We start from the raw sequence: 135,382 nt of genomic DNA on the forward strand, positions 1-135,382 counted from the left end.
GGGAGACAGTTCCACTGCCAAACAGCTCCTACTGTCTGAAAGTTCTTCTTGGTGGTTAGTCCTCTGAGTCTCCTCTTTCCCAGGCTAAATATACTCAACTCTCTCAACCATTCCTCATTTGCAAACAAATTGCAGATATCCTTCAAAATATCCACTTCTCATAATTTTGAGGTGCAGTTCTCCTATATATCTGAAAACTGCCAGCACAAATGAGCATACTATTCAAATTGGGCACAGATATGTGTTTGAATTTTCATGAGAGCTTTAAAAAAAATATCACAGAGTGATGTGGGAATGGAGCAATTTGAACTGGGATAATCAGGAACCAAGATAAAACAAAATGGACAGATTCACCAAACCCTAGTCACAAGTGACTTACCTCATGAAATGAGGGTGTTTGCCCTCAGTAGAGGAAGAAACTGAATTTAAGACTAGTATTACTTCTGAGTGAAATAACAGAACAATATCCACCAATCATTAGGAATGAGGGATTCCCGACTTGGATGAAGGTATTGAGGGGATGCTCATCAAATTTGCAGATGACACCAAACACAGAATCAGAATTCAAAATGACCTTAATAGATTGGAGAAGTTCTTGTGTCCAGTTCTGGGCATGGAAATTTAAGAAATATATTAACAAGCTGGAACATGTGGAGGGGAGGGCAACCAAGACGATAAAGGGTCTGGAAACCAAGCCTACCGTGGAACAGTTGAGGGAATTGGGTATATTTAGCTTGGTAAAGAGGCAACTGAGTAGAGATTTGATAGCCTCTTCCAATATCTAAAGGGCTGTCACATGGAGGATGAAGCAAGCTTTTTTTCACCTGCTTTAGAGGGGAGGACCCGAACCAATGGATTTAAGTCACAAGAAAAGAGATTCCTACTAAACACCAGGAAGAACTTTATGACAGTAAGAACTGTTGGACGGTAGAACAGAGTCCTTCCATGGGAGGCAAAGCAGATGTTGGAGGGCCGCCTCTCACAGATGCTTGAGTTGAGATTCCTGCATTGCAGAGGGTTGGATGGGGTGGCCCTGGGGCCCCCTTCCTACTCTACAATACTATCATTCTATGATTCTATAATCAAATAACTAAGAGAAGTATCTCACCTATTTTGGGATAATGAGGAACTGAAAGAAATTGAATCTCAAACTGAATTCAGGACTGGGATAAAGAGGAACCCAAAATTGACTGATTCCTCCATCCTTAGCCACAAGTGACTTACCTTATGGAATGAGGGTGTTTTTCCTCAACTGAGGGTCTTACATGGAAGCTGGAAACAGCAGTATCTTGTAGCTCCAAAATTCCTGAGCGGTGGCAATATTAGTTTGTTATAACAACTATACACACAGGCAAGTTTAAGCTTTCTGTAAATTTCTGGGTGGGGTGGACAGTCTCTCTATGGAGATGGTGCCTATGGAGTAAAACCATAGGTTAATAATATTCCTGTTGTATATAACTCCCAGAAGGCTTAACACAATTAAGAATGTATCTTTATTTTGCCTGTTGGAAATGTAAAATTAAATCTGTGCCGATCTTTGTCAATATCAAAGCTTATTGACCTGTGCCCAAACTTTGCCTTGCAAACATTCTTCCTTTAACCACCATGACAGTCCATTTGAAGTTTCTTTTTCTTCTTCTAATGTTGACACGGTCTTTGTTTTCCTGCATCAAATATTTTCCTTATCTGCTTTGTAATATGCTTTTATGCATTTCAAAAACTCAACAGACCCCCCCTTTTTTCCTTTTCCTCTCTTCTGCACATTGGATTAAAATATTGTTATGAATCTATGGGTGCAAGACATCCTGAATTCTGGATTAAATTAGTGTTAGTATTTAATTAAGGTTGGGATGTTAGAACTAAGAAATAGCAAGACCTGTGCATATTCAAGATGTGTATTGCCAGTGTTAATCCTGGAGTTAGCAGGTAGGCTAATTCCAGTAGGTAGGTTCTTTAATGAGTTTTATTATTCATATTTTAAAAATATTTTTTTAACATTTATTTTTAAAAATTCCATGAGACAGTAAAATTATAGCTACAAAAAAATACAAATTGAATATGAAGTCCTCTCCAGTCTCTCTTAAAAGTAAGGCTTAGCCCAGGGGTCAGCAAACTTTTTCAGTAGGGGTCCTTCAGACCTTGTGAGGGGCCAGACTATATTTTTTTTGGGGGGGGGAATGAACAAATTCCTGTGCCCCACAAATAACCCAGAGATGCTTTTTAAATAAAAGCATAATTCTACTCATGTAAAAACACACTGATTCCCGGACCACCCATGGGCCAGATTTAGAAGGCAATTGGGCTGGATCCAGCTCTTGGGCCTTAGTTTGCCTACCCATGGCTTAGCTCTTTCCAGCCACAGAGGACAGTAGCTCCTCCTTGGACTCACCTGGGATCTTTCCTTTCTCCTCCCAGCCTATTACCCAGGGAGACCAACACTTCACTGTCTCTCCCAGGGTCCTCCATCAACCATCTATCACCCTCACCAGTATACAATCTCTGGACTTTAATAAAGGCCCCAGACAAAGGACAAGAAAGAAAGAAAGAAAGAAAGAAAGAAAGAAAGAAAGAAAGAAAGAAAGAAAGGGAAACAGAAACAAGGGTTAAAAGAAAGAAAGAAAGAAGCTAAGATTAAAAAAAAAACATTAGAGAAAGATACAAAAAAGAAAACTTCTGATTTTCTGTCTTCTGGCTACATAATTTTTTTAAAAAAACATTTTTATTAAGCTTGCTGAGAAACATTAATCTCTTTGTTTCTCAGGTGGTAGATGAAAGGGTTCTGTAGGGGGGTGACCACTGTGTACCCAACAGGTGGCCTTCCGGATCTTGTCACACGCCAGCTCCAATGATCAGAGATTATGGGAGCTGCAGTCACCAATGTCTGGAGGAACCCAGATTCCCCATCCCTGCTGTAAGTCTTAGGCTGCAATTCTATACACAAAGGGCAGACAATGTGGTATCCTCTAGATGCTATTGAATTCCAAATCCAGCCCACATTGACCAAGCATGTTGGAAATTGTACTTCCAGCAATATTGACAGGGTGTACGCCTATGCATACTTACCTGGGAGTCCCAATATACTCCCTGGGGCTTACTTCTGAATACACAGACATATATAGGAAGGATTTAAAGACAGTTGTTCTTATGGGTATCTTTGAGAGACGTTTGTCTGATAAACAGCTGACTGTGCAGCTGAATTTGCATACTATGAACAACTCTCCTTGGGACAGCATCTTATCTATTTTGCCATTCTCCATCTATGCAGCCAACATGGTCTAGTATGTCCTGTTGGGATAACCAGTTGTTGGAGTAACCTGCTCCAACAGGTCATGAAGGTCGTGAGGATTTGGAGGAATTGAAGAGGGCTGAAGAAGTGATAGGCAGCAAGAGAAGCAAAGGCGGCCGAAGCAGCAGAAGGAGGCTGAAAATAAAATAGACTGCAGTCAACTCTTGAAGTGCACTCACTGGTAGCGAGCGAGCTCTCCGTCGCCTCAAACTGAGGCAGGGGCTATTTATTAGCTTTTTATACAACGTCATCAACATAACACCAACCAATTACAACTCAGCATTAACAAGCCCTTCCAGGCGGGAAACAGCCTCAAGAACTGTTAACCTAGAGGCTTCCTGGCGCGCTTTAGCTGGAGCGGAGGGATCCCGACTCCAGTGCTATTGTCCTTGGCCGGATCTTCTTTTTCCTTCTGTGCACGGCAGGATCAGCGCAGCGGCTGGACGCGCGGGAGACGCCAAAGCGTATTCCCACAATGGCCATTGTGCAAATCAATAAGTGAAAGACCCCTTGTTTTAATGAATTCTCATTTAGCAACCCACTGTTCAGCTGAAGTGCCTGTGGTCACCAGTCCAAGCTGACTGAAGAGCCTTTTCATGGCTGCCTTCATCTCATGGTTTCTCAGGCTGTAGATGATAGGGTTCAGCATGGGGTGACCACGTGTATGCAACAGTGGCTACCTGCCTCCTCCCACCTGAGGAGGTGGAGGATGGCTGGAAGCAGACTCCAATGATGCTGCCATAGAAGAGGGTCATGACAGTGAAGTGGAAAAAGTCTTCCTCTTTCCAGCTGCTGAAGGTACCTTAAGCATGGCACCTACAACCCAGATGTAGGACAGCAGGATGTAGAAAAATGGAGTCATCACCAGCATGCAACCAACATTTGGGCAGAATGAGTGTCAGAGCAAGAGAGATGCAATAGAGGACAAGTGTCACAGAAGAAGTGGGAAACCTCCCAGGGACCACAGAAGGAGAGCTGGTTGGTCAAAAGAGTGTGGAACAAGCAGTAAACATTGGGGAGACCCCAGGAGCCTGCGACTAACAAGAGCCAGTGTTTATGACTCAGTAGAGTGGCATAGTGCAATGGATGGCAGGTGGCCACATACCGGTCATCTGCCATGGAAACCAGAAGGAAGCTGTCAATATTGGCAAAGGCAATGAAGAAATACATCTGGGTTAGGCAGCCCCTGGAGGAGATGTCTGCACTTCCAGAGTCTCCAAAGGTCTCCAGCATCTTGGGAACAATGACATCCACCAGAAGAAGTACATGGGAGCAGAAAGGAGATGAGGATCAGAGCAGATGAGCAGGACAAATAAGCACATTTCCCAGCATAGTCAGCAGATACATGGATAGGAAAACGGGAAAGAGAATGCCTCGGTATTCTGCACTGACAGAGAAACCTGAAAGGATAAATCCAGAAAAGACTGTCTGATTGCCCATTGTGACATTTTTCTGTTGAGAGAGAAGCAGAGACCAGCATGATATTACATGTTTGCCAATACTGGGATACATCTGTAAAGTGGAAGCTTTGAGACGCACAGCAACAAAATGGGCATCTAGGCTCAAACTGCTAAGTTAAAATGCTATGTGCTATGTTGGGTGCCGAGTCAATGGCGGACGGGAGTCCGACGGCTCCGTCCTCCGTTAGGCGATAGGGATCTCCGTGCCTGCGCCACGGGTCCCTTAAAGCCACGGGAAGAGCGTCCCGTGGACCGACGGCTTCGTGGGTCCCAGACGTGCTGTCTCCGCTCCTGATTGACCCTCGTAAGGGGGAAAGTCAGGCGAGCGGAGCCCCAGCACGGGACTGAAGAAGCGACTGCCTGCGGAGGATCAAAGCAGCGATCCCGCCAGACCTGAGCACCCGGCACTTCCTACACAGAGACTTCCAAAGAAACTCTGTAAGTTAAAATATCGGATTATCTTACAAGTTTAAAGAGTATTGCTTGCAGAGGAAATTGTAAAAGGAAGCCTGTTCCCTCTGGACTGTTTGCGCGAGCTTGGTAGCGCTAGAAGATCAAAGCCGTGACTAACGGAAAAGTTTTGCGAACTCTGCTAAACTTTTTAAAAGTGGATTAAAAGTTATTTTAAGGATGTTTAAGGACCTAAAAATGAGAAATATGGCAAAAGAAGACACCGCTCTCCCTCAGGATTAGGATTCCGGGTCGGTAGCGGGCTGCAGTAATTTGTTGCCATTTTTTCTTGCTACTGTGTCAGTGACTGTTTACCAGTGGAGACTTTTTAGCTATTTTGTGGCCAGTTTCAACGTAAAAAAAGACTTGGTGGTAACACTGCAAGGGAAACAAAATTTCTGACTTGGATTATAAAAGGACTAACTTCTTTTTGACTTTTTGACTGAAGACTATTGGGTTTTAAAAATTGTGAACTCTGTGCTTAAAAGTTAAATTGCTGGATTTGTGTGGAACTCCTGGCTCAGCAGTCTCTTTGTTCTCAGGAGAGAATTGCTGGCCACCTGGTGTTTATCTTTAAGACTGTTGGCTTTCTGCTGTGAATGTCTGAGACGGTTACTACAGCAACTGGATTGACCTTGAGATTACAATTGCAGAGCTCACAGGATATGCATGAGAGCACTAGATCAAAAACATCTAGCTCTGCACAAAGAAAAGGCTCTATTTCCCTAACTTTACAAGAGCAGATGGAGAAATTAACTGCAACTGTAGCAGAAATAGCAGAAGGACTTAAATGTGTGACTGAGGGGTTGAAGCAAACACAGGCCTCAGTTAATACAATCACTACATCGGTTAATGCCTCAGTTAACTCTGCAATAGAGAAACTCCAAGTGGACCTAAAAGCAGACATTAAAAATTCTACAGATACCTTGGAGAGATCAATTGGCCAAATTGAAGAAAATGTAAGAAAGAACAGAGATGAAATAAATAAATTGGCACAGGAGGTAACAACGTTAAAAAAGGACTCTGAGGAATTTAAAGTGGTTAAGGAAAAAATTAAGAAAGTGGAACAGAAACTGGACAATATTGACTTGGAGAATTTAGAGGGAATTGGCACACGACAGAGAACTGTAGAAGAATCTCTCGCTTTTCTTCAACTCCACCAGAGAGAAGGGAACCTTCGCCTCAGGGGTCTTCCAGAATTAGAAGGAGAGGACCTAAAAGCCTTTATTGTGCAGCAATTTTCGTCATATTGGGAATTGGAAGAAGTAAACGTCGCAGCACGCATAGTGAAAGCCTTCAGATTTGGGCCTAGAGGGTCCAGAGGGAAGAAAAGCAGCAAAACAGTCAGTGACTGTCTGCTGGTACTGCACGATAGAAACGACAGAGATTTCTTTCTGGACCTACACTATAGAAACAACCTGGTGGTACAGTGGAGCAAAGTCATCTTCTATAAGGATATCCCCAGATTTTTTTTGGACAAAAGAATTCCATATAACGATTTGGTTGCAGAACTAAGGAGGAACAACATCTCCTTCAGTTGGGAATTTCCAGAAGGTCTTGCATTTACATTCAAAGGAAAAAAGACAAGAATTAAATCCCTGGCTGAAAAGCAGAAATTTCTGGATAAACACCTGGAAGAACTCAAGGCAGGACTGCTTGAGCCATCGCTACATAGTCGCCCAGGAGTATTCCCACCCCCGGGGATACCAGGACCAAGCGACAAAGACCCAGAAGAAGATAAGTTAGCACAAGCGACTGGAGGAGAGGCCTAAAATAAAGGAATATGGCGCTGAAGTTATTGACATGGAATGTACGGGGATTGAACCAGAGACCAAAGAGACGCAGAGTATTTTATGGATTGGAAAAGAAGGATTTGGACATTATATGTTTGCAGGAGACCCACATAATTCGGCGACACAGAAGACTACTACAACATAAAAAACTTGGCCAAGAGTTCATATCATCAGACAAGGTCAAAAAGAGAGGTGTGGTAATATATGCAAAGGAGAAATACAATCCAAGACAGTTATTTAAAGATGAAGAAGGGAGATATATCGCAATTGAGATTAAAACACAAGGCGAAAAATTTTTGATTCTGGGACTTTATGCACCAAATGATGGAAAGTCAACTTTCTACAAAAAAATACATGACTTGCTGTTGGACTATTTGGATTACAAACTGATTTGCCTGGGAGATTTTAATGGGGCTGTTTCCACTTTAATGGACAGATCCCAAAGAACAAAATTAACAAATGATGGGAAACTCCCCAAGACTTTTTTTGAAATGGTGGACAATTTAAATCTGGAGGATGCTTGGAGATTGAAAAACCCCACCGAGACAGAGGCAACTTACTATAGTGAATCCCAGCAGTCATGGTCGAGGATAGACTATATTTGGATATCGAATGAATTGACATCTAAAATATATAAAGCAGAAATCGGCCCAAAGACATATTCGGACCATAATCCTGTACAGGTAACCCTCAAAATGGTTTCCAAGGGATCTTTTAGATGGAGAATGGATGACGCGTTGATGAGAGACACCAAGCTGGTAGAAAGAGCCATGAAAAAAATGAAGGAGTATTTTCAAATCAATTGGAACTCGGAAGTAGAAAAAAGAATCGCATGGGATGCAAGTAAAGCGGTAATGAGAGGATTCCTCATAAGTGAAAAAGCGAAGAAGAAAAAACTACAAAATGCAGAAATGGAAAGGCTGCTGAAATTAATCAAAGTTAAAGAAAAGGAGTTAAGAGGTCATCCCAAATCTTCAAGAATTCAAAAGGAAATTAAATACTTGCAATCCCAGTATGCTAAAATCATGAATCAAGATTTAGAATGGAAATTGAAAATGATGAAACAAAGATCATTTGAATCGGCGAATAAATGTGGAAAACTATTAGCCTGGCAACTGAAGAAAAGACAAAAGGCTAACGTCATCGGCAACTTGGAAGTAAATGGAAAAATAGTGGAAAACCCGGAGGAAATCAGGAAGTGTTTTCAAAAATTCTATAAGCAACTGTACAAGGAGGAGAAGATAAAAGAAGAAGAGATAGACCGGTTTCTGCAACAACATGGTCTGCAGAAAGTCCCAGAGGACAGACTAACAACTCTCAACCACCCGATATCGATCCAAGAAATTGAGGAGGCAATCAAAAATATGCAATTAGGAAAGGCCCCAGGACCAGACGGACTGACTGCAAAGTTTTATAAGATTCTCAAAGACTGGCTTTCACAGCCATTGAAGGAAGTATGCAACAAAATATTAGAAGGAGATAGGGCACCAGAAACGTGGAAAGAAGCCTTTATCACGCTCATTCCAAAACCAGATACAGATAGAATGCAAATGAAAAATTATCGTCCAATTTCCTTACTGAATGTGGATTATAAAATCTTTGCAAATATTATGGCTACAAGATTGAAAAGAGTGCTGAAGGATTATATTCATAAAGAACAGGCGGGTTTCCTTCCAGGAAGACAAATAAGCAATAATACAAGAATTATTGTGGACATATTAGAAAAACTGGAAAGAAACATAAATACCGAGGCAGCACTATTGTTTATTGATGCGGAGAAAGCTTTTGATAAAATATCTTGGAAGTTTATGAAAAAGAATTTGGAAAAGATGGGAGTTGGAGAAAGATTCTTAAATGGCATTAAAGCCATTTATACTGAACAAAGAGCTAAAATAATAATAAATGGCGTGATATCGGAAGAAATTGAAGTTCAAAAAGGAACAAGACAAGGGTGCCCTATCTCCCCTTTACTATTTATAACGGTCCTGGAGGTCCTTTTAAATATGCTACGAAAAGAGAAACAGGTAAAAGGAATCAGAGTGGGAGAGAAAGAATACAAATTACGCGCCTTTGCAGATGACCTGATGCTATCCCTACAAGAACCAGAAAGCAGTGTTCCCAAAGCTTTAGAATTAATTGAACAATTTGGACGTGTAGCTGGCTTCAAACTAAATAAACAGAAAACCAAAGTTTTAAGTAAAAATATGAGTGCAGAACAGATACAAAGATTACAGGAGGGCACTGGCCTCACTTTTGTTAAAATGGTAAAATATCTAGGTATCAATCTCACAGTAAAAAATGTGAACCTGTACAAAGACAATTATGAAAAACTGTGGATAGAGATAAAAAAAGACTTGGAGATATGGACAAGGTTGAAACTGTCGTTAATGGGAAGAATAGCTGCCATTAAAATGAATGTTCTACCAAGGATGCTGTTTTTATTCCAAGCCATACCAATTTTGGATAAGATGGACTGCTTTAAGATTTGGCAAAAGGATTTATCAAAGTTTATATGGCAGGGCAAAAAGCCAAGAATCAAGTTTAAGATCCTAACAGACTCTAAAGAGAGAGGAGGCTTTGCCCTGCCGGACTTAAGACTTTACTTTGAAGCAGCGGCCTTTTGCTGGCTAAAAGACTGGTTTAAATTAGAGAACGTAGATGTGTTGGACTTGGAGGGACACGATAATATGTTTGGTTGGCACGCATACCTTTGGTATGACAAAGTTAAAATTCACAGGACTTTTAAGAGTCATATAATTAGGAAATCTTTGTATCAGGTTTGGATTAGGTATAAAGACTTATTGGAGAGAAAGACACCTAGATGGATATCGCCAGTGGAGGCTAAGGCCTACAAGAGACCAAATATGTCTGCTAGATGGTTGCGATATATGGACATATTGCAACAAGAAGGGGACTCATTTAAGCTGAAAAGCTATGATCAAGTCAAAAGTCAAGTTCCTGACTGGTTGCAATATCATCAAGTACATGAAACGTTTAAACTAGATAAAAAAATTGGTTTTCAGGTGGAGAAATCAAAACTGGAAACAGAACTGATTGAATCGAACTCAAATAACCTTTCCAAGATGTATAACCTGTTGCTAGAGTGGCATACTAAAGATGAGTTGGTTAAATCAACAATGATAGATTGGGCAAAAGATGTTGGTCATAATATTATGATGGATGACTGGGAGAGATTGTGGAGGAAAGATATTAATTTTACAGCTTGCAATAGTTTAAGAGAGAATGTAATGAAAATGATATATAGATGGTATCTGACACCAGCTAAGTTAGCTAGAATGAACTCAAAAATGTCGGATGTGTGTTGGAAATGTAAATCGTCAAAAGGAACTTTTTATCACATGTGGTGGTCGTGTTCAGGGGTAAAGGCCTTCTGGGACAAGATTTACAACGAGCTTAAGAAGGTAATGAAAATTACCTTCTGCAAGAAACCAGAGGCTTTTCTCTTGAGCATGACCAACCAGGAGATACCCAGTCAGGACAGAGTGTTTTTTATGTATGCCACAACAGCTGCTAGAATTTTATTGGCAAGAACTTGGAAGGGTGAAGAGATACCGACTATTGAAGAATGGCAGATGAAATTGATGGAGTATATGGAGCTTGCAGACCTCACCGCCAGAGTCCGAGACCAGAGGGAGGAGAAGGTGTCACAAGATTGGAAGAAATTCAAAGACTATTTAGTTAATCATGTTAAAATGAATGTCTGAATGTTTGTGCAGAATTATATAAAAGAATCGGCTTTTGAAGTCTAAGTAGAGCTATAAATGTTAAAGAAGATAATTTTTGATTCGATAGACCTATTTGTATAAGAAGATGATAAGATGTAGAATATATGCTAAGGAATATTTTTGTTTAGATAATTTTAAGAAATATCAGAATGTTGAGTTTAAGTTAATGATAAAAGAAATGAAGCTACCTTAAAAGTATATAGGTTTTTGAAGACAGAGGAGGGACCAGGGGAAGTCCCCCTAAGAAGTTAAAACAAGTTAAGAAACAGAGATAAGGATTTACCAAGGTTTGTATAAGTTTGTTTTGCTATATGGTTTTGTTGTATTTTTGTGTTATTGCTTGTTTATTATGTTTTTATGGTGTTTATGTATGTAGGTTTAATGTTGTTTTGTTTGTTTCATGGAAAAATAATAAAATCTTTTGAAAAAAAATAAAAAAATAAAATGCTATGTGCTTTCTTCACACAATTTGGACAAAAATGGACCATACGTTTTCCCACTTACGGTAGCTTCATTAATATCCATACCTACATCAGTTCCACATTGTCAGGGACTAGCTGGATGACAATGAGTGGTGAGAGGCTCTAGAGGAAGAAGGCTCAGAGCCCAGGGATTGATGATGGGACACTGAGGAGAGATCAGAGGGAGAATGGGGAGAGGAATGGTTGGATGCTGAAGAGGCAACAGGCTTTAGTGAGCAAGGAAGGCCTCTTGCAGGGAGCAGTTCAGACTCAGACATTGAAGCAGAGGAGGCAGGGCCAGAAGCTGCAGAATCATGGAATTGTGGAGTGGAAGGGACCCTCAGGATCATCTAGTCCAACCCCCTGCAATGCAGGAATATGCAGCTGTCCCATATGCGGATCAAACATGCAATCTTGGCATTATCAGCCAACTCTAACCAGCTGCTCTGGTGTGACCTTTTTATGATAGTTAGGCACCTTCCTGGAAGGTGCTTTGGCGATTGTTAAAAGGTCACAGCAAAGCTCCTCTGGGAGGCTATGCCTGCCGCCTCAGGAAGCAGCAGCAGCAGCAGCAGCAGTGGAGGAGGAGGAGAATGAAGCAGGGTATTTGGATATGCTCCAACAGGCAAGAAGGGAAGATTGGCCCTAATGCAGGTATTAGAAGAAATATGCCCAGGTTAGAGGCGCCAAACTCCTACCCTGTTAGCAATCTATTTTCCAGAAATTGAAGAGATTCTCCATTAACAAATGCTCAAGATAAGCCAGGGTCTAGGGGTAATTATACTAAAAGCAAATCATGATAGCTTTAGCTCTCCTTTAAGATACAATACCTGACTAGAAAACATCTGGAAAGGTCTTAACTTTCTTCCTGAAACCTGGAATTTTGGGATAATAAGAAAGCAGATAAGGATTTTATTTGTATGTTCCAGCAAATTGCTATAGCAAATTTGCAAACAGAGTTTCTTTGCTCAAGCTGCTATCACTTTGGATTTGGCGCACAGAAAGAACTGTCAATTAATAGGCAATCAGGGGTAAGTACCTGCGGCCCTCTAGATGTTGCTAGACTACAACTTCCATCATTTTAAAAATCACTTTATTTGGTGGAAATTATCAGTAGTAACAACAAAACAATAACAACAGAGGCCAAATGGAGGCAAGATAGCCAGATATAAGCTGAAATATTCACTAACTAACTTGGTTCCTGAACAAACTTCTAATGAGCTCCATTCCCTTCCATGATTAACCACACAGGGCTTTTCTTAAAGACAGTAGAAATCCTTGGAGAGTTGAGCCTCGAAGCATCCGGGGACGCAGATGGACACAGCGTAGGAGAAGGGAGGGAATTATCTGGGTATCTTGGGTGCAATTTCCTAGACAGGATTATCTAGTCTGGTTCTACTGGAGCCATCAGGTCCAGATTTGCCAACTGCTGTAAATCTGCATTGAGCAAAATAAACTGGATTTGCAGCTATTGTCCCTTTGGATTAAAGGGGATGGCTAATTTGCTGGCCTTACTGCACCAAAGCAATTTGGCCAAATTCTCATCTAGCATAAATCAGACTTTCTCAAAAAGTGTGGGGCAATAGCCCTTGCATCAGTTTAGAATGTCAACTTTTGAAATTAACTCCAGGAGAAAATGTAAATGTATGAATAACATTGGAAGAATAAACACAGAACATAGCATTGCCTTAGCAATTAAGCTCCAATCCTATAACATGTTTACCTGAAGTCCCATTGAACTCAGTGGGGCATTTGCACTGTTAAGTTATCTAAACTGCAGGAATAAAAACACTGCTCTGGGCAGATCCACTCCATTCAACACCCAAAGAAGTCTGGGGGTCTGTAGTTTGTTAAGGGTGCTGGAAACTGCGAGGTGTAAACTACAGTTCCCATGGTTCTTCAGGGACATAATGTGCTTTAAATGTGTGGGGGTCTCTGTGATCACCTTACTCTGTGGCTCTTACCCTCAGGTCTACCAACTTTCCCTCTCCACATGGTATTATCTAGCAGTTTAAGGTGGCAATCCAAATCCCTAGCTGGCAGCGCAGGGTTGAATGGGATGGTGTAGCTGCCACCACACCCACAGCTCATGCCAGACAAGGCAGAAAGGGGCGGGCGGAAGACAACATGTCCCTTTGCTGGGCTGCAGCAACAAAGAGACCCAGATTGGTTCTGCTACTGTCATGGATGGATGGCAGCAGGGCTGACTCAGGATCCGGTCCGCCCTGTGTTGGCCCATTTTCCACTGCCAGTGCAGATGGGAATATCACTGCAGTAGCTTCCCTCTGCCTGCTTCTTGGATGGCTGCACGGGGGCAGGAGCATAGCTAGCTGCTCCGGCACCTGGAGCGGTGGGGGCAGGGCGATCCATCCATGGGGGTGCCATGAAAATCTGCCCAGGGGAGCGGCGTGGTGATCCACCCAGGGGGGCAGCACAGTGAGCTGCCCATGGAGTCCGCCTGGTGGATGCAAGCCCCATGCTGGTGTTTCGGGCAACACGGGGCCCCGAGCTCCCGTGTCACTCCCAGGAGAGACGCGTGGCTTGAGCATGCTGTAGGCCAGGCCCCGCGGTAAGTGCCAACCCCCACAGTGTGACATTGTGTCACCCCCTCAAGGATGACACCCAGGGTAGACCTCACCCACCACCCACCCCTTCCTACGCCCCTGCACTGGGGTGCTCCTTGATTGATGGTGAGGCTCACACATCAGGCAAGAGAGGCTTTTCTGAACTATTGAGCTGGGTCTCTGCTTGGTGTCACCTCAGGGAACTTCCAAGTTTTTAAAGAAGAATAAATAAATGTTTGTTCTCTTTCTCCCCCATGTGTTGGCCCCCAAGTGATCCGTGTCTCTGTCTGCTAGAGAATCAGAGCTCATGGGGATGCTGCCTGAGTGAGCTTTATGGTAGCTATAAATATAACCCCACCTCAATTTGTGCTTCTCATTGCTGCATATTAGAACACAACTTTTCTATTTATTGTGTAGTTACTTGGCTTTTCATCCAGGTCTTTGTTACTCTCTGCTGCTCCCAACTCCCTCTTTGATGAAGCCATCTTTGGACAGCTGAGCACAGCTGGGCAAGTAACCTCCATGGAACATGGTCAGGGGTTTAAATATGAGTTACTATACTTAGAATTCCTGCTGTATCTTTGTGTGTGAGAAAGGGGATCTTTGGAAACAGGTTGAAGGATGGCAGCAGCAACAAGGAACAGCTCCATTCTTTTCCCCTTGAGATCCTTCTCAACTTACAATGAAATAAACTTCCACAACTCCTATGAAGCTACCTCTTGCTTAGAGCTGGCATGGAGCAGGAAAATCATGATTCAGACAGCCAGGAAGGGAGAGGGGATGGAGGGATTTCTCTCATTTTTCTCCCTCCCTACTCTGCTGTCTATTGATCAACCTGCCTGCAGACTTTTCCACCCTTACCTTTCTTCTGCTCTTTCTAGGCACAGTCTGTGTTTTAAAGCTCTGTGTCCGGATCCCCTTTGCTTTGCTCCAGAGATCCTAAATTAAGGTTTGCTCTGATTGAGCACCAAAGAGTGAGTTTTCAATGGGAAAACGATGGAGAAAAAGAAAAAGAAAAAGAAAAAGAAAAAGAAAAAGAAAAGCAGGGTGCTTGGACACAGGAGTTTTAAAGTGCAGGTCTGTGCCTGGGAAGAGCAGGGCAACAGCTAAGTGTGGATGAGCCCTTCCTTTAGGGTCCAGGGAGAAGGGGGTGGATACACAGATAAATAAGCACCATTTGGGGCTTTAAGGAATAACAGGTAAAAGAGCAAGGAGAAACAAGGAAGAGAGGAGGCAGGGAAGTTAACATAGATGCAAATGTGGAGGAGGAAGAATATAGGTGATGGTTACATGTATCTGGGTTCAGGGGTAGATTTGGGTAATATGGCACTCTGAGCAAAGACCACAATTGGAGTGCCCCCCCCCATATTTCTTATTTTCACAATAATTCCTTTTGGTGCAGTTCTTCTTCTGGTTGTTGTTGCTGCTGCTGTTTTCTGCCTCCTCAGCTTGGCGCCTGCACCACCCTAAGCCCAGCAGCACTGCTGAGTATAGTTCCTGTAGAGCAGGTGTGACAAATCTTTCCAGGGCTTGTATGCCAGTGGTGGGTTGCCCACCCCACACCCTCACACACACACTTGCATGCACAAACATGCAAGTCACACACAGGCACACACAGAGACTAGCTCCTCCAGGTGAGCTGGACAGATCCATAAGGAGGAAGTGTGATCATTCCTTGTCCAGCCCTCAAATGATCTTTTTCCCCCTTTGCTGCTGCCACCAAACTTGAGGGGGGGGGCAGAAATATTTGCTTGGGTGGCCAGATTAGGCTCCCAAACTGAGAGCTAGCCCCCACTGCTCTGCTTTAATGGTGTTTCCCAAACTTGGGTCTCCAGCTGTTTTTGGACTGCAACTCCCATCATTCCTAGCTAGCAGGACCAGTGGTAAGAGAAGATGGGAATTGTAGTTCAAAAACAGCTGGACGCCCAAGTTTTGGAAACACTCTGCTCTCAAGGGTTACATCAACACCTTCCCTGAAACAGGAGAGATTTAAGAAGATCTGAAGGGAGAAAGAGAGGGAAGGTGGCAGAGTAAGTCATAGTGGCTGGTAGGTCCTGATCTATGTTCCCATCTCCAAATGTCACCTCTCCCTCCATTCAATAGTATTCCGCCTGAGCATGTCACACTCCAAGTGGCCCTGTCACCAGGCTTAGGAAATAAAAAGACCAGGTGAAGTCGAGGGAAAAGGCAGAGGAGGGGATCTGTTCTTTAAGGCCGGAATGAAGCTGGGGCCAGGCTGAACTTCCCTTACTGGCATAGGAACCAACTTCCAGGGGCCAAGGTCCTTCCCCCCCCCCTAAAATATTTGAGGGGTCCAAGCCTGCCTGCCGTTGATGGGCACTGTCACTCAAATGGTGTGTGGTTGATTAAGCTGGGTGGTGCTTACCTCCCACTTCCCATATTTTATTCACCCCTGCTTACTGAGGTTGCTGCTTGAATAGTAATTGATGGTTTTCACTTCTTTGGCCAATGGATGTGGGACAGAGTGTCCTCCCCTCCCCTTGTAATTATGGTCCTAGGGAAAGTGACAATTGAAGTATGTGAAATCATAGATAGGGCAACATACTTTGTAAAAGCAAGGTTCTACCCCCATATAGTGCAGATAAAGGTAAAGGGACCCCTGACCGTTAGGTCCAGTCGCGGATGACTCTGGGGTTGCAGCGCTCATCTCGCTTTATTGGCCGAGGGAGCTGGCGTACAGATATAGGAGGCAAATTTTACATGCCACATTCTGCAATAGTTTTATGAAATAATGAGCCTGTTCCTGCTTCCTGTTGCTCCTAACCAATGCGGTGGAATCACAGCTGTGATTTACATTTAGGGAAGCAGGGATATTCACAGACAGGGTTGGCACCAACAGTTGGCATTCTGGGGTACCTGTCAAGGCCCACATCACACCAGACTGTTGATCTTCTGAGCCCCCTGAGCCCCCTGCTTTTTCTCCATGATGCAGCTGCCTGCTCACCTGTCCTCTCTGTTCCTGCAGGCTGTGAGTGGAGTGATGAGATGGAGTAGCCTCCTTTGCTTCCCTTGTGCTTCACCCTCTGGATAGTTGTACAGAGCCATGCAGGGAGAGGGCAGATTTGTTTTTCATGCTTTCAAAAGTGTGCATGGCATAGGAAACCCTTTTTGTAGAGAATGTGCCTAATAAGACTTTAAATACATCATTAGCACTGGGTGAACTGCTTGCAGAGACTTCATGAATTTTAATCTAATTCCCTTTCAGGCTCTTCAGAGACATGGCCAGTGCAAACGATTCCACTCACTCTGACTTCATTCTCATCGGTCTGTCCTCCCAACCAGGACAGCAGAAGTTCCTCTTTGCCATCTTCCTGGTGATGTACATAGTGGGCATCCTAGGGAACCTCCTGATCATCCTGTTGATCCTTTGTGATGCTCATTTGCACACCCCCATGTACTTCTTTGTGGGGCACCTTTCCCTGGTGGATGCCTGTTTCACCTCCGTCACCGTGCCCAAGATGTTAGTCAACCTGGTGTCAGAAGCCAAGAGCATCTCTTATGCTGCCTGCCTGACTCAAATGTATTTCTTCTTTGCCTTTGGGGTCACCGACAGCTTTCTTCTGGCCTCCATGGCTTATGATCGCTATGTGGCCATCCGTAACCCCCTGCAGTACACCATCATGATGAGTCAAAGCCTGTGTGTGGGGTTTGTGGCCGGCTCCTGGATTGTCTCCCACCTCCATTCTTTGTTGCACATAATCCTGATGTCCCACCTCTCGTTCTGTGCTTCCCACGAGATCCCCCACTTCTTCTGTGATCACCAGCCTGTGCTGGCTCTGTCCTGCACGGATACCAGCTTAATTGAGATGTTGATCTTCACTGAGGGGGCCTTAGTGGTGCTGAGCCCCTTTGTCTTTATTGTGATCTCCTATGCCCTTATCCTGGTCACAGTCCTGAGGCTGCCTGCGGGGTCTGGGTGGCGCAAGGCATTCTCCACCTGCGGAGCTCACCTGTTGGTGGTCACCCTCTTTTACGGCACAGTAATTGGGGTCTATTTCCAGCCCACTGCTCGCTACTCAGCAGAAAAGGGAAGGGTTGCCACAATCATGTATACCATTGTCATACCTATGCTCAACCCTTTTATATACAGCCTGAGGAATGATGATGTCAAAGGAGCATTTCGCAAAACTCTATGCAGGAAGGTGGGGACACAGTGAGTGCCCTTCTTCCAAGTCACCATGCTGAACAACACCAATGTTTGAACCACACCATCCATTGTAGCTGAGTTTTCTGGGATTCATGGAACAGTCTACATGGTTTACAACCACATTTACATGATGTTAAAAGGTGAATTTCCCTCCAGATTCCAATAGCCATCTTTACACAGGAAAATTCTGAGATAAATGCTTGTCAGTGTGCCAAAGGTAGCCATGTTGTCACAGAGTATACCAGAGGGTCACTTTCCAATCATTCCTTTTTTGGCTGTGGTTTGAGCCACCAGGGGGGGAAAAATGGATACGGGAGTGTGCTTGGATGGTTCAGAGCAAGGGCACCATCTGGGGGCCAGGGGGCTGAGCACCCCCCAAAAAATCAAGGGGTCCCAGGCCCCCTCAATATTTCACACACACCACCTAGCCCCCAAAGTGCGGGGGACCCAGCACAAGTGGTTGAGAGCAAGCTAAAGACCTGGTGGAGGAGGAGCTGGCTGTAGCATAAAAAGCAGGGAGCTGGGAGGGAAATATATGGTATTTTGATAAAGAATAAAATATTGTATAATAAAAAGGAGAATTCCCTGGATGGCGAGATCCAGGTTTGGGGCAAGTGCTCTTTGGCGAGAGAGCCACAGCAGAGATTTAAAATCACAAAACATGCCGCGAAGTAAAGTGTGGAAATATATAGTCTGCTAGACCTTTATTGGAAGCTGCCCCTCCCCACACTGAATATTGTTACCTGCCTGCCTGAGGTGGGAAATATATGTAGGAGCCACAATAAAATGAAAATGTTACCTCAATGTTGTCTAGGTTTTCCTATTTTCTTTTGCCCTGGGCTATATGGGCACATCAAATACATACCAAAACAAGGGGGTGAAGGAGCAGATCTAGTCAATGTTCAAAAAGCAATAATTTCACATTTTGAGCTACAGGTGGCCCTTAATGAAGGGGTTGTTTGTGTGTGAGCTCCCATATTTTAAATAAGTATAAGAGACACATACAAAAAGGTGACCATAATGAGGTTTGGGGTCCCTCCATACTGGTGGCTTTTAGTGGGCACATTATGCAGAATGCCATTGACACAAGAGTATATGCAGGTCCCACTTACCAAACACAATGCATTCCCTGGAAATCATTTGTTGGGCAAACTCCAGCTATTCTGTTTTTGAACACATTTATTGGTTTTTCAATTGATTTACAACCATCCTTTTCATACACGTCAACATTTACAATAAATATTTGAGATCTCTCAACATTACACCATTGAACATGTATGCATAAACAAAAAAAGGTTTCAGCAGGAAGTTAAGGACCTGCACCAATTGAAAACACAGTAGCCTGTCTGTCCCTGAACATCTGCAAGTACAACCAGTTACCATCATGATCACAAATCATCATGAATGCACAATACAAAAAACATCTGGAAAGGGGAAAACAATTAATGTTGATATTTATTATCCTATACATTTATTTATCTCCAAGGCACCTGATGTTGCCTCAGGCACCATACAAACACCTCTGGGATCATAACCAGGTCACAAAAGGAACAAGTAATGTGAAAAGAAAGCTTAAAGAAAAAACGCTAGATATATTACGAACAATACAGATGTAGATACATTTGCCAGATGAAAAAGGAGGTGTCAAGAGGGAAAAGGGAGAGCAAAGAGTTTCAAGCAGATTTAGAGACTACCATGGTTGTTGTTGTTCACTCGTTCAGTCGTGTCCGACTCTTCGTGACCCCATGGACCAGAGCACGCCAGGCACGCCTATCCTTCACTGCCTCCCGCAGTTTGGCCAAACTCATGTTAGTAGCTTCGAGAACACTGTCGACTACCATGGTAGACAGTTGCAAATTGACTATTATGTAGCTTTTTATATTATAATTATGAGATCATGCATTTGGACATCTGGCCCCAGAACCAAGCTGGGTGCAACAGTGGGAGACTCTCAGTGTTTGTTCTCAGGGAAATTCCCCAGAGAAAAAGGATTCTTTCCCTGGAAAATGGTATAGAGAGAGATCTAATGATAGATCCCTAATGGTATAGAGAGAGATGGTCCTGTTCCAATTTGGAGCCCCCTCCAACCCACATCTGCTATCCATTATTTTTTTAAAATGTGAGAGATCTTATTCACTGAACTCCTACCATCTAGTTGTACCATTCATCACCATTAGGGATGAGAGAGAAATCCAAAATTTCTGAAACAGTATGAAAACCACTACATAGCCATCTTTTGAAATTTTCACTTATCTGAATTTTGCAATGCAATGCTCCAACAAAACAGCATTTACAAAAATGCATATATTAGTGGAAAGTATTAAAAAAAGGTATTTATGGAAATAACATTAAAGTATGATATTAGGAGAAGTGGTTTGCAAAAATGTATGACTTGGTCAAAACTGCATATGAAAATGTGCTTTCTAAGAGAAAAGTAAGTTAGTAAATTCCCCTTCCTCTGAAGGAAATACTCCATTGGACTATTTCAAGGTTATCTAACCCAAGGGGGAAGGCAATAGCTTACTTATTTAAGCTATCTACTTCAGAATCAGGTGCAGTATCTTTCCATTCCACCCTGTCAGCGTTTCTCTCGCTGTCTGCTGTGCTGAAATTACAAAACACATAATTTTGCCACAATGGACAGTGAGCCAAATTATGAAGCTTACATAATTTGCACAATTCATTATGTATAATGTGTATGTATTGTTGTCATCACATTATACCATTCCATTCATTTAAATGCAAATGAAATGAAATGTAAATGGGGGGGGGGACACAACATCACCAATGATCTATTATCCGTGGACTGAAAGCAACAACAATAGCAAACACCTACTGAATTCGCTGCACTGAATTCCATTCCAGACAGGAGAAGAATAGGGAAACACCAGGAATTTCTGTTCCTGTTCCTGTTTTAGTTGGAGTTTTCCAACATCCCTATTCATAGTGCACTTAGGCTGAGGACAGGTTCCAACACGGCACACAAAGCCACTTCCATTCAAACCATGCCCACCTGCACCACACCTGAAGTCATATATGATGGGGCAGGTAAGGATGCAGCTCCTAAGGAAAAATGGGGTCATAAAGTGAGCTCCCACCTGTTCATTTGCAAGTGGGTCTCACTGTCAGCACCCATCAGTTGACTGGTCTTGACAGTGAGTTCCAGCTGCGATAGCGACAGTGCACCTTCAAAAGGGCCTGCAGACTGGTGGTGACAGAATGTCATATGACTGCATAATCTGTAGGGGGTGGGAATGGAAGGAACATGTTAACTCTCACTGTTGTTGTTGTTGTTGAGAAAAGACTCTCTTTCCCATGAGGTGTCTAAGGGCCCCTTTCACATCTTTATTCCTTAGACTGTAGACGTAAGGGTTGGACATTGGGGTGATTACAGTGTACATGATAGCAAAGACTGCTCCTCTCTGAGCTGAGTAACTGGATGCAGGTTGAAAGTAGACACCAATGATGGCCCCATACAGGAGCACCACCATAGTGAGATGGGAGCCACAGGTGGAGAAAGCTTTGCGCCTTCCCGAGGAAGACAACCTCATGACAGCCACCACAATGCGGACATAAGTGAGGATAATGAAGACAAAGGGTCCAAGAATGATAAGTCCACCTTCAAAGAAGATGGCTGTTTCATTGATGCTGGTGTCTGAGCAGGACAGCTGTAGCAAAGGGTCATGGTCACAGAAGAAGTGGGCCAAGTGGTTGTCTCCACGGTAACTGAGACGCAGGAGGAGGCCAGCATGGAGCATGGAGTGGAGGGTAGAAATAATCCAGCAGCCGGCTACCAAGTGTCCACAGACCTTCTGGTTCATTACCGTAGCATAGTGTAGTGGATTGCAAATTGCAACATAGCGATCCAGAGCCATGACACTCACCATTAGAAGGTCAGTCACACCAAAAACATAGAAGAAGAAGAACTGAGCCATACAGGAGTAGAAAGGGATAGTCTTGGAAGTGGAGATGATGTGAGCCAGCATCTGGGGCACTGTGACTGAGATGAAGCCCATGTCCACCATGGAGAGGCTACGCAGCAGGAAGTACATGGGAGTCTGGAGTCGGGCATCCAGAGAGATGAGAATGACCATCATGACATTGCCCAGAAGCCCTGCCCCATACATCAGCAGAAAGAGTAGGAAGTAGAAGGGCTGCTCTTCAGGCTGGAAGGAAAAACCCAGAAGGACAAACTCAGCAACATCTGTGCCATTCTCACAGTCCATGGGATCTGCAGAGAGAACCAATCATCAAGTTAGAATGAACAAGAAGATCTCAAAATCAGTGGTGGCTGATACCCATTGGGACTGACGAAGAGGAAAGCAGGGAGTCCAACAGAAGGTGGATCAAGAGCAATGAATCCAACTTTTGTCCCCACCCTCCTCTCTGTGATGTTTTTCAAGGGCAAAACTGAGATTGAGATGAAGGAAGCTGACCAGCAGGGCCACCCCTGGACTGGTTGTAGGTGAAAATGGAGGTTGTCTGGGGGTAGGCTGAGCCTCGCAGGGCAGTGACTTACTTGCCCTAATGGGCCAGATTCTACTTCTCATCATAACATAACCTATGACCACAAGGCAAGGCCATCTGGAGGTGGAAGAAAATGCTGAATTAGTTGACATAGAAAATTTTGAGGTTTGGATTTTGAATTTGAAAGTTGACCACAACAGCTGAAATTTTAATGCTTTCTAAAGTGCTGTAGTGTTGTTTGATCTTAAAAACTATCAGCTCGCAGATGCTGTCAGATACTAAGTACCATTGCGCTAGCTGTGAAAATATAGTCCATTACTGAATACTGTTGTGTAACAAATGAAAAGCTTTAGGGTGATATCCATACATGACTTCCTTTTGCAGAAATGGAACTTCCCCTTCCTCTTTCTCCTCTGCGCATTGCCTGCATCCCCTCTAAATCTGCAGTGGAGGTTGGAGAACAATTGCTTAGCTGAACAGCTACTATTAATATCTCGCTGAAGAAAGCCTGTATCTCCAAATATTGGGATTTGGATGTTAGTCATTTCATATGCAATGAACTGTATGTGCATTTATTATATTCTTATTATTTTGCATGGCAACAGCCAAATAATCCTAGATAATAAGTATTGTTACTTATCAACTGTCAAATATTAACAGTCATTTTTTATTTTGTTTTGACTATGGCAGACCAAAACAGCTACCTACCTGCAACTGTATTTTCCCTGTATAAGACGCCCCCTATTTTGGGGGACTCTAAATTAAGAAAATGGGGGGGGGGGAGATTGCCCAGTGTATAAGACAAGCCCCAATTTCTAACCTAATTTTAAAATAAAAATCCTAGACTTACACACGGAAAAGTGCGGTAAAATATTTTCTATATATTTATATACTGTATATAATGAATGTATATGCTGCTGTTCTATGCTACTATCTTCTCTCAGTAGCTTAAAACATATAACAACAATTTAAAACCATATTAAATATGAAACAATGCACTAGGCAGAATAGTAGCAGTGTGGCTGTAATAATAATAATTTTATTATTCATACCCCGCCCAGACACTCTGTGCAGCTTCTAACAGAAGCCATTCTGCATATTTTACTTCATATATACCTGAGGTAGCCTGGGATTGAACGAACCTGGAACCCACTGATCGATGGCCCTTCCCCTGTGGTCTACTGCCAACTGCTGTTAAAAACAATATAAAATTCACCCTATCCATATAGCCTTTTTGTACTCCTACTGGTCGTGTTCCCATATAAAGTGTGGAAGGAGACACCAAAAGGCTGTGTGGATGAGATAAAACTGACCTGCCCTGGACCCCACCATCTGTGGTCCCAACTCCCAAGCATTTTTCTTCCAGTCTATCTTTCATAGTGACAGTGAGCCTGGCTGGTGAAAAAAATGCTCAGGGAGATGCAGCATGAGGAGACAAGAGAGAGTAACGCTCAGGTGTCAGGTCCTCTCACCTGCATGTGTGTGTGTTAGATCTCTACAACTTAGCTGTTTGATCCAGTGATTTTTTTTTATGCACAACACTGTGATACACTGTGTCTGAGAAACCCCACATGCTTATCTTGCCCCCAAAAGTAGAACCAGTTTTAAAGTGGGGGATGAGGCAACAAATTTAGAAGTGTGAAACTTAACTGAAATATTCTGACCTTCCTTTCCCATTGACCTGCACACATACATTGCTCACAGGTACACAATAGCATTTCTGCTCCACACACACACACACACACACACACACACACACCGGCATCAGAGGATTTCCATGCTCCTTTTGTAGCTGGGCTAAGAAATTCAACTTCTTACCTCACATCCACCTGGACAGACAATGCTTCCCGGAGCTTGTTGTTGCTACTGTACGAATGTTAAATAGCAGTAAAGGAGGCACCACAGAAACGTCTTGGCACTCACTGCTTACCTGTATCCTGATGTTCCTAACTTCGCACCAAAAATCAATTGGCACAGAATCAAAGCACCAAGCACAACGGAACAATGTCAAAGTCAGAAACAGCCGATCTGTTGGGAAGAGCCAACAAGAAGCCAGGAGGTATCCATTTAAAAATCAGCACTGAAGGACCCTGGAGATGTTTCACATGACGTATGCATAGCTCTTGGGATGCTGCTGTCTAACTCCAGAAGAAACTCAAACTTAAAGGGTCCGTCACATGGGCATTATCCTGCCATTGTAGCAAATAGTTTTAATGCAGGACATCCAAGTTCCACTCTTTAGAATATTGTTTTAGATCTGTGGGTGCTAGATGCTTGGGTTTAATTAGAACGGGGATGTGAAAATGGCATGTCAGGCCCTTGTGTCTAAGGTATGTGTTGTATTAGGGTCTGTAGACATATTTCAAAACTCCTAAATTAGCATGTGAGAATAGGACATGTCATTTTAGTGAGTGAAACTCAATTTTTGCAAATTTCTTCAGTGAGGGTTTTAAAAAATATGTTTTTGGGTGTGAGGAATGCAAATCTCCCCTAGGCACCAGGTTGCCCCCAAAATGGGGGGGGGGGAGGCAGCATGCATGGCCCTGGCACTGAAATTTATGGGTTCCTAGCCCCTTCATAGGGAATTTGGTCAGTGCTTGGGGACCCAGGGATTGTTAGGATTTCATGCTCCCCGATGCTGGTTTTATGATTGGCATATTTCACACGTGAGAAATGAGAGGAACGTGAGAAAGGAAGTCTGTCTTATCTCTTATCTCTCTTCCGGAGTGAAACTATACTTTCACTTTTACGCTGTTCTGTTTTGTTCTCGGAGCTGGAGAGAACAGAAGCCGTAATGCTGTTGTCTGTAAATATTCTGTAAATAAATAGTAGTTTAGAACTACGATGCCTCTTTCCTTTTGCTGTGTTAAGCCAGAAGGCTAGTGTACATAAACCAAGCTGGTTTATGTCGCTGGAGCACCCTGGAGAAGAAGGGGGTGCCTTTTCCAGAGCTATGCTCACTGGAGGACACTCGGAGATCGGGGGGGGGGGAGGCAGAAAGGGATATGGCACCAATGCTCGTGGGTGGGTATATGCAAGCAACATAAGTTGACCAGAAGACAGTTTGTACAGTGCACAACTCCTGATTTCACCCTTGCAGTGTGAACCACAGGGATGGTATTGGTCATTCTCACTCTAGATCTCAGATCCTCAGTTCAATAGTGAGGCATTATTATTATTATTGTTGTTGTTACTATTATTATTATTTCAATTTATACACCGCCCTCTACCCAGAGGTTGCATTGAAGTATCCTCTGCACTGAAGGTCAGGTGATGTAACCTTTCAGCAGGTGTGTATTGCCAGCTGCCTAGCGTAGTGGTTAGAGCAAGGAGCAGGCCATAGGTTCTTTTGGATCATGGCAGATGGAGAACCAACAGGCCACCAGGTAAAAGATAAGGCAGTTTATTATGATAAATATTAATAACATAACACTATAATACAGACTCTAAGCACAAACACAAACAGTTATAGAGACAGAGATAAATGATCATACACGCCCAGGTGGTAGGTGAGCTGCTCCCTGCATTGCTGGTTCTTCCATTCACTTTCCATTCTTCTCCCTTTGGTTCTTCGGAGCTTCTTCTGGCTCAGACCATCAGAACCAGGGTCCAAGGGCTCCTCCAGGTGGCTGTTTTGTGGGAAGTGTATTCTGTCCCATGTTCATAGCTGTCAACTTCCCCCCCCCCTTTTTAAAGGGAAATTCCCTTATTCCGAATAGGATTCCTCGCAAGAAAATGGAAAAGTTGACAGCTATGCCCACAGTAATAGTGATATATTTATTCCACTTTATCAGTTGTTCTGCAACACTCCTCCAATGATACCACATTACGTGTATTGTGGTCTGGATGAACCATAGTGCGGGGAAAAACAGGACAACCCCCACCTCTCCCCCCAAATTGTGTTGTCAAAGCTTACAGAATTTCGCCAGGAAATTACAGCTCTCTCTCCCCCTCCCCCCTCCCCCCACACCAACCCCATACATATACTGCAGCTTCAAGAGAGACTTGCTTTGCCCCCGCAACCTCTCTCACTGCCAATGAAAAGTAACACAGTGGTACCTCTGGTTAAGAACTTAATTCGTTCCGGAGGTCCGTTCTTAGCCTGAAACTGTTCTTAACCTGAAGCACCACTTTAGCTAATGGGGCCTCTCGCTGCCACCGCTCTGCCAGAGCACTATTTCTGTTCTTCTCCTGAAGCAAAGTTCTTAACCTGAAGCGTTATTTCTGGGTTAGCGGAGTCTGTAACCTGAAGCGTCTGTAACCTGAGGTACCACTGTAAATGAATAGAAAAAGAACCCATCCATGTGACGCTGACAGAAAACCCCACATATACACCAGGGGGCGAAACTAGGCTTTATTTCATCCAGGTCAGTTTGGCACTACCTCATGCACATTTGCATACCCCCCCCCCACATGCTGGGAGCCTCCATGGTGTTCCTCTGGAGGCTTCACCCGGAACAAAAAACCTGGCTAGCCCCCCACCCCCAGCTACAGAAAGAATGGAAATTTACTGCACCCCTTTCTCTCTCCCCACCACCTCTCTTCTCTTCAACCTTGTACTCTATACAACATTAAAGTTTCACATTGAATATAACTGATATGTAAAGAGGACTTTATGATATGAAAATAGAGATGATGTACTGTATGTACTTCTAGTTACAGGTGGGTAGCCGTATTTCGTGTATGTACTTCTGTAACCCAAGAAAATTTTTAATAAAAAAACCCAGCACCCAGAAGAGACTCTGGTTCGACCAGCGAGCAAACCTGGGGCAGGAGTATCCAACAGGGTGCCCACTTCAGATCCTGAACTCCCACCACCCATTGGCTTTGGCCATGCTAGCTGGAGCTGATCAGGGCAGATCACCTGAAGGGCACCATGTTGGCTGCCCCTGCTCAAGAGTAACGCCCACCCACTAGTCTCCTGTTCCACCTGACATCTGCTGTTGACAGGGGAACAAGTATGCCTGCAAGTGAGTGGAACAGAAATGCACCTGTCGTCTTCAACCGAGCACCGCCTTTAAAAAGAGAGACAGGCAGACAGACTGGCTTTACAATCAATCTGTCTTTCCTCTTCCCTGAAAACTTCTGTTGAGTGCAAGGGATGGTGTGGGACATAAACAGTGAGCCAATAATGTACATACAAGACATGGCAGTGAGAAATCAAGTTTTTATTAGGTAAACATGATTGTAAAAGCTATAGGAAACTGGAACATTTGGGTGAGCAAGAGGAGGGTGTCATCTTCAGAACATTGGCTGAAATCCACCTTAATATAAGCACCTTAATGCAATGTAGCAACTTATTGCAAATATCACTTCTGAATCTAGGTCTGACAGCCATAAATTCCTATGTTGCTGGAGAACTCGGCAAATTCATTGCACAGGTTTTGGTAGTCCTCGTCCTGACATTCATCCTCGTTTGGCCATCTCTCAATCCAGGTGTCCTTGCTAATAAAATAATTGAACCTGGAAAAGTAAGAGGGGAGATTTGAGTCTTCTGAGTCTTAGCTTATGGTTAGCATGGATATTGCAAGACAGTCGACAGATATCACCTGGTGTGAACAGCATCATACTGATACGTGCAATGCATGCTTCCTGTTGGACCATGAAATGCAACTTATATGGCAGCTGATTAGCTACTAGGCTACGTTCAAGGTGCTGGTTTTGGTGTATAAAACCTGACAGAGCTTGGACACCTGAAAGATAGTCTCATCCAGTTGATCACTACCACTGTGCAGGTGAGGGCCTCCTGCTGATACTGTACTGTCTTATCAGGAGGTCCATTCCACACAATGTTGTAACTGAGCTTCTAGTGTTGTTAGCCCCAATGCTTTGGGATTCCCTCCCCTTGAATATTAGACAGGTACTGTGTCTTTTTGGTGCCTACTTGAAGGCTTCCATCAAGCTAAGCTAAGATCTTTCCCAGTCTGCATCTGTAATGGAATTATTTCTAAGGTGTTTTTATTGTTTTGTCTTGTTTGCTGCTGTGGGCACCAAAGAGAATAAAAAGGTCCTCTAAACCTGGCCACATGACCCGTAAGCTGTACGCCGGCTCCCTCAGCCATTAACGCTAGATGAGCGCCGCAACCTCAGAGTCAGACACGACTGGATCTAATGGTCAGGGGTCCCTTTACCTTTAAGCCTGCCCCATAAGAGCAAAAGGGTGCAGTGACTCAGCAATAGCAGCCCCAGTCCTTCCCATAGCCCCAGAGCTTGAACCCATTCTCCTACTCTCACATTGTAATCACTCACTCTCTACTTGTCTTCCTTCTTGAAATCTGCATTGGTGTAACCAGCCCCCAAACCCCATAACTCTCAAGAAGAAGTGGGGGTGTGGAATAAAAAGCTTTCCCCAAGCAAGTTCCCAGAGAAAATTGGTGTTGAGGCAGGGCAGCTGGGCCCACTGATCTTCCAAATAACCTTTCCTTGAGAGTGGAGACACTTCACATTCGGTATTTGCTGCAATTTGCACAAACGGATTCATCCCAGACCTGTTGCATGTAATTCATTGCAATTCCTTTAAAACATTCCCCCCAGTTTTACTGTTTGGTGCCCCTGAACCACTCCAACACATACAAGGGAGAGGTCTTGTTCATTCACAATACCAGTAAACCATGTGTGTATCTGATATGAACCAGATACGGGGAGAAGTCAGGGAGCAAAGGGTGTGCACAGTGCAGAAGCAGATGGAGGAGGGGGCAGCGGGGGCAACAGCAGCAGCAGCAGCAGGAGGAGGAGGAGGAGGAGGAGGAGGAGGAGGAGGAGGAGGATCCGCCGCCCCTCCCAGGATGTCTAGATCTGTTGCTGAAGGATGCACTCTGGCCATAGTCTGGGGTGTTCTGCTAACTGTGAACTCTGCTTCCACCTCCCCTCCACCAGCTGCTAGCTGACCTGCCCTTTGCTCCATCAGCCCCAGAACTCTACTGCTCTCTGTATTTTCATGTCTGGTCCTTTTGTGGAGATGTGCAAGGAGAATGTGACACACAAAATGAAACACATACTCAGTTTTGATGGGCCACATGTCGCTTCTGTGACCCCAGATCAGATAGTCCTTGTTCTCCTCCAGGTGCAGAGAATCCTTGCATTTCATGTGGCTGATGAACCTCCGGGGCTTAGATTGTGGATTGGTGTCACTTCCTAGAGGAATCCGTTAAAACACAAAGAGAAATATTTGAATCAGGGCTTTGGTGAGCTTTAACTGCTTTCAGACAAGGGTATCTCCCAGCCCTACCAGCAGATGCTGCTGCTGGGATTGCAGGTGCTCTGACACGGAGCTACGATGAGCCTCCCCATTATTTGGAATTTTCCATAGATGCCAGACTTGTACTTTTTGGGTTGTTCCGAGAGTATGTCCTAGAGTACACTCAACTCTCTGGCCAGGTCTGTGAGCACTTCCCTATGATGGCTTGCTAGCACAAACAAGTTGCTGCCAACAATTAAAAACCAACAACCAACTAACTAGATTTCCCTCACAAACGGCGAATCTGGATTAAATGAAGACAGGATAAATACTGGCTGGCATTTTGATGCAAAAAATGTGTGGAGACTGAAAAATGTGCATGCATGAGGAGCACCCATCCCACAATAAACACCCATCTGAAAGTACTCTGTGAATAGTGGGGCCAAGGGGGCAGGGGCTGGGATAGGCAGTGATGGGCAAGATGTGGTCCAGCGAAGCTTACCTGCCATTATTCACCTTGCCTGCCCCCAATGAACTTCCAAGAAACACAAAAGTTCCTTACAGCACAGTTTCAAAAATCATCGACTAACTTAAGGCATTAGCTCAAACGGTTATTAAAAGGAAATGTTCTTTTGCTTTTGTAGTCAAGGGTTCCGCTCCCCCACCTCCTATAGTAGGGAAATTTTACCTGCTTTAATAACTTCAAGAATGGTCATGATGTAGTTGTCATAACTGTTGGTTTCTTCTATTTTCATTAGTCTGGTTTTATATACTTCAAAGACAGAGAAAAGGTTTTAGACACAGAGAGGGTTGCCTGTTTTCCTCTGTACAGGCCTCAGCTCCTTAAGGTGCAATGACACTTACAGCACAATCCTAACCATGTCGTTTGAATTAAATGAGATTTATTCCCAGGCAAGTATATATGCAAATATATCTGAAAGTAACCTCCTCTGAAAGCAGTGAGACCAACCTACCACTGTTGTTTAACCATCAGTGCTGCCAGGGGTGCCAACTTGAATACTGGGGAGGGGAGGTAAGCCCCACCCCGCATAATTAATCACATGACATGACATGGCGCGCGCACACACACACACACACACACACACACACAAACCATTAGAACGGCAAAACCCATCAACTTTAGGGGGGCCTGCCCACCTCAAATGTTTTTTTTTCTTTTTGGAAGGCCCTTTGCCCCTAGAGTTGGCTCTTTTGACTGCTGCTGAGGCTTCTGCTCATTAAACAGACTGAAAATCTCACCCCATTTTGACATATTTATTTATTTATAATTTTATTTTTTATTTTGACACAGTACAGCAATAATAAATAAATAAATAAATAAATATGTGCACCCCACCCCTGAGACAATTCCATTGTAACTATCCAACCTCCCAAAATTTCAACACCTTGTGATGGTTTGACCCCTTTCTGTTTTAACAGTACAAATTCTACAAACACCTTCCAGAGCTCCTCAGAATCATATCTCCTGCATATTCCCTGTCTTACCTTAATAGCACATGTTAATTTATCATTAATAGCTATATCCTACACCTCTTTATACCATTCTTCCATTTTATATTCACCTTGCCTCTTCCACTTCCTAGCTTGTGCAGCTGACAATAAATTTGTGAGCAAGTCCTTCATAGCTTCCAGACTATTAAATTGATAACAGTGCTACCTCTGGACTTTCAGTCAGCTTTAACCCAGTGATTTCTGTTATCTCCTTCAACACCCTTTGCCCCCAAAATTATACACATTTACACTCCCACCACATGTGAACATAAGTCCCAGTCTCCTGGCACCCTCTCCAACATAACACCAAATACTCCTTGTTTATCTGATTTAATCTGACTGGTGTTAAATAGCATCTCCAAACTAATTTATAATAATTTTCTTTTATCCTTATAGACAACATTTTCAAAGTATGTTTCTCCCATATTTCCCTTAGCTTTGACTATTTATCTGCCCTGTTGTCTCCTTTTCCCACACCTCTTTTAATTGATCTTGTTGATCCTCCATTTCTACTAATATTTTATAAATTTCACTGGTTTCCCTTTTAAAACTGCTTTCTTCTTTATCTCCCCTTTTCTATAATCTTTTTTTTCTTCAAATTTTGTATTTTTTTTGCAGTTCTTGTTTTCCCTTAACTACTTCTTTGTCCATTGCTCCAGTTGTATACAGTTAAACCAAGTTATTTTACTTCCTGTTAGAGCTTCTCTTATTTGTTCTTTGCTTCTCATTTTCTTCACCCATTCCTTTCTTTCAAATATTTTCTTCTCTTTCGCTTCTTTTTCAATTTCCTTTTTTCAGTTTACTGGGAAATATTCTATCACCACCACTGGAGTTAGTGGTGAATTTGGTGGTATCAATTTTCCTTTATATTTCGCCCATATCTCAATGATATTTCTTAATAAGGGATTTTCAATATTCTATCACCATTGTCTATTTGGTTTGACAAAAAATTATTCAATAACTTCTCCTTCATTTCCTGTCTAACCATTCTAACTCTCCTTGTTCTGTTATCCAATCTATGATATATCTTAACTGATTTGCTATATAATATAACTTTATGTTGGAGAGACCCAGTCCACCTGTTTTCTGGGGTTTATACCATCTTTTTTATTAATTCTAGGTTTCTTATCCCCATTACAAAATTTATTAATCATACTTTGCCAGCCCTTTATCTGTGTCTCCAATATCATAATTGGTAACATTAAAAAAAAGTTATTCTAGACAAAATTTTCATTTGAATTATCACTGTTCTTCTAAACCGTGAAAGCTTAATTTTGTTATATTCCCCCAGCTTTTCTTTAATTTCCCTTTTTGTTCTCTTGTTCTAAATTTTCTAAATTTCCTCTTATAGTTATACCCAAGTACTTTATTACATTTCTTAATTTTATATCTATTTTTATTTCCTTAAAAATCATTTTTCATCTTCATCATAGTTAAATATAATCATTTCTGATTTGGACCAATTAATATGCAATCCTGTTATTTCTTCAATTTTCCAAGGGATTTTCAATTGTTAGCAAGGTGGCATCTGTAAATAAGCCTATTTTCTCTTTTCCATTATTACTTATTCCTTTTATAGTTCCATCTTTTCTAACTACATTGGCCAGAGTTTCAATGCCTAATACAAATAAAAACTTTTTTATTTTGTTTTGACTATGGCAGACCAACACAGCTACCTACCTGTAACTAATACAAATAAAATTGGGGAATCCTTGTCTTGTACCTCGAACTAGTGTTATTTGTTTTGTTATACCATCATTCACTATGACATATGCATTGTTCCTCAAATATAATTGATTTATTAATCCCTTAAATCGTTCTTCAAATCTTAGGCTTCCTATAATCATTTTTTTAATGCTGGCAATTCTACACAGTCAAAAGCCTTAAAAAAATCCAATGCTACTATACTGTACCAGCTTTCAATTTATTTCTTCTTATTATATCTATTTTATTCAACACTCTTTCTATTAAACTAGACATCTGTCTTCCTGCTACAAAGCCACATCGGTTTTTATTTATAGATTTATACATAAAATTATTCATCTTTTTGCCATTATTGCGGTCAATATTTTAGTATCTTGATTTATTAGGGAAATCAGCCCATATGCTCCTGGGTCATTCAAATCTTTTCCTAGTTTTGGAATTAAGATAATTATTGATTGTTCACTTGATGGTGGGATCCTCTCACCATCTATTACTGAATTATGTAATACTTTTAGTTTTCCTATAACTTCCTCCATTTCTTTTTCTGAAATTGGTTGTTCCATAACCTCTCTATCCATACTTTCTAGCTTCATCTTCCAGTGTGTCTCAATATATTCTTTCATCTTCCCCATAGAATTGTTACCTGCTAAATATAACTCTTGCTAAAACTCCTGAAATACTCTCAACTTATCTTTCATCAAATTGTTAATATTACCAGTTTTATCTTTTATTAGGATAATTGAATTCTTTACTTTTTTGACTGAATGGCTCTAGCCAGCAATTTCGATTTTTTATTACTATGTTCAAAAAATTCTTTTTTCAAGAATATCAAATCTCTCTGCACTTTTTCCATATCTTTATTTTCTAACGCCTTCCTTTTTGCCTGTAATTTTGCAAACTTCTTTTACCTTTATCATTAATATATTGATTTTCCAATGACCTAATTTCTTCCTCTAACTTTTTTCATGTCTTCTTCTTGTTGTTTGCAATTTACTAGATTCCCTAATACTAATTCCCCTCATCACTGCTTTCATTGTATCCCATATTTTTGCTTGAGTACTTTGCCCCTTCTCATTAATCTGCCATATGTCTAATAATTCTATTATTGAAGATCCTCATACCTAACCTCCATCTTCTGGCTTCCTTATAATCTTTCTTTATTTTTAATAACATATTAACCAATTACAGGTGGGTAGCCGTGTTGGTCTGCCATAGTCAAAACAAAATAGGAAATTCTTTCCAGTAGCACCTTAGAGACCAACTGAGTTTGTTCTTGGTATGAGCTTTCGTGTGCATGCACACTTCCTATTTTGTTTCGATATTAACCAATGTGTGGTTGGTTACCTTTATTATTCCATTTTTTTAATTTGTTATTTTAGATATTAAGTTTTTTGAAATGAAGATTATAGAATCATAGAGTTGGAAGAGACCACAAGGGCCATCCAGTCCAACCCCCTGCCAAGCAGGAAACACCATCAAAGCATTCCTGACAGATGGCTGTCAAGCCTCGGCTTAAAGACCTCCAAAGAAGGAGACTCCACCACACTCCTTGGCAGCAAATTCCACTGTCGAACAGCTCTTACTGTCAGGAAGTTCTTCCTAATGTTTAGGTGGAATCTTCTTTCTTATAGTTGAATATAATCAATCCTTAAATAGGTCTTATGCATTAGTGAGAAGAAAGAAAATTTCTTCTCTCTTCCCCTCATCACTCTCCAAATGTCTTTCATATATTTCCTTTTCATAACTTTAGCTAATCCTGTAATGTTATTATATCTGTCCTCTGGGATAAGATTGGATTTATCCAATCGTTTATCTAATACCATGTTGAAATCTCCTGCCATAATCATATACAGTGGATCCTCAGGTAACATCGCCTCCGGCTTACATCACCCTCTGCTTGAGACCAGCCCAACCCCGGAAGTAGTGGAATGGGTTACTTCTAGGTTCACACTGTTTGCATATGTGCAGAAGTACTAAATTGTGCCATGTGGCAATGAGAGGTGATCATTCTAAGAGGCAGATTATAGGTACTAGAATTAATGGCACGAACAGCCCCTTCCTCATTTACAGGATTCATCAATCTAAACTGCAGTTACCGTAATCCACTTGTGCCATGCAAGCTTCCTGGATCCGTTGATCCACGCTGGAGGAGTCTGTCCTGTGTAGGTAGCAGTGTTCTTTGGGAAAGAAAGAAATGATGAGGCCAGGAAAAAATCTCCCTGGGACCCCCATGTTGTCTTTGGGGGCATTTAGATGCACTAGACAGATAACTGGGAGTGCCAGGTAATGATTTCAGGGCAGAATTGGATGGATCAGCAGTGCAGCCTGGCAGAATCTGGAATTTACTGGCTCTTCAACCTTCAGTGATCATTACTGGACAATTTTATAGCTCAGATCACAGTGATTTACATGAGTTGCATTAGCCTGGATGTTCCTTTCAAGGTAGCTGGATGGCCTGACCAACGGTATAAAATCGTAGAATTAGAGAGTTGGAAGGGATCTCAAGGATCCCCAAGATCCTCAAATGCAGGAATCATAACTAAAGAAGCCCTGGCAGATGGTCATTCAGCCTCTGCCAAGAAACTTCCAATGAAAGGCAGCCTGCCACCAAGGAAGTCTGTTCCACTATTGAACAGCTTTTATTATCAGGAAGTTCTTCCTAATGTTTAGTCAGAATCTCATTTTTTGCCATTTGAACATATTGATTTGAGTCCTCCCCGATGGAGCAGTAGACCCAGTGCTTGAAATGAACTGATTTGGTTTAATGAAGTCAATTCAAAAATCTTTGAGCTATACAGTGGTGTCCCGCTAGACGAATGCCTCGCAAGACGAAAAACTCGCTAGACGAAGGCATTCGTCTAGTGGGAGGCTGCCCCGCAAGACGAATTTGTCTATGGGGCTGCCTCGCAAGACGAAAATTTTTCATCTTTTTTTCCCCTTTCGTCTAGCGAAAGCGCGGCTGTCATTGCCGCTTCGCTAGACGAAAAACCCGCTAGACGAAAATTTTCGCAGAACGAATTATTTTCGTCTAGCGGGGCACCACTGTACCTGAAAGTATTTTCCATAATTGCTGGGTGTACTGAATGTGAATTAAGTATTTTTTGGGGTAGAACTCTGAACAATTTCTAGTTCATCAGGTTTGGGCTCTTTCATACTTTTGTCCCATATTTTGTACACACAGGTTCATGCTTTGAAATTTGGTGTCCAAGCGCTCCCCCCGCCCCCCCGTCACTTTCCCAAGGAAAACTGGGTCTTTAATGCTGAATAGGAACAAATTGCCATTTGGGGGTTCCATGGATTCAGCAGTAAAAAACAGGTTTACACAGGTAAAGTGCCAGGGCAAAAAAATGGTTTTTGGGAATGAAGTTTTAATGTACAGACCTGTCCCTAAAAACATGACTGAAAAGGAAGTCTGGATGAGCCCAGTATTCTATTACATTAAAAAAAAAACTTTTAAGACATTTTGGACCTTTCACCTAAGGATCATAACTGTGAAAAATAAATTGTGTGTGTGTGTTTTGATGTTTTCTTAGTCATCTTAAATATATATTATCTAATTCAGGACAAAAGCTTGTAACATTCTGATTGCTGGGGTCGCCCCCCCCAAACTGTGATCTGAATATTTTCATTTTCTAAACCAGGGGTCCAAGCGGTCCACAGGGGTCGTTTAACTGGCCCATGAGCTGCCCCCCAACTGAGCTGCCCCCTTGATGAGTCCCCGCACGCTCCGCTAAACCACTTTCACAGCACACGCCATCCAGCCCACGGAGGGACCTCCGCTGGAGTGGACCAGCCCAGGCAAGGTAAACCTTGCCAACCCCTGTTCTAAACAGACAAAAGTGAATTGAACTAGTTCCTGTTAAAAACGAACCTTCCAAGCTCTGAGTAGAGCACAGCAAGCACACAGACCTCAAAGTACTAGCACTTGCCTGGTGCAATGGGATGATTTGATGGGGCTTGAGTAAGCCACTTGACATCCTGGCTGTATTGTTCATAACCAGCAAAGTTAAAAATGAAGGAGCCCCAACAAATGCACACCAAAGTAAGTGTTACAAAATCAGAAACAACAAATTCCACATTACGCCAAGGTCCAGCCCCTCCCCCCCCTTAGGGTGAGCAAAACAGCACCTCTTCACCTGCCCTCCCTGCTTACCTTCTGCACACCGGCAAACATCACCATGGCATATTTTATTGAGAAGGCCAGTGGCTTTGGATGGGTGATAGAACTTGGTGCATTGGTCATCTGAAAGGAGAAATGTCACACTGAGATACCTGTGTAGTTCACTAAATCAATTCCTTATGAAGAAATCCCAAAAGGAACCCCTTGAGAAGTGCACAGATTAAGGGCAGACCCATTTCTCCCAAGGAGAATATTCATATTAAATGACATGAGCCTGACTTTATGCAATGAAAACCCATGAAGAAAGCTAGTTTCACTGCCCTGTAGGCCCATGTTTTTAAGAGTTGAATTCCAGCATTCATGGCACGAGGGATGGCCAAATTCTGTATTTGGGGGCAGCAGAGCACCATGCCCCAAACTGAGGTATGGGGACTAAAAACATCTTTATTTTGCAGCATAAACAAGTGGTCAGGCCCTGCAATAAAGTGGGCAGCATCTAGTAATTAGGGGCATCAGAGTTACTGAACACATTTGCTTCTGAGCACATGTGCTTAGGCATAGTACAAAATCCAGACGTAACATGGGCACATTGAATATTATTTAATACACTTAAAACTCTTTTGGTTTCCTTATAAATGAAACTAGTCTCTGTTGACAAACATTTTGGTTTACGAACACCATAAACCTGGAAGTAAATGCTTCAGTTTTCGAACACACCCCAGAAGTCGAACATACAAGATCCCGAGGCCTAGCTGTCGGCGGTTGAGTTTTTGGTTTTCAAACGTTTCAGAACTCAAATGGTCTTCCAGAACGGATTACATTCAAAAAGTGAGGTGCCGCTGTATTATTGTTCCCTTTCCCCTCGGTTAGTAAATCCACCCTTTGTTGTTGTTGTTTAGTCATTTAGTCGTGTCCGATTCTTTGTGACCCTATGGATCAGAGCACGCCATCCTTTGTACACTGTAGCAAAGCATAGGGCTCATCCAGATATTTATTTATTTATTACCATATTTTCCTGTGTATAAGATACCCTCCAATTTTTGACGAAATTCAGCAAAAACACCTTCTTATACATAGAAAAATATGGTAAATTTGTATACTGTCCTATACCGTAGATCTTAGAGCGGTTCACAACATAAAATCACAATACAAAAAATACGTAACATAAACAAAACCAACGCAATAATCCTCCCTTTCATGGCACATTTTAAAAGGGTTTCAGATGTCAATCAGCCAAAGGCCTGGAGAGAGGAACATTTTTGCCTGGTGCCTAAAGGTGTATACTGAAGGCACCAGCTGGACCTCCCTGGGATTCCTTTTGTGCCAGGTCTGTGCTTTAAAGTGCCATATCCGAGCGCTACGTTTTCCACCCTGGCACTTTCCATACAAAAACCCACTCTTTACTGTGGGAAACTGGAATTGCCATTTGTTCTGATTCAGCGTTAAAGAGTGGGTTTTTGTGAAACGTGCTGAAACATGGCATTATTGTTGTTGTTGTTGTTGTTGTTATTATTATGCCACCCATCTGACTGGATTGCCCCAGCATGGACATGTGTCAAAAAAGCGTGGCACAAAAGGTAAGCATGGATAAGCCCTTAATTAGCACAATTAGCCACACTTCAGTACATTCTTATCCATGGTCCACTGCCTTTCAGTGTTATTATGGGATTCATTTCATAATTCTGCACTTATAGTGTAGGGGCCACAAAAGACGTATATGTGTGTGATTAATTTCATAGTGTGCACACAACATATTAATAAGACCTTATGCTATTTGGCCTGTCTATGGGGGGCACATTCATATTATTTATTTCATTTATCCATTGCTCCCCATGGTTGCTTCCTGGCGTGATTTATAGCATAACCTGTGGCTGCCATTACCTAAGGCATAGTATGTGTAGACCTTGACTGCTGCTGGTTGAATGAGACCAACTTCAAAATACTGGTAAACTTTGAATTGCAGACATTCATATTCTGTGTGAGAGACCTGGGATTGGAGGAGAAAAGAGAGAATAGACATTAAACATTGTTTTTATTAGCTCTAACAGGGTAAATACGGACATCTATGGATAAAGACTCATGACATTACAGCAGGTTGAAAGCAGCAAAAGCACTTCCGGCGAGGTCGCCATCACGGGCGGTCGTGGGTTGCCTCGGCAGCGAGGCGACCCATCCAGCCCGGGGGTTGGAGCCCCGCCACTGCTATGCGGGGCTCCGGTGAGGCGCGGGAAGAGCGTCCCGCGCCTCGGGCTCCCCGGCGGGCCCGCTAGGCTACGCACCCTTTCCTCGTTCCCCCTGTAAAGGGGGAGTGGGGGTGAAGGGAGCGCGGAGCCGGGCCATTAGGGGAAATGCCCCAACCGGGCGGAAAAGCGGCGAGTACTGGCCGTGACGAGTGACGACGTTCTCCCTGAGAGATGAAAGGAAAAGAAGCCCGGAGGTCGTGAGTACTTGATTGGATTAACTGCTGAGCTTAAAGACTTAACAATCCGGGAGGCTTTAGATAAAGGAAGTCTGCCTCTTTCCCTTCGCTGGCAAGAAAATAACGGTCTGGGATACTGTTGCTACTGGATGGCTACATTGTAAAGATTTTTTCATAAGTGAGACTTTATAGATCTCCCTTTGGGGAGGAAGAGGATGGAGAATATTCCTTTTGAAAGTTTTGGTCTTTGCGTCCCGGTTTCAGAGAAAATGGCTGCAAAAACCCTGAACCGAAGTGGAAAATTACTGCTATAAGATGGATGAAATAGAAACTGAAATTTGATACCTATGCCCGTCCTCACCATGTTGGGCTTTGTTTTTGAAATTGTTTTGAACTCTGGACTAACTGATGAAGAAAGGATTATTATATTGAAACAGGAACTGCTTAATCAGAAATTGAAGGTTTTGAGTGGGGATATGAAGAAAAATCTACTTCCCACAGAGGAGACCTTTCAGATATTCGATACCATGGAAGAGAGCCTTGGCAAAGAGCTGAAGGAGATGATGGAAAAACTGAGAGAGACGGCATGGCGATTCCCGGAAAAAGAAACGTCCTTCGGTGGTGGCAGCCCGGGGACGGCGAGGAATGTTATATCCAGCCCCCGAGGTGAGAGCTCGGGAGCGAAGGGCAAGAAATTAAGATATTTACAAATAGAAGAAGAATGCAGCATTGAATGGGAGAAGCCGAAGGAAGATGAACAGTGTATCCTGATGCTCGATGCAAGGACTGTTGGGGACTGTGTCTTGTTCTGTGGACGTACAAGAAAAGAGGACAATTTGAGGAGTGGTTCCGGTGAAAGATGGAGAAGGACATTGGATAGAGGGGGGATAGGGTGAAGTGTGTTAAGTGCAGAATATTAATGCTTTGTTATGGTAATCTGAAATCGGAGGGTTAAGACATTAAGTTTTATTTTAATTTTTAATAAGAAAAGGGATATTTTGAACCTTTTTGTTATTAGCAGCAGTTTAAGGGAAAGAAGAATAGCTTAGATCTGATATAAGAAGAATTTGTTAAGATATAAAGTTATTTTATTAAGTATTATGGATTAAGATGATTTATTCATTTAAGATGATTGTTTAGATTTGAATTTCTTTTTGAAATGAATTCAATTTTTTGAGAGATGAAGTTATTAAAATAGAATTTGGCTTGGGAACCGAAGGAGAAAAGGCAGGGGAAGTCAACTGTAAAGATTCGAAACTAGATTTTTTCTGTATGTGTGTAAAAAAGAAGGAGAATCGTGGTTATGTCTGTTTTTGTTTTGTATAAATGTGGGTGGGTGATGGTATTATTTGTTATGGAAAATACCAATAAACTCTTTATAAAAAAAAAAATGAAAGCAGCAAAAGGTTGAACCTTATCACAAAACTTATTATTCCAAAACATAATGGAATTTCCCCCATTAACCTATTAGGTTTGTATGTATACATTCTTTTACAATAAGATGTTTTTTAGCCATTCACATACAGTAGGAAATATACTCCCTGCTGCCCCAGTTTTTAACTATCATAATCTTCACAGCAGTTATAACATTGGTCATTTTCCAGGATAACATCCACCAGACAGCATGCAGCAGTACTTTAGGTTCTAGGGGTATGTGATATCCTAACATGTTAGAAATATTAGCCTGTACGGATTTCCAAAAAGTTTGTATTTGAGAGCAGGTCCAAAAGATGCTGTCTGTCTGCCTGTCTGTCTATCTGCTTTACTCAACCAACATCTCCAAAATTTGTCTGATCCCAACTTATATATTAAGTTTAATTTGTGGGGTGTTGAATACCATTAAGAGAGAATAAATCTTTTGAGTGCCAGTCTTTCACTGGAGAAAGGAGTGTTGGACTTATTAATGCTATTTTCCTTTGGTAAATGGAAACTATTTAGTAATACACACTTTGCACTGTAGGCAGAGTTATGAAAATGGTTTCATTACTAAGTCCCTTTTGGTGGGAGAAGAGTGGCTTCTGCACTTATGGGATGCTCTGCTCCTTCCCCTTTAAAACCTGGTGCAGCTAAATGGGGTTTCTCAGGCAATTCTCATCAGCTGACTGGCAGTGCCAACAGAACCCCTATTCAAATCACTGGACAAGATGGCACTCTGAAAGGGGCTTCTGAAGACTTTACCATCTGCTGACTACAGTGGTACCTTGGTTTAATAACAGCCCTGTTTACGAACAATTCGGTTTACAAACTCCACAAAACTGGAAGTAGTGTCCCGATTTGTGAACTTTACCTCGGTCTAAGAATGGAATCTGAATGGTGGAAGGGCACCGGCGGCAGGAGGCCTCATTAGGGAAAGCGTGCCTCGGTTTAAGAATGGTTTCGGTTTAAGAGCAGACTTCTGGAACGGATTAAGTTCGTAAACCGAGGTACCACTGTATAGGGGTTTCAAAGTAGGTTTTATCTTAAACAACTGCAAACACAGTAAATAAAGTGTTCACTTGCAATATATAAGTGGTTCAGTGCTCATTTCTTCTCTTTCCAAAATAGATTTTATCTTCAACAATTGCAAACGCAGTAATAAAGAGTCCACTTGTGATATACCAGTGGTTCAATGCTCAGACATCGTTCTGGTAACCGGACATTTTGTCACTCAAGACAAGAGCTTAGTCATCGAGCTTTGGTGCCAATGGATGCTTCCCCTGAGATGCAAAAGCAGCTTTGGAGAGGGTTACCCCCCCCCCAATAACAGTGCAGGAATAGAAAGTTAACTTCCTCATTCCCATCTGGCAAGATCCTGGGGCATTTAACGCTACCCCACAGCTGATATTTACATGACAAAAATGTGCACATTAATTTTATCCACACCATTAGCATCACTTCTAGTTTGTGTCCTTCTCACCTCATAGACCCTATGACAAGGGTTGCCAGTCTTTTTAGGTCTGTGGTATATTTGTCCACACCTCAGCTGCTCACACACTCTTTCTGGCCCTGCCAGCAACTAGGCTTGAAAGTAGCCTTCCGTTGGCTGCAAGAGAAGGTTCCTTTCAAGCCAGGTGGACAGGACCCCTCAGACACCAAGGAAGGCTTCCATGGATGCATGCATGGATGCTCACATGGATTGAACTGGCAACCCATGCTCAATGACGTAGAACAATGCAATGCACAATGGAACATTACCTTCCACATTATCATACACATATATGGCCTAATGTGGCTAAAAAGCACTTATAAAATGGTCCTTGAAACAGCTCAAGAAGAGGCATGCATCTAGTTCTTTTTGACCCACATAGATCTTGCTTTAAAGTTTAACACCTACATATCCGTGGAAATGCCAGAGGAACTTGCTGGTGTTTACTTATTCATCCCAATGTCCGGAATAAAAATAAATGCAGTGAATACGATTGGCATTTGCTGTTGTTCTTGCTTTTAGGCTGCAAATGTTACGCAATTGATTAATTTTAACCCTGCCCCTGCCATTTGCATTGTGTTTCCTCTACGGTGGATTGGAATAAAGCAGAGACAACATAATTTACATAATTTCACAACATCAGACAATGAGACAAATAAGGTATTTTCTGGCAGAAAGGAAACTGCAGAAGAATGGCAACAGTGCTGCCTGTGACAGAAAGAAGGCAAAACGGGACATAGAGCCTTCTTGCACCAGATCTCCCTTCTCCATGACTCTTTACCTTGTGCAAGTAGAGGATGAGGTTCCCTCTTTCAGACTTGACATTGTCAATTTCGAACTTGGTGATGTATTTATCCACACCTTCAGAGAGCTAAGCACAGAGAGAAAACAAAATAAACATGGTTCAGGACCAGTACCATACTGAGTCTATCTACTGATCTATGTAAATTTGTTAAGTATGGCACCTGTGGCCTTGCTGTTCATATTTGTACAAAATTTTTTTTTTTGTCTCTTTGCAAAGCTGGGGGCGCAATGTCTGTCATGATAGGGGTTTAACACAAGCCACAATTGGCAGGGTCTGGCCCATGACACTTAAGAAAATAATAATGTTTCATTGGTTTTCTCAAATGTATACAAATGATTAAATAGCAGAAATAAGGTAAGTGAACTGGGAAACCATTCCACCCACCTCAGATACATGTATTAAAGATACACATAGGCACACAAGCAATTGTTATTCAAGAGAGACAACATCAATTTCCCTACTATTTATCATAAGAAGGCAACCTCCAACCATTGTCCCACATCTTGAGAAAATAATGTGACCTATGCAGCTCCATAAAGGGAGCCCAGATGGCAAAGCAGTACACTGGGCTTTGTCTTTCCTTTGTCATGATACAAGTCATTTTTTCCTGTCATTTGCATTGTTCCATACCCTGTGGAGCTCAAACAGAAGCCTACCTGCTATTTTCCAGTTTTTCACAATTTCCTGCAACACGGCTGAGATCAACTGCTTATGTTGTAAACCTTCACTTCCACCTTCCCAGAGAAGTGCTAGTTGTGGGGCAAATGCTGCAGCTTCAGCCCAAGACATTTTAATACAACTCCTGTTTATTCCAATAAGTCTTCTGCAGGAGACCTTCTGTCCCATTGCCAGACAGGACTGCTTGCCTTTTACTGTGCCGGCCTCAACTGCACCCAAGTGCAGCTGCCTCACTTTGTTTTGTGAATGGTGGTAGTCAGTCTTTGACAGTGGAAACAGCACAATGGCAGTTGTGGCAGAGTCCACTGCTACATACCATTTATGCTCATAAGGCAGAGGCTTTCAACCTTTTTGAGTCCACGGCTCCCTTAACCAACTACATTCTTTCTGCAGCACCCCTGAGGGGCTCAGGAGCCCAGTTATGTTACCCCTTGCCTGCAAAGCCGGCAGCCCCTCACCCTTTTCCAACACCCTCCCTTGTGGAGTGTTCCCTCAGCCTCTTCTCTTCTCCCTTCTCCTTGGGAGTACTCTGGGCAGTCTGGTCTCTGAGCTGCTTTCCCTGCCCCAAAGAGAGGTGCCTCCTCACGCTGCCCAACAGGGGCCTGGGAAGCACCCCCTGGCCAGCCCCAGAGGCACCCTTTGCCTGGGGAGCTTGTAGCCAGGGCTGCTGCAACAAACAGCTGTGCAAGCGTTTAGGAGGCAGAGAAAAGAGAGGGCATCAGAGGGAAGGAAAGAGGGACTGAGGCCAGTGTTGCCCACGGCACCCTGACCATCATTCAAGGCACCCAAGGGTGCTATGGCACACTGTTTGAAAACCACTGCCATAAGGGACTGGCTGGGATGCCATTCTTTGTGTTGCCCAGTAAACAGCTATGTCACAACAGAGCTGGTGGCATTTATGGTAAGCCTGCAGATCTAATTCCAATGATCTAAGGTTTTAAACTGACTACAGTGGATTTCGTATTCTTAACATGACAATTTAAGCAGCTGCTTCCAGCATAAATAGGGCTCACTTACCCGCTTAAGATCTTCAGAGTCAGCTACAAAGCCAGTGAGCATAGAGACATCTATTATGGTATTTGTGGCATCAATGTCACCAAGATACCTATAATCAGCGATAGAGGGTGAAATGTATTTCATAGCTCAAAAATCAAATTGGTTTCCATTCCAACAGCTTCTCATATCACTACTATTACAATAAGCAAGTTCTAGGCTGGCTCACAAAAGTGGCGCTGAGAGTGGGGGAGAAGAGTCACCATGTATCCGATTTTTCAGTTGCCCCAGGACCAAACTACAGATGATGTTGATTGCATTCATGCAGTTAATGTACTCTTTATATAAAAAAGGTAACTCGTACTTGCATAAGGGAGGGAGTGGGACTGTAGGAGACAGAGATGGAGATGGAGGAGAGAGCTTAATCCTTCTATATTCTGCTGTCGTCCTGATGAAAATCAGCTCCCTCAACCTGCAGTTTGCATCAGGAGGGAAGCCTCTCTGTGATCCCAATCATTATCAGCCCCCATGCCCCCAAAGTGGGTGCTATTTGCATTTTTTTTAAAGTGCCTGTTAAACACAGGAGTGCATTTCAACATATCTAGTTTGTTTCTGAGTTTTGTGTTTTGGTCTGGGTTGTATTGGCAGATGATCAAAATATCAAGTCCTTTAAGACTTTTTAAAATGATCCATTCCAGAGTTTTGGTTAGGGGGTGAGGTCTTTGACTCCACAAAATTCATTTTAGGCTGAAGACAGATACAACATGGAAGAACAGCAGATGCCATTGAGTTGTATCTCTGCTGCTTTTTAAAGAAAGATTTGCTTATCTCTCTATTTGCAAGCACTAGAAAAAGAGGAGAAATAAGTGCTGTAGATTTTCTGAGTGGTTCATCTTGAAACGTGAAAAGCCAGGCCTGGTAGATTATTGTTGGCCACCTTTGATGAGCACCAACACACCTCCCACCATCCCCAGAGCAGATTTGGTAAAATGCAGGATGGGTGGATATGAATAAGCAAGCACGTTCCACTTGAGGAAAAAATGGCAAATGCCTCATTGCACAAGCGGAGGAGCCTGGCTGAGGAGTCTGCAATGCTTTTGGTGGTGTGTATTGCATGGTGTGAATAATGAACCTGGGGTGATATTGTGGGCACAGAATCTGTTTGGGCTGCTTTTAAAATCCTAACTCTCTGGTTTGTCTTCACCTTCACTTATAAATGAATGTGACTATTTAGCATCTTCAGCTGAAACCTCTGACCTTCAAATATTGCTCTTCCACTTCAGATATGTTCCTTCTTGCCAATGTGAGGCCAAGAGCTGGTTGCACTCAACTGCCATGCAGACCTACTAATAAGCCCGTTCGCCACCTTTGTGGGTGGGCAGCTTTGCAGGCAAGCCCTGGGCCTCCCTGGTAAACTGGTGTATCACCAGCTGGACCGTATCCCTGCTGCCAGTTGGGCCAATGGCAGCGGGAGGTATAATAATATATAATAATAATTTATTACTTGTTCCCCAGCCACCCTAGGCTGCTTCCAACAAATATTAAAATACATTAAAATGTCACAGATTAAAAACTTCCTTAAACAGGGCTGCCTTCAGGTATTTTCTAAATGTCATGTAGTTGTTTATCTCTTTGACCTCTGATGGGAGGGCGTTCCACAGGGCGGGCGCCACTACCGAGAAGGCCCTCTGCCTGGTTCTCTGTAGCTTTGCTTCTCGCCGTGAGGGAACCGCCAGAAGGCCCTCGGCACTGGATCTCAGTGTCCGGGCTGAACGATGGGGGTGGAGACGCTCCTTCAGGTATACAGGACCGAGGCAGTGGCCGTTCCCCTGGGCACAGGACCAACAGACCAATGATGGTCCTTGGCACCACACCCAGGGGAAGTTTAAATGCCCGGTCATCCTGGCCTCCCCTTCGCTGCGCCGGTTCTTGCTATGGACAATGTCAGTCACCTAAGTTTTTTAGGGGCCAGGCAGGAATTTTTCCCACTTGGCTAACTGGCAACCGCCATTTCAGTTTTTGCCTACCTCGTAGCAATCATCACAATTTTGTAAGGCGGATAGGTATTGGATAAGCCTAGTCTTGTTTGGAGGGGAGGTTGTAATCTCCACCTGCCTCTCCACGGGTAAGGGTATCCTGTTAAAAGGATCCAGAAGGAGTGGCTCCTGTCTGGTGCCTAGCCGGGGGCTAGGGCCATACCACTCCTCCAACGGGGACTGCTTGAGGGACACCCTGATTTGACATAGGTCATAAGGCATCCCCACCACAACCAGCTTCACCCTTAGAAACACTCCCAACGGATGAGCAGGAGTGACATTACACAGTTGCTTACCAGAAGGCCTATGGCCAAACTTCACATCTGTAACCAATAAGGTTGTGGGCTTATTTGATCCCAAACCAATATCCTGTGTGGTGTCTACTTATTTACATTTGGCAGTACAGGGTGGCCACGGGGTCTTGATATGCAAGTTCTGAAACAGGAGGTACTTTCTGAAAATACTGAAATAACTCTTACAGTAGGACTATGACACTTCACTTATTACTCATGCAGGATCCATGATCTTGACTGCTCTCAGGGCCCCCTTCATGGATCCATGCTGGTGGGGGGCAGAACAGAGCTAACTGTGACATGACTGGTCAGTTAGTTAAGTATTATTTATTTATTTATTTATTTACTTGATTAGGGGGCAGTTGCCCCCTGTTGGCTACACCCATGTACTCAGGGTTATCTATGCGGCCCAGCTCCGTGAAATGGATATCAGAGGCAGTTTTGCAGTGGCCTCAATCTTACTTGCAGGGTGGGGTCCTGGAGCACTATGCACTTATGCTATGGCATGCTGAAGGGCACAATTTTTGTCCCCAATGCTTTTAAATGTCTATATGAAGGTGTTGGGAGTGGTCATTTGGAGATGTGGAACATGCTGCCATCAATACGCTGTTGACACACTTCTGTGAGTCTCTAAAATACCTTAATGGCCAAGCAAGCCCTGGACTGATGTCTGGAAGAGATGCAGTAGCTGGATTGGATGAAGGCTAACAAACTGAGCTTGAATCCTGGCAAGAAGAAGGCTATGTATGCAGCTTAAAAATTTTTCATTTATAGAAAGCATACTCTCACATGTGACACATTTTTATGTTATTCTGATCTTTGCCTTTTATACTTTTACATTTCATTTTATACACACTATTTTGAGAAGATTTTCCCCCTCAATTTAGCAGTATAGAAAAGTGTGCATAAATAGAGCTGGTCGTTCTCACCTTGTGCAGATTTTGATCTTTACTGCTCTCAGGGCCCCCTTCATCTGCTTCTCACCTAAAAATTGTTTGACCAAAGGTGAAACAATTAGTCTCATATTTAAGTATTTATTTTAAAAACTTATATGGTACATGGTGTGGGTTTAGCACCCTGCTCCCCCCTCCTACATCTGTCACCACACTGCAGCTGCTGGTGTTCCAACCCTCAAGCCTCCTCAGCAGCTTCCACTGCCATGTTCTGGTCTCAAGTTTACAAACAGATGAAGAGGTGCAAATGTACAAAGGAACAGTTATCATAGAATCATAGAATCATCGAGTTGGAAGAGACCACAAGGGCCATCCAGTCCAACCCCCTGCCAAGCAGGAAACACCATCAAAGCATTCCTGACAGATGGCTGTCAAGCCTCTGCTTAAAGACCTCCAAAGAAGGAGACTCCACCACACTCCTTGGCAGCAAATTCCACTGTCGAACAGCTCTTACTGTCAGGAAGTTCTTCCTAATGTTTAGGTGGAATCTTCTTTCTTGTAGTTTGAATCCATTGCCCCGTGTCCGCTTCTCTGGAGCAGCAGAAAACAACCTTTCACCCTCCTCTATATGACATCCTTTTATATATTTGAACATGGCTATCATATCGCCCCTTAACCTTCTCTTCTCCAGGCTAAACATACCCAGCTCCCTAAGCCGTTCCTCATAAGGCATCGTTTCCAGGCCTTTGACCATTTTGGTTGCCCTCCTCTGGACACGTTCCAGCTTGTCAGTATCCTTCTTGAACTGTGGTGCCCAGAACTGGACACAGTATTCCAGGTGAGGTCTGACCAGAGCAGAATATAGTGGTACTATTACTACCCTTGATCTAGATGCTATACTCCTATTGATGCAGCCCAGAATTGCATTGGCTTTTTTAGCTGCTGCATCACACTGTTGACTCATGTCAAGTTTATGGTCTACCAAGACTCCTAGATCCTTTTCACATGTACTGCTCTCAAGCCAGGTGTCACCCATCCTGTATTTGTGTCTTTCATTTTTTTTTGCCCAAGTGTAGTACTTTACATTTCTCCCTGTTAAAATTCATCTTGTTTGCTTTGGCCCAGTTCTCTAGTCTGTTAAGGTCATTTTGAAGTGTGATCCTGTCCTCTGGGGTATTAGCCACCCCTCCTAATTTGGTGTCATCTGCAAACTTGATCAGGATACCCTCAAGCCCATCATCCAAGTCATTGATGAAGATGTTGAATAAGACTGGGCCCAAGACAGAACCCTGTGGCACCCCACTAGTCACTTCTCTCCAGGATGAAGAGGAGCCATTAATGAGTACCCTTTGGGTTCGGTCAGTCAGCCAGTTACAAATCCACTGAATGGTAGCATTGTCTAGCCCACATTTTACCAGCTTCTTTACGAGAATATCATGGGGCACCTTGTCAAAGGCCTTGCTGAAATCAAGATAGGCTACATCCACAGCGTTCCCTTCATCTACCAGGCTTGTAATTCTGTCAAAAAATGAGATCAGATTGGTCTGACATGACTTATTTTTCAGAAACCCATGCTGACTTTTAGTGATCACAGCGTTCCTTTCTAGGTGCTCACAGACCGTTTGCTTAATGATCTGCTCTAGAATCTTTCCTGGTATTGATGTTATAAAATCTTCACCCACAATTCTGTGGGGAAGCACCTATATTTGGGAACCACATGAAGTTTTGTTCCAGAGCACAGAGGAACCATGCAGAAATGAAAATAAACTGATTGGAATACTGATGTGAATAAGCCCCTTGTAGATCACCCACATATATTTAAAATAGACTTTCTGCATATTTTTGAGAAGTGCACCATAGCTCAATTAATTTAAACTGTGAGCAGAAAAACCAAGTCCATTTTGATTAAATCAAGTCCTTCTGGCAAATCTACATCCACCACTTAGACTTACTCAGCTGGACTTCATCAACAGCAACTTGCAGGTCGAAATTCCTGCATGGAGCTGCTTCCTCCTGTAGCTTTGCGTTATAAACTGTCATGACAGTCATAGTTGCTTCCCCTTTGCCTGTTGCTTTCACAATGAAATCTTCATTCCACTTGGTCTGAAAAGCAACCAGAGTCTGGATTAGGGTGCTAAGAGTTGCTGAGAATAGTTCTGTGACCTAAGGCAGATTCTTGGCTACTTTTGGAAGGAGATTCTCAGACTTTCGAAGGGGAGCAACCATAGTTGCATCAATTTCATTTTCATTTTACGTATGTCCCATAGACATATCTACAAATTGACTTCCTTCATTCCCAGCGTAAATCTGGAACCATGGGGAATAATTATTTCACTGCCCTGGAAAACCAGGTTGCTGTCATAATCAGAAGCTATTGCCACCAACTGCAAGAAGTGGGATGAAATTTGTGCCTTTTACTGGCAGTTTCATATCAGACAACAATCATAGTGCCTTTGTAACCATAAGACTGAATGGCTTGTACAGTATGTAGAGCTCAGAGCAGTTTACCAGGTGAGCTTCTGAACTAGCCCCCTGCCCCAATCCCACCTCCACCCCCTGCCTTTGGGAACAATTCAAGAACTGCATTTCATACAACATGAGCCTTATAATTTATAGGGGGCTCCTCCAGACAACCTATTTATTGAGCATTCATCCTGATTTGCTTGCTCGAAGTTTACAGAGGGATGAAACTACAGTCAGTCTTTATAGAGCATTCGTTTTTTGTTTTTTTTTCGTGGGGACATTAAGCAAAAACGACATTCAGTGTGAATGCGTCCTGATTTGCTTATGCAGTGTTTAAACATCTTCCTGTTAATCATTCACTCATCCCGCAATTTGCAAAGTGCCCCCCCACTCTCCTAACTGCAAATTGTCAATTTTTAAAAGTGGATTTGTTGTGCCAGGGTGACAGAGCAGTTTAAATCCTCAGTATACTCTTGGATTCCACATGCCCAATAGTGACAGACTGGAAGTGTCCAGAGGCAACTTTACTTTTACAGTCCATCATGAAATGCAGATTCAGCCAAGGATTGTTGATAATGTCTGGAGCGCAAAGGCTTTTATAAGCAAATAAACATTCACCTATGTGGGAAGATTGATATTGAGATTATAATGCTACCCTGGTGTATTTATGAACAGGATCTTAGATTTCTGTTAGGTCCTATTTGTGGATGCAACTCTGGAGAAGTTTAAAAGGTCTATTCAAGGAGCACAATGGAAACAGGCAGCATCTTAATGGGTGAGATTAAGCTTTCAACTGGCACTATAAATAATAATTTTGGCTTTCACAGTTGGTTACATCACTGAGCCTTGCCAAGATCCCTCTTAAAAGAATAGGTTAGGAATCCAATCAAAGAGTAAATGCATAAGATTGCACAATGAAAGAGCATACCTCTGCTGTCCTGGCAACCAGAGAGTTTTGATTATTAATTGAAAAAGTAACTGGATGAGAACGTCGTGGTAAGATGAGAGAAACATCCAACCTGTTTTCCTCAGAAGGCGGCTTATCGATCTCATATTGGGCAAGAGCTTGGAACACCATGATGATTGACTGGAATGGTAGGAGGAAAACAGAGTCAGATTAAAATGCCACCTTGGAGGTGAATGTCCAGATTGGGTTCTTAGCATGAAGGAGATGATGGTCCAATGACAGAAGATACCAAGGAATTGCAGCATGATAAAAGCAACTTTACACTTTATGTTCTAAACATTTACTACATGGATATGCTATAGGTGAGGCAGTGGCATTTCATAGAATTATAGCATCATAGGTCATGCAACAGATGCATACCCAAATTGTGGCTAACACTCACATGTGGATGCACATGGTTCTTTAAACCATCTGGTTGCATGTATCTGGGGGTCTTGGTCTAATGGGGCCTTCCTAGAAACACGACATGGAAATCATTGGGTCTGTGACCTTACAATAGCATTTGAATTTGTACATGGGTGCTTATGGGCAACAAACAGTATTACTTCTTAAAGGAGGACTGCCAGCTTCTGGAATGTTTCCCGGTTCATCTTTGGAACCTTGGCAGCAGCTAGTCCTTCAGGGAGTAGTAGCTTCAGTTTCCCCTTCTACATTGCAGTCTTATAAGAAGGCCTGGACTGATTTCTTAGCTTTTCTCTCACAGCAGTTGGCGATTGATTGTAATTTGATACTGTCAACAGATCAGGTGTTGCAGTATCTGGCACACCTCTGGCAATTGGGTCGGGCTGTTAAGTCCATTAGGATTCAGACCTCAGCCATTTCCTTCTTTTGCAAATCCTTGTATGCTAAGGACCCATGTGCAAAGTTTGTAGTGCGCAAGGCACTTGGGGGCTGGAGTAAACTTCAGCCGCCCAAAGCATCAGGTAGGAGGCCAGTAACTTTTGACCTGTTATGCCAGATTTGCAGCAAGTTAAGACTTGTCTGTTGGTCACGTTATGAGGCAAGACTCTTTTTGGCAGCTTATTCTATAGCATTTTTTGGTGCACTGCATGTGGGCAAAGTGGTGCTGGAGCCAGTATGGGGATGGGCCTCAAGGGGCTTGTTATTGCAGGATGTCTTGCTGTCCGAAAGGGAGCTCATCATCACTATCAGGAATTCCAGACAGACCTGTTGGGCAGAGGCGCCTTGATGAGGCTGCCTGCCGCTGGAGAGCTCGGCCCATGTCCAGTTAAGGATGCCAAAAAATAATTGTCACTTCACCCTCCTGGGGATGGCCCCTTCCTGATTCATGAAAATGGGGCCCCATTGGCTCGGCATCAGTTTGCTGCAGTGATGCGTAAAGCCATCACAGCCTGTGGCCTGTCAGGCCAGTGATTATGCACCTTACACCTTTCTCACTGGTGCCGCCACTACGGCCGCGCACTGTGGCCTGTTGGCTGACAGGATTAAGGATCTGGGCTGCTGGAAATCCGATGCTTACAGGGGTTACGTCAGGAAGTGGCGTTGAGGTGCAGCTATTAATGTTGTTTTGTCTCATTCCTAGGTCTGCCTGCCCTGCATGTTTGGATAGTCGGCCACAACATCATTCACTGGGCCAGCCGGCGGGCAGCGGAGTCTCGACTTGGACACCGGCTCGAACTCCCCGACCACGTGAGCTTCTCCTGGGTGTCCAGACAAGGAATGCATTGGGAGGAGCTTCTCCAAACTCTGCAGTCAAAGGTGTCGTAGAAGGCACTCCCACAGCAGTGGTGGTGCAGCTGGACGAAAATGATCTGCCGGAAGCTCCCGGTTTGAGCTTGTGCACCTGCATGCAGGAGGACTTGGAGGAGTTGACGGCAACTCTTCCGGGACTCAAAATATTGTGGTTGCAGCTGTTGCAGCACATGTGTGGTGTGGAAGCCACTGCCCAGCTGCCACTGAGAGGGCCAGGAGGCGTGTCCAGAGTGCAGTGGCCAAGAAGGTTCTTGCCTTGGGCGGGACAGTGATCTGTCACCCAGGCATTACCTCTCGTGATGCTTCTCTGTCCAGGCAGGATGGGGTCCATCTGTCTGTGGTTGGGAATGATGTGTGGCTGGAAGAAGTGTCAGCGGGGATAAGGGCTTGGTTGCAGGACTGAGTGGTTGGTGGCGAGCTGCAGGTGCTCGTGTGGCGGATAGGCACTGGTTCAAGGTTGTTAGGGATGCAGAGCTGTGCCGATCCCTACATGAAGGGTATTCTGTTAAAGGAATCCAAGGACTCTAATTGGTTTGGTCAACCCCTGGTAGGGGGTTGTGCCTGTGCCTGAGTCCCGGGGAGCATCTGAGGAGTGGACAAAGTCTGCTCTCGGGCTTTTTACCTTCCCCACGTGTTTACCCTTGGCTGACCTATGGTGCACCCTGGGTCAGCGCTACCTACCATGGGCATTGGGAGCTAGTCAAACCAGAGCCCATGCAACCACTCACTTATCTGTAATCAATAAAGCTGTGGCCTAAATTCTGCCAAAAAACCAAAACCAAAATTTGAGTCAAATGTGTTTTTATCTATGGGGGAGGTCTCATGATCTGAATGTGCAAATGATTTCTACCCCAGTGGAGAGATTCCCTTTGACAAAGTGTAGGATCATGGCAATGAAAATAATAAATAGAGTTGGGGCGATAACACATCCCTGTTTAACGCCTGATCCCACTGTGATTGGTTCACTTTGAGAGCCATTGTAATCTGCACTTTAATTCCAAGAGACTGCTCAGCATGTATTTTCTAGATTCTAACTGGGCTGCAGGGTCTAATTTTGTATAGTCAGGTCTGGGTCTGAGAGGCCTTTTTCTGTCCTGCTACTTTTCCTGGAAAACCCACAGTTTTACCGCTGAATTGAAAGAACCATCAATCCACATAAAACTCAACTGATGTTTGCTCCAATTCAGCAGCAAACAGCAGGTTTTCCCAGAGAAAGGGGCAGGACAAAAGAAAAACCTCTGAGACCCATGCCGAGAAATCATGGGACAAACACTCGTGCAGACGGGCCCTTGGTCAGTTCCCCTCAGACAGTTTTCTGCAGGGTACTATCAAGTTTTAGGCAGAACGTGCTCTTCAGAAGCCACTTCATAAAGTCATAGGCAAAAGGCAAAAAGGAGACCCTCACCTGGGTATGTCCGTAAGTCCCTCCATAAAATTTCTGTGCTATCAACCATTTGGCGACAGTATCCACACGATTATACTTCTTCATTGCCAGTAAGGCAAGCAGGGCGTAGGAGGTACTTTCAATGCTAATAGTCCCATAACTGGGATCTTCCCACCGATTTCCATCTAAACAGCAGGAGAGAAGAGCTATGAGCCCACGATTCCACTTTCCACTAAGCAGAATGCCACCTGACTTGCTTTATGCCATGGGCTGAATGTCTATCATGTCACTGAAGGGTCATGAGCATTCCACTGGCTTAAAAAGTCACTGCAATTGGACAACCGGTGAAGTGCACTGACATTTGATGATTTATATATCAAATGCCATAGCAGTATTCTTGGTATGTTAGTTACATAAGCAAAAGTATAGGTGCCTGCCTTTAAGAGATATTTTGCCACCTGGGGCAGTCACTGAGTTTGCCACCCCTCTCACTGCTGCTCATCCGGGAGCCCCCCTCCCCTTTTCCCCCTCCCCTCTTACACTGTTCTGGGTGAAACCACCTGTCAGCTACTGGTGTCCGGCAGAAAGCCCTCTGCATGTGCCTCTACCCCCCCCCCCCGACCACTCTCTGGCTCTCTTCCTCTTCCTCCCCAATAGTCAGTGGGGAAGGCAGAGAGGCAGGGAAGGGTTGGCCCAATACATTTTGGCACCTGAGGCAAACCACAAAATGGCTTCCCCCACATGCCAAGGAAGAAGGGGTGAGTGAAGACCTACATCAGCTGCCTGATGGCTGAAGTGGGAATCAAAAGCTATTGTGGGAGGGAAGCACTCTGAATCATGCCTGGTGGGTGCAGAACCCAGGAGACCTCAGAGGGCAATCATCACCCTAGGGGTGGGAGGAGACCAACAGGGTCTCCTAATTGGCTGGGGGCAGGTGATGCAATGCACTCCTTGGAAGGCCTTCCAGGGGGTGTGACCAGCCCCATCAGGGCTCCTCCCACTGTGTGACATCACACACGCAAGCTGGCCGTCCTCCCTCCAAAGTTGAGCAGAACCCAACACATGTGATTCATGCTCTGGTGCATGTTCTGGTTATCTCTCGCTTGGACTACTGCAATGAACTCTATGTGGGGCTATCTTTGAAGGTGACCCGGAAACTACAACTAATCCAGAATGCGGCAGCTAGACTGGTGACTGGGAGCGGCCGCCGAGACCACATAACACCAGTCTTGAAAGACCTACATTGGCTCCCAGAACGTTTCTGAGCACAATTCAAAGTGTTGGTGCTGACCTTTAAAGCCTTAAATGGCCTCAGTCCAGTATACCTGAAGGAGCGTCTCCGTCCCCATTGTTCTACCTGGACACTGAGTTCCAGTGCCCGAGGGCCTTCTGGCGGTTCCCTCATTGCGAGAAGCCAAGTTACAGGGAACCAGGCAGAGGGCCTTCTCGGTAGTGGCACCTGCCCTGTGGAATGCCCTCCCACCAGATGTCAAAGAGAACAATAACTACCAGACTTTTAGAAGACATCTGAAGGCAGCCCTGTTTAGGGAAGCTTTTAATGTTGGATGGATTATTGTATTTTAATATTTTGTTGGAAGCCGCCCAGAGTGGCTGGGGAAGCCCAGCCACATGGGTGGGGAATAAATTATTATTATTATTATTATTATTATTATTATTATTATTATTATTACATAAACTGCTCATCTTAAAAGTTATGGCTACGTTTTCTCGCATTCAGTGAACTGCCAACACACTTACCAGTTGATGCTTTCATAAGCACTGTTTCATCTTCCAGTTTTCCAGCCAAGGCTAATGCATAGGAAGTGAGGGCCACAGCATAAGGGTATGTCAGCGAATCATACCTTTTGGATAAATATTCACTGGCTTTGGTGATACTACTCTCTAAACTCTGGATAAAAAAACAGCAAAAAAAGTTATGTGTTACAATTGTTTGGGGAGCAATTTCCCGATTTTCTTTTGACATCAAATAGTAATTCTAGCATGGTATGCACAGCCAGGTAGCAGAGGAGTTTCTTGGATCAGAGTTAAAGGAGGAACACCAAAAGAAGATGCCTCCCCTTCTGTCACTCTCCCCTCTGACTTGGAGACACTCCACACCCCGAACAGGAATAACCAAAGACAGTCTCTCATCCTCTAAATGTTGGATGCTTTCAGAGGGAGTTTTATTGTGGAATTGGTGCTGCTTATGCACACTAATTTCCTGCACCATCCACTTTGCCACTATCAAAATGCAAGCCCAATAACAACATTTAAGCTTGATTGCCTCTTACCGCAGAAGATCTGTTAAGGTAAAATTAATCAATTACACACCTACAGTCACAGCTGGTGTGGAAGCTCATTACGGTGAAGTTTCAGCAGGTGCTCTCTCTGTCACCACATCTCTGCCACCATTTGTTCATCACCTTAACACAGCCTACTCATTTTGGAAGGGACCCCAAGGGTCATTTAGTCCAACCCCTTAAGATGCAGGAATCACAGCTAAAGAATTCCTGAGAGGTGGCCATCCAACCCGTCTTTAGACACCTCAATTAAAGGAAAGCCTTCCACCTTCTGTGAGAGTCTGTTCCACTGTCAAGCAGATCTGACCACCAGAAAGTTCTTCCTAAGGATGTCAGAATCTCCTTTCTTGCCATTTGATTCCATTGATTTGGCCTTTGTCTGCAGCAGTGGCTTACTGTGTGTTTGTGCGTTGTGAATTTAATATACACCTGAATCCTGTACTGCTGTGATCCTTGCAACCGTCCTAGGCTGAAATGGATGTGAAGGGGGTGTAGTTGTGCAGGAAGCAGCAGCAGAAAACAATCTTGCTCCAATTCCATGTGACAGCCCTTCAGATATTTGAAGAGGGCTATCATATCACTTCTCAGTCCCCTCTTCTTCAGGCTAAAATAAAAGGTCTCTTGCAACATGTCTTTCTCAGAATTTTGCTAAATATCAGCCTTATGCAAAACTGTACTGTATTATCTTTTAAAAGCACACATTCATTAGCTCTACTTTTATTATGTAGTTTTTTGCTAGTATTTCAATATTTGAAATATATATCTATATCTGTCTATCATCTATCTATCCAGAGAATTATGTTAGCACTGATCAAAATGTTATTAAAAAGAAATATACTGGGTAGTGGGAAATGTGCTGAGCTGAGCAGTGTCTGTCTGGCTGATATGTCACTGCCCATGTCAAAACCCGCATCTTAAAAAAAAACAAAACCCTAAAAGGCACCTACACCTGTGGAGATTACCCCACTCTTTCATGCTTCTGCATAAAAGGTGGACTCACAGCAGTCCAAGAAAGGATGCAAGGACTACAGGGAAAATTCACAATGACAATGATTGGATGACAGTGCTATGTTGAAGCCGCACAGAAAGGGAGGGAAGAAAGTGGCAATTCCACTCCAAATGCCTAGTTTGGAAGACTCCTAGATTTTAGGTCAGCCCTGAAGGCTATCAATGCTGAGGTTGGAGTTACAGTCATGAAGCAAGTAGTAGAAACTGGAGAACGTGAAGAAAGATGTGTGTGGGCGTGGTTGCATAAAGGGAGGTGTTCCACATAGAAACACTTACGTTGACTTGACTGTTGCACATCTCTCTGGACTCCAGCAATGCCACCAAGACAAAGGCTGTTAAGGTAACACTGGGCTCACCAAACTGATGGCCTCCCTAGAAAGAAGCAAAGGAGATGGGCAGAAATTGGCAAGTGAATGGCATGTGAATGACAAAATAGTTTCTCCACAGTCTCAACCATTGACATAGCTCCGATAATGCAGATGCTGTAGTAGAGGTAGTTGTATGGAAGCAAGCCAGAACACATCAACATTAGAAAATTAAGGAAATGCAGTTATTTTTCTAAAATAATACAAAAATAGGAAGCATGGCAAACATCCTTGGCCCTTTTGGATATTCAGGAAAGAGGGAAAGTTAGAATCACATCAGCCTCTACAACAAATAATGTTCCCAGCCTTCCCTGGAGGAGGGTGAGCAGAAGTGCCTCCCTCAAAGCTCTTGCTTGTGGCCACTGCCCTGCCAGGCTTGGCTCAGCTATCTGCAGAGATTTAAGGGAATTGTTTGGAGATTTGCCAGCAGCAGCAAAAGTTATGGGCTTTATAAGTAGTTGGCCAGAAAATGCTTTGAGCCAACACTGCTTTTAGTGGAGAGTCAGGCAGCTTTCCTAGACAAGCTGTTCATTTGTGCCACAAAAGTGGCCCGGCGTATAACAACACAGCTCAACTTTCCTGTTATCCCACACTTTCCAGTCATTTCTCATCCCTTTTCATAACAGTAAATATCCTTTTAAAAAAAGTAGGTTTGTTGCGCAAGAGAATCAAATCATTATGTGAGAATAGTGAGGATATGCAGTGGAGCTCCTAAACTAAAAAACTACTCAGGAATGAAACAAAATGTGTCCCGATATAATGCAGCTCAGTGATCCATCTACAAAATAGAAACACACCCTTCAATGTGTGGACTCTGTACAGCAACTACACAATGAAATATCTACCATTTGGAGATTATGCAATGTTCTGAAGCATCACAACTTTGCATTTTATTTTATATGCAAATATATGAACTAGCTGTCATGGCAACCTTGCCTTTGGATTTGCTCTGAGGCAGCAGCCGGGACGTATCTCGGTTTTCAAAGCATTTTATTGCACTAATTATTTACAGAGCTACAAAGCGTGTCTGCATACTTCGGTTACAAACATCTCAACTACTTCCTTCCGGTTCCCGCTTTTTCCAACACAATAATCTCCGGGTGTTCCGGAAGTGACGAGAAAACTTCTTCCGCTCTCTTTTGCTCCCCCCCCCTGTTTATTACTGACATCCGCACACCCCCTTTCTTCTGGCGATAGTTCTAAGAAAGGGCTGTCGTCATCGGACGTATCTGTGGAGATTAATGGGGTCGGTTCTCGATAGCCCGTTTCCCTCACTGTTCCTCCCCCCACACTCCCTTCCCGATCCAGGCTTGTCTCCGTGACATCCACTCCCTCCTCCAGGCCCCCTTCCTCCCCGGATTCCCTGGACTCCAACGGAGGGTGTATAGTCGTGCTAACAGTCTCCACCTCCCCGCTCCCATGCTGCCACTGTTGCGTGCGCGGTGGAGTGACAAACCCCAGGAAGTCCGTATCCTCATTGTCATCCGACTCAAAAACCGTCTTCCACTGTTCCGTCGTAAAAGGTGCGAATGACACTACCTCGTCAACCTCCTCCTCTGACCATTCCGAATGGGGTTCCTCTGTCTCCTCCCCTCTGCTGTACCCTTGGTCCCCCAGCCCCTCCTCCTGATGACCCTGCCAACATTCATACCCCGGTGGGGCCGGCTTTTGTGGGAATAACGCATGGAATTCAGCCTTGAGATACTCCTCCTGAATGTTATCATGGCGCATCCATGTGTTGCTCTCGGGGTCCTCCCCTTCCCAAGCCACCAAGTACTCCACCTGCCCTTCCCTCCACCTGGAATCGAGGATCTCAGTGGCCTCATTGCCTGTCCCCACCTCCTCCACTGAATGCCCTATTGTCACCCCCCCTTCCCCCTGATACGGGTGCCCTTCCCTGTACGGAGTTAACAGCGCTCTGTGAAACACGGGGTGAATTCTCATGTCTTCGGGCAACCTCAGCTTGAAGGCTATGGGATTGACCTGGCCCACTACCTCGAAGGGTCCCAAACGTCTGTGCTCTAACTTCTTGCACCTGCTTCTGGTGGGCAGCCCCCTGGATGACAACCATACCCTGTCCCCCACCCTGATGACCTCCCCCTCCCTCCGATGCTGATCCGAAGCCCTCTTATAAGCTTCTTTGGCCCTGTCGAGCGTGTTCTTGAGTTGCTCGTGCAGGTGGAGCATCTCCTCCGCAAAATTTTCTGCCGCTGGCACGCTCGGACCCCGATCCTCTCCCCTCGGGAACGACTTCGGATGTCCTCCATAGTTCGCAAGAAAGGGTGTCATCCCTGTGGAAACATTAACTGAGTTATTATAGGCAAATTCCGCTAAGGCTAGGAACTTTGGCCAGTCCGTCTGTCGTTGGCTAACGTAGCAACGTAGGTACTGCTGCAGAATAGCGTTGGCCCTCTCTGCCTGTCCATTCGTTTGCGGGTGCCTGGCCGTCGACAAGTTGAGTTCCACGCCCAGGAGCTCCATGAGCTTGCGCCAGAACCGCGACGTAAATTGGCGGCCTCTGTCGCTCACAAACCTCGAGGGTACTCCATGCAGCTTGAAGACGTGATCTACAAACAACCTGGCAGTCTCCTCTGCCGACACCGCCCTGGGACAAGCCACAAAGATGGCACATCTTGGTGAGCATATCCACTACGATCAGCACTGCCGTCTTGCCTTTAGACGCCGGCAGATCGGTGAGGAAGTCAATAGACACCATCTCCCATGGCCTCCCCGGGGTGGGCATGGGATGCAGCAGTCCTGCAGGAGGTCTATTGTCACTTTTGACCCGTTGACACAAATCACAAGCTTGCACGTAGTCTTTGACGTCCTCCTGCACCCCTGGCCACCAGAAATCCCTGGTGACCAACTGCAAGGTCTTTCTCTGTCCCGGGTGCCCTGCCGAAGGACTATCGTGTAGTTGCTTGAGAACCTTCGCCCGCAACTGATCCCCCGGGACATATAATGCTCCCTTGTAGAACAACAGCCCATCCTTGGCTAAGAAGCCGTCTTCCACCCCTGTACCTTGTTGAAGGTCTTTGAATTTCTGCTGCGCAAACGCATCTTCCCTAGTTAGACGTCGTATGAGAGACTCTTGATCCCTGGCTCCAGCGCACTGCCATCGGCCGGGTGGCATCACATGTCTCTCCTCCGGCACTCCCTCGTCCTCTAGGTACTGCGGCTTGCGAGACAAGGCGTCCGCCCTCGCATTCTTGTCCCCCGGGACATAATGGATCCTGAAATCAAAGTCTGCAAAAAATTCCGCCCATCTGAGTTGTCTCTGGTTGAGCACTCTGGCTGTTCTCCAGTACTCCAGATTCTTGTGATCCGTGTAGATCTGGATCTGGTGGCGGGCTCCGATAAGGAAATGCCTCCATTTTTTGAGCGCCGCTACAATGGCCAACAGCTCCTTGTCCCAGATTGTGTAGTTGCGTTCCGATTTGCTGAGCTTTCTCGAGAAGAACGCACAGGGTCGCCAATCGCCTGCTGCATCCTGTTGCAGCAGTACCGCTCCTACCGCTCTGTCCGACGCATCAGTCTCCATGCGTATGGGCCGCTCCGTGTTGAGGTGCAACAGCTGTTCCTCTGAGGCGAATACCTTGCGTAACTGCTCAAAAGCCTCCTGCGCCTCTGGAGTCCACTGAAACTTCTTCTTAGTACTCAACGTGTCGGTTATCGGGCTAGTGAGCTGCGCAAAATTCCTGATGAACTTGCGGTAGAAATTGCTGAACCCAATGAAGCGTTGTACATCTTTTCTGGTCTTGGGTGTTTTCCAGTCCAACACTGCCTTTACCTTCTCCCCGTCCATTGCCAGGCCTTTATCCGACACCCTGTACCCCAGAAAGTCCACTTGCTGGACATGAAATTGGCATTTCTCCAGCTTCGCATACAGATGATGCTGCTTCAATTTCTGCAACACCTGTCTGACATGCTGCTCATGCTGCTTCTCATTGTCCGAATAAATCAAGATATCGTCCAAAAAACATACACAACTCCGGTACAACAAAGGCCCCAGCACATGGTGCATAAAGGCTTGGAATGTGTGGGAGCCGGCCTGTAAGCCAAATGGCATCACCGTGTATTCGTAGGTGCCAAACGGGGTAAACATGGCTGTTTTCCACTCATCTCCTTCTCTGATTCTTATGAGGTTGTAAGCTCCTCGTAAGTCCAACTTCGTAAAAATTTTCCCTTTGCGCACTGCCGCCAACAAGTCGTCGATCTTGGGCATCGGAAAGGTGGTCGGTTTCGTTCGCGCATTCAAAATCCTGTAGTCACATATAAGGCGCTTTTGCGCTGTGCCTTTCTTGTCCACGAAAAAGATGGGGCTCCCGCCCACGGCTTGGGATTCTCGTATAAATCCCCTTTGCAAGTTCAGTGTGAGGAATTCCTTCAGCTCCTGCAACTCCTGCTCCGACATGGAATACAACTTCCCTGCAGGCAACTTTGCCCCCGGCAGCAACTCAATTCGACAATCATACGGCCTATGGGGGGGCAGCTTGTTAGCTTCCTTTTCACTGAACACGTCTCTGAATTCTTCGTACTGTGGCGGAATTCCCCTGGACTCTTCCAACCGTACTGTGGCGATCCTGCCTCCCGTCTCCGACGATCCCTCCTCCATCAGGCAATTCTCCGTGCAATGCGAAGATCCAAAGGTGAGCGACCTCTGGTGCCAGGCCACGACCGGATCGTGAAGATCTAACCAACTCATGCCCAATATGATCGGCGCCCCCGACAGGTGTGTGACATTGAAAGCCATCACTTCCTGATGCCTCGAGACGCTCATCCTCATGGGCGGTGTCTGAAACCTCACTTGGCCCCCCAGCAGCTCTCTCCCATCAATTGTGGTCACCACCAGCGGGAAGTCCAGAGGCAACAAATGGATCTGGTGGGCTTTGGCGAAACTTTCGGACATGAAAGAGGCAGAGCTGCCCGAATCTAGTAGCGCTTCTACCTCAAGGGGATACCCATTCGGCAATTCCAGCCGTACCATCAGCACAATTCCCGGCCTGGGCTCCCTTGGGACCACTGCACTCTGCCGTTGTGGGGGGTTTCCTTGCGTTCCGCCTGGTTGGTCTTCCCCACTCTTGTTTCCAACCAGGCGTTGGCGTTTCCCTGCTCCTGTGCTTCCCCTCTTGCCTCTTGCCCCGCAGCCGCCGCCATGCCTTGCCACACTCGCTTTTGCGTACAATTCCGAGCTAGATGCCCCGGCTTGTCACACACAAAGCATTTGCGCGTCTCTTTCTCCCCCCTGCTCAGCAGCTCCCTGCGAGGCTTTTCCTTGAGGCCTTCCCTCATGTCCAAACGTCCGATTTCCATTGGCTCTTCGGGGGGCAGGTGCTGCTTGTTGCCCTGATTCGGCTGAACACCATGGGAAGTCTGCCTGTAAGCATTGAATGTCTTACTGCCGGGCACACTCCGCCCTTCCCATGCCCTTAGTTCCTGCCGAACCCCCACTTGCAGAGCCAGTTTAATATAGGCATCCGTGTCTTTAGGCTTTGGCCCCCTGCTTATCTCATCCAGAATTTCCGGGTTCAGCCCCTGCTGGAAAAGCGCTTCAGTTTGAGGGGCTAAAATCTCCCATCCCAGTTTATGGCAGAGAAGGGTGAATTTCGCCACATAATCTCTCACAGTCCCTTTCCCTTGCCTGAGGCTCATGAGTTCCTGCTTAGTTATCTCTTGATCAATGTCACTTGTGTAATGAGCCGCCATGGCATCCAAGAAATCCTGAAGGTTCCCCAGCGCTGGGTTGTTACTTGCCAAAAGTGGGCGTACCCATTCTCTCGCTGACCCCGTCAAATGCGAAATAATAAAGGCCACCTTCTCCGCATCAGTCTCAAAGTCCTTCCCTCGCATCCTCAGGGCATAGTCCACCTCAGTCCTGAACCCCAAATATCCCCTGGGGTCCCCATCAAACTTACTCACGGATGCAAGCTGTTGCCTCTGAGTCACGACTGCTGTGGCCCCTCCTCCACCTGTTTTGCGCGCTTCGTCCAGCCGAATATCAAGCTCTCGTAAAACTTGTTCCAGTTTGGCAACTCTAAGCTCAGAACGCTTATTTATCTCTTCCAAATCAGCAATTCTGGCTCCCTGTTCCTCCCGAACCTTCTCAATCGCTTTCTTGGCTTCAATCTCCCAGCTGGCTCTCGCCGCTTGCAGCTGCTGTTGGACTGCTTCCATCTCTCTCCTTTCCAAACGCCTCACAGCAACGCAGAGGAGTTGAGATGTGTTGTCATGGCAACCTTGCCTTTGGATTTGCTCTGAGGCAGCAGCCGGGATGTATCTCGGTTTTCAAAGCATTTTATTGCACTAATTATTTACAGAGCTACAAAGCGTGTCTGCATACTTCGGTTACAAACATCTCAACTACTTCCTTCCGGTTCCCGCTTTTTCCAACACAATAATCTCCGGGTGTTCCGGAAGTGACGAGAAAACTTCTTCCGCTCTCTTTTGCTTCCCCCCCCCCTGTTTATTACTGACATCCGCACACCCCCTTTCTTCTGGCGATAGTTCTAAGAAAGGGCTGTCGCCATCGGACGTATCTGTGGAGATTAATGGGGTCGGTTCTCGATAGCCCGTTTCCCTCACTGTTCCTCCCCCCACACTCCCTTCCCGATCCAGGCTTGTCTCCGTGACACTAGCCTTCTAACCTCTGCTCACCAGACCTCCTCATTTGCTTGCTTTAGCAAAATCTTACTTGATCAACTTCCCAACTTGGCCTTCTCAACTTTTCTCAAATCTTTTCTTACCCCCATTTCCCTCACCTCTTGCCCACCCCTCTGATTCATCTGTTGCAGATTCTTTTTCTTTAAATATAGTTTTTATTAAGAAGCAAAATCAAACTACTGACAGGTAGTCAGTCACAAGCCATATAAGTCATAATTTGTTGCAGATTCTACGCCTTTCTGGAAGTGACTGTCTATCCTTTTCACCTCTGTGTTCTGCATTGTAGTAGCACAGTACGGGAAGACTGTTTTATGCTGCTGCAGCAGTAGCCCATTTGGGAACCTCTCTGAAGCTCCCACCTGACCTCTATCATCAAACAAAAGGCCCAAACTGGTGGACTATCTGGCTGTGCTGCAAGTAGCAAAATCAAGAACTAGAGGATTCCAGGCACCATAAACTATTGAAAGAAGCATACCGTCATTGCTTTGCTGGATACAGGGGCCTCTTCACTGAACATGCCATCTGGTTTTAGCCTCTCCAGAATCAGCCATTTCACAGCTCCACAGAGGACATTTATGTTAATAGGTGCTACGTTGTAAGCCATGGCGAAGACCTTAGCAATGTATGCCGTTAGCCTGTGAGGAACATGGTAGTCAGTTCAACAGTCTTGCTATTGTCAGCTACTTGCCTCACCATGGGAGACCAGCCATGACAGGGCAATCAAAGTGTAAATAAGGGAAGTAAATATGAGCTGGGAAAGCCTGTCAGAACAAACATGTCTTCAATTGTTTCCAGAAAGTGTGGATAATGGGGGCCTGTCATATCTTGACAGGGATGCTGTCCCACAGAACAGGGGCAGTAACACTAAAAGTCCTGCTCTGATTTACTGTGGAGTGGGCTTCTGAGATCTTTGGAACTTGCAAGAGAAACTCTTCTGCAGACTGTAGCAATCTACTGGGTATATCAGGGATAAGGCAGTTTCTGAAGTAAATTAGCCCTGAGCTATATACAGCCTTGTATGTTGGTACCTTGAACGTGGCCTTGAACGTGGCCTGGTAGCAGCTTGGCAGCACTCATCCAATGCTACCTTCTGGAACAATCCATGGAGAAAAGATTTGAACCATTACAAAACAGGGCCTCCAATACCCATCTCCTGTAGATAGGCCTGGAGAATACCATGGCTGTTGGCATCAAAAACTGAGGAGAGATCCAGTAATAGCAACAAGGTGGCATTCCTTCACCTTTTTCTTTTGATAGAGGTCATCCACCAGGGCAACCAAGGCAGACTGAGTTCCAAACCCAGGTCTGCCCCTAGATTGAAATGGGTTTACATTGGCATTTTCCTCCAGGAATGGCTGCAGTTGTGTCAAGTACCTTGCATGAAAAGTGGGTATTTGCAACAGGGGAGTAGTAGTAGTAGTTATGGATGGATGGATTGATTGATTGAATATACCGCCCTTCATCCAAGGATCATTGGGAGGTTCACAACATTAAAATAGAAAATGAGAACACAAAATACTTAACATAATAACAAACAAACAATAGCCTTCCCTCCTACAAACAAATTTAAAAGGCCATAGATTGTTTAATCAGCCAAAGGCCTGGAAGAAGAGGAATGGATCTGAAGAAGTGTGCATGCACACGAAAGCTCACACCAAGAACAAACTTAGTTGGTCTCTAATCTGCTACTGGAAGGATTTTGTTATTTTTTGTTTTGTTTTGACTATGGCAGATCAACACGGCTACCTACCTGTAACTGGATGCCATACAATTAGTGTGGGTTTATGGGGTAGAAGGAAGGTACCAAAGGAACAGGAAAGAGCAAGCAGGGACACATTGCAAAAGTACTAAATAATGCAAAATAATCAAGACATTCGAAGGAGTTTAAATAGCATAGGAAAGGGAGGAATGTTGAAAAGCCCACTAAGGATGAAAGGCCATGGAAGTGCTGCACTTACCAAGTGCTAGATTTGCTGTTACTGTAAGCATGATAGGAGTGGTCTGCTTCCTTGTAAGTCAACTGCTTTGTATAACCTAAAATGCAGAGTAGGAGGAGGAAGAGAAGTGTGAGGTGCTTGTCCAGTCATTTGCTAAGCATGTACCCAGCAGAGTCAGCAGCACTTTCTGCTAAGGAAGCAGACCCCTCAGTTTTTCTGAGTCATAAGAAAAGCTGAATTTACACAGTGCTAATTGTATGGATTGCAAAAATATCAAACCTATACATCCTTAAAGAAATCAGCCCTGAGTGCTCACTGGAAGGACAGATCCTGAAGTTGAGGCTCCAGTACTTTGGCCACCTCATGAGAAGAGAAGACTGCCTAGAAAAGACCCTGATGTTGGGAAAGATGGAGGGCACAAGGAGAAGGGGACGACAGAGGATGAGATGGTTGGACAGTGTTCTCGAAGCGACTAGCATGAGTTTGGCCAAACTGCGGGAGGCAGTGAAAGACAGGCGTGCCTGGCATGCTCTGGTCCATGGGGTCACGAAGAGTCGGACATGACTGAACGACTGAACAACAACAACAATTGTATGGCCTTCGTATCAATTTTGAAGCCACCTCTGCTTTGCCAATCATGAGGCCACCTCTTCCCCTTAGTTCTTGGAGCAGCTTTTTAAATTGAGTGTGGGACCTGTTTTAAAATAGTGTTAACACTTTTTCAAAAGTACATTGAGGACTGCTTTCAGTATGAGGTCTCCAAGAGCCACCAGCCAATGCTGTTCTGCTCCAAGCTGCAAAAACTGCAACTGACTGCAGTTGTGAGGTGCCACTACTATACTGCCCTCCCAAGTTCTCTGGTAGTAGGATGGGTCGGGCAGGGTGGCAGGCAGGCAAGCACCAGAAAGGCAGCAGATGTAAAGACGCTTATGCCTGCCACTGTCCTGTGCTCTTGCTGCTGTTCTGCCCACCTCCATCTTGACCTAGAGAGAGTGGCAGTGCTGCCACAGCCAGAAAAGACAGAAAAGTCATGTAATTGATACTGGAAGTGATGAATGAAAAACAGGCAGAACTTATTTTGAATGCAAAAAAGCTTTTGATAATATTTATTGGTCATTTATGATTAAGATACAGTCGTACCTCCTTTTGTGGCCGCCCCATTGAGCGTCCATTTCGGCGGATGTCTGCTGCAAACCTGGAAGTACTGGAACGGGTTACTTCTGGGTTCACCACCCACATATGTGCAGAAACGCAAACCGCTCTGTGTGCGTGCACAGGCGTGGCGCTTTGCCAAGCATCCTTTTCAGCTAGCGACCGGGGCTCCGGAATGGATCCCGGTCACAAAACGAGGTACGACTGTACTAAAAAAGGGGGGGATTTGGAGAGATCTTTGTAAAAGAAACAAGGCAATGTGCACAGAAAAATGGCTAGTATAATGGTTAAGAATGTTCTGCCAGAAAAATGTAAAATATCAAAGGGGACCAGGTAAGAGTGTCCTCTGTCACCAGGATAAGGAAAAAAAACTGATATAAAAGGGATAAGGGTCGGGGAACAGAACTGTAAGTTTAAAGCCTTTGCAGACGATGTGGTATTAACCTTAGAGGACCCTCTGAGCAGTATCGCCAAGGTATTAGATAAAATAAGGCTATATGGTAATGTGGCAGGTTTTAAAATAAATAGAAGAGTTTGGATTTGATATCCCGCTTTATCACTACCCAAAGGAGTCTCAAAGCGGCTAACATTCTCCTTTCCCTCCCTCCCCCACAACAAACACTCTGTGAGGTGAGTGGGGCTGAGAGACTTCAAAGAAGTGTGACTAGCCCAAGGTCACCCAGCAGCTGCATGTGGAGGAGCGGAGACATGAACCCGGTTCCCCAGATTATGAGTCTACCGCTCTTAACCACTATACCACACTGGCTCTCTTAGAGACAAAACTAACATGTTAGTTAAAAAAAACGGACATGCAGTCAAAAAATGAGTTACAGGAAGTGAGTGGTTTGTTAATAGAGAAAAATCTGAAATATCTTGGAATATGGTTAACGACAAAAAACCCAATATATTTCAAGACAATTATATTAAAACATGGAAAGAAATACATACATGCAATCTAATTAAACCACAGGTTTTCAGCCTTTTTGAGTCCATGGCTCCCTTAACCAACTACATTCTTTCTGCAGCACCCCTGTGGGGCTCAGGAGTTCAGTTATGTCACCCCTTGCCTGCAATTCCAGCAGCCCCTCACCCTTTTCCAACACCCTCCCTTGTGGAGTGTTCCCTCTGCCTCCTCTCTTCTCCCCTCTCCTCTGAAGTCCTCTGAGCAGCTGCTGATGCCATCCCTGGTCTCTGAGCTGCTCCCACCCAACCCCAAAGAGAGGTGCCTCCTTACACTGCTCCACAGTGGCCTGGAAAGAACCCCCCCCCCGGCCAGCCCCCGAGGCACCATTCACCTGGGGAGCTTGTAGCCAGGGCTGCTGCAACAGCTGTGCAAGCTTATGGGAGACAGAGATGTAAGAGGGCATCAGAGGAGGGAGGGAGGGAAAGAGGGACAGAGGCCAATGTTACCGGCGGCATCCCTGACATTCATTCAAGGCACCCAAGGGTGCCATGGCACACTGGTTGAAAACCACTGAATTTAACTATCCAGAGTGACATAAAGAAGCCACCCAGTCTTATGTATTACCATGCAGGGAACACAGATCTGGAGACCTACTGTTTTATCTTACCAGTCATTATCAACTTGATGGCATCAGACCTGCGCTCCACCCCAATCTTCTCCCACTGCCCTGTGTTGTCAAGGTAGAAGGTTGCAATGACCGATGGGGTCATGGACATCATGTTTTGCTCTACGCAGCCACCAGGGAGAATAAGGAGTCTGTCCAGCTTGGTCCCGTCAATGGAATCTGCAGCAAGCTCAGCCACAGGATTTCCTGGTCATGAATAGAAGACTCATGTGTCAATTTAAGCATGCAGAAGGCCACGGGAGCTGTGGGGTAGGATCTTGCTATTGCAGGATGCTGGGCGTTAACATGCTCATTGGGAATTGTGAGAACTAACTGTTGCAGCCAGATATTGCCTCTAAAGCAGGGGTTGGGAACTTATTTTTTTAAAAAGAACAAGAGCCATATTTCCTCAGTAGAAAGCTGTTTTCTGCAGATGCAATAGAGACGGCAAAGAAGGTCCTCTTCACTGTCACTGTTGCCACTTGGTAGGCTTGACGTTGAGCTCTATCACCAGGATAGAGCATCTATCAGAGGAGCTTTTCACCACCATCTCAGCAATTGTTTCATCGCCCTCAGCTCTGGGGGAAACCACGGGGCTGTCTGGGCTCCATGCAATCGGAGATGGTTCTTCGGAGCCAGACAGTCAATAGCCCTGGTTAACCCCGCATTCCAGTGGGCCACCCGGGAATCAGCTGAGAGGCCATCAACATGGGATAATACACCCCCCCACCACCACTTTCTGTAAGTCATTTGGATAAATTAAATGGTGGGGGTGGACATTTTAGCAGCAGGCGCAGCCAAACCCACATACAAAGCTATTTCCCACAGTGTTATCAGAAGCCACAGATACATCAAGGAGGACCACCATTGTCACAGTCACCCTGTCCCTCTGCTGATGAAGGTTACAAACAAGAAAATAAAAACATGGTAAAGCATAACTAACTAAAACATACTCACGAAGCAACAATATTTCAAAGCACAAGGTGTAATCAGGGGTAGTTCCCCGGGCACGACACCCTCAGGCGAGGTGCCATGGCCAAACTTGAATGAAAACATATGATTGGCAGTATAGCTTGATTACTGTATTATCTAGACTCATTCCAGTCTGGGTTCAGGCCTAGATTTGGAACCAAACCAGCCTTGGTTGCACTGCTGGTTGACCTTTATCAGCAGAGGGACAGGGTGACTGTGACAATGGTGGTCCTCCTTGATGTATCTGTGGCTTCTGATAACACTAACCATGGTAACTTTCTGGAGCAGCTATGTGGCTTGAAATAAATAAATAAATAAATAAATAAATAAATAAATAAATAAATGTGTGTAATGATAATTTATTATTTATACCCCTCCCATCTGGCTGGGTTTCCCCAGCCACTCTGGGCGGCTTCCAAGAGAATATTAAAATACAATATTCTATTCTATTAATATTCTATTAAACCCTAAACAGGGCTGCCTTCAGATGTATTCTAAAACTCTGGTAGTTGTTTTTCTCTTTGACATCTGGTGGGAGGGCATTCCACAGGGCGGCGCCACTACCGAGAAGGCCCTCTGCCTGGTTCCCTGTAACTTGGCTTCTTGCAGTGAGGGAACCGCCAGAAGGCCCTCGGCGCTGAACCTCAGTGTCCGGGTAGAACGATGGGGGTGGAGACGCTCCTTCAGGCCCTTGAAAGTCAAGGGCCCCATGTTGCACTGGCTTCATGGCTACCTGCAGGGCCGGTTCCAGAGAGTATCATTGGGTGATGCCTGCTTGACTCCTTGGCTCTTGGGTGAAGGGTTCTATACTGTCCCCAATGCTGTTTAACATCTCTATGGAACTGTTGGAACTGATCATTAATGGATTTGAACAAGGGGTTCCAATACGCTGGTGACTTCCAGCTCTGTCCCTCTGAAACAGCTGAGGCAACGGTGGGCTGGAAGAGGGCCAATAAGTGGAAGATGAATCCTGACAAGACTGAGGCACTTTCCACTTCCAAGAACTGGGTGGTTTGCCTGTTCTGGACATCCAAAGGACAAGTGCATAGTCTGGGGGGTTGTCATGGAGACAACATTGTCATTGGATGCTTTCCCCATGCATGGATACTATTTGCAAGGTACACAAGTATGCCTCTTTGCTGAGACATTTCCCCTTCTGCTTTGATCTTCTTGCAGCAGGAAGGGGCTGTTATTGCACCCTTTGCAGTAAACCAAAGTCCTTTTTTCTCACAGCTGCTCCCTGCTCAACAGTGTGAGAGATGAGATCTGGCTCTGACCCTATCTGGCCCATGAGGTGGAGCTGTTATACCTGCAAGAAATCTTTTAACCATCCCTGTGCTTTCTGAGATAGAGGATACCCTGTTCTGTGTTTCCCCTATTTGGAAAGTGTACTGAGTGGTTGCCTCAGCAGTACATCCTCTGAGAGTGTGTTGCAGCAGGAGTTATGGGGGGGAAGAGGGAGGCTTTTTGGCGATTTCCAGTTTTTAAGAGGTCCACTAAAATAACTTGCCTAAAATTGTGATTCTGGTCTCTGAGTCTGTGTTGGGAACAATATCATTTAGGTCTTGGGATCTTACTCTCAGTTCCTGGACTCCATCTGAAAGAAGTGGGAAAAACAAAGAGACAGAAACACTGTTACCTTTACTTTCAAAACATGTATTTTGTTATGCACTAAGCTTGGATCCTAGAACAAAAGGCTGGTAGGATCCTAGAATGCAACAACTGGAGGCTCCAGGAGGGAAGCAGAATCAGCCAATCAGACGGAACCCATTGTGTAAATAATGTATGTAAAGCCTGAGGGTTTTTTTTGGGGGGGGGGAATTAATTTACTGTTTTACAAGCTGAAATAAAGAACATGAAATCACTACACGACTCCGAGTATACTTCATATCTTTATATTGATTTTTGTCTTTCATAAACTCATGAAGGGTAGGCCTTTTGTTGGGGGTGGGACGAACCTCAGTTAGCTATGTATTTTTATTGATTGGGGGGCAGCTGCCCCCCCATAGCTGTCAACTTTTCCCTTTCCTTGCAAGCAATCCTATTCGGAATAAGGGAATTTCCCATTAAAAAAGGGAAAAGTTGACAGCTATGCCCCCCATGCCCTCCCCTGCTACGCCCATGGGAATGTGGATGAATTGCAGAGAGGGATTGCAAAGGGATGCAGAAAAAATACTACAAGGGCAGAAGGAAGAGTTTACGGAGAAGAATTTAATCATCCTAACACACGCCTGTACAAACTGTGAGTGACCCATCAACATGAACAGTTTTGGATGCTGACCTGCCAGAAGCCTGAAAAATCCCCTCCATGACCTGGCAGAGTAAACAAGAGTGGTATCACATCCAGAGCCGTCTCATCCATTGGGGCTGGTGGTGCGGCGCACCAGGGTGCAATGGCCTGGAGGGCGCCTCCGCCCTCCAGCCCCGCTGGCAGCGCCTGCCGGCAGCGCCCTCTGACTGCCCAGCGGAGCAAGGGAGCTGGCCGGCCACGCCACGCCCTCTGGCTGCCCAGCAGAGCACAGGAGCGCGAGCCGGCCACCCGCCCGATGGAGCGCAAGCTGGCCAGCCGCGCCGTGCCCTCCGGCTGCGCGCGGAGCGTGAGCTACCCGGGAGCGTGAGCCGGCCGCCCTCGCCTCCCATCCCGGAAGCGCTGGAAGGGCGCGCAGAGCCCCGCGCCGCTCCAGCGTCACGCCCCTCATCCCCCGCTCGCCCACCCCCCTCCCAAGGGGCGGCAAGCGCGGGAGGGAGGCGGCGGAGAGGCGGCATGGCGGGGGCGCCGGAGGGATAGCCGCGCCAGGGCAGCAGATCCCCTTAAGACGGCTCTGATCACATCCCCATCAGCCCTGCCCTTACCATTGCCAGCCAGGGCACTATTCCTTCCATAGTGTCCATATGGCCTTTCCTAAATCCTAAATCATGCTTGCTTGCTCTCAGGTTCTTCTTTCCACCTGGGCAGTGTGGGTAGTAAAAAAAATAAGCCCAGAGGTGTGCAGGCGTGATATTACAGTACTTACAGGCTGCCAGAGTGATCCTCAAACTGCTAATGCATTTCTTCTATGAAAGCCTTAGTCCAGGGGGGGCTAAACACACACACACACACACACACACACTCTTTTGGACTGGAGTAAGCTATCTGCTTCACATGAGAACATGCATGAGATATGCATTCCTGCATCCACCAACTGCTAGTAAGTCTGGATGGAATTTCACCTCCCTGACCCTACAGTGCTGCATTAAGTTTCAGGCTAATGGCATTTCCCCAGTCCCTCTTATTTCCTTTATTACTTTTTCTTTTTTCTTTTTGTGCAAGGGGTGAGGTCTGGTATCTTTGTTGGCTTGTTTGATCGTGTTATGTTGTCTTTAATTTAATTTAAGATAAAATAATGGGGTGCAGGTAGCACTGTGGTCTAAACCACAGAGCCTAGGGCTTGCCGATAGGAAGGTTGGCAGTTCAAATCCCAGCAATGGGGTGAGCTCCTGTTGCTTGGTCCCAGCTCCTGCCAACCTAGCAGTTCAAAAGCATGTCAAAGTGCAAGTAGATAAATAGGTACTGCTCCGGTGGGAAGGTAAACGGCGTTTCTGTGCGCTGCTCTGGTTTGCCAGAAGCGGCTTAGCCATGCTGGCCACATGACCCAGAAAAACTGTCTGCGGACAAACGCTGGCTCCCTCGGCCTATAGAGCAAGATGAGCGCCGCAACCCCAGACTTATCTGTGACTGGACTTAACTGTCAAGGCTACTTTACCTTTTTAAAAAGAAGATAAAATAAAAACATTAAAGCTTTTTTATTTTAAAAAAAAAAAACTGGATTCAAGCGGGAAAGGAAGTACAACCCACTCACACCCTCTCTTCTAGAAATGTGTGAAGTGGCCCTGAAGTACAGGCGGCAAAGTGATAAGTGGGGAGCTCTAGGGTTCTGTCCTAGGCCTGTTTTTATTTATAATGTATTTATAAATTACTTGGATGAAGGAATTGAGAGGATGCTCATACAATTTGCAGATGAACCAAACTAGGAGGTGTAGCTAATGTCACAGATGACAGAATCAGGATTCAAGATGACCTTAACAGATTGGAGAACTGGGCCCAAGCTAACAAAATGAATTTCATCAGGGACAAATGTCAGGTTCTGCACTTAGGCAGGAAGAACCGGATGCATGAATACAAGCTGCAGGACAGCTGGCTTACTAAGGGTCTTAGTTGACTCCAAGCTTAACATGAGCCAGCAGCAATTACCAATAGCACACGTGTAAATGATCTAGGGGTCTTAGTAGACCATAAGCTTAACATGAGTCAACAATATGATTTAGCAGCAAAGGGGGAAAAGCAAATGCTATTCCAGGCTGCATCAAAAGAAGTATAGTGTCCAATCAAGGGAGTAGAATCATAGAGTTGGAAGAGACCACAAGGGCCATCCAGTCCAACCCCCTGCCAAGCAGGAAACACCATCAAAGCATTCCTGACAGATGGCTGTCAAGCCTCTGCTTAAAGACCTCCAAAGAAGGAGACTCCACCACACTCCTTGGCAGCAAATTCCACTGCCGAACAGCTCTTAGCACCACTCTATGCTGCCTTTTTTCAGACCACATCTGGAATACTGTGTCCAGTTCTAGGCACCACAATTTAAGAAGGATATTGGAACGTGTGCAGAGGAGGGTAACTAAGATGATCAAGTGTCTGGAAATCAAGCCTTATGAAGAAAAGTTGAGGAAACTGGGTATGTTTAGCCTGGAAAAGAGGAGACTGAGAGGAGAGATAACAGCAATCTTTAAATATCTAAAGGGCTGACACATGGAATATAGAGCAAACTTGTTTTCTCTTGCTCTGGAACGTAGGATCTGAACCAATGGCTTCAGGATACAGGAAAGGAGATTCCAACTAAACACCAGGAATAATTTTCTGACAGCATGGGCTGTTCAACAATGGAATGGACTCCCTTGTGAGGTTGTGGACTCCTGGAGGTTTTTAAGCAGAGGCTGGACGGCCATCTGCCATGGAGGCTTCAGGTGAGATTCCTGCATTGCAAAGGAGTTGGATTAGATGACCCTTGGCGTCCCTTCCAACTCTATGATTCTATGATTTTTGTATGCTGTTTTGACTAGTGTATCTATTATACAATAATATAATGAATTTTTAAACATTATTTCTTAATATATTCATTTTAAGACTCACTTTACCTTAGTATATTCATATTTCTAAAACTGGGCAGGATTCAACTAAATTGTTGTATGAACGTAACAAGGCCTTCCTGTGCAACAGGACTTCCCCACTTCCCATGCATGTCCTGTAAATCTGCTCTGGAGGGTTAGGGACAGTTTTAAGGCGTACATTGGAGTAGGAGAGGAGAGGGAAAGTCTTGTTGCACAAGTGGACCTCATTCCACGCACACATGCCCCACTTAGCACTGTACTAAATTCCACTTGGCTGAAGAACTACACTATGACATTCAGATAGAAGTGATGTCAAAGGATGGCTGTGCTTTGATTCTCATACTGTTTTGGAAAGTGCAAATTAGGTAGATTTGCCTTTAGACGTGACCTGAATTTCTCCCCATGCAGAAGACAGGAGCATTAAATACCCAAGTATTTAATGCCTATGTGCGTATGACAATGTGCCGCCCGCCCCATGATAAAAGAGCCTGGCAGGAACTTTGCAGAAAAAATGATATCCAATTTGTTTGGAAAGGTTAAAGCAAAAGGTAGAAAAGTACTGGAGAACAGAGCGGAAGAGAAGAGCAGAAAGGGTGTTTCAAAGGGTAACAAACTCTTACTCACTGCTTCCATTTGTAACTGGATCCAGCTGAATTATATCTACTAGTCTTTTCTGCATCCCTTCCGGCTAGAAAGGAACAAAGAACAGGAACTGTCTTTTACCAGAGCCTTCTAGCAGCAAAGTGCAACTCAAACAGCAACATGGCAACACAACCTCTAACATTTCTCTGATGAAAATAGGGACGTTCCACTCCATAATAATAATTTTACTATTTATACCCTGCTCATTTGACTGGGTTGCCCCAGCCACTCTGGGTGTCTTCCAACATAAATAAAAACATAATAAAACATGAAACATTAAAAAACCTTCCCTATACAGGGCTACCTTCAGATGGCTTGGAGGTTGGATAACTCCATACCCCCCAAAATTTCTCCAATGAAAATAGGGACATCCTAAGGTAAAGCAGCACGTTCCAGGATCAAATCAGAAACTGGGGTGGCTTCTGGAAAATAAGGACACTTGGAGGGTCTGTGAAAATAAAATAAGGAAGCAAACAAACCAGGGCACCAGATTTAGTTTCTGATGCTACTGTAGTGTGATTCAGCCACATACTTGGAGCAGCCTCCAACATAGGAGGAGGTTTGAGCATTACTGATAGCAGGACCATTTGGATGCAATTTGTATAACAACAAGGTGCACCAAGAGAAAGGGGTTTTGTGAACATTTTGCTTATAAGGCATCCTTGTGCAGTTTCCAGGACCCCAGCATGGTAGCAGGACCCACTGCTAGGCCCCATTTAAATTTCATTTCTGGCGCATCACTCCAAAGCAGCTGCCTCTAGCCACGCTAATCCTAGCTGGAATGTTTTCCATTTTACAATGACTACATAACTAGGTCAAAGGGTCAGGATAGGCCTGGGGAGTGACCCAGGTTTAAATCCCCACTCAGCCAAACAGCTCACCTAGTGACCTTGGTTGGGGTCAGGCACTATTTCACAGCTTCACAGGGTTGCTGTGAGGGTAAATGGGTGGGTGAACCAAGTTGCCAGAACACTTACTCTCATTTAAAGCAGTGTGTGCTCCATTCTGCAATGACCACATAAATACAATGCGTTACAGCAGAGCTTTCCAAACTTTTCATGTTGGTGACACACTTTTTAGACATGCATAATTTCATGACACAGAGATTCAGTTTTACTAGCAAACTGGAGGTTAAATTAACCCTTTTCCATCCCTGGGAGGAGCACAGGGAGCATTCCCACAACACACTTACACACTGCAGCTGACACACAGTTTGGAAAGCTCTGCAGGAAAGTTTTTTAATGGTTGAGGTTTTATTGTGTTTTTAATATTCCATTGGGCATATAAATATTATCATCATCACACCCAAGGGATGGGGGTGACAATGGGGGTGAAGGAGACTGAATGGACTCAGCATCAAGAATCTAGATGACTCCAGTCTCTCTTCCTCCAAGAGTCACCAGAGGACTCAACTCACAACATACCACAACTTTCAGCTTCTTTCTCACACCGTCAGACACCATCTGCCCCCAGACAGCAGCTTTCACTTCAATTTCATGCAGTCCTAGCTGCAGCGGGATGATCACAAATGGCACTGCCCTGGAAGACTGGCCTTTGATGGAGACTCTTGTCTGGTATCTTTCCTTGGCAGTGGAGGCACTGCAGAAAGCTGGGTTGTACATCAGCTCCACCCGCACCTGAGGAGGAACAGAGTTTGGAGGTGGTCCAGAATAATGTGTTGACAACATACATATTAAGCAAAGGAGAAAGAAGTTCATTTGCCTGGAGCAGTTCCACAACTTCTTTGCTTTTCCTATGTCTTACAGACACAGCTACTCCAAGCACCTGTACTGCATAATCCAAGCAGACTGGGTCCCCTGCATGGACTGCCGGACCTTGCGGTGCTGCAGGGCATCACAACTATGACATAGTGAGTTGAGCAGAATGGAAGGCAAGAGGGCGCTGCTGAAATTTGAAAGACCAAAGTCTGCTTCTGATTCAAAAGGTGCATCTCTGAATTGATGGCTTGCAGGATCCCAGACATTGCCATGGAAAAACTGTTAGAATACACTCAGCTATGCAAAATCCAAAAGTCGCATTCCAACACCCAGTAGAATTCCCCTAAGCATCATAAGAGGTACAGAGTTCCTCAGTTCTAAATGTAAAAAATCCCAAAGCTTACATTGATAGGCCGATTAGCGTAGTTGTAGAGAATAGCTCGAATCTCCACCTGTTCGTTCCTTACTATTGAGTAAGGGAGCCGGAGATCAATGAAGAAGTCCTTCATGACTCTGATCTCATAAGGTTCAGCTACACAGATCCCTGCAAGGAGGGTCAAGGAGAAAGGCATCAGGCTGAGAATCACAATTCATTTTGCATCCTTTTGGTCTCTTAAGTATTTTCCCAACACAGGTTGTAGTCCAACATTGTCACCCAGCCCTCAGTGACTGATTTCTTTACCTTTTTTGTTTGAAATGCTCACAGCCAGCACCTCCCAGGTGGTGATGGAATCCTTCAGGAAAATATTCAGTGTCTTGGAAGCGAGCCTAGATTCAAAGAGAAAGGAAGGTACCATATCAAACCTGGGAGAAGGGCTTACAGAGGTGCAGTCCAAGATGGGCACTAGTTGAAACAATGCAATTGCAGCCGTTACCCACATTTTATCATTTATTAATCAAATTTCCATCCCCCCCTTCCTCCTAAAGCAAACAACAAGTGACAAAACAGTAAAAGCATCTTAAAAACAATTCCAATTTCCAATAGAAATGCAGGCTGGAAAAATACAATATTTACACCATCCTTATCCCTCTCCATAACATCTAAGACAACTTATCTGTATCCTGGTGTTACAAAGTTGTGTGTTTCTCCACCAACTGCCAGCAGCAATGATGTGTGTGTTGGGGAGGTAGATTAGGAAATGCACAAACCCATCACATCAGGACATGGGTAAAATATCCTAGGCCTTACAGAGAATGATGGGGGATCCAGTAGAATGGCTGCTGTTTTTGACACCAGCCACTTGTATACTGATATGTCCAATTCCAGTTAAATCCACCCATCTAAGGATGTATTTACCATAGGGAGTTAATGCATAAGTACGTCTCTGTTTCCTTGTGCACATTTGTGCACCTCCATCCGCACACGAGTGCTTCCAGTTTTATGCTTCTGAAATGATCTTAATGCTTCCTCTCCACCCTATTGGATGGGGCTGGCACTGTGTGCTGATTTGTGTTGTTGTACTTTCAATTAGTACTTCTCTGTCCAACATAAGTTCTGGAAGCCTGAGGTCCATTGAGGATATGTACACAGCACACCTGTGCACACACACCTTTTAAAAGTACTTTTATTTATTTATTAAATACAAGATTTTCTGATATACCAGATTTTCACAAAAGAGTAGTCAACAACAACAGATTCTTTTAAAATAAATAAATAAATAATATAATATAATTTATTATTTATACCCCACCTATCTGGGCAGCTCCCAACAGAAAATGAAAAGCACAATAAAACGGCAAACATTAAAAACTTCCCTAAACAGGGCTGCCTTCAGATGTCTTCTAAAAGTCAGATAGTTTATTTTAGTATGTGTTGCTCCAAACCAGGAAATCAAAGGTCCATTGGCATGCACACATGTATTTGTTTACACTTTAAAAATGTATGACATGAGTTAGAGAAGAAACCAATTTGCCGACTCATTATTTGATGTAGTGCAATTATTATCCAATTATATTTTACATAATGATTTAATGATGATAAATCTTGGCAGATAATTTTTTTAGAATATATTTTAGATTTTATTTCTGATCAATTCTATGTTTTAATATGTGTGCTGGTCATTGACCGTAATAAATTTTTTTATTTGATACAAAGTTTTTGTTATAAGAAATTTGCTCAAAAGGGCAGTAAACAAACGAACAAACAAAGGTGTGTGTCACACCAAACCAAGCAATGATTTGGAACTGCTTCCATAAGAGGCAAATTTTATTGTCATTTTTAATACAGCTGTTTTATGCAGGAGCAGTTCTATGCAAAAGAGCTGTTTTAAAATAAAGATCCCATGAATATGCCTTCAGCAAAAACTGGTGGGGAAAGGCAGGTTGTACCCTTTCCTTTGCTCTGATGGAAACAAAATGAAAGTAGGAGATGTGGCAACATCACATACATGTAAAATCACCCACCCACACAGTTGAGTTAAATGAGATTTGATTTTGGATTTACCTACCCACAGTGGCGTACCGAGGGGGGCGATGGGGGCGGAGCGCCCCGGGTGCCAGCCTGGGGGGAGGGTGACACTCGGCGCCGCCCCCCACTCCCAAGTCACCGCCCACCACCCCTTCCGTGCGGCTGCGGCTCACGCCTGTCTGTGCTGCTGCTCACGCGCTGCAGCCTTAAAACTTGCCGCCACCGCACGGAAGGGGTGCCAGCCACTCGCGCCCAGCATCTTGGGTGAAATGTGCATGTCCACACATGTGCACTCCACTCTGGATGCTGCGTGTGCGTCGTGACATCAGGGTGTGTTCTAGGGAGCAGCGCCACGCCCCGGGGGGTGCCTCCATGTTTGCTGCTCCGGGCGGCAAAGTGGCTCCCTACACCACTGCCTCCTCAATTGGGTTGCCCACAAATTGGGAAAATCCAGATTTAGCGGGGGGGGGGGGAGTGTAGCCTGCCACTTGAATGAAGAGGAAGTCATGCGGACACCACAAAATGCATAGAGACATAAGCAGTTTCAAATCCACATTAAGTTCCTATGTGGATGGGCCCTAAGAGAGAGGTTTGCATGAACTGCTCTTTTAAAGAGGGACTGTGCTCATTTCACAACAGGTAGGCAGTCACACAAAAGGTTCCTTTTGCACATAGAAACTCTCCTTTAACCCTAAACCTGGTCCTAGTCTAGCAAACCTCCCTCCTCCCCATTGCTGTTATTCAATAAGGAGGTCCTCCCTACCAAAATAAGCAAAAGTGTTCTCTCTCCCTGCCAAATGAAGGGAACAGGGTCAGCCCATCCATGAGGCAGACTGAGGCAGTTGCCTCAGGCAGTGGAAACCAAGGAAGCCTTCAGTGTTGCCACTGCTGGGGAAGCGGGGGGGGGGGGGGCTCTGCAGCAGCTTCCGTGTTCCAGCAATATCCACAGGATCTCGTCAGAACCCGGAAGCCGCAGTCGCCCTGGTAAGAAAGGCCTCACTGGGGGCACACACACCATCAGCACCTTCCTGTTTTCCCTCAGGCAACAAGAGAGGAGGAGCCACCCCGGAAGGGAAAATCCTTGGGTCTATTCAGGGTAAGGATAGACAGATATGGCCATTTCTGTTAAATGTCAGTTTTGCACAAGTTCAATCATGTCCATTTTGTCCTGTTTTCTAAGTTGCTGGGTTTTTTTAAGCGCACTCACACACAAAAATCGATGTTTACTTCTACAATGTAGCTGTAAAAGTTTTATAATACCCATGACTGTCAGGCGCTTCAGTGAGTTCTTCTGTTTGCCACAACCAGCTCTCAGGAAACTCAGATCTGGAAACGATATCTCCTTCCGATGTGAACCCATCCTCAAAGTCACCTTGGAAATTAAGAGACAGTCTTAGCTGCGGTGATTTTGTTATTGGGATATCTCTTCAAGTGGCGGGAAGTGGTCTGAGGCCTGACTTTTGGAACCCTCCTGTTTAAGGAGAAGACCTCTGAGCAGCCTAAGAAAAATCAATAGGCAAAAACGGAGGGGCAGAGGAATCGGCCCATTTTGCTTTCTCTCAGTTTCTCATTTTCCAATCCTTCGTTCAGCTCTCTACATTTCCATTTAAAAAAAAAAAAAAAATTAAACTCCTCATGAAAATTAATCAGCATTTAATGTGAATTGCTCATAATACACACATCTTTGTATGCAATTTTCCCTAATACTGTACACATATTTTTGCAAAGCAATTTCCCCTAATATAATTTCAAAGGATGGCTGTGTTTCAGTTCATATATTGTTATGGAAAATGTGTATTAGGTAGGTTCACCTTTAAATGCAGATTTTATTCCCCATTCCTATGACCAGGTTGCTGTGCTTAGCTTGCTGGTGCCTGTAACTTGGGTTGTTCCCAGGGCCGTCTTACCCATAGGTGCTAAGGGTGCGGGGCACCCGGGCGCCGGGCTCTCAGGGGCGAGAGTTGAGTCCGGGGAAGAGCCTGCCCATTGGTCGGAACGCCGCGGAGGGCTCTTCTGCCGCAGGTGGTTCTGCACCGCAAGTTCGGGGGCGAGCGAGTTAGTGAGGCGCTGAGGTGGCTGCCTGGCTCCACCCTCCTGCGCGCCTGGGATTGGCGTAGGGCCATGGAGAGACCCGCCCAGCACATGCTGCTTACACCATGAGGCACCCGGCTTTGCTCAGTCGCTGATGCCGACGCCTCAGGCTGGCTTGTTGCACTGGGGCCGTCTCCTCTGCTGCTTGCATTGGTTGCCCACCCCTCAACCAACAACTTTGGGGTTTCCTCCTAAAAAAGGTCAACAACTCTGGGAAACCTGGGGGGGGGTGCCGGGCAGACCTTTGGACCCTGGTGCCGCATATACTTAAGACAGCCCTGGCTGTTCCTCTATTGCTCATCATGGAAAACAAAGGTAAAGCCATACTCTATTTCCTCAGTCAAGGGGGGTGCAGGATGGCCAGGTGCTACTACAACTCCTTGTCACTGTGGAGGTGCCAGTGCAGTGGTCTCACTCTCAACTATATGCAATGAACATTCTCTGACCATGACATGCATTCAACAAAGTTTGCACATAAAATGCTGGTTGAATGCTCATTGCCTAACATAGGTTGAGACAAAGGTTATATTACAGCCACCCACCCCCTTCTCACTGCCTTCTACTCTGTGAAAACAGATTGTAACCTCCTCAGGACCGAGACCAATCACGTGCCATTGCATACACTGTTGGCGCTATATAAATAATAAAGAACAACAGGTTACGAAGAGTTTGCAGCTCTCTCAGGTGCTCTGAGGGGCATAAGAGACAGGTGTCCTCTCTGGCCACCATATTTCCCCCCCCCCAAATCCTGACCTTCCAATTGATCTGCAACAACCCTCTACTTGCTTCTTGCCAGAATCAGCTCGTCCTCCCGGTGCCTCTCCTCCCGGATGCCTCTGATGTAGCGGCAGCATTCCAGAAAGGCATTCTTGCACGCAAGCTGATCCAGGATATATTCAGCACGTTTTTCACAGCTGTGCCCCATGGGGTTCTCATGCATGCCATCTCCACAGCACTTCCTTAGGATCCGATTCTGATATTGGGCCACTGAGACATACAAAGTTTGCAAGACATTGAGCACATCTGTTCCACATGCCACTTTAGCCCTTCCACTCCAACAGGAGAGTCCTCAGCCACCCAGGCTACCCCAATGACAACAACAACATCAAAAGAAATTGTGGGGAGGAGAGTAACATGAAATGAACTAGTATCTGAGGAAGTGTGCATGTACACGAAAGCTCATACCAATAACAAACTTAGTTGGTCTCTAAGGTGCTACTGGACTTGAAAAAATTATGAAATGAACTAGTCTGTTACCCTGACTTGTCTTGCATTGAGGAACGGGTCTGACTGTTAGAAGTTTTATGGATTTTTAATATAAGGATCATTTAATTGTACTTTGTATTAGACTGTTGTTCTTTTTTAATTGCTGGACACTTTGGGAGCCTTGGCAAGTGGTAGGTTACCAATATGAAAAGCAATAAATGCTGAGCTAGAGCACCAGCCTGGCAGGCAGTGTTCTCAGGAGCTCCTCAGTCAGAGGTTTTTTTCAGATTTAAAATCCTCCAGGTGACTTGTTGTTGTTCTTACAGTTGAGCTGCTGATGTTTAATCTGCACTTTTAAAAACTTTTGTGTTTTTAAGATACTGTATTTTCTTGTGTTTTAATTCATTAAAAAACTGCCCTGGAACTGAGAAATAGAGGGCAGTATATAAACATTTAAAATAAACAAATTGGTAGTAAGTACATAGGATCCTTTAGGGATGCGGGTGGCGCTGTGGGTTAAACCACAGAGCCTAGGGCTTGCTGATCAGAAGGTCAGCAGTTCGAATCCCTGCGATGGGGTGAGCTCCCGTTGCTCAGTCCCTGCTCCTGCCCATCTAGCAGTTCGAAAGCACGTCAAAAGTGCAAGTAGATAAATAGGTACCGCTCTGGCGGGAAGGTAAACGGCGTTTCCATGCACTGTTCTGGTTCGCCAGAAGGGGCTTGGCCCTTTCCTACTATGTATGATGATAGATTGTTCTCTCTGTGTCTGACCTGGATCTGTTCTTTGAGAGCACGGGAGGTGGTAGCCATCTCACAGAAAGAGGGAAACTCCTTCAGAAAGGAAGCCAGGGAAGAGTAACAAATGCCAAGTGTCTCCAATATCTGCAGTCAACGGGGCAAGCAGAGTCTTCTTCCAAGGCCATTGCATTTCAGGATACTGCTGAAACCTACCTTTGCTTTCCTTAAACTCAATGAGCTGAATGGACCGGCGCCTGCGACTTGGAGGCTGAGGGCATTTTGGATCTACGTCAGGGGAAAAGTTAGAAATTGGAAATAACTATCCTGATATCAAACAGGAAAACCCTGCTGAATTCCAGTTCTTGAGCAACCAAACTCTACGCATTTTTACTCAGAACTAGCTAAAATATGATTGCCATATTGCAAGAGGTAAAAATCTGGACACAAAATGTTGTTGAGCTTATTTAGGGCAGGGCAATTGCCTGATGGCCCCTTGTTGCCCCCAAGCCGCCCACGCCAAAGATGGAGCCTGAACCAGAACCACCCATGCACACACACACACCCCAAACCCCCCAGGACATTTGCTTCAAAATGTATGGCAACCCTAAACTAAAACGCACCATCACAGAGATACTCAAGCCAATGCTACCTGATCTTACGGTTGTGGAAATCCCATTGCTGGTCACCAGGGCCAGCCCAGCATCTTGGAAGACAGCCACGTTATTCCTGCCACTGCCCGCCGTACATCCAATGTCACTCTTCTCTACAGTGTCCCATATCTGGCAAAAGTGATAGAAAAACTAGGCAAATGCTCATATATTTCCCCCCACAAAGGGCTGGGGAAAAGCTTGCAGCGTCTGTTTTTAGCGGAAAACCCACCAGAGGGCAAAGGGTTAAGAAGCGCTAACCCCTGCATATGTCTGTTGTGGCGTACTGTAGCCTGCTCCCCACAACCATACCCAAACCAAAAGGCCAGGGGTAAGTGAGCTGGAATTATATGCAACTGAGCATTGCATGCATCTTGGTTCTCACCATCTTCCACATTAGAGACATAATACTTGGGACTCCCACCCTAAAGAATTTCCCAACTCACCTTAGTTTGGGTAAACTTGTACATTTTGTTAAGTACATAGACTCCCTTGTCCACAACCACAAGACCAACCCGAGCATTCACATCTCCTTCCAGTTTGATCTTCATTGGTGCTCCTGGCTGCTGAATTAGATCATCTGAACTAGATGCTCCTTTCACAACCAGCTGTTTGAACAAAGACAGCAATGGTGGTCAGCTCTGAGACAGGGAAAGTGCCTAATTGTCAGAGGCCATTTCCAGACAGTTGCTATTTTGTAGGTGGGATTCAACTAACTGCATACTAGCGAACTCAAGTTGAACAATTATATAAACAGAAAACATTGTATAACCTCCTTGCAAACTTCATGCAAACCAGTCGGGCTTCATAAACAATAGGCTTGGACACAACCTGACTTTATTAGGGGAAATGCTCTTTGTTTTTACCAGCTTTTTAAATAGTTGACAAATCTCCTGTTCATTTCTTTTTCTAAAGGCTGAAGAAAGGCACTGCCAGGTGCAGCTGCCTGAACACACAGCCTGGTCTGCAGTGTGCAGCTGGAGACTTAGGGACCACTCATTGGGGCACAGGTAGGGAAGCAAGCTGGGCACTTCCAGACTGTCACTATTTTAGGTGGGATTCAATCACATGCCAGCAAATTCAGTCTGTACAATTAAAGGTGATTGGGAGATCTTGCACAACAAACCAGATTCCTCAAAAGATTAGACCTTTTGTCATTAGGAAAGTGATGGTGAAAATGCACAGGAAAGTATGGGACAAAGTTTTACTTGACATCATCTAACCTCCCCACAAACAAATCAGGATGCTCATATAAATAGCCAGTGTTGTCTAATCTCCCCAGAAACAGATCAGGTTGAATGTTCAACAAGCAATTCATCTATGAAGCCCATAGCCTGAGCTGGCTCCCTGTGTGAGCTTCAGAAGTCACAAGTGCTGCCAAAACACATCAGGCTCCCCAAATAAAAAAGTCTGGATGTTTTTCAAAGATCAAACTTCCTGACCAGCCCCCTACTAAACACACACACACACACACACACACACACACACACACCCCTTGCCTCACCTTCTGCCTCCCTCCAACACCTAAGAGTAACATTTTAAAGTTCAAATGCAAACATTCTCAGCTCTTTACATACTTCCCAACTTGTCGCAGATGAAAATACAGATAAACTGTGTCACCTACCTTTCCCATGCAGGTATCCTTCACATCCACCCAAACAGAGTCAGCTACAATCTCTCTGTTTTCAACTTGGTAATAAGCCACAATCCGGAAGGAAGGAATGAGATCTGGTGTGACGGACAAAGCTACGATTGCCAGATTTTGCCCAGGTGCATGGGGCTGTCTCCCAGCCTTGAGCACCTTCCCTTTAGACAATATCTGATGGTAAACAAGAGACACTGGTGACTGTTTAAGGTAAAGGGGATTAAGAATCATGGATTGGTTTCAACAATGTTGGTTTCATGCTGGTGAGAAGAACTGGAACATAAGACAAGCCCTGCTGGATCAATCCAAAGCCTACCTAGTCCACATGGGTGTAGCCGGGGGGGGGGGAGAGGGGCAGCTACCCCCACCGATCAAGTAAAACAATAGAAATTCACAACTAACTGACCAATCACATTGGTTCTGCGTCCCCCCCCCAACAAAAGTCCTGGCTACAGCCATGCTTGTCCACTATTGTGTTCTCACCGGGGTCAACCAGAGACCTATTGGAAGCCCACAAACTGGAGCAGAAACATTCTAGAAGCATCCTGCAAGGATGGCAGTTCTGCCCTACACCTACTGCTGTGGCTGTGTGCTAGATTCAGCTAACCATTTCCATTAACAGAAGCCAACGCAAGGACCCCCGCTAATGCAATGGTGATTCCTGCCCGCCATCTCCCCCACACTCCCTCTCCAAATCTGCTTTGGAGTGCTGAGAGAACCCTGAAAACAGCAGAGGGTGGAGAGGGGACATTGTCCTCCTTTAGCACTATGTTGAATTCCATCCTATGATACCAGGTATGCATGTAAACATTTTTTTACCTTTGTTGAGAACGTTGATTACAGGTTATTTGATGTACTTATATTTAAAGTGCTGCTTTGTGAGCTTTAAGTTTAAATTGAAGTACACAGCTGTGCATGGCGTGGAGAAAGTACAAAGGAAGGAATTTTTCTCCCTCTCTCATACTACTAGAATCTGGGGACATTTGTGATGGACAGCAGAGTCTGGGGATGCAGTCCCTCAGAATTCCACCAGAGGGCTGGAGCCTCTCTCTGGCTGTCAAGAGGGGGGGCAGAGCAGCACTTGGGGAGGGGGAATAAAAGGAGCTGTTTCTGAGAGAGCTTTTAGATAGGGCTTGATTTGAGATGGGAGAAAGGGATTAGGATAAGGTTTGTCTCAGAGAGTTGGTTCAAATTTGAGTTTAACATCACTTCCTGTTTCCTGCCGAGGGAAAAGGCTGCCTCCCATGAGATCAAACCCCCAGTCATTCCAGAAATTCAGGACTAATCTGAGGGTAATTAGTCCTGCCAACCTCTCCAGGGTAGGAGAGGGCTGTCTCAGCCGCAGAATCCATTATCTGGTCCCCGCAACAAGATGTGGGGGCAGAGGACTTTGGTTGCCAAGCCTGGCATGGAAACTGGGCACTCTTCGGAGTCATTCTGTCAAGCAGGGACACCTGTTTCTTAAAAATTAATAAGATTTGGCTGAAAACAGGCGTATTCTGGACTGATGGAGATAAGGGAAACAATCTGCAGAACTGCACAGTCGCTGGTGTCTAAGTTTGGACATCAAAAAGATTCTCATCATGGTGCTTGGATTTATGGAGGTGATCGGTACGTTCTGTCTTTTATATCTACATTTGCTTTTATATGCCAAGTCTCATTAAGAAAGACCAATTTTTTTTAAAGAGTACAGATGAACTGGGGTGATTTGATAGCCATGTTCAAATATATAAAAGGATGTCATATAGAGGAGGGTGAAAGGTTGTTTTCTGCTGCTCCAGAGAAGCGGACACGGGGCAATGGATTCAAACTACAAGAAAGAAGATTCCACCTAAACATTAGGAAGAACTTCCTGACAGTAAGAGCTGTTTGACAGTGGAATTTGCTGCCAAGGAGTGTGGTGGAGTCTCCTTCTTTGGAGGTCTTTAAGCAGAGGCTTGACAGCCATCTGTCAGGAATGCTTTGATGGTGTTTCCTGCTTGGCAGGGGGTTGGACTGGATGGCCCTTGTGGTCTCTTCCAACTCTATGATTCTATGATTCAATTTGCAATTGATTATTCAGCTGCGCAGTTTTAATCGAACTTGACAAAGATAAAGGAGCGGAACAAGATGGCGCTTGCTCGCTGTGCCGCAGGATGTAAAAAGCGAATTCCTTCATTTTTCATGGGAGTGGGAAACATCTTTTGGCTGATTCTACAACGATCTGTGACAATAATTTGGGAAATAACCCACAACATACAGTGCATCTGTTTGCAGGTTTTTCTTCATTATGGGCGTGAGAGAAGGCAAAACGGGTGTCTAGCAACTCCCCTCTATGGCCCGGAGGGGAGACTTGCGTGGTCCTCGGAAAAGCTGATCAGTCGCCAAATGATTTATATCTGTGGAATATATTCCATTTTAATTGCTACATATATTTGCTAACAGTATGCTTAACAACTTAACAACTTGGGAATTTACTGCGTCATAAAACTTCAAACGGCAGGCTTGGACAACAGCCCAGACTGGAAGATAAGAGTGAGCCAGGAAAAGCTGCGATGGCAAACTGATTATATATATATATATATATATATATATATATATATACACACACACATACATACACACACACACACACACACACACACACACACACAAACGCACACACACACACAACTGTACCCAACAGTTGAAAGGATACATGACTGTTTAGCATGATTGAGAATCGATCAGCCAGGGACTGAGGACTTTGAGAGTTTAAGATTGGAATGTGGAAATTATGAGAACAACAACAAGAAGGCAGAAATATAACTATGTGAGATGATTTCTTCAGAGGTCCAGAATATGGGAAGTACATTTGAAATTTAATAATTAATCATTTGGATTGTAATGTGGTTTTATTTATTTTTTTCTTGAATTGGATTATGATTTGATTTGTTATTAATTGGATATTCTGAATGGAAAATTAATTAAAACTATTATTAAAAAAACAAATTTAACATCTGCTCTGAGGAGAATATTTATAGCTAGAGGAATGAAGCGAAGTCACGCTTAGGAGTTGTTGATGCAGGTGAGCTTTGTGTAAGCAAGCTGATTGCTAGCTCGGCAGAGCCTATTTCTATTAGCAAGAATATGCACACACTGGCAGAGGAAGGCTCCGCGCTACCTGGGGCGGCGAAAGAAAAAAGGGGGCCGCGGAATCGGTGGTCCGTCGTCGAGCCGTGCGCTGCTGCTCCTGGGGTGACGGAGGGAGAGGCAGCGCGTGACGGGAGGGGCTGCCGCTTGTCACTCCCACGCGCTGCCGTTCGCTCCGTTGCCCCGGGAGCAGCAGCACCGCACACACCGTGCGCTGCTGCTCCCAGGGCGACGGAGCGAGTGGCAGAGCATGGGGGTGACAAGCGGTGGCCCCTCCCGCCACTCCCCACGCACCGCCGGTCACCCCAGGAGCAGCAGCGCTGCACGGACGGGGTGCTTGCTCAGCCGAGCACTGCTGCTCCCGGGGTGACGGAGGGAGCGGTGGCTCATGGGAGTAGCAGGAGGGACCGCCGCTTGTCACCCTCCCTGTCACCCGGGGCGTACCGCCCCTATGCCCCCCCTAGCGACGCCCCTGTATGCACACGTTTAGGAACAGTCTGACCTTTAGCACTTTTACATCGTGAGCTGACACATATATTTCCTCTGATATTTGCGAGACCTGCTCCACCACGTCATGTTCGTACCCAGTAGAAAGTGAGCCATGCCTCTGCGAAGGGAGGCAAATTTCACAGACAGGGCACGGCAGACCACTGAGAGAGCAAGGGGTTAGATAGAGGACATGACGTCCAGACAGCCTTGGCTCGCCTGTGGGTGGAGGTGTGCCTCATGCCCCATGGTCATTGCTACAGAGGAAGGAGCCTCATATCTTAATAAGACCATGCTGAGTATCTGGGGAGAGTATACAGATAGAATTTAACTGGAGAGCTGAGTCTGAGGCAGGAGAGGCAGAAGCTATGGGAAGAGAGACTCCCTGGGTCTCCTTCTAGTCAGGAGGGGAGAGACCTTCTAGGAAAAGAAGACACCCAAGCCAGTCACAAGGGGTGAGGGGAACCCCTGGGTCTGTTATACAAAATAAAATACCTCAGGAGTAGGATTGCTAAGGAGAGAGGGTAACTGACGGATGTGGCCCTTGCTCATGAACCAAATAAACTGTGAAGGAAGCTGTGCTGTGTTAAAAGGAATAACCTGAAACATCTTCCATAACTAAGTGAAGAACCTAGAGAGAAGTAAAAGAAACTGAAGTGTAACAACTGATTTTTGAGTAACTGAAGTTTAAGAAAAGCTGTGCATACACGGCTGTGTTTAAGCCTGTGAAATCCTTAAGTAATACGTTAACTTCTACCTGAAAGAACACATCTCCTGACCCAACTTTGTTTCACCAACCTCTTTTTGTAAATAAAACTTTTCTTGTTTGATCAACTCCTGTGTGAAGCTCCCTGAATTGAAGTTTCTCTTACACAAGACCCTCACAAGATAGCGTATAGAAAATTGTAGAAATTCATTTAATTGGCATACCGTGTGGTGGGTCTGCTATATTTTATTGGGGGCGGTTAGCTGGATGGTAGCAAGTACAGGACAGATGAGAGGAAGTATTTCTTCACCAAACACACAGTCAAGGTGTGGTGATGGCCACCAATATAGACATATTTAAAATGTGACTAGATAAATATATAGGGGGTAAGGCTATTGATGTGAGTTTGGAGCAGGGGTCAGCTTGCATGATGAATGCATCCCTTCCAGTTATTGGGGTCCAGCACCTAGTAAGTTTTAAAAACTGATGGAAGATTCCTTTGCTAACTGGGCAATTGTAATATAATTGCCCTAGCTTGGCATTTAAGCACCTCCATCAGCATCCCTTTGTCTAAGGCAAGCGATGGCTACTGGCAAGTAACTAAGCACCATGATTAGCACCGCAAAAGAATGAGCTGGGCTGCAAGAGCTATGATGCCCCCTGAGCAAATGGGTAGACCTTCCCCCCACGCACCCACCCAACTGGTAGATAAAGAACAATAGGCCATGTTGTGTGTGAGCAGAGCTAGAAGCAGGCAGAAGCTAGAGAGACAGAATCATGCTTGATTTATGCTGGAACTCAAAGCCGTGACTATGGGACTATGGGAAAAGCAAGACTTCTTGGGGCATTGATGCTGTGAGCCCCTCCATCAAAGGTTCATGTTGCATATATGTGCAAATAAACCAGTCTCCTCTCACCCTCATTCCAAGAATCTCTCACTACTCGTTGACTGAGGTGGCAGGCAACTTTATAAACACCCACTAGTCATGAGGAAGTCATGATGACTGCATTATCAGGGGCAGCAAACCTCTGCAGAAGAATAAAAGCAGGAAAGAGTTATTGCCTTCAAGTCCTACTTGTAGGCTTCCTGGAAGTGTGCGGTTGGTCATGGTGAGAAGCAGACTGTAGGGCTCTGTAATCTTTTTAGGGGATTAGACAATCTCCTTGGGTGGGATTCAACTAATGAATCCCAGGTGAAATGGGCATTTCACCCTTTGCTCCTACTGTGCCAACCTAAAAAAAAATGGCTTGTAGCGAGGGGCTGGGAAGAACTCATGGAACTGTGTGGGCAGGCAGGTGGCAGGGAGGGAAGGTGGGAGATTGTTTTGTCTGGCAAGTCCAAGTGTTTGCCCTGTTGGAACAGCCACCTTAGTGCCACAATGAATTCCTCCCTTTTCTGTACATTGCAGAAAGAAGGTGGAGGCGGAGAGAACAGTGCTTACCAAGTGAGTAAAGTGTAGAGGCAAAATGTAAGCCAGATTCTCCAGTCCTTTAGGACATGTTGTACTGCAGATGCCCAGCAGCTTCTTCACTGCTGCAAAGCACCCTCAGGAAACACACTGAGGTGGAGGGGGACCTTTTTACTCTTACCCCAGCAACCCTTCCCTCCCCACTCCAAAATCTCTCCTTCCCAACAGCTTTGATACCAGTTTTTGACTGGTGCTTATGAGGTAAGGACAGGTGAAGGAGTTTTAGGGCAGAAGCTTCAGAGAGAAGGAAAACAGTGGGACAGAAATACCACTTCCAAACCAGAGAGCTCCCCAGAAGTAACCGCTGTCAACTGGAGCACTTTCTCAAACGGAACATTTCTTCCTTCAGAACCTTTTTCCAGTTTGCCTGGGTTTTTTGTTTCATTTTGGAAATGTAGCTTTCTTTCCCAAAGCCGCTTTCCAAAGAAGAAAGAAGTGCTAGACAAATATTATGACTCAACTGAAGTCAGTGTAATGTATAGCTTGGGCCATGCCATTTCTCTCTAGCCTCTTCTCTCAATCTATCTCTCCTGTCTCTAGGTGAGGTTTCTCATGTGGCATGGTTACTAGCCACAATTATATGCTTTCCAGGTGTTAGCAACTGTCAGCTCCCAGCCCTCTTTCCAAATAGTGTGAACTTTAACAAGTAAATAGAGATGTGGACCTTGGGTTTCCACTTTCTAGTTCCCCAGTACTTACTATGTAGGTGAAATATGGAGTCTGTACTGCTTGATTCTTTATGATGAAACTTATGCGTAACCTGTCTCCAGCTTTGACCTCTGTAGCCTGGATCTCAATGTGGAGGTAGTTTCTGTTACTGTCCTGGGGTTCGTAGGCTGTAGCCACCATTGTTTTATTGGCTTGTTGGCCAGGCAGGAGTATCTCATGGTTGGTTTTCACCTAGCGAGGGTGAGATGTGTTAATTAGATCTTGAAGAAATGATCAGGTGGACTTTTTCATGGCTGGAACAGGTGTTGTGGAATGTACTCCCTGCTGAAATATGAGAATTTTGCATTCTGCCAGCTCTTGAAGAAACACCTGGTCATGCAGGCATTCCGTTGATCTTGGGTCTCTCATTCCAATCCTTGTGCTTTAATGGGTTTATTTCATGGTATATTTTAGCTACAGCTGTTTATATTTTAAAGTTTCAATGGGGTTGTTTTACCATATGTTTTAATGATAGAGCATTTTAAATATTGTATATTTTAATAATGTTGTGTAATCCATTTTTGTATTTTATAAACCACTTAGCAGCCCATTTTGGCATTAAATATTATATAAGTTAATTAATTAAAACTTCAGTACTAGGGTTCAGCAGAAGCGCCACACTGAACAGTTTTGGCAAAATATATATCATGGCATCATGAAAAACTGCAATGTATCTGTGTGGTGTGGCACCAGCACTTTAAAACCAGTGCATACAACTGCACCAGTGCATAAATTGATAAGGACAGTGGATTCTTCTCCAGCACACCTCTGGATAAAAAGGCAGTGATGTGGTCTCAATCCTTCTATGAAGGTTGGCTGAAGCTTCAGACCAAGACCTAGCCCACATTGTTGGACTAGGATCTGAGGGACCATGGTTCAAATCCCCGCTGGGTGACTTTGAACCACATACTGTGTCACAGCCTAACCTACCTCACAGGGCTGTTGTGGGGATTAATTGAGGATGGGGAAGAACCATCAGCCACCTTGAACTCCTTGGAGGATCTGATTTTGGCACAAGCCACTTTAACTCTCACATGTGGAAACAGCCTAAGTAGCTTGTGAATGGATTGCAGCCTGTACTGTAACTATGGCCAAGAAAGGATGCTTAGGACAGCGCTGTGTACAAGGTAGCAAGGAGGAGACAGTGAACTGCCTGCCTGGAAGAAAACTGGAAAACAATTTATTGCTGGTTACCTTATAGTACAAGCAATTCCTTTTAACTCTCATTAAAGCCTCACAATATCCCAGTATGCATTGGTTTGGGGCATGTGTGTAGAAGTCAGTAATAGGTATCAACCACAGTCCAGCACAATAGAACTCACAATGATTCCCAGCTGTTGCTTGTCTTGGGGCATATTCAGGGTCATTCTGGCAGTCCCATCACTCTGGGTAGTTGTACGATCAGTCACTCCAGGAACTTCCAGGAGTTCTGCCACCACAGGGACACCTCTGGGACCTGGGGAGCCATCAGGGTTGGTGACATACACCTGAGACAAAAAGTAATGATGAGCGCAGAACCTTCCCTAATTCATTTGAAACTTTGGTTTTGATTTAGGAGATTTCCACTCAGTACTGAGCCAAAATCTCTCAAAGTCTTTTTCTGGATAAAATTTCTAAGGCTTTTCTTTTTCTCACTCAAGAAAGAAGGCTGGGAGCATGCGTTGACAGCAGAAAAGCTAGCAAAGGAACCCGCAGCTCGCCGCATGCAACAGGATGTGGTGCGCAGCACCCATAACGTTATACAGCACTCCAGCCATGGCGCCGAAACAGTTAGCCGCCATGCAGCTGGGGCAAGAGCCGACAGCTGAGTGGAGCAGAGCCCACCGGAGCACTGCAGGCTCTTCTGCTGCAGGTGGCTCGGTGTGAGTTCAGGGGCGAGCGTTGGAGTCCGAGGAAGAGCCACCCACAGCAGAAGAGCCCGCAGCACTCCAACGGGTTCTGCTCTGCTTGGAGTCTGACTCCAACGCTCCCCCCGGACTCTTGGCCTGGCGCCCCTGAGAGCCCAGTGCCCGCGTGCCACGCATGCCTAACACCAATAGTTAAGACGGCCCTGGCTGCGCCCAACCTGGTGATAACAGAACAAACAATGAATCATAGAATCCTAGAGTTGGAAGAGACCACAAGGGCCATCCAGTCCAACCCCCTGCCAAGCAGGAAACACCATCAAAGCATTCCTGACAGATGGCTGTCAAGCCTCTGCTTAAAGACCTCCAAAGGAGGAGACTCCACCACACTCCTTGGCAGCAAATTCCACTGTTGAACAGCTCTTACTGTCAGGAAGTTCTTCCTAATGTTTAGGTGGAATCTTCTTTCTTGTAGTTTGAATCCATTGCTCTGTGTCCACTTCTCTGGAGCAGCAGAAAACAACCTTTCTCCCTCCTCTATATGAAAGGAGGGAGCTGTAACCCAGCTCCCTCCTTTCATATAGGAGAGAGCTGTAACCCAAGATAGGAAGAGAGGTGGTAAGGGAACACCCAGCTACTTTAAATGAATTCGAATCTTGGGGGTTTAATGAGCTGCATCCAAGGCTACTAAAGGAGTTTGTGGATGCAATGTCAGAGCCTCTGTCTATAATCTTTGAGAATTATTGGAGAAGAGGTGAGGTCCCTGCAGCCTAGAGCAGGGCAAAGACAGACATCTTCAAAAAGGGAGGGAAAAGAAGACCCAGGTAACTACTGTACTGACTGGTGAGCTTGACATTGATACCAGGAAAGGTCCTAGAACAAATTATTAAACGGTCGGTCTGTGAGCACTTACAAAAGGATGCTGTGGTAATTAAGACCCATCATGGTTTTGTCAAAAGGAAGTATTGCCAGACAAATCTCTCCATCTCTTTTTTCATAGTTACAAGCTTAGTGGATCGGGGGGGGGGGTGTGTGTGTGTGCTTTGGACATAGTGTATTTTGATTTCAGTAAGGTTTGAGACAAAGTCCCCCCTGATATTTTTGTGGAGAAGCTAGTAAAATGTGGGCTGGATGAGGTAACTGTTAGGAGGATTTGTAGCTGGTTGACTGACCAAAGCCAAAGAGTGCTCATTAGTGGTTCCTCTTTTCTATCCTAAAAATAACTGACAGGTGTGGTGCTGCAGAGTTTTGTCCTGGGCCCATTGTTGTTCAACATCTTTTAAACATTCGATTTGCAGATGACACCAAACTGGGAGGGGTAGCTAATGCCAATGACAACAGGATTGTGAGAATACCTTAACAGATTGGAGAACTGGGCCTAAACTAACAAAGTGAATTTCAATAGGGACAAATGTATGGTTCTTCACTTAGGCAGGAATAACCAGCTGCATGAATACAAGCCGTGGGACAGCTGGCTTACTAGGGGTCTTAGTTGACTCCAAGCTTAACGTGAGCCAACAGTGTGATGCAGCAGCAAAATACGCTAATGCTATTTTAGGCTGCTTTAACAGAAGTATAGTGTCCAGATCAAGGGAAGTAATAGCAGAAAGTAATCTGCCTTGGTCAGACCACATCTGGAATTCTATGTCCAATTCTGGGCACCACAATTTAAGAAGGATGTTGACAAGCTGGAATGTGTGCAGAGGAGGGCAACCAAGATGATCAAGGGTCTGGAAACCAAGCCTTATGAAGAAAAGTTGAGGGATCTGGGTATGTTTAGCCTGGAAAATAGGAGACTGGGAGGAAACATGACAGCCATCTTCAAATTTCTAATGGGCTGTCACATGGAAGATGGAGCAAGCTTGATTTCTCCTGCTCTGAATTGCAAAGGAGTTGGACTATGTGACCCTCAGGGTCCATTCCAATGCTACGATTCTGTGATTCTGTGAAATGTTCCAGAATGACTCTAAGGCCTGTGCACTGTGGGTTACAGAAGATAGAGGCCAAGTTGCCAATTGACTCACGCTGCTGACAGGACCTACCTGAAATAGGATAGATGCTGAGGTTATTCTCGCCGAAGAGCAAGCAGGATTTAGGCAAGGCAGATCTACTCTAGATCATTGTTTTGTCCTAGCACATCTCATAGACAAGTATGCCAAGAAACCACGTGGTGTGCTTTACACAGCTTTCATTGATTTGAAAGCTGCATTTGACTCAATCTTGTGAGCAAGACTCTGGGTTAAGCTGAACTCCTCAAGTATAGACAAAAGACTACTGTACTTGATTAATTGCTTATATAAAGATACTGTGCTGAAAGTGCACTGCTCCACAAATGGACAACTTACAGGATCCGTACCAGCCACACAGGGAGTCAAGCAAGGGTGTATTCTAGCCCCGGTACTGTTCAACTTATATATAAACGATATTGTCCAGAGTTTAACATCTCCAGAGTATCATGCCCCTAAACTGGCCACAAAACCCATCTCAATACTATTATATGCAGATGACGCAGTTCTTCTATCCTAAAAAAAGCAGGCCTAAAAAGACTGATCAGAGCATTTTCAGGTTATTGCCGGAGAGAACAGCTGGCTGTGAATTACAAGAAAACCAAAGTCATGGTTTTCTCAAGAAACTATAAGGCCCATACTGTAGGTGGTGCATGGACAACCAGCCAATTGAACAGGTCAAAGTTTTCAAATATCTTGGCCTTATTTTCCAGTTCACGAGGTCATGAGGAGCACACCAGAAATGTGTAAAAGAAAAGGCATCCCAAAGCGCCAAAATCCTGACACGCTTTTTCCACACAAAAAGGTGGCAGACATATACCCTCAGTCCTGGAAGTGTTCCAACTAAACCCCCAGCACAGTTGTTATATGGGGCTCAGATTTGGACAGGCACTCACCTTGGATCTACGGAAGCTGTCCAATCAATGTTCTTAAGGCAATTTTTCTCTGTACCACCCTGTGTCCCAAAGACATCATTGCGCCTAGAGGCTAATCTTTGCTCAGTAGAATTACAGATCTGGTGTAAGACACTTAACTTTCGGCTTCACCTAAACTCAAATCCCCCCGGTCTAATATCCATAGTGATGCAAGATTGTCACAAGAGTGCCTGGTCTAAAATTGTCTATCAAAAACTTCACTCTTGTGGTTTATCACCACAACAGCTACTCACTTTGGGTTTTAGTAAAGCAAACAGTCTAATTTGTCAGCGCCTAAATGATATCGAGCATCAGAACAACTTGGCCACAATAAGGAAATTTTGCCCATGGTATGACTCTTTTCCACCTTCCCATTTTGACTCACTCGCACCCTATCTGCATAACCTAGCAATCCCAAAATATAGACGTGCTTTTACCCTCGCTAGATTGAATGTATTGCCCTCGGCTGTACTTGAGGAACAATTCCTACAGATTCCACAAGAAAAACGCTTATGTTCCTGTGGAGATGGCAGTACCGAATCAGTGGCACATGCCCTTCTGGCTTGCACTCTTTATAAAGACTTGAGGAATGAGATTATCACCCCTCTCTTGTTGTCCTTTCTGGGTCACCCAACCATTGCCACAGTGTCCTTTCACCTGGCAGATCAGGAGGAGCAGATGACAGCAAAGGTTGCAAGGTTTTTAGCTGGGACAATCAGAATAAGGTCCACTATTTGACTGCTGATTCAGGACCCTAAAGTGCGTTTTATATAATCGACTTTTTTATTTCTGTTCTTTGTATATTACATTGCTGTTTTGTTGCTATGGCCAATGGCTGATGCAAATAAAGTTTCAGATGCTGCTGACACTTGCAATGACAACAACAGCAACAGCAACAAAAACATCTAAGGAAAAAAGCAAAAAGCTGTGTAACCTTGCCACTGCTGATGTCCTATCCCTAGAAACTGTTGAGGAATTTCTCTTCCCCCTGGAGAAATATGGTGAAATAGTCTCTTCCTGATGATTCATCCTTATACTGTATATTTTTGTAGGCACGCTAAATTCCAGGTGTTGCCTCTTCCTGCCTCCACTTCTCCTTCCTCGGAGTGTTGTTGTCTGTAGCTGCTGCTGTTGGAACCTGAAGCTGAAGGCTCTCTTGGTTTCCAGACCTCTTGTCTTTTAATGCTATGGTATTTATAGCAGAGACAAACACTGGCCTACTTAGATCCCTTGAGTGTTAAACGGTGGCCCTATTTTTTGTGAAGCTATCAGAACACTTATAGGGGGCAAAATTACAGAGGTCTCTGTTATGAAACTTGCAAGCTGGGAGAGGTAAAATATAACAAAACTTTTATTTTTCAGCTTGCAACCTCTAACCTGCCCTGCACGGCACCACTTACAAGGCCTTAGGCACATACAGCTAACACCACCAGCTTGTGCATAACACTCCAATCTCCACTTCTATTTACGAGTGGATTTGAGGCAGACGACAGGCAAGCCTGGACCATGAGAGGAAAGAGGAATGAAATTACCATTAGTTCATAAGGCATCCCTGGCTTAAAATACTTGGAGGTTTTTGTGAAGTGGATCTCGTAGGGAGATGTCACAATGCTGATGCCAGTTTTTTCCGTCACCACCATGTCACTGCCTGCGGGGAGAGAGAGAGAGAGAGAGAGATCAGTTGCAGGTAAAAAAGAATATTAGACCAGAGGAGGGAAGGTGTGATTTTAAAAGTTCCTTTCATTTGCTCCTCATCTAGCAACTTCCAGTATGTGTATGCTTTCAAACTTCCTGTCCTCAGGGATTCTTTCTACATCTGCTTGGCCATGAAGAACCCTGTATGTTGGCCTGGCCACAGAATCCCCGGACCTCTACCTGGAACCCTCTTAAATCCATATGAACCAACCCAAACCCTGAGGTCATCTTATGAGGCCCTTCTTTGTTTGCCCTTCTTCCACGAGAGGTCATGAGGGTGGCAACACAAGAACGGGCCTTTTCTGTGGTGGCTCCCTATTTGTGGAATGCTGCTCTCCCCAGGGAGACTTGTTCTGCGCCTTCATTGCATATCTTTAGGCACCAGGTGGAAACATTCCTCTTCTCCCAGGCCTTTGACTAATTAAACAATCTATGGTAAGGTATTTTGTTTAAAGAACAAAAAAGAGGGCACATTTGTTGACTTCTACTTTTAACTACAGACTGCTATGACGACTCTCATTTGAAATAACCCTACTACATGTAGGCTATAGAAGGTAAAAGTTTATAGTTCATTAAAAGAGGGGGTGGCTTTTTTGCCCTATAAAGAAGAGATTTAGAGGGAGAAAGAAAGAAGAAGAGGGAGGTACTGATGCAGAAAAAGGGGGGGGGAACCAATTTATATATTTATTTATTACTAGCTGACCCGGCCACGCGTTGCGGTGGCTTTTTTGTGAAATGGAAATCCTCCCTCCACACAGCTTCTCCCGTTGAATTTCCGCCTGCCTCCTCTCAGTCTTTCCCCCGTTTCTTCCTCCCTCCACACAGCTTCTTCCATTGAATTGCAGAAAGGGTAATTGGTGCCAGCTTGCCTTCAATAGAGACACTCTATGCTACCCGAGTTAGGAAGAGAGCAGAGGGAATTGTCGCAGATCCTTTGCATCCCCGTCATCATCTGTTTGATTTACTTCCATCTGGACGTCGCTTTATATACAAAAACGGCTAGGCACAGGAACAGTTTCTTCCCTTGCGCCATTAAATTGTTAAATTCGTAGTTATGTAGCGGAAGGGGAGGCAGTTATGGGTGGGGTTCCTTTGCTGTGTTATTGTATTGCGGGTGGAATAGTGTTGTATAAGGTACTTTTATATTGCAAAGTAGCCGAAGCAAAATTCCATGTATGTTGGTACTTGGCCAATAAAATTATTCCTATTCCAATTCCTAAATAAATTAAGTAAGGTAAATCATTAAATAAATGAACTGTATTTATTAAAATTAATTTAATGAATCCTCCCTGTATTCTCTATCAAGCTAATAATCCAACCCCTAGAGGGGCTACCGGTAAATAGTCTCAAACTGACACCTTAGACAGAACCAAGTAAACCAGACTCCAGTTTTCCACTTTAAATTGTTAAAACAATTGCTCACCAGATTCCGTCATCACTGTTACAGAGACATAGAGGGAATGTCCAATGAGGTCCGTGAGGTTGCGAAATCGGCTCTCTAGCATGGCTCTTGTTAGGGTTGCTTCCCCAGCCCCATCCACAATCTGAAAAAGAAAAGTTGCCATTTTACCTGTACTGGGCAGGGCCAGCCTCAGCACATGGTAGCCTATCCTTTCATATCTGCCAGGATCTAGCACACTGGCAGGGTTCATGGTCGATGCCTGCCCTGCCACAGCATTCCAAGCACTCCCAGGCATCTGGATCTAGTGACTCTTTTGATTTATCACAATGCCCCAACCTGCCACCCGTCAGGGGCAGTTTGGGAAAGTAAAAGAACTTCCTGTTCGTCCTCAGATCTGGGGCCATCTCTGCCTAATAGAAATTAAAGTGGCTCGATCACATGAAGGTTCACACAGATGCATGTAGGCATAACTCATACTGAAATTCTCTTTAGTGAGTCTGGGATACTTCTTTTTTCACTGCCGATTTTCACTCCAAAGAGGACAAAGGCCATACCATCTAGTTGTTTCCCATATAGGAATCTGGAACAACAAAAAGAGATTACAAAAAGAAAGGCTTTAGGAAAGTGTCTCTTGTTAGCAGAGTGAGAATGAAATGGAAAAAGAGACCACCTCAAGGGCACAGTTTATGTAGCAATCTAGTCATCACTTGTTTGTTGCTCTCTGCCTTAGAGCTCACCCTTCCACTTGTCATGTGCCTAGAAAGCATGAGTCCAACTTCCAATTAGTTTTCCCTTTGCCCCATTCCTTTCCCAGGGAACCCACACTTTAGCTCTAAATTGGAACAAACAGAAATCTGGAAAAACCAACTGCTGTTTGCTCTCACTGAGCACTAAAGAATGGTTGAACCCTGAGGAAAGCAGCAGGACAAAAGTGTGGATAAGCCCTAAATTCACTCCTAAAGGCTGAGCCATACTGCTTATTGTTCTCTGCCAACTTGCTGAGACAAGATGTGTGCTATTTCTCCCCTTCTGTCTCTACTCATCCTACGAATAGTTCCTGCATGAATAAAACCTTTTAAGTGCAGGAACTGTAAGTGATTATTCCAATCTAATTCACCCAAGCTGCAAAGTCTGCCAACACAGATGGGTTGCTTATACCAGTCAATAAAAAACTGAGGGGTGTGCAGGATACTGTACTTCATAAGATGCTCTCAACTCATCTCAGTAGCTGTGTTGTTGAAGCAAAGGAGGACATGATCTAAACTGGCTTCCCACTTTGATGTGATGCTGATATAATGACATACTCATTTTATTAATAGTCAAATGTTTATTTTATTTTAATTTTTAATAATAAGCTATTTGTAATCATGTCAGTATTCTGTTTCCTGGGAGGAGAAAATGGATCCACAGTTTTTTCTACTAAGTAGGAACAGTTCCAAAGATGTCCATTTGGATTAATCAATTATCAATTATGTGTTTTGAAAATAAAACCATTAATTTTTGCATGTAGGTAAAAACAACATTTTTGCATGTAGGTAAAAACAACATTTCTAAAACATTTTCAAAAAACCAAAAAACAAGAACTTGCATTTAAAATATATTTTTTTCTTTTAAAAGGTTTGCTGCCCAATTAATGAGAGGCTCTCTTAATTGACTAGTCAATTAAAAAAAACAGAACCCCAGGAATTATAATTCTTCTTGGTTTTTCATGGCAGCGTTTGAGGAAGGGTCACATGCTGTCAGCCACATGCTCCCATTCGCAGCCCAGCAGCTACACTTTACAGCAGCTGGAACTTCCGGATCAGGCTCAAGGGCAGCCCCATACAGAGTGCACTGTGACATGGAAAGCAGCAGCACTGGCTCAACGGCAGAGGCCACGTTTTATATGATTCTTGATTCAAGCCACAACTCTCCAGCTGGGCTGGGAGAGAATCCTGTCTGAAACCCTGGACAGCTGTTCACAGTGTAGACAGCATGATGCTGGTTGAACCAATGGTCTGACTCAATATTAGGCAGCTTGCCATGCTTCCCTCTGCTTGCTGACAAAGCATCTTCATGACAGAAACTAATGCCTGTTTCAAAATCAACTTCCACATGTTCATGCAGCATGTTATGTGAAAATTTGGATTTCACTGTACTGTACTGTTTTTATTGCATTGTAGGAAGTAGGCCCCACTGAACATACTGGGATACAGTACTTAGGACTGCCCTGGGATCTGTGGGTATACAGCGGTATACAAATTTAAATAATTAAATTTAAAAAATTTGGAAAAAAATTACAAGTCAGTTTGCACTTGTATTCCTTCCCCTTCCCACAGTTCCACACCCACCTTGCAGTGATAGACACGGTGAAATCCCTGTCAGCATCAATATAAAAATACTTCTCTGATGTTTCCAGCAAGACCTCAAAGCTTGGCAAAACTGCAGATAAAATAAGGGAAAGAAGAGAATGTAAATATTTGTGGAAGGAGGAGAGGAGACAAGAGTAGCAAATTCCGTGACCGTATTAGCAACTTCCAAAGCAAAGGTGAAGGACAAAAGTTTGCCTTTCCTGGGGAAAAGGGCCCTGACTGGCACCTTTTCAAATGTGCATTCATGATAATTTTTGCTCACAATGGTCATACTGCTTTATTTTCAGTCAATGCCTATCCTATAACTTGCTGCTGAAATCCCGTAACTTTTCATATCACAAACATTCTGGGGTTGTTGCATTTCTGTCCTGTGCCCTTCCTGGTGGCACTAATACAGTAGCGCTGGGAGAGCATCGCAGAACTGATAAAGCAGAATAAATTCACCACTAGTGCACTATTACTGTGATAAGAGCATGTTACAGAATATTTCTGCAATAAAACACCAGTCTGGAGGGACCCAGAGTAGCAGATTAAAGGAAGGAGGAGGCTTGGGATCAGGCAGGGAAATTGGCTATTCCTACCATACTCCATGACGTCAAATTTTGTAGTGAAGGTCTGCTGTGGGTAGTCATGATATTTGGCCACGATCTTCCAGGTCCCCAAACTAGAGAAGGAAAGCAAAAGCTTTCTTTATTGCTTCCACTTCATCAGCTCACATCTACTTATTTCTTTATTTGATTTCTATGTGCTATTAGGCCCCTGCCCCAAGGAGCTTACAAAGGCTAAAATGAAATAGTCTTATGTGTGATACACTGAGCTCCTTGAATGAAAGATGGAATCCAGAGGAGTTCAAACAATCAATACAGAGGGCTGAAGCATATGGGAGCTTGAGGGGAAAAACTACTTTAACAGAAGCCAGACCAGCAGAATACAAGACATCATGTGTGTCAATTAGCTTTCTTCTTTAGCTGTAATTTGTTACATTGCAATATTCAAGGTGATTTACCTGACAGTCTCAGGCAACCTGTAAGGATGGATATTTGTTGAAGTGGAGATGACAGGATTCTGGTTGACGACAATGCCTTCAGGTGTCTGGAAGGAGGGTAAAAAGGTTTATATAGTGTAGAAATGATGAAAATGCTTGCCGTTTATTTGTCTCTTCAGTAGATTCTTAGCACAAGGGCTTTGCTGGGTCTCATGACAGGCTGTCTCCACGTGAGTTGTGCACCAATGAACAGCTGAATCATGTGATCAGCACTTCTTAGTTCCGCATCAGCTGTGCTTTGACACACAAGCAGCTGGCGGGATCCTGTAAACAGATTCCATTGTGAGGGTGACTGCGTTGACAGCATGTGCATGAAATCAGCAGCACTGTGAGTGCCAGGCTGCCCCTACCTGGTGCCCTCCAGCTGCTGTTGGATTTCCAACTCCCAGCCAACACTGCCGGTGGCCAACCCAAGTGTGATTGGAGCTACAACTCTGGGGAGTCTGGGGAGCATCAGGTTAGGGAAGTCAACTTTAAACCTTGGCTTCATTTGTTTGGAAGCCATTAACCACAGTTTCCCAAGAGGTGGTGCCCTGCTGCCCCTGCTGGTGGTGGAGAAGTGGTGGCATAGGTGGCAGGATCTTGCTGGAACCCACTGTTTCCAATTTGCAGGCACTGCTGCACAGCCCAGATAAAGAAGGTGGCAGTCGCAGCAGGGTGACAGCACCTTCCAGTTGCTCCTCAGGCAGAGAAATGGGACACGCCACCTCTGCTCCTTGAACCATCAGCGTCACTTGAGGCTCAGGTGGCCTCTGTGGCTAGGAGTGCATTTTATCAGCTCAGCTATTATGTCAGGTGTGGGAGAACCTGACCACTGTGGTTCATGCATCGATAACATCAAGACTGCATTATTGCAATGTGTGCTATGTGAGGCAGTCCTTGCACCTGGTCTGGGAGCTTCAACTAGTGCAGAATGCTGTGGCCAGGCTAGGGATGAGAAGACACTATTGGATACACATGGCACTTGAAATATACTCGGAGTCAATCAATAAAAATTAAATTTTAAAAAAATGAAATATACTTGGAGTCAAGTGTGAATTTCATGCTCTTTATTCAGCTCATAGTAGCGATGAATGAATGTTTCCCCACAACGTCTGCTATATATACATTATTTACACAATGGGCCCCACGTGATAGGCTAATTCTGGGCGGATTCACTTCCACCTGGAGCTGGATTGGGTAGCTCCTGCGGACCAATCAGACTGCTGCATTCTGGATCCTATTGTTGTAGGACCAATCAGACTGCTGCATTCTGGATCCTATTGTTCTAGGATTCAGCTCAGTACATAATACCACTAGTGTTAAAAGACCTGCACTTTCTTCCCATCTGCTGCTGGGTCAGGTCCAAGGTTCCTGTGCTAGTGAACAAAGTCTGGGACAACTTAGGCCCAGGATACCTTAAGGACTATCTTGCTCTGTACACCCCAAGTTGATCACGGAGATCATTTGTATGGTAAGCACTGCTAGTGGTTCCCTTTGTGCCACAAGCATGGCACATGTCAATGAGGAGCCATACCTTCAGTGAGCCCAACTCTATAGATCTCCCTTCCACTGTTCCTACTGAGTTGCAAACACCTGGTCAATATTGTTTTATTTCAGGAGGCCTTCGCACCCTTAATACTTCTCAGATTTTTTATTACTTTACTTTTCCTTTCTTAGAGATTTTAAGTTCTTGAGTTTTAAAATTGTGGAGGCTTCATTTGGGTTCTGCATTTTGTATATTTTATTGTTATAAGGGTCTTTGAGACCTAAATGGTGAAAGCAGGATATATATTTTTAAATTGTTTTTATGTGTAGTGTTATTGGGGATGGGGGGGGGAGTGGGGAGCAGCACTTCTACCCCTCCTGGCAACAGCTCTCAAAGTTTTAAAGCAAAAGTATTTCCAAGTCCTGCTACTGAATATCTTTTTGAATGTCAATGCTAGGGTTGTAACCAGGATCTTCTGCAGGCCAATCATGTGCTCTCCTTGCAGCCTTGATGCCAAATAAAAGTCTCTCTGTTAGGCTCATGTCCTGCATGGTCAGCTTCTTCGTTTTATCTAGCTCCCTTTTGTTCAAATGCCGCCTTGTTCTCTGGAGCCATGGGGCTGAACAGACAGGTCTCTTTCTCAGAGAACTAGTCCTAGCAGGCTGCTGTAGCACACCCCCAAAAGCACCCTGTTGGCTCTAGAAAGGGCAAAAGGAGAAAGAACTTGGGGAGCCGCTTACCCACTTCCACTCTAAACATGCTCATAACTTTAATCTTGTAGTAAACTCCCGCAAAGTGGTCTGGGGTTCCATCATGCACTGGATTTGGACCAGAGAGCATGTCAGCAGGATTGGAATCCTGGCTCAGTCATGAAGCATACTGGATAGTCCTGGGCTAGTCATTCAGACTAGCCTAATTGTTGTGCCCATAAAATGGGATCACTCAGCCCACCTGTCTTTGAAGAGCAGACTACAAAAGCGAGAATCAAATGGGGTTTAGGCACACCTTCTCCACCAGTACTCCCCCCCCCCCCAAGAGTCATTAAGCCACAACTGCCCAGAGTTTGAGGCTAATGATTTTTGCATAGTGCACATGTACCTGCAAAGTGTTTCCATCAGCAATCATGACACCTCCTTCTGGAGTTTTCATGGAGCACTATTCTGGCTGCAGCACCCATCCCACACAACATGAAAGTACTCTCATTGTGGATCTCAGATCTCACCTGAATTTCAATGAGCACATGTCTATTCACAAGCTCCAGGTTGTGACCCAGAGGAAAGAGGCGGTAGTTTACTGGAAGAAAAGAAGAAGATATCATATATTTGTGAAAGGGGCTGGCATCCAAGATAAGCAATGGGATAAGCTCCTTACCTCCATCCACAACCTGGGAGAAAGGGGGAAGAAATGGTTTGCTGCTCTGTGACTGACATCTTGAGTCTGGACATTACACATGAACATTTGCAGGGGTGTCAACTTGAACAAAATATGGGGGGGGGGAAGTAAGTCCTGCCACGCATAGTCAATTACATGATGCAGTGCACACACACACTATTTGAATGGCTCCTATGAAAGTATGTAACATTCCCTCAGTTGTGAGTCTCCCCCAATAGTGAGTGTCATGCTTGGCAGCAATTCCCCTTACTACTTCTCCTGCTCCTACTCCTGAAATGTATTTTGGTCCACATTTGTAAATCCATAGAAGGGAAAGTAGCAGCATGTGTGAGACTTAGGAAAGTGTTAATGAAGAAAGGGTTGATATGCATACCCACAAAGAACCTTGAAATCTCTTTCAGAAGTCCATGCCTCTCTTTCAAGATCTCTAGACTTAGGCAGGACAGAATTGCAATAATTCCTTGATTAGAAGCCATGGCAGTTAAATAGCCATGAGGCTGTTTTACATTTCAGCTTCTTGGATGCCCAGCTCCTTTGGGAGGAAGGGCAGGATATAAATTATGAAAGAAAGAAAGAAAGAAAGAAAGAAAGAAAGAAAGAAAGAAAGAAAGAAAGAAAGAAGGAAAGAAAGAAGCAAACAAATTTGACTGGGTACTCACTTTATTATATGAATGTGTGCAGTTGTTTTTGTGGCTGGGTAAAGACTTGTAAAAATTCCTTAGAGTTGAGCATAAGGCTCTATCTGCACTATACAGTGGTTCCTTGGTTCTCAAACTTAATCCACTCCGGAAGTCCGTTCCAAACCCAAAGTATTCCAAAACCAAGGCGCATTTTCCCATAGAAAGTAATGCAAAACAGATTAATCCATTCCAGACTCTTAAAAACAACTCCTAAAACAGCAAATTAACTTGAATTTTACTATCTAATGAGACCATTGATCCATAAAATAAAAGTAATAATCAATGTACTGTACTATAAAATAAATAAGACAGTATTGTAGATGATAAAAATTAAAATTAATCTTTTTTCTTACCTGTACTGATGATAGTCGGGGGGGGGGAGGCTTTTATCCATTTCTGCAGTCACACAGTCAGTCAATTAGTAGCTGAACTGAGTTCTACACAGTCACAAAAATAAATTAACCAAAAAAGCCTCAAAAACAAAAATGCAAAATTAATAGCAAAAACAAAAGCGCCAAACGTAATCCTTTCCGGAAATCCGTTTGACTTCCAAAATGTTCAAAAACCAAAGTGCAGTTTCTGATTGGTGCAGGCGCTCTGGAAATAGCCAACAGCTGCATTGGATGTTCAGCTTCCGAAAAAAGTTCAAAAACTGGAACACTTCCGGGTTTTCAGTGTTTGGGAACCAAGGCGTTTGAATACCAAGGCATTTGAGAACCAAGGTACCACTGTACATTTAAAGCAAGTATCATATCACTTTAAACAATTGTGGCTGACCCCAAACAATCATGGGAGCTGTAGTTTGCTACGGGAGCTTAGAGTTGGTAGGAGACCTCTACTCCCCTCACAGAAGGAGATGGACTTTTAAACCAATATTCCATGCTCTAATTACAGGTGGGTAGCCGTGCTGGTCTGCCATAGTCAAAACAAAATCAAAAATTCTTTCCAGTAGCACCTTAGAGACCAACTGAGTTTGTTCTTGGTATGAGCTTTCGTGTGCATGCACACTTCTTTTGTTTTGTTTTGACCATGCTCTAATGTTTCTGAGCCTCATGCAAAACCTGGAATGGAGCTACTCCAGACTCTAATGAACTGCAACACATAAAACGAAGGTAGGAAAAGGGGGTGGAGGTAATAATGAGGTGTGTGAGCAAAGGCCCTCCCTGCAAAATAGAGAGGTGGAGCAGCGGCATAGTGGGGGGCACAATTGCCACGGGCACAAAATTCTGAAGGGTGCAACCAAGTGTCCCCACAACAGGTTCCCTCATCATTGTCCCATGGCTGAGCTCCTGCTGCCTTCTGGAGCCACAGGAAGGCAAGCTGCGTCCAGGCCAAGCCTTCAGGGCTGCGGTGCCGCCACGTGAGTGCCCTGCCCCTCGGCTGGCCAAGTGGCGAGGTTTGGCTGGCTCGCCCTTTTATACCGAGCAACAAACTGGGCCCAAGGGGAAGGCAAAAGGGAGGGCACTCCATGGACATGGCAGAAGCTGCTGCCACTTGCTTGCCCACCTACCTTTGCTCCAAGCCAGCCACTCTCCTCTCTTCCCTGTTGTGTGCCCTGGTGCCACCAGAGAGTGCAGAGCATGGCCAATGTCCCTGCAGCCCCCTATGACCCTATGCACACTCGAGCAGAGACAGCAAGGCAGAGGAGGAGGAGGAGGAGGAGGAGGAGGAGGAGCACGGTGGGGCTGCCCCCACAGTGGCTGAGGTGCCGAGCAGGAGGAGGAGATGGAGCAGCAGGTGGCCACCACAGCAACAGTAGGGGGGCATGGCTGGCAAGCAATGGTGGGGCATGAGATGACAGCCCCAAGCTCTCCCAGCATGGTTGCCCTCCACTCTGCTCCCTACCACTGCCACCCACACTCCATCCAGCCTGGCCGGGGGGGGGGGTGCCTCTGGCACCACCCACCAAGTAGGGAAGAATTGGAAGGCTGGAAAATGCCTCCAGGGCTCTGTTCACTGTCTGCATGGGCTCTGTGCATGCACTCCAGGCATGTCCACCCCAGCTGCCCAGTCCACCAGGGGGCGCAGCACTTGTCCTGCTACAGGTGCTGGCAACCCATGCTACACCACTGAGGATGAAAAAGTGAAATGGAGTTTTGTGTACTAGGAGGAGTTGAGGAAAAGAAGGGAAAGCAGGTGAAGGTGAAAATATGGGATGCGAAGGGGGCTACAAAATGGAGTAAATAGGAGGCATAGGAACAGGGTGAAAATGAAAACAGGGGCACATAAGAGGCTGCAGAATTGGAGGAGAGGTGGCTCTATAACAGAGGAATTTGAAATAGGTGCCTAGTAGATGCAATGTATGAGAGGAGGAAGATGTGGGAGGTTAGAATGGAAGTGGTTTGAGTGAAAGGGGGCTGCACAAAAGGAGAGCAAGGAGGAGGCATGGATATGCTGGTGAAGGTGAAAACCAGGGTTTTAAGCAGGACTGCAGAATAAAAGAGAAAAATGGCTTCAAACGTGGAGTTAGGAAGGCGGAAAGCGAGTTTAGTAGTTGCCTACAGTGGAAATAGGAGGCTCCAGGGGTTAATGTGGGTGGATTGGTGAACAGGGGTGCAGCCTTGGTAATACAATAAAACACCCGATACCTTTTTACTAGAGGCAAAAATGAAATTATAATACACACCATGAATAGTGGTCCCTCTTTCAAACCAGCTTCAGCTCTCTCTAAACATGTCTTCACCTACACTTTGGAACTGGGGAAGCATTTAATGAGAGGCAAGGTCTGGCAGAGAAGTCAAGGAAAGATCCCAAAGAGGATTTCTACATCACATGCTCACTGAAGTCACGGAGAAGTCTGCAAATGCAGCCAGCAGAACACTTTACCTAAAGATCCAGGTGTGTAGATGGGTTTATCTGTCTGGATGAAGATATAGCCACTGTAGAAGGAGACCAGCACAACCTTCTCCAATGTGAATCGAGGGCAGCTTGCCTGAACAGTCACATACTGGTTTTGCTTCAAATCCTTCTCAAAGTCTTTCGCAAAAACCTGCGTAGGAACACATAAAACTCCCCTTATACTGTGTCAGACCCATAGAAACCAACTCCTAGGGACCAATCTCCCTTCACGTCCCCCCATTGTTGGGCATTGCCATTCAAATGCTATGTGTGCACTGTGTCATGCAGTTGATTTTGTGGGGTGGGGCTTACCTGCCCCCCCCCCAATATTTTATTTAAGTTGGCACTCCTGGACAGACAATTGTTCCACCTACACTAACTGGTAGCTGCTCTCCTGGGTTTCAGGAAGCAGAAATATTCCCAGCCCTACCTGGAGATACCAGGGCTTGAACCCAGGACCATCTGCATGCCATGGAACTGGTCTACCACAGAGCTATGGTCTTCTCCAGGTTAAGAGCATTAACTTGGCTTCTACCAGCAGGGCAAATAGCAGCACATGAATTGTATTCAGGGTGTTGCAGGATGGGAGCTCCCTGCAGCAGTCTGCAGACACCCCCACCCCCCGCCTACTTAATTCCCTTCACAGTAATATAGACACAACATGTAGGCTAATACCGTGTTTCTCCTAAAATAAGACATGGCCATAAAATAAGCCATGGCAGGATTTCTATGCATTTGCGAAATATAAGCCGTTCCCCGAAAATAAGCCATACCCCTAAAATAAGCCATAGTGATGCGGCACCTCCCATTAAAACAGCCTGGAAAGGCGTGGCTATGCAGAGTACTGATGCGATGCGGTTAAAATAAGACATCCCCTGAAAATAAGCCATACTGTGTTTTTTTGAGGGGAAAAAAAATATAAGACGGTGTCTTATTTTAGGAGAAACACTGTAGTTGTTAGAGAATATATAACAGAATAATGATATCATTCAAATAGTGGGAATAAGCCAATAAAAGTTCATATATATACAATGAGAGAACATAAGAGAAGAACATAAAAGACAGTATCTGATAATAGTCTTTATCAGCTGGAAATACAATACAAGGCATATAGCCTTTTGATACTTTTGAGACGTCTTCTGTTGAAACTTTTGAAAAACTATTGTGAGACTGTCTTTTGACACCTATCTTTAACATACAGCCTTATTTACAGGAAGGTAGCCGTGTTGGTCTGCCATAGTCAAAACAAAATAAAAAATAATAATAAATTCCTTCCAGTAGCACCTTAGAGACCATGTAAGTTTGTTCTTGGTATGAGCTTTCATGTGCATGCACACTTCTGTTACATTGTATATATGAACTTTTATTGGCTTATTCCCACTATTTGAATGATATCATTATTTTATTATATGTTCTCTAACAACTATTAGCCTACGTGTTGTGTCTATATTACTGTGATTGGTTCTCCTTGCAACACAGGGGTTTGTTTTTGGCTACTTAATTCCCTTGGCAGTATGTCAAATAAAACAAAGAGCTGCTTTTTTGTTTCACGGGATGCAGCTCAGGTGTGTGTGTATTCTGTAGCTGCTTAAGTGTCACTCAGCTGATGAGCTGGACTTGCAGACCCTCCAAGTGTCCCTATTTTCCAGGAACGTCCCTGTTTTAGAGAAGCCATCCCAATTTCTGATTTGATCCCACAAATTTCCTTAGGATGTCCCCGTTTTCATTGGAGAAATGTTGGAGGGTATGGAGTTATCCGACCCCCAAACCATCTGAAGGCAATCCTGTATAGGGAAGGTTTTTAATGTTTAATGTTTTATTATATTTTTATATATGTTGGAAATTGCCCAGAGTGGCTGGGGCAACCCAGTAAGATGTGTGGGGTCTAAATAGTAAAATTATCATGATGGAATGGGACATCCCTATTTTCATGGGAGAAATGTTGGATGGTATGGACTTAAGCAAAGTTCCATTGGTTCCCCAGTTGGCCAGATCCTTTCTTCCCACTGACTCCCAGAAAGGGATGGAGTCAACAGATAGGGTTAAAAAACAACAACAAAGGTGTGTCAGGTAGGTCAAAGGTATGCAAATCTAATGAGCTGTGGGGCAGATCTACACAGGATCCCTCCCTGGTGGTGGATGATAAAACAGAGCTGCGAAATATCAAGTTCCCAGACCAAGAATATTCACATATTCTCATGATGACTATCACTACAGACCCACCATTATGACAGGAGTCACCATCATGCCATTTTCTTGGTTTAGAGTGGCTTGGACCTGATGCAGAATCTTTTTCTTCTTCCAGTCATAGACAGCAACTGTGACATTTGTTGGAGAGCTGAGTCCATGGGCCTCCACCACAACCTTCTCTTCACTCTCTACCCGCAGAACATTAGGCGTAATGAGGGAGTAGCTGTGAAGAACAAAGATTTCATGCACTGAATTTGTTTGCCTGGAAGCATCTGCCCCCATCTCTCCACACTGTGCCTTCCTCCTCTCTTGTTGTGGAAAAGTCGAGACAAAAACCCTCTACGCAGAGTCCATGGCAGGACAAGTAGAAGGCAACAAATATATGACATGTTTGCATGATCCCAATGAAGGGCAAAGGAGCCTAGCCAACAATTAATTTATCCTAAACCATAATTTGAAAGAGCAAAGGCTAAGGCTGTGTACCCACTGTACCTTTCTAAAAAGCATTTTCACAACATTTTTATATGTGTCTAGATTCCACCATAGAGTTGGAAGTTTAAGCATTCTCTTCCTGCAACCCCCACCTGTGAATAGTACAGTGGTGCCCCGCTAGACGAAAAACTCGCTAGATGAAAGGCATTCGCTAGCGGAAGGCTGCCCCGCAAGACGAAAAAGTCTATGGGGCTGCCTCGCAAGACAAAAAAAAAATTTTCGTCGCGAAAACCGTTACTTTGTATTGGTGCTTCACTAGACGAAGAGACTCGCAGAACGAATTATTTTCGTCTAGCGAGGCACCACTGTAGATGCATTTTTGTCTTTTCATTAACAAGCAGGGCCTCTCTCATAAGCTCCACATAGCAAAGTGGAACTGACCTTTACAGTGTGTTTTTTGTTAACCAATTAGAAGTGAGCATGAGGGGTCCACCAGCTGGCCACGTATTGTGTTATCCAATCATATTGCTGAAAGCGATCGTTCATGAGCTATTCATGTGAAGAGAATGCTATAAATTGTCTTGAGTTTTGTATTCTGGGTCCAGAATTTGGATAATTCCTGCTGTCTGCAATAAAATCTGAACTCTTTCCACAATCCTGTTGCCTTTATTTGGCTAAAAAGGACTGGCATTATTTCCTGGCTCCCTTTGTAGGGTAACAATATAGGAAGCACTGTGCGGGAGACTTCCGGTTTGCTGTGGAGGGAATGGCCTCGCGCTCCATGTTGTCCATTTAAGAGACGATACAGTTCTGGCTGCTAGGGTTCGAGGCAGTGAGCGCCAGGGCTAGGCGCCCCCCAAAAAACCCCATGGGCAAGTGGGGGCTCTAAGGGTCCAGCTGAGCATTGGAGAACTCGCCTCGACTCTGATCTCCCCGTCGCCACTGTTGCAGGGGAGGTGGGGAAGAGGCTTGAGTCCGCTCACGGCTCCACCGTACTCTTCAGCCAAAGACACAAGCTGTCACCGTAAGCAGCGGACTTTCCAATTAGAGGTAAAAACCAAATTAAACTTTGAAGAAGAAAAATAGACTTAAATTATTGGATTTGGTAAAACGGAAGCAAAAAAGGAAGTCAGCTTCCGATTTCTGCAGAAAGGCACTGCAACAGGACTTTTTGTGAATGGGAGTGGAATACAGCAACAGCTAATGGAGACTTTTTAGCAACTTATTTAAGTGATTTAAGAGACTCCCTTCTTTCTGGATACAGTTGACAGTTAGACAGGGTTACAATTTGACAGACTGCTATTCTGGCAGAGTAGAAAGCAGGAAGCCTTTTATTTAAAAGAGCTTTGAACTTTGGCTTTAAATCATTAAATCCTGGAACTGGGTAGCACAAAACCGAAGCTAAGCAGGAGAACTCTCTACCTACGCTGGGGCAGGAATCTCTCAGAAGAGGAAGAGAGCCTGGACTAGCTGGAGTTGGAGTGGATTAATTACAGTGCTTACTGAAGACCAGGGAATTTCCTGCAATACTTAACCTGCGTGCAAACAAACTTTTCTGACATCTACGGGAGCATATCTCTTCAAGTTTTAATTTGAGATCTGGGATTCAGAAGAATTGGAGACTTGGAATACAAACATAAAATATTGGATTACAAATTGAATAATTAACAAACTGGAATACAACCTATTGGATTACAATTGAAAGTTGGACTACTCTATATTCATTGCCACTTTTTGCAACTGAAAAGAACTGAGGAAGAGAAGCATAAACTGGTATTGATTGTTGGTGTTGTTTATTTTTCTTTTCTTTCTTATTTTGGTCTTATTCTACCTGAAATTACTGTGTATTTTTTATAACATATTCCTTTTTCTTTATGTTTTGCATTTAATTGTTCTGAAGGGTTGGTAAAGGCAGTAAAAAGATTCAAAAGTTGTAAAGGGAAGGTTTTCTTTTTTATTTCTGTTTTGGTTTCCTTTCTTGGCTCAGCTCAGGAGTGGGAAAATACTTTCACTTCTGGGCAGAGACAAGAACTGCAGGTGTGACCTTGAGTAAAATATAACAAAGACTTTAACGTGGGAGACTTTTTAGTGTAGACATGGGAAAAGGGACGGGAGCTGCTACTAGGAAGGCCACCAGTGATAAGCGGTGAGCAAGCGTACAGGAAGAGACAGCTTTAGAAAAGACAGGGAAGCTTGATTATACTGATTTTCTTACACAGCAATTCATTGAATTTAGGAAAGAGATGGCCCAGTCAATGAAAGTCTTGGCACAACAAGTGCACTCAGACTTGGAAAAAAATCTACCAACTTATTAACAGAACAGTATGGGAAGCTGGGTGAGAAGGTTAATAACTTAGAAATTAAGGTGGACAAGTTAGAAAAAAACAGTGAAGAACTGGACCATCTGAAAGAGGAATAGAAAGCTGTCACGAGAACTGTAGGGAAAAACAGTGAGATTAAGAGGGTTACCAATCTCAAAGAAGAACAAAATTTAGAAACATATGTTGCAAAGATAATTTCAGATTGGATGGGGGAGAGTCAAGAGTGGGTGGCGGAAATGATTGAGAGTTGTTTCAGAGTTCGTACAAGGGAAACAAGATTGAAAAAGCAACCAGGAGATGTCCTGTTAACATTTGCTACAAAAAATAATAATGAAGGATGCAATCCTTTAAAAAAAACACCAACTTTGAGGACAATCTTGTGGTTGCTGGACAGGAAGTGGACATTTTTAGGGAAATTCCTTTTAAACTCAGACTTAGGAGACAGAAATACAGGTTCTTGACTACAGCCATGAGGAGAATAGACATAAAATATAAATGGGAATACCCAGAGGGAATCTCATTTACTTTTTTGAAAAAGAGATACAGGCTGACAACAGAAATGCAAGCCAGGGAATTTTATGAAAAACACAAGAGAGACTTAGATACTGGATACGACAATCCACTAGCAGAACAAAGAGCGGCCTTGGAGTGGCTGTCATTGGAAGGAGCAGTAGGTGGGAAAACTGATACTGCAAGTGACTCTGAAAATGGCCAATCTTAAAATATTGAGTTGGAATGTTAACGGTTTGAACAACAAAGCTAAACATAACAGAACTCAACATGTGATTTCAAAACAGAAATATAATTTGTCTTCAAGAAACACATATTGCTAAAAAGCAGAAAAGAGTTTTAATTAACAAAAGATTAGGAATGGATTTCATTTAGGCAGATAATGCAAAAAAGAGAGGAGTTGTTTTTTATATTAATCCTGCACCGGAATCTAAATTGTTCCAAAAAGATAAGAAAGGCAGAATTTTAATAGTACAAATTAAAATTCAAGGGAAGAAGATAATCTTGGTGGGAATATATGTCCCAAATGAGGAAAAAGCAGTTTTTTAAAAAAAAAACCTGGAAACAGAATTAATGGATTATGCAGATCAAAAGATTATTTTAATGGGAGATTTGAATGGAGTTCCATCACTAGAAAAAGACAGATAAACTAGGAAAAAAGATACAAAAGAAGACAGATTACCAAAGACTTTCTTTAATTTGGCTCAAACCTTAAACTTGATAGACATCTGGAGAGTAAAACATTTGTTTGATAAACAGTTCACTTAGGCAAAGAAAAACCTGGAGGATTATTTTGAAATAAACCTCCAAGGTCAGACCAAATTACAAATGGTCTGGGATGCAAGTAAGGCGGTGATGAGGGGACTGTTTATACAACAAAATTCAATTAAAAGGAAATTGAAAGAAAAAAGGAAAAAAGAAATTTTAGATGAAATTATGAAAAAGCAGAAGGATCTATCAAAAAGCCAATAAAGAGTCAGTTAAACAAGCAATTAGGATTTTACAAACCCAATATTATATGATAGTCAATGAAGAAATTGGCTGCAAAATTAAAACAATGAAGCAAAAATACTTTGAACATGCAAACAAATCAGGAAAATTGTTAGCTTGGCAATTGGAAAAAAGTGAACAAAGAAACTTCATAAATAAAATAAATATAAATGGGGAAACTACAGATAAAATGAAAGAAATAAGAGAAGCTTTTGTGAAATATTTCTCAGAATTATATAGGAAAGGAAAAGAATTTGAAAATTGAGGAATATATTAAAAATAGTAATCTGCCAAAAATAAAAGATGAACAGCTAGTGATTTTAAATAAGCAGGTGACAGCCCCCAAAATAGTAGAGGTATTAAATCAAACAAAAAGTGGTAATTCTCCAGGACCAGATGGTTTAACAGCAAAATATTACAAAAAAGTTTAATGAACAATTAGTAAACCCATTGAAGGACATGATGAATGAAATATTAAAGACAGGTGAAACCTCAGGAACATGGAAATAAGCTTATATAACAGTGATTCCAAAACAAGTTTCAGACTTCATGCAAGTTAAAAATTACAGACCTATTTCATTATTAAAGAATGACTATAAAATATTTGCAAACATTTTAGCTAACAGACTGGGGGGGATTCGTCGATTATATACACGAAGACCAGACAGGATTTCTTCCAGGTAGACAAATGAAAGAGAATATAAGAAGTATATTGAATGTGATAAAATACCTGGAGGTAAAAAAATGGGGGGGAGCAGCAGTGATGTTTATAGATACAGAAAAAGCTTTTGATAACGTTTCCTGGGATTTCATGAAAAAATTACTTGAAGAAATTAATTGAAGAAATTAATTGCGGATATAAATTCTTGAAAGAAATACAAGTGATATATTCTGAACAAAATGTGAAATTAATTGTTAATCAGGTGATAACGAACAAATGTAAAATACAAAAAGGAACTAGGCAAGGCTGTCCAATATCACCATTATTATTCATCTTGGTCCTAGAAGTACTTGCCAGAAATATAAGAGTAGATAAAAAGATTACAGGGATAAAAACTGGGAAAAATGAATTTAAATTGAAAGCCTTTGCTGATGATCTGGTAATCACAGTGGAGGACCCAAAAAATTCTCTCCCTAGAGTAATAGAAAAAAATCAGGAATTTGGGGAAGTAGCAGGATTTAAACTGAACAGAAATAAAACTAAATTATTAGTTAATAAGAAGGCAAAAGAGATTTGGAGCAAAGTATTGAGATAGAAATCCATAAAAAGTAAAATATCTAGTGTATAAAGACAACTATGAAAAGGTGTGGAATGAGATTGAAAGGAATTTGGAAATTTGGAGTAGAATGAACCTTTCCCTACTGGGAAGAATTGTGGCAGTAAAAATAAATGTTTTGCCAAAAAATGCTTTTTCTTTTCCAGATAGTCGCATTAATGGTTAAGGATGATTGCTTCAAAAAATGGCAAAAGGATATCTCCAAGTTTGTCTGGGAGGGCAAAAGGCCAAGGATCAAACACAGGATACTTACAGACATAAAGGAAAGAGGAGGCTTTGCCCTCCCAGACCTTAAATAGTATTATGAGGCTGCATGTTTGGTTTGGATTAGGAACTGGATAAAACTGGGAAAGGAACAAGCATTGGATTTGGAAGGGCACGATAACAGATTTGGATGGCATGCATACCTATGGTATGGGAAAGGAAAAGTTCATAAAGCTTTTTACAATCATATAATTAGGAGATCATTAATGGGAGTCTGGGAGAGATATAAAGACTTAATAGAACAAAAAAACACATTGGTGGTTATCAGCAATTGAAGCTTCATTGCTCAAACTGCTTGGCAAAAAGGGGAAGTGGCCTACTTATAGAGACTTATTGACAGATCAAGAAGGGAAATGGAAACTAAAAGACTATGAAGAAATTAAAGAACATTTTCAGAGTTGGCTGCACTACAGACAATTAAATGAGATGTACAAGGAAGATAACAAAAAAGGGTTTAGTTACACATTCTCTAGATTTCAAAAAGAGGTTATAGAAGATGGTGAAGCTACTGAAGAAAGCATATAGTATACTGTTAGAATGGGAAACAAAAGATGAAGAGGTCAAATCAGTCATGATTAAATGGGCACAAGATATAGGACACAACATACAATTTGAGGACTGGGAAAAACTGTGGAAGGTAGATTTGAAATTTACAGATGGTTCTCTTCTGAAGGAAAATTATATGAAAATGATGTACAGATGGTATACTACACCGGTAAAAATGTCAAAATGTACTAAACAGGATCAAACATATGTTGGAAATGTAAAGAAAAGGAAGGCACGTTTTATCATATGTGGTGGGAATGTAGAGAAGTTAAAAAAAAGGGAGATGATATATAATGAATTGGGGGGGGGGGTTTAAAATGACATTTGTTAAGAAACCAGAAGCATTTCTGTTAGGGCTACAGAGGGAAGTGAGAAGTGAAGAAAACAGAAAGGGAAGCAGAGGTGAATAAAATAGAAAACAGAGACTTAGAGAGAACAGAGAAGTGACTGTGCTTCCCAGTGGATGGAACACCACGCACTTCCTTCTCCCTCCCACTTCCAAATTCCAAAATTGTTTTTCATTGCATTTCCTACTTCATATTTGGTAGAATCAGGTTTCAGTTATGTGAATTATTTACTCATCGTAATGTGGAATTGCCTTAACATAATGGACAGAGCCAGTGGTTTTTTTGGGGGGGGTACGCAGGGGTACACATACCCCTAAACATTTTGTGAATCTTTGGACTTTTGTCCATTTACTGTATTTCTTTTCCCAGATTTGAACTATAAAATGGTGGTTTTCTTGAGTCAAAATGAGAGTACCCCTAAACGTTTTTTTCAGAAAAAAAGCACTGGATAGCAGCGATCTTTGGTTATCCCTCACAGCAACCAGATATTTAAAAAAGCTTGTTTCTGGTCATCAAGCCCAAGGGTCACATTGATCGAGAAATACTTAAAGTATCTCTTTATCTAATTGTATTTTGTATGTTATAAAAATTATAAATAAAATACGTTCTATTAAAAACATTTAAATAGCTACCGTTAAATAGCTACCATTAAGACCGGGGGGGGGGGGTCCCATAGCTGTCAACCCTCCCTGCTGTTTCCCAATGCTATAATAAGGGGATTTCCAGCAAAAAAGGGAAAGGTTGACAGCTATGGGGGGTCACAGAAAAGAAACATGGTGACAGTTGGAAAAAGGTTGAGAAACACTGGCCTAGGTAATGCCCAAGGTCCATAGCAATCTGTTTCAGTCTATTCCAGCAAAAACCTATCAATATAGACTCCATTTGACTTAATATTGACTCCATATAGAGTCTTTCTAACTAAAGAGGGATGGGGAACCTGTGGCCCAGCAGATATTGCTGGACTCCAACTCTCATCCCCCCAGCCAGCCTGGCCAATGACTGTATGTAGCTTCCCTGCAGTAAAAGATGGGGGAAACACTGGTGATTGTTGGGGCTGTGCAACCACTTCAGGGCACACATATTGGGAATATCCAGTAGCTGTTGAATACTGGGAAGAGATTCTAAGCAGGAAATGTAACCTCTCCTCAGACAAATTAACACACGAAACATTTTCTGCATTTCCCCACTCATCCATTTCTTTTAAGTAACATGCTGAGGCAGAGCCATCAAATTTAGAATTCCTTGTGATGGAATTTTTATGTACTTACAGTTGGCTGTGGGAAGTAGCTGGGAAGCAGACCACCAGGACAGCCACCAGAGAGAGCGCAGTCCCCTCCATGGTGGTCTAGAGGGCCAGGATAGCTGCTCACGACTCGGGTATTTGTCACGTGAGACCACTTTTTAAAGCTAAGGCCTTGTGCAAACAGCTCAGTGGTTAATCAGTAAAGCGGGGGAGGGTAATTATGGAGACTACTAAAGGCAACATAATTGTGAACAACTGAGTAGAATAAAAGTCTGACAGCAGTTTTGATTTCTTAGAAAAGATTGATGAAGTATGAGTTTGCTGTAATAGCCAAACTATCACACTGTTGTTGTTTAGTCTGACTCTTTGTGATCCCATGGACCAGAGCACACCAGGCACTCCTGTCTTCCACTGCCTCCTGTCTTCCACTGCCTCTGGTCAAACTCATGTTAGTAGCTTCGAGAACACTGTCCAACCATCTCATCCTCTGTCGTCCCCTTCTCCTTGTGCCCTCAATGTTTCTCAACATCAGGGTCTTTTCCAGGGAGTCTTCTCTTCTCATGAGGTGGCCAAAGTACTGGAGCCTCAACTTCAGGATCTGTCCTTCTAGTGAGCACTCAGGGTTGATTTCTTTGAGAATTGATAGGTTTGATCTTCTTGCAGTCCATGGGACTCTCAAGAGTCTCCTCCAGCACCACAATTCAAAGCATCAATTCTTTGGCGATCAGCCTTCTTGATGGTCCAGCTCTCACTTCCATACATCACTACTGGGAAAACCATAGCTTTAACTATACGGACCTTCGTCCGTATAGTTACATTACATTACTACAGTGTTTTTCAACCACTGTTCTGCGGCACACTAGTGTGCCGCGAGATGTTGCCTGGTGTGCCGTGGGAAAAATTGAAAAATTCGAAAGATTTAAAAAAAACAGCCAAACAGACCCAGGTTGCGCACTGAATAAAGTATTTTATAATTTTTCATATTTCTGTTTACTTACTATTTCATAATAAAGTAATTATAAAATACTTTCTTTGTTTTTATTTGATTCCTATTCAAGAGAATTACTTTATATATAGTCAATATAGGCACAGAGTTAAATTTTTTAACATTTTCTAATGGTGGTGTGCCTCGTGATTTTTTTCATGAAACAAGTGTGCCCTTGCCCAAAAAAGGTTGAAAAACACTGCATTACTACACATTACATTAGACTAAAAGAACAACAACAGGCTAATTTTATGACTAATTGGATTAAGTTTGTTGAATTCCTGCTAATAATGTTATGAGGTACAAGTGAAAGATGGTAACTACCATATATACTTGAGTATAAGCCTAGTTTTTCAGCACATTTTTTGTGCTGAAAAAGCTGCCCTCGGCTTATACTTGAGTGAGGCGGGTGGTGGGGGTGGCGAGAAAGAAGCCCTTTCTCTCCGCTCGTGCCGCCACCCGCTCTCCCCAGTCAACCATTCCTTAAGAAGTGTACAAGAACGGCGGTTCTTTACTCTCCCCAGGCAGTTTGTTCCATTCCTGAAGTGCTCGCATAAATGCAAACTTGGCAAAGGAAGAAGAGGAAGGAGCAGCCCAAAGGGTTGCTTTCGGGCTGCTCGTTCCTCCTCCTCCTCCACAGCGGCAAAGGTGAACCGGCTTATACTCAAGTCAATAAGCTTTCCCAGGTTTTTGTAGGAAAATTAGGTGCCTCGGTTTATATTCGGGTCGGCTTATACTCGGGTATATACGGTAGGTTTTTTTGCAGGGTATAGCAATTTCCTCATGTAATAAACATGGTTTCATGTGAAAACTGCCATGGTGAGGGATGTGAAAACATAGAATAATACATTGCTGATAAACCTGCTGGAAACTATGGTCTGCACCTTCTCTTTGAGGGTATCCTCACTTGCATGCTCATAGCTCTAAAGTCATGGGGCCAGGGTCAGGATGGGGGGAGAGATTTTATTCAATTCACATTCAAAGGCAATCCCACAAAATCTGCATTTTCAAAAAAAAAACCGACCTTAAACAGGACCATCCTTCAAAATTTGCACTTCTCCAAATTTTACAATGCAGTTATCCTGCCAAGTAATGTGTACACAAATGCATATACTAGGGTGAAGTGTGCATAAAATGCATATATTAGTGAAAATAACAAACAAAAAATGCATTATATTGGGGAAATTGGTCCTGGGAGCTGCCTGCTTGCTATATAAATCCAAATACTGTACTTGCCCCCCACCAATACAAATCTTAGCTGTGCTGTGGCAGCAGCCATTTTCAGGCAGCAACCATGCAGGGAGGGAGCAAGATAGAATGAATCTGGGATTAGGAGAGATCGGACAAATCAATTTTTCCTTTTGTCACTTTTTTGCTGGTTGGTTGCAGCCATTCCAGGAAGAAACAATGGCTGGAGGGGGAAGAGAAATCACTGATTCCCATAGGAATCAATAGAAATTATGGACTCATTCTGCAAACGCTCATCTAACTGATGATTTCCAGGGAACACTTTGCATTTGGTAAGCAGGGCCTGCATATATTAAGAAAGGTGCATATAAACATGTGTTATGTTAGGAGAAATTTGCATTAAAATGCTGGTGCACTTTTGTGAGGGCTTTAAAACAAGTTCACAAACTGGTCTGGAAAGGTGAACTGAACTTAAGACTGGAATACCGGTAACTAGAAACTGAGAAAAACCAAACTATCTCTCGACCAAAGTGATGTCGCCCCTGCAGCTCTCCACTGGCTTCCAAGGGAGGGTTGCAACGTTCATCTCCTCCTGGGCTGTTGTCTGCAAAGCTTTAAGCCTTCGCAAGGGGTGGATTGGAGCCCTTGGGATGCTCTCTGTGTCTCCCCTGCTTTGCTCACTTTCTCCATTTTAGCTTCTGCTACTAGTGCAAGGATGTTGCTCCTCCACCTCTGGAAGATTTAGGAGCAGCAGTCCTTTCCCCGTCCAGCACACATAACATGGGGATAAACTGGCTGGTGCCATGGCACTGGCCTTTAAGCAATCCTTACTCAATGTTTGGCCCAAAGTGAACATATTCAGACACGTTGCTGAATGTCTTTGGGGATTGTCCAGACTCTTTTTTTTACATCTAGCCATCCTTGCCAAGGAAAGCAAACCTCTTACTGGAAACCAGCTGATAACGAGCATTTCCTGATTAACTCTTTGGAATCCAGGGACTTGACCTAACTTGTAAACAACTTTGCACATTTTATATGCAGTCATAACTTACAGAGCCTCCAAGTGTCCTATTTTTCAGGGACATCCATGATTTAGAGAAGCCATCCCAGTTTCTGATTTGATCCCAGAATGTCTCACTTTTCCTTAGGATGTCCCTATTTTCAATGGAGAAATGTTGGGACTGAAGGGAATCCTGTATAGGGAAGGTTTTTTTAATGCTTAATGTTTTATTATGTTTTTATGTATGTTGGAAGCTGCCCAGAGTAGCTGGGGCAACCCAGTAAGCTGTGTGGGGTATGAATAGTAAAATTATCATTATGGAATGATGATAATTTTCATCATCCCTATTTTCATCAGAGAAATGTTGACTGCTCTGAACCTATCCCTGTTCATTTTGCCTGCATTCATTCTCATTTCTGCATTTGTTTATTTTTTTAAACTTTTATTTTCCATGGAAATGTAGATTAAATGGGAAATAATCTTGAGTGGCATTTACACAAGGATAATGTTGTATAGATGCTGGGATTCAGTTTACATATAAAGGCAAATCTATTTAAATTGCAATTTCGAATCAAAACACACCATCCTTCAAAATTCAAACTTATCTTGGTTTTGCAATTTGGTTCTCCAACCAATAGCTACAAAGGTGCATCATATTAGGGGAAATTACCTTGCAAAAATTGTACATTAGGCAAAACTGCATAAAAATGTGTTTATTAGAATAAATTCGCAGTGAAATGCTGCTGAATTTTCACAAGGATTTAAAAAAAACCAAATGAATAATAAATTACTGCAGAAATATGAAAAAACTGAATTTAAGACTAGAAAAATGTTAAATGGAGAGAACCAAAACAAAGAGATCCTTCCATCCATCCCTAAGGCATGAGAAGCTCTTTAACCCAGATTAGCTCCTCTGGGCAGCATCACAGGTGGCAGAGAAGCAAGCATTCTCTGCTGCCTTCACTGTCACAGGATCCGCCCTCAAATGAGCCGAGGTTCGGTCAAATGCATCTTCTTTTCCTCCTCATTCAGAACTTAAGAGAGACTTCTAAACTTACAGTACAAATGTTTTTTGCTCCTCCAAACAAGCTGGGAAGAGTCACACATTTGCCTTGACCTCCCAGTGCGTGGGCACTTCATGGTGTACACATGCTGATAAGCAAAGCAAACAAAAGAAGATGTGTAGCCACGTTGAAACATTCCATGCAGAAGCAGTCAGATGCTAAAATGGAGGAAATCGCCCAATTATAGAACAAAATATGTGGCATATGAAACAAAGGGCAGTGCAGTGTAGCAGTTAGCACAGCCTTCCTCAGCTTGGTGCCTTCTAGATAATGTTAGATTGTGGCTGCATATGCAAGGCATATTTAAAGCACATTCCTAAGGAATCCTGGGAACTGTGCTGGGAATTTTACATGTCAAATTAAACGGGAGAAGCTGTGGGGAGGCAAGCGAAAATGGGAAATACGGAGAGGAGGCAGGCAGGAGTTCAACAGGATAAGCTGTGGGGAGGCATGCGCTTTCTCTTTTACATCTTTCTTTGTCGTTTCACAAAATGAGCCACAGCAACGTGTGGCCGGGTCAGCTAGTTAATAATAATCTTGCATTGGTTGAACAGGATCAATCACCATTTACACTCACTGTATTGTTGCTACTGTTTGCAAAATAAATGAGGGAAATGATATTGGTTATGAAAGCACCTGGATCCGGATTATGACAGGTTCATTAGTTTTAGAGCCAGATGTAGCCAGTATCGGTGTGCAAAATATGTCCCTTCATTTCTGTAGTTTCTTATTTTTTCCATTTCATGGTGCACAGACTGAGGCTGTTCACACTATGACTTAAATTGCACATCTGAAGCACCTTCGCCCCTGAAAGAATTCTGGGTACTGTGGTTTGTTAAGAGAGGTGGGGAATTGTAACTCTGGGATTGGTAAACTATAATCCCAGAATTCGGGGGGCGGGGTGCACTGTAAGGTTACCAGATTTTTTGCAAAGAATCCCGGAACACATTTTTTTTTTTTGAAAAGAGAAAAAAAATATTTTAAAAAGTTTTGGTTTTTTAAAAAAGAAGTAATACCTTCTCTTCTGTGTTCTCCTCTGTTGCGTGGCCTTCCTCTGGGCCCCAGCCTGCTCTCTTGGAGTGCTAGCCGCCGTGGATTAGGCTTGGGTCGGGCCTGGACTCGGCCATGTGTCCTTGCCCTCCCAGCGCTCTACTACCTCTCCTCCTCAGTGGCGGTGGCGGCAGCGGCGCTGCAAAGTCGGGGCTCCCCTCTTTTTTCTCCTTCCTCTTTCTCTCTCTTCCTTCTCCAGGGTTTTCCTGGTCCCAGAGCACCGCTGGGCAGTCAGCCAGGAGCTCTTGCTCCCAGCTCGATTTGGGACGCGGGGGTGGTGGTGGTCAGTGGTTCCCCCAGTTGACACGCTGGACATCCCCAGTTCCCCTTTGGCAGTGGCGGCAGCAGCGGCAGTCTCAGCAGTCCAGAGCCATCCTGGTAGCGCAGTTGGCTGGCCTCAGGAGCTGCTCGCTGCCATGGTGCCCGCCATTTTGCTTTGCTGGAAGTCTCCATATGATGTGCAACATTCATTCCCTGCTAATAAATCTACACTTAAAATATAAATCCAGGGACATTAAATGAAATCCGGGGACATTCCGGGGACAGATTTTTAAATCCGGGGACATCTGGTAACCATACTATAAAGGCATAGTGTATATGCGGCCATAGGTGAGGGGAACTGAGCCCTCCTCCTTCCCCACCTTACCTTGTCACACTGCATGGCATCAGACACCTTTGATTATTCCAGTCTGCCTCACTTCAAGTATCAGAGCCAGTTTGGGGAAAGCAAGCAAGAAGGCAACATGGCAGAGCAGGGAGCAACTGTCAGCTCCCCTGAACCACACACACACACACACACACTATGGCTTGGAAAGGGGTCCATCACAAACACACTTTATACGTGTGAATGGGGCACATGTGTGAAGAAGAAACACGACCAATCCCACCTCATCCAATATGGCCCCAGGGACAGGCCGAGGCATTGTGCTGTCTGAGTTAAACGACAAGTAGGGTGCTGCCCCCATTCTGTGTACAGAAGCTGACCAGGCAGCCAGATCAGTCTTCCTTCAAGACTAGTGACAGGACATCCTCCATGACACCTGAGGGCAGCAGGTTAGTTTAGGGCAGGGGCATAGCAAGGGGGGCGGGGGGGCATACTGCCCCAGGTTCCATAATGGAGGGGGTGACAAATTATCAAGGAACAATTTTTTTGGAATAATTTTTTTAATGCCTGCTCCGAAGGTCTTGTCTTACTATACTAGGGATTATATAGCTATATATGGAATTTCATGCATATCGGTTAATATCTTGACCTTCCTCCACCAAAATAGCTGTTCACTTGGCTGTTTTCCTATGTCATGAAGGCTGAAATTTCAGTTCAGAGAACACTTACTGTTCCCAACCCTAACCCTGTGGAAAGCCATCTAATTAGACTTTGATTCTGAGATGTTTTTAGGAGGTAATTTAATTATTGTTTGATTTTATACCAATGTTATGTATCTGATGTTAGCCACCCTGAGCTCGACTTTGGCCAGGGAGGGTGGGATAGAAATAAAAGTTTTTTTTTTATTATTCCTTGTTATTATTCCTTTGTAAGAAAATATGAAATAACTGAAAACCATTTTTTGTGGGGGGAATCAATGGGGGGGGTTGACAAGAAGAAAATTTCCCCACCGGGTACCACCTGACCTTCCCATGCCTCGGGGGGGGGGTGACAAAAATTTTTTGCCCCTGGATACCAATTTACCTTGCTACGCCCCTGGTTTAGGGGATACACGCCAGGTTGCAAGGAGTGCATAGCTCTGTCCACCAACAGAGGGCAGAAAGTCCTTGGCTGCTGCCACTTCCATGCCACAAAATATCTGCCACCTAAGGCAGCTGCCTCACTCTGCCAGATGGTGGGGGGCCCTGAGCCCAATACATTTTGCTGCTTGAGGCAAGCCAACATACATAGCAGAATATTCAAGGATGGCCAAATTATTATTAGCTGGTTCACAATTTAACAGAACCGCCTGCACCATTGGGGCCTGATAAGGCCCCCAAGACCTCCTGCAATGATTTTGCAAAGGTTTTTGCAGATAAAGTTGCTCAGATTCGGAAAGAGGTAGACTCCACTGTGGGAGCAGGGCCAGGGCGGGAGAGTGCAAGAGTCTTGTCTAGTCCAGTTGCATGGGATCAATGCCAATCTGTTACCTCCGAGGATGTGGACAGGCTGCTTGAATGAGTGAAACAACCACCTGTCTCCTTGATCCTTGCCCATCCTGGCTCATAAAAGTAAGCCGGGAAGAACTTGGTGATGGGCTCTGCGGGCTGGTGAATGCTTCCCTCTGTGAGGGAGTCTTCCCAGACCCGCTGAAAGAGGCGGTCATTAAACTGCTTCTTAAAAAACCATATTTGGGCCCAGCCAATATGGCCAACTATCACCCAGTCTCAAATCTTCCATTATTGGGCAAGGTGATTGAGCAGGTAGATGCTGAACAACTCCAGGCAAACCTGGAGGATACAGACCATTTGGATCCCTTCCAATTGGGATTCAGGCCTCATCATGGGACTGAAACTGCCTTGGTCACGCTGGTCGATGATCTCTGATGGGCTAGGGACAAAGGTAAAAGCTGTTTCCTAGTTTCTCAGTGGCCTTTGATACCATCGACCATAACATCATTCCGGACCATCTAGAGGAGCTGGGGGTACTGTTAAACAGTGGTTCTGTTCCTTCCTCCTGGGCTGTGTCCAGAAAGTAGTGTTGGGGGATGAGTGTTCAGACCCCTGGGCTCCCACTTGTGGGGTACCTCAGGGTTCCATCCTCTCCCCCATGCTTTTTAATAATCTATATGAAGCCGCTGGGAGAGATCATTAGGGCGTTTGGGCTGGGTGTTCATCAGTATGCGGATGATACCCAGCTCTACCTCTCTTTTAAATCAGAACCAGTAAAGGCGGTGAAGGTCCTGTGTGAGTGTCTGGAGGTGGTTGGAGGATGGATGGCAGCTAACAGATTGAGGTTGAATCCTGACAAGACAGAAGTACTGTTTTGGGGGGACAGTGGGCGGGTGGGTGTGGGGGACTCCCTGGTTCTGAATGGGGCAACTATGCCCCTGAAGGAGTAGGTGAGCAGCCTGGGAGTTATTTTGGAGTCACAGCTGTCTATGGAGGTGCAGGTCAATTCTGTGTCCAGGGCAGCTGTCTACCAGCTCTATCTGGTACGCAGGCTGAGACCCTACCTGCCCGCATACTGTCTCGCCAGAGTGGTACATGCTCTAGTTATCCCCCGCTTGGACTACTGCAATGTGTTCTATGTGGGGCTACCTTTGAAGATGACCCGGAAACTACAACTAATCTAGAATGCGGCAGCTAGACTGGTGACTGGGAGTGGCTGCCGGGACCACATAACACCGGTCCTGAAAGACCTACATTGGCTCCCAGTACGTTTCCAAGCACAATTCAAAGTGTTGGTGCTGACCTTTAAAGCCCTAAATGGCCTCGTCCCAGTATACCTGAAGGAGCGTCTCCACCCCCATCATTCAGCCTGTACTCTGAGGTCCAGCACTGAGGGCACAGTTCCCTCACTGTGAGAAGTGAGGTTATAGGGAACCAGGCAGAGGGCCTTCTCGGTAGTGGCAACCACTCTGTGGAAGGAAATAAACAACTATCCAACTTTTAGAAGACATCTTTAGGGAAGTTTTTAATGTTTGAAGTTTTATTCTGTTTTATGTTTTTTTGAAAGCCACCCAGAGTAGCTGGGAAAACCCAGCCAAATGGGCGGGGTAAATTAATTAATTTATACATACTACCATTGTGAAAGGCACCTGACTGAGCGAGCAGGGAGGAAGTAACTATAGCAGATGTGTGACTAAAAAAGCATTTATTTCTTTATTTATTAAATTTGTATACTGCCCTATCCCCACAGGTCTCAGGGCGGTTCACAGAATAAAATCACAATATAAAAACACAAAATACATAATGCAAATAAAAACAAGAACAACCCAATAGGCTTGACACCTGCCATCATGCACTGTTTGATCTTTAAATGGAAGCACCCTGAGGAAGGTGTCCTTTTCAAACTTCTAGGCAGATTTCTCAAAAGAAACTCAGCTATACACTTTAGGCACAAAGCACCTTGAAGCATCTATTACACCTTGGAACCCCACCTTTCTTCTGGGGAGCTCAAAGTGGGTTTCCTTGGGGGTATCCCGTCCCTGAGCTTTGGGCTTCAGCCTTTCAAATTTCAGCAGTACCTACCACGTGACTCCCTCAAGGTGGTGCATTCTCCTTCCTTGGAGGTTTTTAAGCAGCACTGGGGTGTCCATCTGTCATGGAGGCTTTAGTTGAGAATCCTGCATTGCAGGGGGTTGGACTAGATGACCCCCAGGGTCCCTTCCAACTCTACAATGCTATGATTTAATTATATTTCATCATACTTAGGTCCAGTGGGTGGGGAAAGGTTTAGCTTTTGAATCTACATATGCAGATCAGTTAAAACCATCTTAATGAAAGGCATGGATTTAAACGGGATCCATTTGATTCGGCTGGATTTCCTCATATTGTATTTCAGAAAATGATGGATTTTAATTTAGTATAATTAAAATAGCATGATGGTTAAAATACAATGGAACAATGTTAATCCAGATTAAACACATTTTCATGGTATTTTAATCTAGTTTGACTCAGTCTCTGGGAACCAATGACTTATAAGTGCATTTGTTCAATGTCCTTTCAGGTTCCTCACCTTCATAGTATGTTTTTTTATTATTTAAAAAAATGGCACTCTTCATTTTGTCGTAGAAATGATGACGTCCTGCTCCATGTGCAAGAATGCGCGATCCAAAGCTGCTATTTCCCATTTGGCAAGGCCCCAGTCAACTGCAACCATCCAGAGTGAAGCAGAATGATGCTTAAATCATTTGAAGTATTGCTAACAGGTATAAACAGACTACAAATCAGAATGGCCGTGACCTGTTTAAGTACTGCATTTCGAAGGGACAATGCAGTTCCATTATTTCCAGCGGCAGGAGCAACAGAGAATGTAGGAGGAGGAAGATGGATAGACCCATGTAGGAGAGTGCCATGCAAAATGTCTGGCTGGCACCCTAACCATGGGGCACAAAAGCTGGCTCTCCACCCTGAGAACCCTCAACAGTGTCTCTCTTAATGGGCTGCTCAGCAACTCCACAGTGAAGCAGAGCACTGTATAATCCAGTGTATGAGCCCTTCCTTCAGAGACAGAGATGGTGGTAGAAGTGTGGTGGTTGTACAGGAAAGGTGTCTTTTACCGATCCTTCTCTGGCTGTGTCTCAGCAGGCAAGGCCTGGGGTACGGTACCTGTCCAGAGACTTGCTCAGGTTCTGGTGAGCTGTATACCATAGATGTCACCATCACAGGTCCTCTCACGGTTTAGGCAAGTAGCTTCGGTGGAATTCTCTGCATCACGGACATTGTACTCTCCTTTTTTACAGGCTGTGGATTTGAGGTAGTAAATGACCCCAGCCATTCCTCCCAGGACCAACATGGTGGCAGCAGCAATTGCTATGACAGCAATAATGTAAAGCCAATGATCTGCAAAGGAGGAAGCAGAGTGCAAGTGTATTCTTAACAGTTTATTCCTAACAGTGTGTCGCCTTACAAAAGGAACCTTTGCTCCTCCAGGTGTTTTCCCATTCACTCAGCCTTCCCTCCTGCTGTTTTGCAACTTGCAGGCAGGGTGGGAAGAACAGCTGTCTGTATCTTTTCTCCTGCAAGTGGAAAAACAGCTGGGGTGTGCATGTGATGTTGAACAGAAAAACAGAAAGAAAAAGGATAAAATTAAGTCCCACTCTTCACCACCCTGCCATTCCTCTCCCACTTATTTTCAGCTTCTGGTGACTGCATTTCATTTTTCTAAGAAGCGAGGCAGGAGATTGTACCCGCAATGTAACATTGTATGCTTCTCCATACAACCTGTTGAGCATTCATTCCGATTTGCTCTGCACAAAGCTTACACAGAGGTTGGGCAATGTCTGGTCTTTGCTAAGCATTCATTCTGATTTGTTTCTGGGGAGGTTACATAACAATCAACATCCATCCAGATTTGCTTGCATGGTGTGTACACTCATCAATCACTTGCTCTCCCCACACTTTTCAGTGCATTTTCCCATCACTTTTCTAACCACAAAGTTTGTTTTTTTGTAATAATAATAATAATAATAATAATAATAATAATAATAATAATAATAAATTGTTTGTACCCTGCTTATCTGACTGTGTTGCCCCAGCCACTCTGGGCAGCTTCCAACATATATAAACATATAATAAAACATGAAACTTTAAAAAGCTTCCCTATACAGGGCTGCCTTCAGATGTCTTCTAAAGGTTATATAGTTACTCATCTCCTTGACATCTGATGGGAGGGCGTTCCACAGGGTGGACGCCACTACCAAGAGGGCCTTCTGTAGCTTCACCTCTGTGAGGGAACTGCCAGAAAGCCTCAGTGCTGCATCTCAGTGTCTGGGCTTAACGATGGGGGTGGAAATGCTCCTTCAGGTATATGAGGCTATTTAGGGCTTTAAAGGTCAGCACCAACACTTTGAATTGTGCTCAGAAACATACTGGGAGCCAATGTAGGTCTTCCAGTGTGATATGGTCCCTGTGGCTGCTCCCAGTTACTAGTCTAGCTGCCGCATTCTGGATTAGTTGTAGTTTCAAAGGTAGCTCCACGTAGACTACACTGCAGTAGTCCAAGTGGAAAATAACCAGGGCATGTACCATTCTGGTGAGACAGTGCACAGGCAGATAGGGTCTCAGCTGGCATACCAGATGGAGCTGTTAGACAGCTGCCCTGGACACAGAATTAACCTGCACATTCATGGACAGCTGAGTCCAGAATGACTCCCAGGCTGCACACCTGGTCCTTTCGGGGCACAGTTACTCCATTCAGGACCAGGGAGTCCCCCACACCTGCCCACCCTCTGTCTTGTTGGGATTCATCTTCAATCTGTTAGCTGCCATCCATCACTTTTAAAAAGTGAATTTGTTGTGCTTTAATCCACTTTAATAGTGCAATCCTAAATTCCCAGTATGCATTTCAATGCCTGATGTAAAATACAACCCTAGTTTTCTTCCCCCAGCATAGATTTAAGCTTCCAGGACACACACCTGTTAAGCACTTGCACCTGCTGCTCACATAGTTTTGACTGACCTGTTCCTTTGCCAGCACCCAGTTGGGGTGGATTGTCTAGCTTTGACTTCTAGCACTCAAGATGCAACCAAAAGGGCACACAGTATTTCGAATCCTTTCTGCTATGTGGCCTCACCTTCCACCTTGATCTCCACCTGGCTGTGCTGCTGCCCATGCTTGTTGCTGGCTGTGCACTCATACACACCACTGTTCTGTCCATCTGCACTGGCAACAGTCACTGTGCTGTTGTTGCCACCGTAGTTGAGGTTGGAGGCCTGAGGGACCTTCCAGGAGTAGCTGGCAGCTGGAGACCCATCCGCTTGGCAGGTGATGGTAAAGTTTTCTCCCCTTCTGATGGGTAAGGTACCACTGACAGCCAGAATGGAGATAACAGGCCTGTCTGGAAACAGAAGAGAAGGTGGCTTCAGGTCAGCCAGTAAACCCAAGAAGAGGCTACCTTTCTTTGCTCTTCATCACTGTTATATTTGGGTGCTGCTAGCAAGCTCAGTTCAAGAGTTCCCAGGTGTAACTCTACCTTTTCCACCTGAAGCACTTTCCCAGCCTGGAGAGGTATCAGCAGAAAACTCAGAGGGAGGGGAAATGAATAACTTGTGGTTTAGTCCACCTGGAATGTAATGTTGCACTGCAATGTGCTGTTCCAGCAGCAATGCCTTCTGAAAATTTTGGAGAAATACCACCCACCAAAGAAAGCAGCAAAAAACTGGACACTTGGAAAATTGAATAATATTTTTGGGAAACCGGGCTAGGACTTTGGTCCAGCCTTGGTTTAGACTGATGACCCACCTTTCAATTTTTGCTTCTCTCAGTTTCTACTATTCCAGTCTTATCTTAAGCTGAGCTCCACATTTCTGCATCAATTTTCATTTTTTAAGTCTTCATGAAAATTCATCAGCAATTTAGAGCAATTTTATCCTCGTATACACAACTGTATGCAACTTGGCTTGATATACACATATTTGCAAAGCAGTGTTCTCTAATAAATGCATTCATATGTTATCTTCATTAATATATGCATTTTATGCATAGTTTCCACATCTTTGTATAATTGGAGAATTGATTGGAGAACTGCATCACAAAATTTAGATATGTGTGTCTTTTGTAGGACAACTGTGTTTCACTTTGTGTACTGTTGCAGGAAGTGTGAATTAGGTATGTTCACATTAAAAAAAAATAGTGAAACAAATTCCTTCACCTACTCACATTCCACTTGCACATTCACCAACCATCTCTCAGTTCCGTGGCCATTGGTGGCCTTGCATTGGTAGATGCCAGAGTCATTCCTGCTGACATTCCGTTCTCTGTAGAACTCCTCAATGCCGCCCTCCTTGGCACAAATGACCAGCGGGGTGGGAGTCCCATTGGCTTCACAGGCCAGCGAATGCAAAGTCCCCTCAAGCAAGGTCTGGTTGCTTGGGCAGCTGGACTCATCCATTTTAGGTTTGGCTGAAACACATCGATATAACAAGAAACTCCTCTTGACATAAGCAGGGTGAGCCTCTGTATGGTCATGTACAGAGCTGCCACCAAACTATGTCACAGAAGGCTACATTATCCACCAAACTATGACTAAATTAATGCTCTGCAATGAGGGGGCTTGGTTTCAAAACAGATTTTGCATTGTTGCCATTTCAGTTGGCTATTTTGTAATCTTTCAGTTTAGCCTTCCAAAAAATTTGTGATAAATTATTAGCTAATATTAGCGCATCCTTGACATTTCAGATGGTGCCCTCCAGATATCATGGATTGCAGATCCCATCAGCCCCTGAAACCACGGCCAACGGTTAAGGAAGATGGGAGTTGTAGTTAAAAACTGGAGGGCACCATGTTGGCTACCATGTTGTTGTTGTTTAGTTGTTTAGTCGTGTCCAACTCTTCGTAACCCCATGGACCAGAGCACGCCAGGCCACTGGGCTAAGTAGTATGGCTACAATGACAAGTTTTTTTCTGGTAAGGATTTCTGCACCAGACATCTTGGGTACCACTCTTGGACGCTTGGCTTAGGGTCAAAGCTAAAGTGTATCACTTAGGAACAGACAGATTTGGATGCAGCAGGTTGAAATATATAATACATATGCAAGCAAACAAATTCCCCTC

The 135,382-nt window shown here is 44.3% G+C and overlaps 5 protein-coding genes across 5 annotated transcripts in view; 1 reads left to right on the plus strand and 4 right to left on the minus strand.

Annotated features, from left to right (window-relative positions):
• Window positions 1-3,812: 3,812 nt before the first annotated feature.
• LOC117061209 (olfactory receptor 1L4-like) lies at window positions 3,813-4,726 on the minus strand. Its single transcript, XM_033173897.1, is given in 6 exon segments — window positions 3,813-3,945; window positions 3,947-4,049; window positions 4,052-4,165; window positions 4,168-4,542; window positions 4,545-4,596; window positions 4,598-4,726. Coding segments are annotated over 6 exon segments (906 nt in total).
• A 12,267-nt stretch (window positions 4,727-16,993) lies between these two features.
• On the plus strand, window positions 16,994-17,941 carry LOC117061111 (olfactory receptor 1K1-like). Its single transcript, XM_033173798.1, has one exon. The coding sequence runs from the start codon at window positions 17,000-17,002 to the stop codon at window positions 17,936-17,938; it is 939 nt and encodes a 312-aa protein (XP_033029689.1). The 5' UTR covers window positions 16,994-16,999; the 3' UTR covers window positions 17,939-17,941.
• A 3,262-nt stretch (window positions 17,942-21,203) lies between these two features.
• Window positions 21,204-22,207, minus strand: LOC117061210 (olfactory receptor 1B1-like). The gene has a single exon (XM_033173898.1). The coding sequence runs from the start codon at window positions 22,152-22,154 to the stop codon at window positions 21,204-21,206; it is 951 nt and encodes a 316-aa protein (XP_033029789.1). The 5' UTR covers window positions 22,155-22,207.
• A 5,337-nt stretch (window positions 22,208-27,544) lies between these two features.
• LOC117060756 (A.superbus venom factor 1-like) lies at window positions 27,545-121,019 on the minus strand. The gene is made up of 40 exons (XM_033173274.1): window positions 120,919-121,019; window positions 112,997-113,186; window positions 110,762-110,924; window positions 107,086-107,156; window positions 104,357-104,442; window positions 103,932-104,014; window positions 103,330-103,420; window positions 101,477-101,579; window positions 101,021-101,141; window positions 99,435-99,550; window positions 94,461-94,625; window positions 93,130-93,330; window positions 86,638-86,832; window positions 85,460-85,621; window positions 85,016-85,145; window positions 84,580-84,651; window positions 83,209-83,409; window positions 81,592-81,703; window positions 78,607-78,692; window positions 78,329-78,468; window positions 77,631-77,843; window positions 76,189-76,252; window positions 71,930-72,016; window positions 69,451-69,654; window positions 66,749-66,824; window positions 65,266-65,425; window positions 58,042-58,137; window positions 56,216-56,366; window positions 54,479-54,642; window positions 51,322-51,480; window positions 49,883-50,033; window positions 47,967-48,021; window positions 44,733-44,820; window positions 43,014-43,103; window positions 38,790-38,895; window positions 36,942-37,031; window positions 34,885-34,965; window positions 30,261-30,344; window positions 29,394-29,529; window positions 27,545-27,858 (listed from the first exon to the last, which is right to left on the minus strand). Exons 1-40 carry the CDS (start codon window positions 120,987-120,989, stop codon window positions 27,717-27,719), a joined length of 4,956 nt encoding a protein of 1,651 aa, XP_033029165.1. The 5' UTR covers window positions 120,990-121,019; the 3' UTR covers window positions 27,545-27,716.
• Window positions 121,020-130,941: 9,922 nt separating this feature from the next.
• ICAM5 (intercellular adhesion molecule 5) overlaps window positions 130,942-135,382 on the minus strand; it is a 35,232-nt gene continuing 30,791 nt past the window's right edge. Inside the window, exons 10-12 of the mRNA XM_033173899.1 lie at window positions 134,489-134,731; window positions 133,404-133,667; window positions 130,942-131,670 (exon numbers count right to left, since the gene is read on the minus strand). Of these exons, the coding sequence (XP_033029790.1) occupies window positions 131,453-131,670; window positions 133,404-133,667; window positions 134,489-134,731 (725 nt within the window). The 3' untranslated portion in view covers window positions 130,942-131,452. The remainder of the gene's footprint in view (window positions 131,671-133,403; window positions 133,668-134,488; window positions 134,732-135,382) is intronic.

Source organism: Lacerta agilis, chromosome 16, assembly GCF_009819535.1.
Source record: "Lacerta agilis isolate rLacAgi1 chromosome 16, rLacAgi1.pri, whole genome shotgun sequence".
NCBI classification, from domain to species: Eukaryota; Metazoa; Chordata; class Lepidosauria; order Squamata; family Lacertidae; genus Lacerta; species Lacerta agilis.

What these genes read in the sequence shown, in the direction of transcription:
- LOC117060756 (XM_033173274.1), bottom strand. Translation starts at nt 120,989, where the DNA reads ATGGAGGGGACTGCGCTCTCTCTGGTGGCTGTCCTGGTGGTCTGCTTC. An exon ending in CGAGCTGATTCTGGCAAGAA is followed by an intron (nt 81,704 to 83,208) that starts GCAAGTAGAGGG and finishes TTAATTTCCAAG; the next exon opens with GTGACTTTGAGGATGGGTTC. An exon ending in ATGTGGCCCATCAAAACTGA is followed by an intron (nt 27,859 to 29,393) that starts GTATGTGTTTCA and finishes TTACTTTTCCAG; the next exon opens with GTTCAATTATTTTATTAGCA.
- LOC117061210 (XM_033173898.1), bottom strand. Translation starts at nt 22,154, where the DNA reads ATGGACTGTGAGAATGGCACAGATGTTGCTGAGTTTGTCCTTCTGGGT.
- LOC117061111 (XM_033173798.1), top strand. Translation starts at nt 17,000, where the DNA reads ATGGCCAGTGCAAACGATTCCACTCACTCTGACTTCATTCTCATCGGT.